The following is a 144,179-nucleotide window of genomic DNA, read 5'->3' as shown; positions in this document are numbered from 1 at the left end:
CAGTCCACTCGAGCGAAGGAAGTCACGCTCGAGCGGAGATCCTTTGTCTGCATGTCCGCTCGAGCGTAGAAAGCCACGCTCGAGCGAGACCCCTGTTTTCTGAAAATTTTGAAAAGTGTTTTAAAGTGCATCTTTGCATCCTTTTTCCATCCTAGGCATTCCTAGGCCATGTTTAAGGCATCTTAATGAGGATATTGATGTAGAACCACACCGAGTCAAGATAGGGACTAAGTTATTGATTCCCAAGTGTGTAACTTACTGTGTGTTCGTTTTGTAACTGTGTAGGGTTGGCATCCGAGGACGCTCATTAGCTGCTTATACCCCAGTGCTCTGTGAGTAACAATGTTGTAAAGATATGTTCAATTATGAATATTTTCTGAATGATCAACTGTTCTGTTTACTGAAACATTATTGTTTAATGAATGAATGTTTGTCCTATTTGTAAACTGTATTTGTGGCATCCTTAGCAACTTACTGTTACTGTACTATTACTGCTACTGTCACAGAGATCTCTTTCGGTTCCCAAGTTTGGAACCACTACTATCACTGTTATGATGGCCATCAACTGACTGTTCGGTCTGTTAAGACCTGCTGTACTGTTTTGCTATAGGATGTACCACATATGACTGCTATGGTTTCTAAACGACTGATATGACTGGTTAATTACTGGAAGGACATTCATTCTTAACCTCTTTACATAACTGTTATTCACTGGGCTTCAGCTCACTGTTTATATATATATGTAGGTGTCCAGGCACCGGACCGATGCTAGGAGTGTCAGGCTAAGCTCCCGTTTTGTCAAAGCCAACCATTGTGCCTCACTTCGAGGTTCCGAGTACGTCAAAGCCAAGGCTAGTTTGGGGTGTTTTAGATTTCCTCTTTTGCTCCTGTTCTGTAATAAATGTTGGGACTTGCACTGTACTGTTATGTTAGGGATTTGGTCCCTAATCTGAATGCCTATATATGATGTATGTATATACTATTTTGGTTTTGAATGTGAATATGTTCAGGAAAGTCGTTTTGCATTCAGAATGTCACAGCTTATTGGACACCTTTTATTTACTGTTTTGGCTTCCGCCGGCCCCTTACTCTGTGTTACTGTCTTTACTATTAAGCAGGCCTTTGGTAATCACAGATTACTGGCTGGTTACGGTGCTAAACCCATAGGGGCGAGTTTGGGTCGTGACATTTTCGGTCATACTTGATTGTACACCGGATATAAGCCATCAAGAACAAATGTCTCTTGTCATACGATGCGTGGATGTTTCAACAAGTCCAATTAAAGTGAAAGAGTTTTTCTTGGAATTCTTGAATGTGGATGATACATTGGGGATGAGACTTTTTGATAAACTTCAAGAAGCATTAGTTAACCTTCAACTTGGTATTGGTGACTTAAGAGGGCAAGGATATAACAATGGCTCTAACATGAAAGGCAAAAACAAAGGTGTTCAAACAAGAGTACTTCAAGTAAATCCTATAGCATTCTATACGCTGTGTGGTTGTCATAGTCTTAACCTTGTGCTTTGTGATATGGCCAACTCTTGCTCCAGAGCAAAAACTTTTTTTGGTGTGGTACAACGCATATATGTATTGTTTTCATCTTCCTTTCAACGTTGGGAAATTTTAAAAGATAATCTAAAGGAAGGCCTCACGGTTAAGTCGTTGTCGCAAACGCGTTGGGAAAGTCGCATTGAAAGTGTTAAACCACTAAGATACCATGCTTCAAAAATAAGAGATGCTTTAGTTGACTTGTACAACAATCCTACCACAGATTCAATTGCAAAAAGTGAAGCTAAATCCCTGGTAACTCATGAACTTGAGACTTTTGAGTTCTTGTTTAGTATTGTAATTTGGTACAATTTGTTGTTTCATGTGAACTCTGTTAGCAAGCTTCTTCAAAGTGAAGATATGGATATAGCAGTTACTGTAAAGCAGCTAGATGGGCTTGTTAAGTATGTTTCAATGTATAGAGAAGTTGGTTTCACGGAGGCTATGGTTGAAGCTAAAGAAATGGCAAGTGAATTAGGAATTGAACCTACATTTGTTGAAAAGCGCATCATTTCTAGAAAGAAACAATTTGATGAGAATGTTAGTGGAGAGGTGACCCAGTCAGCTGAAGAATCATTTAGAGTTGGTTACTTCCTTTATTTTGTTGATCAAGCCCTTTGTTCACTCAAAAATAGGTTCGAACAATTCAAAGTATATGAGGCAAACTTTGGCTTTTTGTTTGACTTGAAAAAGTACAGCGATGAATCGTTGAAGGCGGGGTGTGTGAACCTTGAAGAATTTTTAAAACACGGTGAGATTTTCGATATTGATGGAAGAGATTTATTGATGGAGCTAAAGTCTTGAAAGAGAGATTGCCAAAAGAAGTCAGTAAGCCAATTGAAGTGCTCAATCATCTGTAGTTGATGGCAAATTGTTTCCCAAATTCATGGGTTGCTTACAGGATACTTTTGACTATTCCGGTTACAGTTGCATCGGGGGAAAGAAGCTTTTCAAAGTTAAAAATCATCAAAAATTACCTTCGATCAACCATGTCACAAGAAAGATTGAATGGATTAGCATTGTTATCCATTGAAAATGATTTTGCAAAAAAACTAGATTATGCAAGTATGATTGATTTATTTGCTTCTAAAAATGCAAGAAGAGCGAGGATCAAGTGATACATATTAGTTGTTATACTGTAATGCTAAGTATTTTTTGTGATTTTAATATAAATCTTTTGTCCTTTACCTTAATTTTTTTTTCATTCAATAAAAAAAAAAATGTGAAGGGCCCTAGAAATTTAATAGTTGATTATTGGCTTTGGGCCCCGAAAATCTCAGGACCAGGCCTGGCAAAAACGTTTAATCTCATACTCTGTTTATTTTTTTATCAGTTAGTAAAATAATTATTTGGAACATTACTATGAAAAATTAATAATATTCTTAGTTTTAAAAATTGAAAAAAAAAACTGATAATATTTTCAGTTTTACTAAATAGGACATATTGGTTCAAAAAATTTTAGATATGACATAAGCTATCATAACATTTGTTGATAGGACTTTTAGGTAATTAACTCTAAAAATAATAGGAATTGTGATGCAGAGTATTTGGTCATAGAGTTTTTGAAAATTATGGACGAGTAAGGCAAATGCAAAATGGTACTAGTAGATGCAAGACTACACATGTTTAGATTGACGTAAAATTTGATCGGGACATGAAAAATGACATGACAGTTAATACCCATCGTGTTGCCATGACTTACAATAGATTTTAGTCAAATTCCAATGTTTATGTTTTCAATTTCTCGATTTTGTCATTTTTTGAAACAATTGATTCGTCTATAACTTGGATTAGATGAATCCAACTGGGGCTAAGTTTTTTTTTTTTCTTCAGAATATGTATTTTTTATTATAGTTTCCAGATTTAACCTTAACTCAATTTTTATTTTTTTATTTTTGGTAATTTTCATAATTTCTTTGATTTAGGCTTGATTAACAGGTGTAACTTTTTCCATTTATTTCTTAATTTAATTAGTATTTCATTCTATTATAAATAAAAGTTATAAGTTTTAGGGAAAAACACTTCTTGATATATTATATATACTTTGTTGAGAGAATATATATATATATATTTTTTATATATATTCATGATAATTTCAAATTCAATAGATTGTAGAAGAGTTGCAGCTTTCTTTACTGTGCCATTTTGCTTTCGTTCACATTTTACGATGCGTCGTATCGGATTCTCTCCAGTTCTCTTCTTGACTAGCGAGGCATTTTCACGCTAGTGGAGTCCATCATGGGCCCTAATTCAATGATTTCTGCTAGTGGAATCTACCATAGGCCCTAATTCGATGATTTTTTGTCTGTTCATATTTTAGGATTTCATGTATATCATTAATTAAAAAATTGGGTCGATCCGATAATTATAATGTTTGCATTTTATTGTATTTGTTTCTAAAAAAAGTGAACTATTTGTTTTTAAAAAAATGAACGGCAAAGTTGTTTTTGAAAATAAAACATTCTTTTTTTTAAGACAAATGTTATGAAATGAAGATACTAAAATTATTTAATCGACCTGATCTTTTTTCCGAGTGATACCAAAAAAAAAAAAAATCGTTAAAAAAATGAACAACTCAAATTATCAAAAATACGGCCCATGATAGGCTCTATGAGTCCAAATATCACCTATCCAGTTTAAATGATGACAAAAAGGTCATCCCATAATAATAATATTAAGATGATCATATTTCTCAATTATAATTTGTTTTTATCTTATGGGTTTATACCGTATAGTTTAATAAATCTCACATTTCGTGTTTATCACCCATGTAGTGTAAACACAATTACATTTTGTAAGCGTTCCAAAATTAATAGTAATAATAATATTACTTAGAAAGGCAAAACTATATTAATGGGTCAATAATCTGGGAAGGTTGGAGAATGAGTGGTGAGGGTAGATCAAACGGTTCAAGAGAAGAATGTGGTAGTGGAGAAATGGGCAACACCTCCCCAAATCCTTCAAAGTTCTCCTCAAGAATTCTCCTAAGAGTGCTCTCTTCTTGGTTCTCTTCTTGAGTTTTTTAAATCTTGGGAAAGTGGTCTCTATTTATAAGCTTTTCCTTATTACTAAGAGTTCAAGTGGCCAAATAGGGTGATGATATGTGTCCAAGAGGACATATGAAATATTCTATTTCCTGAACCACAAGCCTTTGGTAGACACGTGTCCCTTTGTATGTACCTTTTTGGTACGAACCTCAGTAACTACCACTTTACTATTTGTTTGGCACAAAACCTCAGCAAGTACTTTTTTGGTGCAAACCTCAGCGAGTGTCGTTTTGGTATAGACTATAGGAGGTGCACCTACTTCAGTGGTGCTCTATGCTATGGTACTTGCTACGACACCCACCTTCTTAGTTCGATTTTCCAAAGCATACATTCTTAGGACTCATGACCTGCTGTCAGCCATGGTTGTGTTTACCCTAGTGACTCATCTACTATTAGCAAGCTAACCACAAACTCCCCAACTTCCCAGAGTGAAGGGCACAACTAACCCTGTTATCAGGCATGTTGTGCTTTAGTACCAAGCCTAAGGAGACTTCATTGGTCCTGCTAATGCAACCAAGGCAAGTCCATGACCTAGGTAGTGGAAATGGAGTCTCTTGCTTTCAAACTGCCCTACTTCTATCTTTGCGGGGTCGTTACGGTATATTAGTATCTCAAGAGCCTGTTATTAGCTCCAACCAGTAAGCTTTAGGGCCTACTATCAGCGACAAACTAGTGAGCTTTGGAGCTTGCTATCAGCATCAAGTTAGTAATGCATTGGGGTCTGCTATCAACACCAAGCATTAGTCTCTGTTTGTAGAGGGGAGGCCTCTATCAAAGGCTACTATCACCTTATAGAGTCTTGCTTCAGAACGTGGTTGCGAAGGTTATAGTCACCACATTTACTTTTCCCTCGACAAGTGTACTTCAAGTACTATCTCAAAGGCAGCGCCGCAATGACCTTCCAGTGGAATGGCAATGCTAAGGTGGCTTACCTTAGCTACTAGACTATAGCAAGTATCACCTCTGTAGTTCCCTTAGGTACTTTGTCGCAGAAGGTCTATTTGGATCTAGTGGGTCAGACCTGGTTTGGCCTTCTGGTTGGCCTATTTTCCTTAGGGTTTTACTCCAATTCCTTTAATCATAATTACTCTTTTGATTAAGGTGATCTCAGAAGTTAGATCATTACTTAGGGTTTCTATCCTTTTACATTTGCCCCTAGCACGCATGGAAAACATGTGTTTTCTACGCATGCGTAATGTTAGGCTTCAAGTGAACCTCACCAGTGAAAAGCCTTGGCAGTTTAATCATTTCAAGTTCAATTTTCCTGTATAACTAGTTCTTGTATAAGAGCGGTTCAAGTAGCGGTGGCTAATGCACCTTCTGAGGCTCACGCCTTGTTATCTAGGAAAGGCCTGTTCATCTCAGAGAGGGACAATGTGTCTTTTATTCCTCCCTCAGGTTCAGGTGGCCCATCTAATATTCTGGGGCTTTTTTCAGACTTCAATGATGTACCCACTGGATCGCTGTTTCATCGACTCAAAACTCAAAGAATAGTGACTTCTAGCATCGAAGGCGGTGAAAGTTGTGGTCATTAGGAGCTCCCTAATGAAGATGTTGGTGTAGTAGAAGGTGGTGGTGAAAACTCCATCCTTGAGACCCCTAGAGCTGATCATTAGGTGAACGTATCTCTTGGAACTGGAACCGCTCAATGTGGAGGTTGCTTCTAGAGGTTCTTCTCCTGCCTAATCTCTACTGGTTCCCCATGCTAAGGTTGTTGGAACCCAAGTTGTTGCGGAAGTTGAAAACATCATGGTTGACCTCAATATTTCCCCTCTAGGCTTGGCTCGCCTGGCGGAGTTAGTTATGAATTTAGAGGCTGTCACTGCTGTCGCTAAAACTTTTGACCTCGTTGGCTCTGCAACTTTTGAACAACTTGTTGACTTGTACCCTACTTACTTTCTGAAGGTACCCTCTAAACTTGTGTATCAAGACCTTTTTGTTGGTCTAAATGTGGATGATCTTGCTGATGACCTTGTCTTGCACTAGGAGGAGCCCAGTGATAGGTTTCTTTGTTTTAGAGGGAGCAATGTCTCTGCAATTCCTTCTTCAAGCCTAGGTGGCCCATCGACAATTGTTGGGCTTTCTTCAGATTCTAAGGATGATAAGGACCCTATTGCCTTACTGATCCCTCAGCCGATGACTCACAGGCTAGTGTTTTCAGACATTACGAATGAACTTGTTGGCGAGGGCCAAGTTATCAAGGTAGACCATGGCAACTTCTTTGTTGAGGGTGATAGGTGTTAAGTTATAATTGACACCTAAGTTGTGGGTGATGAGATAGCTATTGAAGGTGTTCTAAACATAGAGGTTCCAGACACTATTAGCCTTGTCCTTGTGCCACATTCATCTGTACACTCTAATTGTTCCTCTATTGATAGTGATGACTTCGTTTCTGAGACTCCTAGAGATGACCATGGCGTAAATGCAACACTTGGTCTTGAGCCCCTTCCCAAATGGAGTGTTGTCTTTGGGGCTTTATCGCATTCTGTTGAATCTCAATGCCTTCAATGTCCCAGATACTATGGTGCAAACAGTGTTGTTGGAGTCTCTTGCTGACTTCATTCATGACCTCGCTGCTAAGAGAGTATTGACAACTTTAGGGAAGTTTGTGAAGACTTCTGAGCTAAACCTTAGCAGGTTCAAGGTGGATGGCTTGAACTTAGCATGGATAAAGACTAGGCTTGAGGAGGTCGATGGGTTGCTTGATCAAGCTGGCAACATTGTTGTCATTGCCTCTTTGGAAAAGTCCATTAAGGGCTACAAGTGCACAATGGAGCAGCACAGCATGAACCTAGCTCGGTTCAAGGAGAAAGACACCGTCCTTGTCGCTCAACTGCCTCAGAATGTTGGTTTGATAGACTCATTTGTTGAAGGGTTTGATGTGATGTAGTTTCTTCTTTTCTTTTCTTCGTTGTAACTTCTTTTCAAACACAGCAATCATGTTCTAGAAGTTTGACTTATATGAAAAGTATGAATGTTTTGGTTGTATTTTTGAGTTTCATTCCACTATGTTTTTTACAATGCTTTACATAATTTAAGAAAAGATATATATATATATATATATATATATATATAATTTTAAAAAAAACATTAGCATTTATAGCCAGTTCTGAACTCATCCACAACCCTCGCTAACTTGTAATACCTGCTGCTACTTGCCTCAACAACTTCATAAGGGTCTTCCCACTTTGGTAAAAACTTGGGAGTTGATTGCCTCTCCATCATTGCATTCATTCATTGGTTATAGTCGCCGGTGTTGTTCTTTTCTCGATGGCAATGGCTATACTATTTTCAAAGATCCACCTTTGTCCCCAGTGTAACCAACGCATCAAGAAGGAAAAAATTTCGCAAACAACTTGATTCTTGATAGTTTTCAGGGTCAACAAGTACTATGCTGTAGATCACTCATGGTCACAACTTGGATCGGATGTACTAAAATAATACCACAACTTCTAGGTAGTGCTTCTCAATCTTAAACAACTAAGGTTCCAATAGACTGAGATATAGAAGTAAAGTACTGTCGCAGAGGTTTCCTAGGTTGCAAGGTAATCATGGTAAGTGCTCTCTTTACTATATCAAAGGTCTGCTGGTGGTCTTGTAACCATTCAAACTCGTGATTCACTTTCAGCAGTGTACCAAGGGAGAATGCTATTTCCATAATGGCTGGAATGAACTTTCGGAAGCAAGACAGTTTGCCTAGGAATTTTCTTAGAGCTTCTTGAACTAATGATTCCCTTTTGGCAGTGTAAAAAAATATAAGGCTATTTTAGCAAGCACTAGAATGAACTTCCTGAGGTAAGACACTTTACCTAGGAATGTCTTCAGAGCCTTCTCAACTTGTGATTCTCTTTTGGCTATGTACCAAAGAAGAAAGTTATTGCAACAAGGGCTGGAATGAACTTACCAAGATAAGGCACTTTGTCTAAGAATTTCTTCAGTGCCTCTAGGTTAGGATGATACGTCCTATCATACTACTTTACTAGCATGGTGTTAGGGAAGATGTTGAGGTGATAGGTGACAAAGAATGGGTTAGGGCCAAGCATCTCATCATATGTCCAAGAAAAGACATCAATATATTGTTTCAAGAGTGCTATCAAGTTTGCCTTCGCAGCTAGCTCCATTGTACTATTGATGAACACAGGCCTGTTCTGCCATGATGTCACGACCCAAACCCGCCCCCATAGGTTTAGCGTCGTAACCGGCCAGTAATCCTTGGATTACCAAAGGCCTCATGACATAATAGCGTATAACTAGGGGCTGCGGAAGCAAACATACAGAATATATACAGTCCATTGAGCTGTGAAGACGTCCATGGAACTGAAAATCTTAAAACTTTATATACACATAAGTGACGTCATAGGTACAATGTTTACACGTCACTATCAAGTACATACAGAAAGGCGAACTTGTTCATAAAGCAAAAGAAACAGTCTTATACATTCATATGGACACAACCACAATGCATGACTTGATCTGGAACCTTCTCTTGAGGCACAAAGGTTAGCTGACAAAACTGAAGTATAGGCCATCAACTCTGGGCCTGGTCACGTGCCTACTCACCTATATACATAATATAAATAATGAGCTAAAGCCCAGTGAATAATAACAGAGTAAAGAGTTTACAAAATGATGTCCATATAGAAACAAAGCCTTGTACATAATCAATTGTCATAACAGAGCAGATTCATAGATATAGTTACATTCGTATTCAAAACTTGCACATGTATCATGTCATAGCACGTGACATATCCATTAGCATTAACAAATCCGATGACCCACGAGAGACTGCCATGAAGGCTTTCTGATGACTCATGTGCACAAAGACGTTTCCAATGATCCATAAAGGGACCTGATGACCCACAAAGGAACCTAATGACCCATACAGGGACCTGATGACCCATAAACGGATGCATATCATATGGTGCTAAAGATGCCACAAATAACTTTCAGAATCTTGGACAATCATTCATTCATTTCAAACACAGCGTAGTATATCAGAAACTAATCATTTCATATCATAATGTTCAGAAAATACTTAACATTGAACATAACTTTACAGAGTTATTACTCACAAATAATTGGTAGCTCCAATTAGATGGCAAAATGGCACTTCACTTATCCTAAGGCGCGTAACCTATATAACAAGGTAGATTTATACATTGGAAACACACGCTCGATTGTACAAAACTTATTTTGTTTGTTCTTAGTGTGTTTCTAGTGTTTAACCTCATAATGGAGTCTTAATCATGGCCTAGGAATGCTTATAATGAAATGAGGATGCAAAAATGTACTCGAAACACTTAGCCAAAATTTTGCTGAAACAGGGGTCTCGCTCAAGCGTGGCTTTCTTCACTCGAGCAGACATGCCAAATGTGAGTGGTTGCTCGAGCGTAGACTCTTTTGCTGCGTGACTTTCTTCACTCGAGCGGACATGCCAAATGTGAGTGGTTGCTCGAGCGTAGAATTTTTCGCTTGAGCGGTCTGTAAAATGTAAAAAAGTTCTGGTTGTATGAAATCCCCACTCGACGCTCGCTCGATGCCCGCTTGAGCATGAGACACAGGTCCTCGCTCGAGCGCAAGTTCTGTCGCTCGAGCGTGCTTCTACACACGCAAATTTCTAAGAGCTTGCAATTTACGCTCGAGCCAGCCTTTTGTCGCTCGAGCAGAAACATGAAAATAAGGACAGTCGCTCGAGCGTAGGATCCTTCGCTCGAGCGTGGAAGCAAAATTCTGGGTTTCCCAGATTTGCTTCCAAGCTTCAAAACATGAATTCAACACACCAAAACTCATCCTCTTGAGCCAAAATTTTGGAAAACATTTAGAAACTTATAAAACATCACAGTTTAAAGATCATTTCATGAAATCAAGACCCAAAAGTATGCCAATTGTACAAAATTCCAACATAGACCTTATGAATGCCTCAAGAACACAACATGCATGAATTTTTCATGAATCCAACCTCTTCAAAACAAGATCAAACTTGATAACTCGGTAGAAAACATGATGAATTCTCAAAACATAGATGAGATAAACACATGCATGAGAGAATTCTTTGAAATCATGCTCAATTTGTGAGGAAATACACATGTATGCATGGTATGGCCCAATTCTTCTCAATTCTAATGCAATTCCCTCATGTATTCACTTAACTCACTAGTGATCTTGTAGAATCTAATTCAATTACTCAATTAAGAGTTTAGCCCCTTACCTAGAGGCTTGAATCTACAATGGTTGAGGTTGAGATCTTCAAATCTTCTTCAAATGCCAACAATTCCTCTTAATTGAGCTCAAGTCTCACCAAATTCTCAAATCTAGAACTCTCTCTCTCCTTCTCATGTTTTTAGGTCATAGGGAGCTCAAAGATGTATGTATGATGAAGAAAAGGGTGAGTGGAGAATGTATATGTGTTCAATGAAGCCACTAATGCCTTAATTAGGCTTGAGAAAGAAAATTAATTAAAATATATTTAATTAAGGTTACTTAGTGGACATTAATTTAATCTAATTTAATCGTTCTGAATTGAATTTTAATTAAGCTTACCATAAAATTCTAAAAATCCTAATTAACACGTAAATTAAGCCAATTTCTAATTTGGATGCCGGCAAGGTCTTCAATTCGCAAACCGAAAGAAATACATGAATAAATTTCCTACGTTAAACAGATATAGACATAATTTATGCAACACATACATGCAATTTAATTCAGAATTTCACCTTAATTACCAATTAAGCATAATTAACCATAGATTAACGTTAATTAGGGATCGGGGTTGTTACACATGACAAGTTGATGAGGTTGACCTCGCTTAGTACCTCTTGTTGAGGTTTTGGTCTGCTCTGTATGTATTCTGTAGTTACTTTGCGTGCCTTAACTAGCTCTTTTTCAAATGCATCTTCCTTGCACTTACTTGCCTCGGGGCCATCCTCCCAAGATATGAAATATGGCCCCCAAGACTATCAAAGGTAATAGAATGTCTTGCCTTCCTCGCCAACTTTGATAATCTTTGGTGAAGGGCCTGATGAATTTTTCTCTTGTGCCTACTGCTTATTGGCACTTTATCTTGAATGTCGTCCCACAGTAGCAACTTTACCTCGACAACTTTATCAGCCTTCAAGGTTTCTTTAGTTTCGTGAGGCATGGGCAGTGGACCAATCATACTAAGGTTGCGAATTGCCTCAATCAGAGCTAAAAAGGTAAGCGAACCATGATTTACTAGAAAGAGTTTGTAATCTCACGAGCCGCTCTGCGCACATATGCTAACTAGGTGAGGCTCATCCATTGGCTTGTGACAATCAATAGCTTTGTCCTCATGTTTTTACCTTTCCTCTGAGTATCTCAACCAAGCGTGAGAGTAATGACTTTCTCTGGGACTTAGAAAAACTTAGTGTCGAACTTATTCACCATCTTTTCCCAACTCTTGATCTAGTTAGGTGCCAAGTTCACGTACCCACTATAGGCTCTTTCTGCAAGTGATTTGGAAAATTCTCGAAGGCATAGAGGGTGGTTGGTACCATGAATACCGAGGGGTTCAATGAACCGCACAACATGCTCTCGTGTGTTGCCTTGCTTCCGGTCAAACTTCATAAATTTAGGCAATGTGTACCTAACTAGATAAGGCATAGCTAGTATCTCATGAGGGTACGAGGGTTTAATATCTAAATCTGAAAGTAATGGTAGTTGCTTCTTGCTACGCTCTTGCACGAGCATAGCCTGGACATCGACTATGGTGACAAAGTGGTTCAATTGGAAGGGACCAGTCTATCCTTGATTAACGAAACCTACAACCATACCGTTCACCTGAGGAATCACCGAAACGTTAGGCATCAGGATCAGAGCCTAGTTTCTAGGGAACTAGTTGACCTCAACATTTGGAACTACTAAAGGTAAAGGAACTTGCATAAGAACTAGTCTGGGTGCCAAGATCAGAATAGTTTAGGTAAGAGTCTACAAGGCAGAAGATCTCCCTTTGAGTATCCTGAAGAGATTGTAACGCCTCGACTACAACACTGCTCTTATGGCCCTCAATATGTGCAGCTCTACTAATTCCTTGCTGCTAAGGCTACTGGTGAACCTCATTTTCTGCCATTCTTTTAGGTATAGTGTGTAAACCACTATGAGTAGCTGCCTCTGCAGTGAAGTCACCAGAATATAGGGGGTCCAAAATGAATAGCAATAATAATATTACTTAGAGAGGCAAAATCGTGTTAATAGGTCAATAATCTAGGAAGGTTGGAGAATGAGTAGCCGAGTGAAGGTAGAGCAAGTGGTTCAAGAGAAGAATATGGCAATAAAGAAATGGGCAGTACCTCCTTAAATCCCTCAAAGTTCTCTTCAAGAATTCTCCTAAGAGTGCTCTCTTCTTGGTTCTCTTTTTAAGTTTTTAAATCTTGGGAAAGTGGGTCTATTTAGAGGCTTTTCCTTAGTACTAAGAGTTCCAAGTGGCCAAATATGGTGATGACATATATCCTAGAGGACAAATGGAATATTCTATTTCCTGAACCACCAGGCTTTGGTAGACACGTGTCCTTTTGCATGTGTTGTTTTGGTATGAACCTCAGTAACTACCACTGTATTATCTATCTGGCACAAAACCTCAACAAGTACGCTTTTGGTGCGAACCGTAGCGAGTGTCATTTTGGTACGGACTGCAAGAGGTGCACTGGCTTCAGTGGCACTCTATGAGATGGTACTTGTTGTAGCACCCGCCTTCTCAATTCAATTTCCCAAAGCATGCATTCTCAGGACTCATGACCTGTTATTAGCCATACTTGTGTTTATCTTAGCAACTCCTCTACTCTTAACCGCCAAACCACAAACTCCATAGCTTTCCAGGGTGAAGGCCACAACTAAGCTTGTTTTCAGCCATGTTATGCCTTAGTACCAAGCCTAGGGGGCTTCGTTGGTCCTACAAGTACAACCAAGGTAGGTCCATGACCTAGGTAATAGAAAGGGAGTCCCTTGCTTTCAAGTTGCCTTACTTCCATCTTCGCGGGGTTATTGTGATATACTGGTATCTCGACGGCCTGCTATCAGCTCCAACCAGTAAGCTTTGGAGTCTGCTTTAGTCTCTGTTTGCAGAGGGGAGGCCTCCTTCGAAGGTTGCTATCACCTTAAGGAGCCTTACTTCAGAACGTGGTTGCAAAGGTTGCAGTCACCTCGGCTACTCTTCCTTTGACAAGTGTGCTTCAAGTACTATCTCAAAGGTAGCACTGCAATGACCTTCTAGTGGAATGGCGAAGCTGAGGTGGGTTACCTCAGCTAGACCGCAGCAGGTAGTACCTCTGCAGGTTCCCTTAGGTACTTTGTCACAAAAGGTCTTTTTGAATCTAGTAGGTTAGACCTGGTTCGGCTTTCTAGTTGACCCATTTTCCTTAGGGTGTTGCTCTAATTCCTTTAATCATATTTACTCCTCTAATTAAGGAGACCTCAGAGGTTAGATCAATACTTAGGATTTTTGCCACTCTATACACTTAAAATTGTAAAAATAAAAAAATAAAAAAAATAAGAAAAAGAAGAAGAAAATGTGACTAAACCGTATAAGGGTTTTAGGAATCATAATTTCTTGTCCCAAATACTAATATAATAATTTATTATTAAATGACCAATTCTATCACTAAAAATATAAAAATGACACTATTAAAAAAATATTCCATTCTTAAAAATAATTTTATACCAAATTTTTTGCATCTTAAATCTTAATTTGTTATGGTGGTTGGTTTTGGTCGTAACATGCATTATTGCATATTGAAAGACCCAAGACTTTGATTCCCTTGATCTCCATGTGTATTTTTTCTGCTCCAAATATTAGAAAAATTATTGTCCTATTCCATTGTTTAAAATCTCTGAAGAACAGTGGCATGACAAACTACACTTGATCAATGGTCAAACTTGTCGGCCTAGTCTCTTGAAAAACTATGGGAGGCTTTAAATATACTTCTGGACTTTTCTATGGGGTATATGTACACATTAATTTCTGAAATACAAGTTTACAAGGTATATAATGAAAGGGGTATTAAAAAAATTGATTGATCAGTAAATCAATTTAATTTGGTCTAAATTATCAGTTTGATACGTTATTTAATTTTGGTTTTGGTTCCAATTTAAAAAATAGTTGAACGATTTAAATCGGTCTGATTTTAAATTTTAATATTTTAATTATAATTATGAACTGGACCGTGATATAATTGTTTATTACTTCTAATATTTTTATATATAAAAGTAAGAATATAGAAATTATTTGTAAAATTTGTAGAGTAGTCTCGATTATGAAAATTGACAAATTCTAAACCAACTAGTCTAACAACAATAAGAATATAATCGCTTATTATTTTCACTATCATATTTTTTGTATTATAAAATTTTTAGAACCGTACACTTGAATGGAGTCAAACCAAATCTTTTTCTATGATTTTGGTCTAGTTATATAAAGTTAACGGTTAGGTGTGATTTTAATTTTTCTAGAACTCTAAAGATTGATTTGGTCTAATTGTATAGATCATTTTAATAGTCAATTTTTTAATTTTATTTTTATTTTTGTTGGAAAAAACATACCCAAAAAAAATTAAAAAAATCAAAAAACTGACTTTAAGCAACTTGTCAAAATAGACAATGAACATAAAGGTAAAAATAAGGGTTGGTTTGGAATGTCCTAAAAAAGTGCACTTTTTGACTTATTGGTGGGTTTGGATTGGGTTTGATGTGATGTGTTAGAGAGGTGATGTGATTTAAATAAGATGATGTGACTTAAATAAGATAGTGACTTTTTGACTTATTTAGTACATGCCAAACAAGGCCTAAGTTAATTTAGGCCCTGTTTTGGATGACTTTTTTTTAGTTAAAATAGTCAATAAAGATAAAATATGTTAAAATAGTCAATAAGATAAAATGTCACATCTAAACCATAATAGTGGTGCTACATGCACCAATTAGTGTACTAACTAGTGTACCAACACTATTGACCCCACTCATTATACAAATTACAAATACCAAAAAGCATCTTAAATTATGTCACATCATCAATTGGTATATTAGTTAGTGCATTAATTGGTACATATAACATTAGTCAAACGATAATCATTTTATTTTTTCTCTCACAACTATCAAATCAACATTAAAAAAAAGTTAACTATTATCTCAAATACAACTATTTTAGCTAGACTAAATCGTTTGGGAACAGACTATTTTAGTAACTTTTTGACTTTTTACGGAAAGATGTGCAAAAAAGTAGAGAGGTGATGTGACTAGTTTTAGTTGGCTTTTTGATTTTTTGACTAAAATAGTCACTCCCCAAACGAGGCCTAAATAACCAAAAAATAAATTAAAATAGTCAAGTTTTCAAACTCGCCTTAACAAATTTAAATCCTTCAAAAATATTTCGTAGGCCGTAAAGAATGCATACCTTTGTTTTGTTTTGTTTTGTTTTGTTTGTGTCTCTATATTTCGTAGGCCGTAAAGAATGCATACCTTTGTTTTGTTTTGTTTTGTTTTGTTTTGTTTGTGTCTCTATCTCATCTCCGTTGAAAAAACACAACAAACCTATAACTTGTATACATATGGAGAGAGAATTTCCCTATATATACATGTGTCTCCTTCAGTACGTTCTATCTTCTCTTACAAAATATACATCTCTCCAGTCCAGAGTTTATTTTGGCCTTAACCACTCATTCATAATTATAATATACACAATTTTTGTCTCCCCAGGTATGTTTTCGTTCAATTTTTATTTTATTTTATTATTACTATTAACCACAATTGAGAATATAACATAAAAATGACTTTAAATTGGTTGACACATATGTAATAGTTAACAAACATCTCCACTATCGTGTCAAAACCACTGATCAAAATCTAAATTGGGTAACACATGTAAAAAAGTCATTTTCAATAGTCCTATTCTTCTTTGTCAAATTATCAAATTATTGTATTAATGCAATCAGGGAACAATTATCAACTATTTTTAAAGTTTGCCAATTTTTTTTTTCTTTCTATCTCTCTTATAATGGGACTCTTAAATAGCATAATAAGAGAAGCGCGATTTTACAAGAAAATTGTCAAGTTATAACAATTTGGCATTATTTAACTTTGATATGTCATGAATTTTTTTTTTTGTATGAATCACAGCCATTCAATACAAAACAAATAAAATTTTCATTAAACAAAACAAATACAATACAAAATAATGAAAATTTATAAAAAAGACTCGTTAAAATCAGGAGTGTTGAGTGTATCATTTGGGTAAACTATCAATAGGTCCTAATAGTATGACTTAATTATAATCAAATCCTATTGAAAATTAGTCCTAATAAAATTTTCTCAAAAAATAATTTTTTTGTGATGATTTTTTACATATGTCGCTGAAAATTAATAATTGATATTTTTCTTTTGTTACGGTTTATAAATTGTCGCTAAAATTTACAATTAGTGACGTTTTTGTGATGAATTTTTTAAACTGTTGCTGAAAGTTAAAAATTAGTGATTTTTTTATGACATTTTTTTAAACTGTCATTAAAATTTTTAATTAGTGACAATTTTTAAATTGTTATTGAAAATTAACAATTAGTGACATTGTTTAATAATATTTGATAGAAAACGTCATTAATTCTCATAGGATCTATTGGACAATAAATCTACCTATTAAAACTTATACGTGGGTCTCCTTTATTATTTTAGTATAAATCTCATTTTTATAACGTTGATGATACACTTTTGCTTGAGATTTTATGCTGGAGATATCCATAGCCATAATCATATTATCACATTTTTATTTCTTCTAATCTATTATATATTTGCTTGTTAAAATTCTTCATCAAATCTCAAATCATCTGATTATCCTTTGACCTTTCTTCCATTAGATCTTTTAGTCCTTGGAGAACAAGCACTCACTATAGCATTTTCTTAGTTTAGTGACATTTGAAAGTGTCACAAAATTATTCTTCTAATGACATTTTTTGATCTTGTGGCATTTTGAACAAGTGCCACTTCTATAGGTGCCACGGTAGATGCAAGTGCCACGGTAGATACTTGCAAGTGTCACTGCACCATCATGGCTGAAAACTTTCAATGACATTTTAATGTCATGGTAGATATTATTTGTGGCACTATCAAGTGCCATTAAAAAAAGAGTTAGTGACACTTGTAAGTGTCATTACACCATCAAGACTAATACCTTTCAGTGACACTTTAATGTCATGGTAGGCACTATTCGTGACGCTATCAAGTGCCATTCATGACAATAATTCGTTGTAGAACAATTTGATCCGCTCTTGCGGAGACTCGAACCGCCAACCTTCCGCACTATAAACCTTATACACCACACTCTTCCCACTACACCTCTATAGCACCACATGATTATATATGCAACATATATTATTTAGATAGTACATACATCCATATTAATATAAAAGTATATGTATAAACATAATTATTTTATTGAACATAATTTATGTAAAATAAACTATTTACTACCAAAATAAAAAAAAGACCACTTTTGACGACTAAAAATATTTTTGAGTTGCCAATTCTATACTTTTGGCTACTATTTGTTTTTTAGTTGCTAAAAAACTTAACTTTTGTCGACCAAAATCAGATTTGGTCGCCGAAGATGCACTTTCAGCTACCAAAATTTTGGTCACCAAAAAATTTTATTCCCGCCTTAGGATTTTAGTTCTCTCGCGTTAAAAATGACCACTTTTGGCTACTAAACTTATTTTTTAGTCGCCAATTGTAGACTTTTGGCTACTAAAATTTTTTTTGGCACTAAAAAGTTTTACTTTTGGCTACTAAAATTTTTTTAGTCAGTAAAACCCATATAATCAGCGAGTAAACTTATTTTCAGTCGCCAATTGTAGACTTTTGGCTACTAAATTTTTTTAGTTGCCAAAAAGTTTTACTTTGGGCTACTAAAAATTTTTTAGTCACTAAAACCAATATAATCAGCGACCAAACTTAGTTTTAGTCGCCAATTGTAGACTTTTGGCTACTAAAATTGTTTAGTCGCCAAAAAGCTTTACTTTTGGCAACTAATGCCGTTTTGGTCACTGAAAGCTATACTTTCAGGGACCAAATTTTTTTGATCAGGAAATTTAGTCGCCAAATATGCTTTTTCCTGAAGTGTATATTGAGTTTAATTCATTTATTTTTAATCATTTACTGCATTTTAAAAATTTAGAAAATATATTGGCATTTTTTATTTTTTCAAAAATGTCATTATAAGCTTGGAAAGTTTTTGGCTTAGTGGCATTTCTCAAAATGCTATAAAATATTTGTTTATGACACTTTTCACCTAAGTGCCATAAAAAGTAATTTGTACCTACCTAGTGTCCTGACATTTTTTAAAAAATGCCATTGCAAATATTCATAAAAAGTTTTTGTAGTGACATTTTTGTTGTAGTGAAGTGACACTTTTTTTAATTGAAATGCCACTAGAGCCTTGTATGTTTGTGGCTCTATGACATTTTTCTAAAAAAGGCCACCAAATATTCTTTTTGTGACAGTTTTTAAGAACATGCCACTAGTATGGTGTCACTAAAATATGTTTTTGTTGTAGTGTTGTGACACTTGTTCATTGAAATGTCACTAGAGCCTTTTATGTTTGTCGTTTTGTGACATTTTTAAAAAACGTGCCACTAAATATCATTTTTGTGGCATTTTCTAAAAATATGCCACTAGTGTAGTGCCACTAAAGTATGTTTTTGTTGTAGTTTTGTGACACTTGTTCATTGAAATGTCATTAGAGCCTTTTATGTTTGTCGTTTTGTGGCATTTTTTAAAAATGTGCTACTAAATATCATTTTTTTTGGCATTTTCTAAAAATATGCCACTAGTGTAGTGCCACTAAAATATGTTTTTGTTGTAGCGACTAACTTTAAATAAATCTTAATTGAAGTTTAGAGAAATAAAAATATCAAAATAAAAGAGAGAGGATTGGGGTAGATGTAGGGGTGGGATGATTTATTGACTTTTTAAAATCTTCCCAAATGAAATTATTATTAATGTAAAAAATACTTTTAGCAAAGATCTCAATTGTTATTAATGCAAAGAAGCAAAGATTTAAATTCCATTGTTGTTGAATTCATAATGGCTAATGGCAAGTTAAATTTTAATTACAATGGCATAGATGTAATTTTTATTTAAAAATTTAACTGGTTAGACGTGCAATATGAAATAACATATCCAGTTTCAAATTTGGTTCATAAAATAACATTGTACTATCTTAACACATGATATATTACACTGCTAGAATGAATATTTCATGTTATGTTGTGCTATATTTAGTACTAATATATTTAAAAGGAAATTGGTGAAAAGTCTAATTTAAAGAGTGTATAAGGTATTAGACCCAAGATAAAATCTTATTGGGTGATAATGACATCATAAAAGTCAACGGTGCGAGAAATTTCGTCGGTGACTTTACCGTCGCAGTCGGTAATGATCGACGGTCGGTGGCAACAGGTGATGATGGTGAGGTAGAGAAATATATGATATTCAACAGATGAAGTGTTGGATGAATGACATTTGTCACATTTCAATAGATATGTAATTTGGTAGATTTCAGTAGATTGGAAAATTAGCTTAGTGAATTTCAACAGATAGACAAATTGAGTGATTATTGGGTACTCCCGAAGTACAGTCACGTGGTGTTCTATAGTATTATAATTGGTAGAAAAGGTAGGGTATTATTATAATTTTGTGTTGGATAATTGAAAAATATGAGAGGACATAATAAATGATGATTGGCAAAGGAGCATAAACACGTAATACTCTTGGAGTACTTAATAATTTTTCATGATTTCAAGATATAGGCAAATAGGTTAATTTCAACATATAGTTGTCCTTTTAGACAAATTGTCTCCTTTTGACCTAAAGATGTCAAAGGTTGGGCCTAATGGTCCAAAAGATTAAAAAAATAGACTTATGGCATGAGTGCCCTATATTAAATTACAATAATGTTACCAAAACACTCAAAACCCACACTACTATCTAAACCCATGATCAGTGGTAGTTGAGTTTTTTCCTTTACCCACGACATTTCTATTTATTCATCCTCTTAAACTATCCAAAATCTATAGTCCCCATAACTATTTATAATATTCTACTCACAAGAAACATAATTCCATACAATTAGTTAACCAAATTCTGTAAGTACTTAATTTTTCAATAGATTCCAAACTCTACTATTCTCATTCAAATACATGAATAAACCAACCCAAATTATATGGGATCCACATCTACCACATAAGTGAACTAATTCTAGCAAGGGTGAATTGGCCAAATCGGTTGGGATCTTAGGGTGATGAATGGGCCACTGGAGGGAGTGGATATTGAGAGAGAGAGAGAGAGAGAGAGAGAGAGAGAGAGAGAGAGAGAGGAATATATTTGGCTATGGGGATTCATAGAAGAACGGATAGAGGTGTTTGGTTTTGAAAAAGGTGTTTGGCTACAAGATTCTTGGCATTTAAATGTTGAAACTGATGACATCATAAATTTTTGTTAATAATCTAATGGCAAGTTAATGAAGGGGAGGTATGAGGATACTATCAACAAAAATGAGGGAGATTAGTGTAATTTTATAAATTAAATTGGAAGTTTATAGGTTGCGTTTGGTAGAGTTTTGTAAATATGATTTGAAAATATGAGTTGTATTTTGAGTTTGTGAGTTTTGGAATTATGATTTGAGTGTAGAAAATTTGTTTGGTTATGAGTTTTGAAAAGAATTTTGAAAAGAATTTTAAATTGAGTGGGGAATTTTTGATGTGACATGTGATATTTGATACAAAAACTAACAATTCATAACCAAACACACAACTTAAAATTCTATACAAAACTCATAATTTTTTTTTTTAAAAATTCAGAAAATATTTTTTATTTAATATATAAAACATAACATGTGTCAATTCAAAAAAAAAAAAAAAATTCACTCCTGTGGGACATCCGAGGGGTCGACAACAGGGGGACATCCGGGTGACAGAGTTTTCAAAGCAAAACGTGTAATTGATTTTTAAAAACCGTAAACAAACACGCAACTCAAAAACACACATGGAATCACATTTCTAGAACACAACCAAATAGAGCATATATTTGTAAGAAACCTGAGGGGAAGTCTATGTAATTAACCTTAAAATGTTGTCCCAAAATGATATCAAATTATTTATAATCAATATATTCAAATTCAAATGTATTATATACGTTTTTTTTTGTCGGTACATGCACGTGAGTTCGGTAGAATATTAATATTATTACAAATGTAAATTTTGGTATAATTCTTTTTAATATGGAATGGTACGTAATTTTAAAATTTATTTATTGTAAATTAAAATATGTAATATTGTGAGTCATGATTTATAAAAAAAATATGAGGACTATCATTCTCGACGAGTTTTTCCTTTCATAAAACTTCTATTTGTGGAAGGTTTCACGGGAGACGAGCCAAAAAATCATTCATCATGTTTGACTAATATTTTTTTTTTACGACAAATGAACTACTAGGAAACTAAAAATAAAAAATAAAAAATAAAAAAAACTTTAAAAAGTCTAGATAGTCACCTTAGAATGTTTGACTGATTTTTTTACAACAATTGAACCCAGAAGGTGGTACTAATAAATTTTACAGAAGTCAACATTCGATTTACACACGTTTCTGTTTAGCACCAAATAAAACTGGTCTCTTTCTGTTCATAATCAGTTGTTTAAGATTTGATTCTAAGGTTTCATTTGGCAAGAAGAGTTTGGGACTTTTTTGGCTATTTTAGCCACAAAAGACAAAATAGGCTATTTTAGTCATAAAAAACAAAACATCACATCCAACCCATAATCATTACACTCTTCTCTCACAAAAAAAGTCAAAAAAGTCAAAAAGCCAAAAAATCCTTTCCAAACTAAGCTTTTTAGCCCAGGCTAAAATAACCAAAAAAGCCAAAAAACTAAAAAGCCAACTCACTTCCCAAACGGAAGCTAAATCAATTGAGTCAAGCCGAGCTGGCAATGTTTGAGCTTAATTCATTTATTTATCGAGTACAATTATTTAGTTCGAGTTTAGTTTAACTTGTTAATATTAATCAAGTTTAAATTAAGTTTAAAATTCAGGTCAAAAAGTTAAAAAATCATTATAAATTATCACATCACTTTTTTTATTTTCCTATATATTTTTTCATAAAAAGTAAAAAATTATTAAAATAATATTTCCAAACAAAACCTTTATAATAAATTTTCTTTTGATATTATTTATATTATTTAAATAAAAATATTATTTAATATATTAATAATATATCAATTTTGAATAAAAATAAACTAGACGAATTTATTCAAATTTGATTTCAGCTCATTTAACATTTATTAAATGAGACTAAAAATTTGTTCAAATTCATTTATTTATTTATCGAATTTAGCTAAAGTAGCTCCAAAGGAATCCAATTGAACTCTTGAACAAGTTGAATAGTATGCAACTCTATTTGAGACCGTGACAATCCATAGTTTATTATTAGGGTAAATTACAAATGCACCTTTGGAGATTTTTTTAAAATATAAATTGTCTCTTGTGATTTGAAAAATTACGAATATCTTCTAGTCATAATTTTTTATTTAACAGAATTAATGAAAAAATAAAATTCATAATTACTTTCTTATATAATAGTAAATTTACCTAAATTATTAATTGAAATATATTTTTAACATTATTAAAAACTGTTAAATGACTTGATAATTTATTAATAAAAGAGACGATTTGTTATGAAATTAAAAATTTCATGATATAAAATATAATTTTTAAAACTATAAAAGACGATTAATATTTTAATTAAATTTTAGGATAGTATTTGCAATTTACCCTTATTATTTAGATCCGCAGCTGGTGCGCCCCCGCTAATGATGGCGACTTTGTGAGTTATATATGAAATCATAACGGTCGCTTCGGTGGTGTTTTATAAAATTAATAACTAAAAAATTTTAAATTCAAAATAAATGTTAAATTTTTGAGAAAAGTATCAATAAATCTTATTTTCATATCTGGTAATCAATAAGTCTTTTAAATAATTTAATGAATCTAATAGTCTTATTTGTCTGAAAATGACAGTATAACTCTATAGTTTATATGCGTGAATGCTAGTTAATACTCATAAATAACTGAAATTCTCACTGTCAAAAATTACACATTTATCCAAAACTTATTAAGGTGTTTTTATACTTTTTTTTTAAATGTTTCAAGAATTTTACATTTCAAACTTGAATTTTACATTTCAAGCTTACACTTTGTTTGGTGTAAGTTTTGTTGTTTGATGGCCCTTGTAAATGTCGTTTTTGACTTCCATTAATGGATTTCTACCGATCAAAACCTAAATAAATAAATAAATAAGATTTACTTATCAAAATCCACCCCAAATTTGAATACCCACTCCACACCCTCCAAAATGATTTCCATATCATAAGATTTTATGCTCAATGGAAATCTGGGGACATGCACAATGTTACATTTTTTTTAGCATATTTAATGTGAAACAATGTGGACTTGTATAGTGTGATTTTTTTTTTTGTGTGCACGTGTCTGCTCCCGCGCAAGGCATTTGTACCACTAGATTCACTTAATTGAATTTCACAAAATAAATTACTTAAATTCTCACAGTTTGAAATTATACATTTACCTAAAGCATAGTAAGGGATTTATATACTCTTTTTAAAATACTTGAGAAATCCCATATTTCAAGCCATTCAAAATAAAAAAGATTTTCATATCAAAATCCTCCCCAAATTCGAATACACACATCCCACCCCAAAAAGATTTTCATATCAAAAATTTTATATTTAATGGAAGTCAATGTGGACGTACAATGTTATATATATATATATATATATATTTAATTTACAACATTTTTAATGTGAAACAATGTGAACTTGTATAGTGTTTTTTTTTTTTTTTTTTTGGGTGTGCAAGACATTTGTGCCATTTGATTCACTCAATTGAATTCAACAAAATAATAGGTCGTATATTTTACCTTTCTAGCATGAAAGAAAAAAATAAGGAAACGTAATGGAAATAATGGCTTGACCGCTAACTCAATTTTTAAAGAATATATTAAATTCACCTTTCCAAAATCAATACACTAATTGGTCTATAAGAAAACTTTAAAATTAAACGGATCACTATATCTGAAGATGGGATTTATTGGTAAAAAAATTTAAGTTATTTAAATATTAAATTAAAATAAATTATTTGATATGCACAAAAATTAAATTTAAAAATTATTGTTTTAAAATTTTTATGTTGTGATGGTAAGGTGGTGGTGACAGCGGCAGAGTCAGTAGCAGTGATAGAGGCGGAGAGTTGTGATAATGGTGGTGGAAAGATAGCAGTGGGGAGGAGGTGGTAATGCCAGAGACTGTAATAGTGATGTGGCAGTGGTAGTGAAATGATAGTGGTACCTATAGCAATTATGCTAATGGTGGTGGAGTTGGTGATAGTAATAGTGACGATGGCAATAACTATGGTGATGATCACAGAAGTAAAGTCATAATTATAATTTTTTTGAGTTAAAACTTCAATGAATTTATTTTTTGAGTCAACTCTAAATTTGTAGTTTTAAAAATTAATTATTCAAAACTTTTAACCTATTAGGGGGTCAACCATTGCGAAATGTAAATATTAATTTTCTTCTATTATAGGGGTTTGTTTTTGTTGAGTTGTGTTGTGAAGTTGGTTGTTAAGTATTTATAGTTGTTTGACTATGATTGTTTATATGTAATTCTCTTAATATTTGTAATTATTCGTATATCTATTTATTAAAAAAAAAAACAAACAAACAAAAAGAAATATACTCATTACTATATTGAAAAATATGGAAACCAATTATTATATGACATATATCGTTTTACATTTTGTAAGTTTTAAAATTCTAAAAAATTCTTCATCTAAAAAAATATCGAATTCAGACTTTGGAGTCTAAAAAAAAAATGTTTTGCTATATATAATAGTGTAGATTGGTAAGTAAACTATTAGTCGACCTCTAAAGTTCTTCTTTGAAGTCGAAAAGAAGAAATAATAGTTCTCATTTCCAAAAAAATTCTCTTAAATGACACTCTGAATAGTCACAAGAATGCTTTTATTAATATATATGTTTGGTTGTTTTTCGTTCTTAATTTCTTATTTTTATTGTTCCCCAATAGATGGTAAAGTCATGATACATATTTTTATTTTTTGTCCAATATGTGTAATTCCATTTATGTTGTTTTGTACATTACAATTTAATTGGTTAATATCCCTTGTTTTATGATGTATTTTTATTCATAATTTGATAATGTTAATATTGTATTGACATGACATTTTTTAAGATGAATTCATCAAATTTGATGCAATTTATTAAAATAAATTATAAATCCGACCCTCCGTCACCCTTTCCGAGAGGGCGTTCCTGTCGCCCTCGTTTTGGAGGGTTTTTTTTTTTTTTTTTTTCTTTTTTCTGCTTCTTCTTTCTCTCTCACTGATAACTCTCTCTCTCTCTCACTGCGGCGCATCCCTCTTTGCGTCTGTACCTTAGCTCTCATGGTGGTATAGTGAACAATTGGTGGACATAGCAAGAAAGCCATAGAATTCACAACCCCCCCTCTCTCTCTCTCTCTCTCTCTCTCTCTCTCTGAGGAGGAAATGCAGAGAAGTGGAGGTTTTTAAGAACAAAAAGGCATCAAGTCAAGAAGCATTTGAAGGGAATATGACAACTTTTTTGTGACATGAGCATGAGATGAGGAATCTAGAAGAGGCCCACCTTTCCAATGCCTAAGGAAAAAAATTCAAGAAACAAAAGAAAAGGCTCCTTCGGTGATGGTGAATAACCATGATCCGCCATTAGAGCTTGCTTACTTGTTGCTCTTGATCTCTTCCTCAACATCAGTCTTCTCTGTTCATACCCAAAAGAAATCATCAAAACCAAAACCCATCAAATATTCATACACACATAGATAGATAGATATATAGATATAGATATATATATATATAGAGAGAGAGAGAGAGAGAGAGAGAGAGAAAGAGAGACTACGGACCAGAAAAGAAATGGGACTTTAGCTAGATACCGCCATGAATTTGCAAGACCCACCTTGGAGTTCTATCAAAGAATAAAACCCAGAAATCAAAAAAATCAGAATAGGCAACCATGAATTCGATCTCTATCTTCTTCTATAATCTAAAAAACTGTGACCTCCATGGCTAAAATCCGAGAAAATAACAAGAAACAAAGAGTCGACTTTTTCCCCGGTTTTCTCGCACTTTCTTTCTCTAGTTTATCAGCAAGAAACCCATTCTCATTCCCAATCTCTCACAACCGACATGGGAGCAAAGCTATCACCTGGTCATGATCAGTACTAGACACACACACACACACACAAATAAACACAAACAAACAAACAAAAATCGAAAAAAGGGGTTGTATTTTAATCTGCTTTTTCGATTTGCTTTATACGGTTTTGTTTGTATCCTTCACTGCTAGTAATAATAATAATATTTCAGCAAAATTGGTTTTTTTCTCTTCTTTTCTGTTCTTTTATCACCGTAGTTAAAGATTTCAAGAGCTTTCGATGCAGACAAGACCCATAAATTCAAAGGAACCTGAAAAACAAAACAAAACAAAAAGATGGGTTCACTGTATCACACACTCTCTTTCTCTCTCCTCCCACTTTTATCTCTTTGTGAGAAGTAGTGGTTATTCTTTTCTTCACTCCACTAGTCCTAAAAAATAGCAATGGAGTTGCAGAGGAAAACATAGATGGAATCAGTGGAGAGAGAAAGTTGAAGAGAGAGAGAGAGGGATTGTTGGTTGTTCGGGGCTGATTTTAAAGATGTGTGAGAGAGAGAGAGAAAAAGAAGGAGACGAAAGAAAAAAAAAAAAAACACCCTCCAAAAAAACAACATGGTTTTGGAGGGCGACAGGGACGCGCGATAAATTGATTCGTTGTGCAGTAATTTTAGGCCAGGGCTTCTGTCCAGTCCGGATCGGACCGGACTGGACCGTATTGTTGAGTCTGTGGGGCCTATCATGAGTCTCGTTTTGATAATTTGAATCGTTTAATGTGTAAAATTCGTCGAGTAATATATGTTTGTAAAAAATTACATTGATCGGATATCGATAGCTATGTGGACAAAACAGTTTTTTATCAACCGTCAATTTTTTTACCGTCCATTTTTTTTTTATACAAAACTGATTTGATCACATAGCTATCGATATCTACTCAACGTGATTTTTTATAGAGATGTAGTACTCGACGAGTTATACACATTGAACGGTTCAGATTTTCAAAACGGGACCCGTAGTGGACCCTACAGGCCCAACAGCACGGTCCAGTCCGATCCCGGACTGGACAGAAGCCGAACCCTTAATTTTATTTGTTTTAACAAAGCATTGTAATGTGTATTTTCCAAGTTTAAAATATTATATATTTTAATTTGTCACTATCCGAGAATTAGATTGTAGAGTGAAGATTAGATTTGTATAGTGTGGGCTTACATATAAAATGAATTAGAACCATAAATTGATTTTTTTAATTAAATTTTGATTAAAAAATCTGAATTTATAGTCGTGCTGTAAATTTTTATTGGCTAAAACAATCTAACGCTTTTATGTCTTTTTTTTTTTATTTTTGTGTTTTAAAAAAGACAACAATTACAACCAAACAAGAGGAGATGCATTTGTTTGTCAAGTCAAGCAAGAAAATAAAAAGCAATGTTGGCATAACATTAATTAAATGGATGATTATTTCATAAATTATGCGGCTATTCAGCTAGGGAAAAGCATGAAAGGAGGTACCAATGGCATGGGTTTTCTTGGTGTAAGATGGTGAGGTAAGACTATCAATAATTGAAGATGGTTGTTCAGTTGAAAAGTGTGAAAAATTATCAGTGAGAGCAACAGAGGGGAGAGAAAAATTATCAGTGAGAAAGAGAATTGTGTACAACATCAGGACTTGAGTTTTGGGTATTTTTGTATTTCATATTTGTTATCTCCACTAGTTTATAATCGTGTCGAACTACGTATATCTCTGTATATTGTTTCTTTTGTGTGTGTCATTTGTATGATTCTGTGTACACGGTAACATTGGTCATATTCCAATAGAAATATGATTTTTCTAACTAGTTATTTGATTACAAATAAAAGAAAAACATTATTTAAAGTTCTAAGATTGAACCGTTAATAAATGCTTTTTCTATGATGAAGAAAAGAAAAGCCTTCATATGACTAATTTTAATAGATAGGAACATTTAACAATAGTTCCTATTTTTTATCAGTTAATGCGGACAAGAGAATATATTCAATTGTATGATATATTTTTGTATTCAACTACGTTCACAAAAGAATGCCTAGCTGATGATAAATATTATTAACTTTCTTGTGTTGGTATAAACTGCTGTTAGATTTTACACATTTTTATAAAAAAAAAATTCTCAATTAAGAGTTGCAGGTGCTTTTTTCCACAAGTAAGAATGGTGAATCTGTTGCTGGTTGCACTTCCATAATTGTTTTCCTTCACTTGCATTTTTTTTTTTTTTTTTTTTCGTGTTATACTCTTCACTTGCATCTTTGTTTGCACTAACTCAGATTCAAAAGTCTATACTTATATTGGCTTGGTACAAAAATATGATATTAGTTTTGCATCTTTTGTTCTTCATAGGATCATCGAACCATCTATTCAAGAGGTTATTGCTGCTAAAAGGCCTGAGATTTGAATAATGGACCCTGAAAAACCAATAGAAGATCAATTTTCAAAGCTTCATCCTTGTTTTCCAGTAAACACGAGGATCGGTATAGTAGGAGGTGGACCAAGTGGCTTATCAGCTGCCTATGCTCTATGCAAGCTCGGTTACTCCAATGTGACCATTGTAGAAAAAAATCAATCTGTTGGAGGCATGTGTGAATCAGTTGAAATTGAAGGTATTTTCCGTATCTAATAATAAGATTTGTATGCTGCTCCTTTGGAATATATTTTTGTTATGAGGTATAATCAATCTCTTTATGGAAAATGAGGAATCTGAGAATGTTTATGAATTCATTCTATAAATGCCATGAAGCTAGTGATCACAACTTCCTAGAGAAGTTCACTAACATAATTTCAAGTGTAGATAAGTAATTTATGAGGACATCACACATATTTTCAAGTTGTAGAAGTCATCACAAAGTTTGTCATATTGATCGAAAAATTTATGAATAGTCAAATTTAATTGATATGAAAGTGTTTTATAACCAGGCTTGATGAAATATATATATTGAACTCTTTTTAGTATGCAGTTTCAGACCAATGCCACTGTCATAGAGAACAATCAACCTGTTGGAGGCATGTCTAAATTAATCAGTTAAAATTGAAGTCATTGTTTAAACTTGTACTCTTTCCTACTGAAAATATTGTTATAGTAAGGTCTAATATTGATATACACAAACCATGAGAATTGAGATTATTCAGAGAAAGATATTGCAAAAGCCATGAAGCTATAATGATCACAACTTTGCCACAAAAGTTGAGGAACATATTATACAACGTTGTTGTCGGATACATATTGTAAATCCTAAGATGAAGAATATTAATAACTGAAATGGAAATTTTGAACAAATTTTGTATTAATTCATGATGTGTGATTATGGCAGGTAGAATATATGACCTGGGAGGTCAAGTTCTTGCAGCAAACAGTGCTCCTTTCATCTTTCACTTGGCAAAAGAAATCGGAGCTGAAACAGAGGACATGGACTTCCATAAATTTGCTATCATTGATAGCTCCACTGGAAAGTATGAGGACATGAAAGTGGTAGATGATTATGTATCCATTATCTCATTAACCTTGAAACTCCAGGTTAATTTAATTTCTTATAACTGCTCCCAAAAAAAAAGAAAAAAAAAATTTTAATTTGATTTTTTTCATTTTAAATCCCAGTATTATATTTTAACCTCAAATGTCATCTGCCAACAGGACGAAGCTAAGTCTTCAGGCCGTATGGGAGTCCATTCTGTGAGCAACATTGCTTCGGATCTAAGTCCTGAATTTCTCAAGGGTCATGGTTTAAGATCAGTTCCTAAATCTGTGGTTTATGGATTCACTGCTTCTGGGTATGGATTTGTTCAAGACATGCCTTATGCTTACGTTCACGAATTCACTAGGACTTCCATGGCTGGAAAGATTCGACGTTTTAAAGGAGGTTACGCGAGTGTTTGGCAGAAGATCAGTGAAGGCTTACCCATACAAGTCCACTGCAAAGCTGAAGTATTGGCAGTCAGACGAAAACCTGCTGGGATCATCAGTATTGATGTCAGAGATGAAAATGGAGAAAAACAAGGCATGGAGTTTGACAAAATCATTATCTCTGGTGCTTTTCCTTTTGGCAGTGGAAAGACATACAGATCACCATCCCCAAACATTGCAGGTTTGTTGAAAAACTTTATCAAACAATAAAAAATAAAAAAAATTTCCTCCCTCTAAAATGACTCAGTTTTTGTTTTTGGTTTTTTGTAGAATTTTCACCTGAGCATATCGATACGAGTGAACTAGAAAGAGAGATGTTCAGTAAAGTACAAACTATTGATTACTATACAACTGTGTTGAAGATAACCGGACTAGAACATATTCCAATGGGTTTTTATTACTTTGGAGAGTTCATGGATGATCCTGCATCTATTGGGCACCCTGTTGCAATGCAGAGATTCCATGCAGACACCAATGTTTTCCTGTTTTGGTCTTATGGTAACTCTGTAGACATTAAGGGACCAAAAGTCACTGAGCTTGCTGTGAATACAGTTACTAGTATGGGAGGCGAAGTTGAGAAAGTCGTTTTGCAGCGACGTTTCAAGTACTTTCCTCATGTCAACAGTCAAGGTATGCTCAATAAACTACTTCTAGTCATGCTTTGGGATTATGAACTATGAAAATAGTTTTTAATTATTTATGTATCATAAATTAATATGTAACTATAATGCAGACATGAAGAATGGATTTTATGATAAGCTGGAGTTTCAACTGCAAGGTCAGCAAAACACTTACTTCGTAGGCGGGCTCATGGCGTTTGAGTTGACAGAGAGGAATTCATCCTATGCATTGGCCTTAGTGTGCAAGCACTTCTCAAATGACAGTCCTGTGCCGGAGTTTCCTTATGTTAAGGTATGAAATGCCATAATGTTAAGTCCGAGAAAAGAGTGTTAACGTTTGAAATTTTGAACAACTTTATTAAGCAGTTTGTTAATCAGAAGGATGTGATTGTGCAGAGGTTGTTTCCATTGAAATCAAATTCCCAAGCCTGGATATCGAAGCAATTAGATGAATCACCCAGAGTGGAGTTTCCTGATCTTTCTTCCCTCAATGGTTATTTGAGACACTGGGGAACTAATAGTGTCACACGAAAGAAGACCCTTTATACTTGGATTAATGACAGAGGAGAAGCGGTAGGTGGGAGGACATACGGGGAGCTTCATGCAAATGCATCTCATATTGCTCATAAGCTCTTGACAAGCCAAAAACCAATTATCAAGAATGGTGACAGAGTTCTCTTGGTCTACACCCCCGGTCTTGACTTCATTGAAGCCTTTTTTGGGTGTCTGAGAGCACAAGTCATACCAGTACCAGTTATTCCTCATGATCCAATGCAAAGAGGTGGGCAAGCTCTTCTCCAAATTCAGAACATTGCCAAAACATGCGATGCAGTAGGAATTCTATCGACTTTTGGCTACCACACCTCTGTTCGTGCAGCTTCTGTAAAGAACATGATATTGATGGCCAGGAAAGGAAAATGTTCCCCTCAATGGCCTGACTTGCCTTGGTTATACACCGACTCTTGGATCAGGAACTCCGAAAATATCTTGCATCAAGAAGACATAGCCGAAAGATCTGAACCTCATCCAGATGACTTATGCTTTCTCCAATTCACCTCAGGTTCAACCAGTGATGCTAAAGGAGTCATGATCAGTCATGGTGGTCTTATTCATAATGTGAAGTTAATGAGAAAGAGATACAAGAGCACATCAAGGACAGTGTCCATTAGCTGGCTGCCTCACTACCATGACATGGGTTTAATTGGGGGACTTTTTACAACACTGGTGAGTGGTGGATCTGCAATTTTATTTTCTCCTGTAACATTTATCAAGAAACCCTTGCTATGGCTTCAGACCATGAGCACATACCGGGCTACTCATAGTGCTGGGCCCAACTTTTCTTTTGAACTCATTGTGAGAAGACTCGAGTCAACAAAGGACAAAGCACACAATTTTAATCTGTCCTCAATAGTTTTCCTTATGGTTGCTGCCGAGCCAGTGAGGCCTAAAACTCTAAAAAGATTTATTGAATTGACACAACCCTATGGCCTTTCTCAAGAGGTGATTGCTCCTGGTTATGGCTTGGCAGAAAATTGTGTGTATGTAAGTAGTGCTTTTGGAGGGGGCAAACCCATCTTTGTAGATTGGCAAGGAAGGGTTTGTTGTGGGTATGTGGATCCAAATGATCTAGATGTTGATATTAGAGTAGTGGATCCAGAGATTGGTAAAGAGCATCAAGAATCTGGAAAAGAAGGAGAAATTTGGATTAGTAGTCTGAGCGCGGGAATTGGGTATTGGGGCAGGGAAGAGCTAAGCCAGAAAACTTTCAGGAATGAGCTTCAAAACCACCACGGGAAAAAGTATACTAGAACTGGAGACTTAGGACGCATTATCAACAACAAACTGTTTGTCACTGGAAGAATAAAAGACCTTATCATTGTTGGTGGACGAAATATATACCCATCGGATATAGAAAAGACTGTCGAGAGTTCATCTGAACTTCTGCGTCCGGGCTGCTGTTCTGTTATTGGAGTTCTAGAAGATATTCTGTTGGCAAAAGGGTTATCTGTTCCTGAAAGCACTGACCATGTTGGCTTGGTTGTGATTGCAGAAGTTCGAGAAATCAAAACTTTTTTGAAGGAAGTTATTGAACAGATTCAAACCCGAGTTGTAGAAGAACACGGCATCATAGTTTCTTCTATTGTGCTGATCAAACCAAGAACTATCAGCAAAACAAGTTCAGGGAAAATCAAGAGATTTGAATGTCTCAAACAGTTTACTGATGGGACATTGAATGTGATAGAGGAGCTAGTTCACCAAGAAAGGTCGTCAATTCAGAGCATGAGAAAAGCATCCCAAAATCATGTCTCAAGAACTCCTCTTTCCACTAATCCTGATACATGTAAGAGAGAAATAATATATTTCTAGAAGGGGCTTCTTTCGGAACAAACTGGTATTCCAATTGCAAAAATCTCAATCACTGAAAGCCTAATGTCGTACGGGGTTGATTCCATTGGCGTGGTTAGAGCAGCTCAAAAACTTTCTTCTTTTCTTGGAGTTCCAGTAGGAGCAATTGATATTTTCACAGCAACCTGCATTGAAGACTTGGCAAATTTTGCAGAGGATCTTGTACAGAAATCTCAACTTGAATTCATCACCCGTTTGTCCCATCATCCTGAAATTGAGACAAACCCTTCCGAATTAGTAGTTGAAGTTTCATTACCTCAGAAGTTAAAAATTTGGTTTCTTCAATTGCTAGCTCTAACTTATATTTCCATCATACTGATATTTCCTGCATATCTATCAGTCTGTACTTTCACAAATTTGATCTCTGCCAGCGATATCCTGATAGACAGAATTCCCTTGTTTGGTTACTTGATTTCATTAGCTTGTGCTCCTGTTGCTTGGATCTTTTGCATATTCTCTACATGCATTTGTATTGTTTTTTTTGGGAACTCATTCCTGCAACCAAATTATGCCTTGAACCCTCGAATTTCCATTTGGTCGATAGCATTCGTTAAATGGTGGGCACTCTACAAGGTTCAAGAAGTTTCCTCAAAAGTTTTAGCAGTGCATTTGAGAGGAACAGTGTTTCTGAAATACTGGTTTGAGATGCTTGGAGCTAAAATTGGATCGTTTGTTTTGCTCGACACTGTTGACATTACAGATCCATATATGGTTTCAATTGGGGATGGAGCTGTAATTGCAGAAGGAGCATTAATTCAAAGCCACGAGCTGAAGAATGGAATCTTGAATTTCTACCCCACTAGAATCGGCCAAAATTCTTCAGTTGGCCCTTATGCTATGATTCAGAAAGCAAGCATTGTGGGAGATGGAGCTGAGGTATTGGCCCTGCAGATGAGTGCAGGAAAGACTATGTCTAAAACTGTTAAGGCCGATAGTGTTCAAAAGGTAATCGATTTTAATACTTCTCAATTCACCATTATTATTGCTTACTTTAGAATGTTAAGTAAAACATGCTAGAGTTGGTTTAACTAAAAACATATTTTTAACCATTTTTTTTGGTAAGTGCTTTAGATTTTTCCACCTCTATAGAATTGTTTACACAATCCTTGCTTTTTGTATTTGATGAATATTTATGCTTTGACGAGAAAGCTCTTACAAATAGATATAAAATGCACCGTATTTCTGCTTCTCCACTCCATTTTTACATGAGCACTCTTTTCTCAGAACGAGGTACCAAAACATGTACTTGGTCATCGAACTCAATTTTTTGCTCGTCAAACTCCTCGTCGGATGTGGAATTTTTCTTTGGTCTTCCAGGACCCACAAATGATGTTCCACCTCTCATATTCTCAATGGAAACATAATCAAATTGATCTTGTATCCAATTAAGTACTCTACATTTTCGCTGAATTTTCTGTTCCTAGTTTTCGTTGGCTGAAATAGGGAAAAGATAGGAAACAAAGCCTCATCAAACAAACTACTCAAGGTGTATTATTTTATGAATTCTTCATAACCATATGGTTTAACATAAACCAAGTTTAACATTATTAATCTTAATTGGGACCTGTTTGTCCTTTGATTGCCCCTCGTATTTAAGATTTACTCTTCACAAAAGTTTTCATTGAAGTTTATGATGTTTCTTTGGTTCACCTTGGTGTTAGTACTTGTTAACATACTCAGACCTTTTAAATAACATAAGATGATACTGAGGTTTTTAAACACATTTGAATATTATTATTTAAGGTTTAATTGACAAGCAGATGACAACCTTCTGTCTTTTGATGGTTGCAGGTTGAAATGCTACAAAAGAAAACAAACAGAACTCATGAAAATAATGAAGCTGTTTACCATTTTTTTGGGATCTACATGGTTGCTTTCCTCAGCACTCTATCTGCAGCAATAATTTACTTCTTCTATGTTTGGCTATTACAGAAGCCTTGTTCTGTTCAAACTTCAGCTTTTTCTGCATATCTGGAGCATCTCACTGGTTTCCATTTGCCATTGTTGCATATGGAACTATGTTTAATACCGCCCCTTCAAGTGCAATTAACTTTGCCCTCTCTGTAGCCATTGTTTACCTAGCTCACGGTCTCATCCTCAGCTTCCTCACTTGCACCTTGAACTCTGTTCTTGCCAAACCACAAATAACAAGGAAAATAGACGTTAGGACTTGGCTTCGACATCGAATTATTATTTCCTGCCACCTGAGATTTGGGAAGTTCCTTTCCGGAACAGAGGCTTTCTGCATTTATCTCCGCCTTTTGGGTGCAAAAATTGGCCAACACTGTTCTATCAGAGCTATCAATCCAATCTCAAACCCGGCATTGATTTCAATTGGCAACGGTGTTCATCTAGGTGACTTCAGCCGAATCATTACCGGATTTTATTCCTCCGATGGGTTGTTTATATCTGGCAAGATTGAGGTGGATGATAACTCGGTAGTTGGGAGTCAAGGAGCAATTCTCCCAGGTTCTGTCATTCAGAAGGATGTCATACTTGGCGCACTTTCAGTTGCTCCAATAAATTCATTTCTTCAAAGAGGTGGTGTCTTTGTTGGTTCTCAAACTCCGGTAATGGTTAAGAACAACATGCATTCTTTGGATGATCGAATAGAGAAAATGGACATGAAATACAAGAAGGTACTTGGCAACCTTGCTGCAAATTTAGCTGCAACAACCCTCAAAGTCAAATCAAGATACTTCCATCGAATTGGCGCTGCTGGAAAAGGATTCTTAAGGATCTATGAGGATATAGAAGGCTTACCAGAGCACAAAATCTTTAGTCGCGGGAAAAATTACTCTGTCATTATAAGGCACAGTAATTGCTTAAGTTCAGATGATGATGCAAGAAAGGATCCACGTGGAGCAGCGTTAAGGATATTTTCAGACGAAAATGGTGATGATACTCCACTTCTAGATCTCACACTGAAGACAGGTAGGGCATTCCATGCTCGCACGATTGGTGACTTTGCAACATGGCTAGTATGTGGGGTTGCAGCACGAGAAGAGCATGTAAAGCATGTGCCACATGTGAGAGAAGCAATGTGGGACTCCCTTCGACAATCTGACTCATATGCAGAGTTGCATTACTACTCAAATATTTGCAGGTTATTTCGGTTCAAAGATGGACAAGAAATGTATGTTAAGTTCAAGTTAAGGCCTTTTGATGAAAACATTGGTGAGGATTCGGGTAAAGTGGAGCCGACAGGTATACTTCCACCAGAAACAGGTGCAATCCCGCGAGATGAGAATGATACCCGCCCACTGCTTTTCCTTGCTGATGATTTCCAAAGTCGCGTGAATTCACCTGACAAGGTGCGTTATGTCCTTCAACTGCAAATCCGATCAGTGCCATCAGACGAAGGCACTCGTGAAACTGCACTTGATTGCACCAAGTCATGGGATGAAACTCAATTTCCATACATAGAGATTGGAGAGATAACCATTGATCAAGTGCTCAATGAAGAAGAATCAGAAAAGCTGGAATTCAACCCATTTTTCCGATGCCACGAATTAGATGTCATCTGGGCTACATCATGCTCTCAGAGTGCATCGATGGATCATGGCCGCTCACTTGTCTACGCAATATGCCAGCATTTGCGAAACAAGAGACCACTTCCAGAGGCGTGGAGGATTTTCTTGGATCAATCTGATGTGAAAATTGACCTCTCAGGCTGTCCAATGGCATCAACAGTGTCATTGGAGAACAAAGATGCCAGAAAAGTAACACTGGCAAGAACATGGTATCAGTCCTTGTGGACCGTTTCAGCTCAGCCATTACTACAAACACTTGTGCCTTACTTTCTCATGGGCTTAGTACTCTCTGCTCCTCTAAACTGGCTTTTTAACTTGAAGGAGGTGAAGAGTCTGCCTTTGCATTGGTTGTTGCCTGTGTTTTGGGTTCACTCAGGAATATTAGCAGGACTAGCTTGTTCTTGGGCCAAATGGGTACTAGTGGGGAAGAAGAAAGAAGGTGAGAGTGAGTTGATTTGGAGTAGAAGGATCTTTATGGACACCATATGGCAGGCAATTAGGACAGTGGTTGGGGAATACTTCATGGAAATGACAAGTGGGTCTGTTTTGTTTGGGGTTTGGATGAAACTCATGGGTTCAGAGATTGGGTGGGACCAAGAAGGGGTGTATGTTGACAGCATGGGGGCAGTGTTGAATCCAGAATTGGTGAGGATTGAGAAAGGAGGGTGTGTGGGAAGAGAAGCATTGCTGTTTGGACACATATGAAGGTGAAGGAGGGAAAGTGAAGTATGGGAGTATTAGGATTGGGAAAGGTGGGTTTGTTGGGAGTAGAGCTGTAGCCATGCCTGGTGTCACAGTGGAGTGTGGAGCTAGTCTTGGTGCTCTCTCACTGGCCATGAAGGAAGAGACTGTCAATTAAATGCTTCGGGTTCATTTTTTCATTTTGTATTTGTAATATGCCTAATCTAAATGGCCTTTTGGGATCATAATGCTATAATGTTGACAATGTAACAGCATTTTTTTTTTTTATATTCAAAAAATGGATATGCAGATAGGCTACTCTAACATATTGGTTCTTCACCAATCCCTCTTTCAGCCACTCGTCACTGGAACTTGAAATCCTAATTAGTCATAGAATGGAGCTCTCTTATTTTATAGGTTATTATTATTATTACAATTGGAGAATAGGGAAAAATAAGTTGAATTCGCAGCAGTAACACTTGAACCAAACATTACAAAGTTATCTTGATATATTGGATTTTTATTTTCAATTGAGTTCGGAGAAACAAAGACAACAAAATCTTGGCATAATATTGGTATGATTAGGGACATTTGTAGGTTATATAAATTTGAGGTTTGGTAGAAAAATTTACAAAAGAAAAAAGAATAAGAGAGACAATAAACTGAGAGAACAGTTTGAGAGTCCGGGCTGAGTGAGTCTAGTTGAGCTGTCAGTAAGTTGGTTGGTAAAGTAGTCAAATTATTTAGTCTATTATGAGAAATAGAGTTTGTTAACCAATTTTCTCTATTGTAATGAAGTAGTTTTTTTTTTCCCAATTTTCTCTGTTCTTTTATATTTTTCTCTTTTGTTATTTAGAGTTGTTGCTCTTTTATGTCCTGTGTTGTGCTCCTTTGTACAGTTGTTTCTCATTTTATAGATTCATTTAGGTTTGACTTTTCCAGTTCTTTTGACCTTTAATCTGTGAACCGAACCATACGCAGTGGTTCTTAATTTTTTTGGAACCAGAACTAAATGGTACCCTCAAAAAACCAGACCAGACCATATGATTTGGAATAGTTCGGATCAATTTACGGTTTGACCAATTTTTTTTGAACACCCTTAGTGAACATGGGGTTTTTGTTAAGTGGAGCTGACTCTTGTAATTTGATTGGTAAGGGATAAACGAGTCGAGTCAAATCAAGTATGAAACATAAAATTGACAAAACTAAAATTTAGAGGATCAAAGTAACTGGAAATATATTTTAAGGACCATAAGTATATTTTATTCAGGACATTTGAAGTTAGTATGGATGGTGCGAATAACTGTCAATTTTCTGCTCAATTTTATTGGTCTGAAAGGAACATTTGGGTATCAGCTACAGAATGCGGATAAGTAATGGTACTGCCCAAGATTCATACACAGAAAAATATTCAGAAAATTTAATGTGTTGTTTAAATTCATTCCAGATGTGGATTTTACTATACAAAAGTTAAATATGAACTGAACATTATTTTTTTTCTGGATATACTTTTCTACATATATTTTGTGCACGTATCTTTACTGATTTTTTTATGCTTTAATTCTGTGTGATTAGAATAGCTGCTAGGTGAAACAACATGACCAATTTAATGGCTAAGAACATAGCAACATAAACATTATTCAAGAAAGTAGAGAATACAGCAAATGGAAAGGGAAAAAGAAAAAGAGGGAGACATAAGAAGGCCAAGAAGAATTCTCTTCCGCTTAATGATCAGAAATTGTTGGCTGAGAGTTTTGATTATGTTTTCGTAGAAAATCGGTGAACCATACAGCTGAATGTTTTGGGTATCTCTTCAACCCATTCTTGTAGTCTACGTAGTTTATTCCAAACCGAACGCTGTAACCATCAGACCATTCGAAATTGTCCAGCAATGACCATATGAAGTAGCCACCTACCTTCACTCCACCTCTACACAAACAATCAAATCCTAATAATACAAAAACTTCAATTAATAAAATTGAAGTAACCCCTGCACAATCAAGGTCAATATTTTATCTAGAAACTGTTGTTTAATAAAATTGTTATGCCTCTTCAATTAATTGTCCTTGCTCAATGCTAATAATACAAAAAAATATATTTTTATTACATACCATTTTCTGTAATATAAATAATTGGATCATTGTCCTTTTCCTTAATGTAGAGCAGAAGGTCGCGAATGCCACTTGGATAAACATGGAGCCATGGTGAACTAGTCTGCAAAATTAAGGTTCAAAAATTCAACATACAAAGAGCGCTGTTAAATATTGTTGTAGTTTTCTTTCCTTTTTTTTTATTTTTTATTCTGATACGTAAAAAAAATGGATAGCAATGTAGAGCCACCTGGATTGCAATGTAGGTTTCATACTTCCTTTTCATCAAAATGGATAGCAATATTAAGCTACACTTGGTCAAAATACATATTTTGTATCTTACCAGTTCTATGGAAACAAAAGGAAGAGGGCGAATACAAACTTCTGAATAGTCCGTGTATCTTTTATGTTCCATTTTTTGTTCCTAAACAGTTCACTTATTTTACTATACACTTAAAACAAACCCTAAAGAAGAGGGCGAATAGAACTTAATGTTCTTGCCTGGGGGCCAATTGGGACACCATCGCGTTCACCTACAAAAACATAATATAATGGTCAATTTGTATTTGTGTCAACTTAATTAAAACTTCGTAACTTATTAGGATCAAAGTTCAATTTGAACGAACTTAATTGATTGACCCGAGAGTCAGTTATGTAACTTGGAATCAAGGTAAATGAATTAGGTGCATTGGCTGCATATACAGCAGAATAATAGTTCAATCCTAGAAAATCAAACGACTCAATTAGCAAATTGGATTGTTCTTTTGAGAATGTAGGAAGGCGGCTTCCTACAAGAGATCGCATGATTTGTGGATAATCCCCGGTTGTCAATGGGTCCATAAACCTAAAATACATGTATAAACAAAATTAGGACTTAAAAGTGAAAAGGCATTTTAAGTCTAATGTTAGGCCTATGACAAAAAGAAGAAAAAATTCGACAAAGAACAATCCTTTCAATAAGCATCAAGAAACACCGATTGGAATATGAGATATGCATAGTGAAGAAAAAGAGAAAGCATCGAGTAGTACTCACCAACCAAACATGAAATCAAGGCCTCGTAATGCAGCTTCATAGTCTTCTCTTGTACTGGAGTACGGCTCAAACCATTCTGATATAAGTGCAATTCCAATCTTCCCCATTTGTCTTCTCTACACTTCCAAAATCAAATTAATTACAAGCATGCAAACAAATTTTTAATGAAATTATTTTGTATTTGCATCCTATACAAACAAATAGTTCTTCCCATTTGGTTTAATATGGTTCACAAGAATAATCATTAAATCATACATGGTAATAATTTGTCCCATCATGGAAATTTGTATTGTTGATGTATTGTGTTTGTCTTTAACAACCTACTTAACTTATGTAATTTAACTAAAGTTGGGTTTATGTTGTGTATTGCGCTAATTACGGTTGGTTCATTTGGAAAACAATTAGACCTAGTGTTATGTGGTGGTAAGTGGTAAGATCATGTATTTATACATGCAAGAGCAGTTGAAAGGGTCAATGGAAAAATTTGGGAAGAAGAATTTTATTAAGCTTGAAACAAATAGTACATTCAGGCCATGTTTGTTTGGGTGGACATGAGTTTGGGATTGGACTAATAGTCCAATAAAATTATTAATCCGATATTTGATTAAACAATTAAAGTAGGGACTAATTATTTTAAACTTGACTTTTAGTTAAGATAGGATATATAATCCAACGGATTTGTAGTCCTAGGACTATTAGTCATGGGAATGCTAATCCAGTCCGCCCAAACAAACATGGCCTCAGGTTATAAGCACTATGGAAGAAACTTCATCATTACTCTTGAAGCCTTTAAAGCTTGTGCTTTAGGCCTCATTTTGCAAAAGGCCCCATTTTAGAGAAAATTCCAAACTCTCATCTTGCAAAAGGCCCCACTTTAAAGTAGATTTTAAACTCTCCAAACAAAGTCGTAATACAAATTTTTGTTTTTTTAGAAAGCCCTCTTTGAAAAAAGCCTCCACACAACCAATAAGGAAATAAAAAAGGAATAATGATTGAAACCCCATCCCTACAAGACCCCAACAAGATCCTCACAAATCTGGATCACTCATAATGTGGACCTCACATATATATGAGTGGGCCTCACACATACATAGAGAGTTAGGATCACTTTAGTGTACGGGTTATCCCCAAAGGTGATCCCAAACATTTTTCATAAAAAAGTACCTACCTACAAGTATAAGAATAATGCTAAGAATACTTACAATCTTACTAACAATCTTACCAACACACTCACAAGTTGATGTAGGTCCCATACCAAGTGATGGTTGATTTTATAAAAACTTGTGAGTCTTTGTGAATGTGTTAGTAAGATTGTTAGTAAGATTACAAGTATCCCTCGCATTACTTCCATTTGTGTAGTTTACATTTGTTGAAGGCACTTAATCTATTTTAGAAAGTCCACCAATAGAAAACAGTTCAACGTATTTTAAAAAGATATCCCACGTGACAAGATGCCAACAAAAACAAAGAAAAGAAATATAGATACCCCAAAACAAGCAAGGACCAGAAAAAATTCCCCTGTTTTCTTGCAGAAAACTTAATTTTAAGTATGGTTTTGTGTGTTTTAGCCTTTTTTTTTTTTTTTTGTTTGGTTGACAACATATAATCTCTAAGCAGAATCTAAAAATACTCTTCTCCTACCTTTAGATGATAAGCATTTTCAGCAAATTAAAATTATTTTTAACTAGTAAGTTGTAACCAGAGCTATAAGAAAATAAAAAATGGTGTGGGACATAATTCCAAAAAAAAAGAAGAAAAGAAGTCATAATAGCCCACTTAATCTACACAAAAATCACCAATAATGCATTTACTGCAAAGTATCAAACACACATTGTAGCAATATAGCATATATATGTATACTGAATTTTACCTCATATTTGCTTCTATACAATTTTACAGCAGCTGCATGGGCAAGAAGTTGGTAATGTGCCACCAAATAAGGTTCAGTGGCAGAGTCACCACCAGTGCAACTTAGTTGTTGCCAAGAAGAGCATCGACCTGGTGCAAGGAAACCCATTGCATATCCACCATAGCTAAAGCTCCACGGCTCATTCAGAGTGACCCAATGCTTCACCTTATCCCCGAATTTCCCAAAGCATAGATCCACATAGTTGTAAAAATCGTTCCTGTTAACACAGGTTGACATGGCTTCATTTAAGCCTAGCCCTAGGAGCTTAAAGGCTCAACAACACTTTGATTTGGATGATATGGTAGAAATGTAGTACCAATGTCTAGATTATACAAGTACTCTTAGTAGTGTAAACACATCTTCGATAATTGTCTGTTTGATAGTGTTTTCATAATTGTATTTTCAAAAATAAAAAAAATGAAAACTTTGAAAACACACATGTAGTTTTCATTTCTGTAAAAATAGTTCTTTAAAAATTCAAAAACAACTTTTAAATGTCTTTTATAGGCAGTTATACAGACGGATCATATGATGAAAGTAACATGATTGACTTACACAATTCAAGAACTTAAGAAGCCTCCATACTCATCTTCCAAAGCTTGGGGAACATCAAAATGAAGGAGAGTCACAAAGGGCTTTATACCTGCATATATAATTTAGCATAAACATATGTCTTCACATAAGAATATCTATATATATATATATATGCATTTTGACTTGTTAAATAGATTATGAAAGAGTTGAGGTTGAATCAACAACCATTGGCAAGAAGCTCATCTATGAGGTTGTTGTAGTATTTGATTCCTTCTTCATTCACACCTCCACTAAACTTTCCATCTAATAATTCCAAATTTGAAAAGAAAAAAAAAAAAAATAGAAGCCAAATAAATAAAATGGGATCGATTGATTGAAAGGATTATAACATTCCATTGAGATATCACATATTTTAAGATATTTTGATTAAACGATGGAAACACATGACATTTGGGATTCCAAAAACCAGTTTTTTTTTTTTTTTTTTTTCATTTGCACATCTTTTCTTCTCTTTTCTTTTTTCTTAATTTCTTTCATTATGTTTATGTTTCGTCTTTGTGGCCCGATATTTTTCTATCATATTTTTAAGAGCAAAAGATGAACATACAAAAAAACAAAAAAAAAGAAGTAAAAAAAATAATAATAAATCCTGTGATTTGAAAAGGAGCCTTGTGAATAACTGTCCATTGGGAATTCATTACAAACCAAATAATGTCAAAAAGTTTAAAATTTCAATACATATTTGAAATAATTTCACACATTTTTTTACTATATATTTTTGAATATTTTCACATATTTCAATATACGAACATTACAACGTGGTTAGCATTTCCCTTTCAAAAAATTAAAAAGGAAAAAAATCATGAGTTTGAAGTTTACAAACCAAACCAAACTAAGCCTTAAGTCCCATCAAATGGGATCGACTACATGAATCCTTCTTCTCTACGCGGCTCTATCAAAGGTTATTTCGTTAGTCAGATTAAGTATATCCATATCTCTATTTACAATGTTAGCCAATGTGAATCTAGGCCTAGTTGGTCTCTTAACACTTCCATCTACCGTCACTGCATCGCATCTCTTCACTATTGCCTCTGTTAGTCTCCATTGAATATGACCAAACCATCTCAATTGATTCTCTCTCAATTTTTCTTCTATCGGTGCTACTCCTACCCATTCTGCAATACACTTAGTCCTAATTTTGTCTTGTCTAGTCTTGACACACATCCACGGTAGCATCCTCATCTCAACCACACTCATCTTATTTACATGTTGTTTCTTGGTTGCCCAACACTTCGTCCCATACAACATTGCTGATCTAGTAGCCGTTCTATAGAACTTACCTTTTAGTTTAGTGAGTATTCGTTTATTGCACAGTGCTACAGACGCACTTCTCCATTTATACCATTCCGCCTTAATCCTATGGGCCACATCCGCATCAATTTCTCCCGCTGTTGTGATAATCGACCCTAAATAACAAAAATGTTCACTCTTAGGCAGTTCTTGGTTCTCAATCTTCACTTCTCCCCTGCTTTCATTGTTACTGTTACTAAATTTACACTCCATGTACTTTGTCTTGGTTCTGTTTATCCGGAATCCTTTAAATTCAATTGCTTTTCTCCAAATCTCTAACTTTGTGTTAACTCCTTCTCTAGTCTCATCCACTAGCACGATATCGTCTGCAAAAAGCATATACCATGGCACGTCATCCTGAATATTTCTCGTCAGCTCATTCATAACTAATGCAAAAAGATAAGGGCTGAAGGTAGATCCTTGGTGTAATCCTACAGTGATAGGAAATTTATTTGTCTCTTCAACAGACGATCTAATAGTGGTCACCACCCCTTCATACATGTCCCTAATTACATCAATGTAACCATTTGTCACTCCTTCTTCTCTAACACCCACTATATTATATCCCGAGGCACTCTATTATATGCTTTCTCAAGGTTGATAAACACCATATGAATGTCTCTTTTCTTTTCTCTATACTTTTCTATTACTCTCCTTAAAAGATAGATCGCTTCTATTGTTGACTTGCCAGGCATAAACTCAAATTGATTTTCCGACACCTCTGTTATATCTCGCAATCGGTATTCCATCACCCTCTCCCACACTTTCATTATAGGACACATTAGCTTGATTCCTCTATAGTTGTTGCAATTTTGGACATCTCCTTTATTCTAGATTGGCACTAAAATACTCTTCCTCCACGCATCTGGCATGTTCCTAGTCAACAAAATTTTGCTAAACAACCTAGTTAACTAAGCAACCCCTTTTTTACCCAAACACTTCCATGCTTCAATAGGGATATCATCGGATCCTAAAGTCTTATTTGATTTTATCTTCTTAAGTGCAATCTCTACTTCAAAGTTCCTAATCTTGTGATAGAAGCTATAATATTGGTTTATCGTATTACTGGCTATTTCTTCCCTTATTCCATGCTCCTCATTTAATAGGGATATCATCGGATCCTAAAGTCTTATTTGATTTTATCTTCTTAAGTGCAATCTCTACTTCAAAGTTCCTAATCTTGTGATAGAAGCTATAATCTTGGTTTATCGTATTACTGGCTATTTCTTCCCTTATTCCATGCTCCTCATTTAATAGTTTCTCAAAATAGTTCTTCTAATCTATCCTTAATCTCTTCATCTTTCACCAATATCTTAAAATCTCACTCTTGATGCACTTAAGGAAAATTTGGGAAAAAAAAAATTATTTGATGTTAACATTTTTTAGTGCCATGTTCCAAAAGGGGGTCTATGTTTACACCACAAATTCTTCTTCTTACACCCACCTTTTCATACTCATTTAAAATTTGGATTTTTGTTTTCCCCTTTTTTCACCCCATATTTCCAAAATACTCTCATATCAAACCTTGCATGTTATCTTGACATCTCTAACCCTACAAACCCTAACCCATAACCAGCACCACTTCCAACCACCACCCTAGTCCCTCTCTTATATGCTACCCACTTCTCTACCACCATGATATCTACTAGCTTTCTTGCTAGCCTTAATCCATTCCTCTCATAATCTCAAAACCCCAATTGACTGACCTTTGTAAATCATGTATGAGAGAGACACAGAGAGATTTTTAAGGAGGAGGCCTAGGGTATTCAAATCTAAATGTTTGTGGGTGGAGGGTGGTAGTGTTTGGTGGTTGTAGGGTTTCATAGAAGAGGGGGTGTTGGCAAAGGAAAAGAGGGATTAGAAGTTGTGGGAACGGGTTAGGGTGTCAAGATGGCGGGACAAGAGTTAACTAGGGAGGAGGTGGCGGAGGCCGGGTTTGAGGGAGTCAATGAGCTAATAGTGGGTGTGATGGAAGAGGAATGGTATCGTTACAAATGGCAGCAATAGGTGGGGGAGAGGATGGTGTCAATGGTTGATGGGTTGGGAGGATTGGTGGCAGTGGGCACTAACAAGTGACCTGGTAGCAAGTAGTATGAGTGGGTAGATACGTTTTCTTGTTTTAGATTTAGAGTTTTGTTTTTAAAGGTAGTTTTATTAACGTTAATTTACCTGGAAATCCCATCCCAGAAAAGTATGTTTTGAAAAGTCCTATGAATTTTTTTTGTGGACAATCACAATCCCATTGAATTTGGAAATGTACACCGTGAGATCATTTCACTATATTTCTTAGAGATTCTTGGGTGATGCTACGTTTGGTTTCCCAATGTGGGTATGAACTTTTGCCAAATGTGTCATTCTTAAAATTAATGTGACAATGGGACATCATTCTTAAAATGCCAATTGTGTCATTCTTAAAATGTGATAATGGGACAATCACTCTAATGAGTGCATTATTGTCTTATTAAACTTTTGTCAAATGTGTCATTATTAAAATATGACAATGGGACCTAATATGACAACTACGATTTTGCAATTTGAAATATCATATTCGCATACACATTTTACGTTTCCAAATGTGGGTACATTTCATTTGGAAAATTTTGATGTTTGATAGGACTTTCTAAATTATAAAAATATCTATGGGATTAAGCGAGTCATAAGTTACAGATATAAAATTTAATAGTTGTAATAAAAAGAATTGAATGGGGGAAGGGGGTATTGAGCTTGAGAGATTTATTTATAAATCTCATTTAGAGGACTTATAACCCAATAAGTCCACAAAGTATTTTTGTGTTCCATCTAGTCCCACACATTTGAATTTATATTCCAATAGGTCTTTTTTCTCATATTAGAAGTACTATGTGGATTATTTTACCCTTATAAGCTTTTATTGTAATATATATATGTATATATATATATATATATATATTATACCTTATATCTAGAGAGAGAAAATTATTATTAGATATACTTCATTTATGATACATACAAAATACTGTATATAAACATAGAAGATTATTATTCTTAATATTTTCTTTGCCCCAATGTGGGGAATTCACTTGATCAAAGATCTTCACCATTATTTTACAATAAGGTCCTATCATGGAAGAATATTTAGAAGAGAATGTTAGTTATACATGTAGACCAATGATAGAGATAATGGACTCGCAACAGAGATGATAGTAAACTGGCGATGAACAATCGTTTTTTTGACATTGTTATAAATAAACCGTAATCTCTTCGTTGGTTTGTGTAGTCACTGATATTGTGTAGGTTATTCGCTGGTATTATGCCGGAGTTGATTATATACATATTGTTTCTAAAAAGGTGCTTCCATAATGAACTATTTGATGATTTTTTTTTATATTGTTTGATGGTTTTTAATATATTGATTGTTACAATGATTTTTGGTTGAGCAATCATTTCTATTGCTGTTGAACAATCGAAATAGTCGATTTTCACTTTTTAAAATTTTGTTTCGTGTTTTCACGTTGCAGTGTAATGTTCACATTGGTATGAGTTTAGTGTTTTTTAAGGCTAATTGTATGCTAATTGTAAACTGTGAATATTCATATTGTATTTTGGTATGAATTTTATTTTTTCGAAAATTAGTTGTATGTTTGTTGTTTTTGTTACTATACTTGTTGGTTGAACAATTATTTTTGTTATCATTAAACAATCAAAGTAGTCGATTTTTACTTCTTTTTTTTTTTTTTAAATTTTGTTTTATGTTTTCATGTTGTAGTGTGAATATTCACATTAGTATGAATGTAATTTTTTAAGGGTAATTGTATGTTAATTGTAAATTGTGAATATTCACATTGTATTTTGATATGAGTTTATTTTTTTGAAGGTTAATTGTATGTTTGTTGTTTATTGTGAATATTCATATTGTACTTTGGTATATGTTTTATTTTTTCCAAGATTAGTTGTATATACTAGCATGAACATAGTATGTATATAGATATGTGAATGTTCATATTAATTCTATAATACAAATAGGTAGTCGTACCCAATGTTAATGATCACACACTCATGAAATATTGAGTGTGTGTATGGTTCCATGCAGTGGCGAAACCAGAAAATTAAATTAGAAAGGACACTTATTAATTACAATATTAAAAAATTTTACAAAAATATTTCACGCAAGTTTTTATGATTGATTTTGAGAAACATAAAAAAAAATAATGTTATTTATAATTAGTGTATCATAGACAATATAAAAGAAAAATATGAATATAAGACTTAAAATAAATTATATAATGATAAAATGATAAATTATTTTTTTATGCAAAATTTGATTAAAAATTCAATATAATGGTAATCCCATGTCATCATTAGTATGTGATATCTTCAACTAATAGTAAATAAATACATAAAAAGTGAACCTCACATGTCAAATGTAACTAACAATCTAATAAATTTCATATCAATAACAACGACATCACCGTTACATTCAAAATTTTTCATAGATAATATGATTTATAGTAGTCTCTTCATTTTCAATCAAAACAACTATTATTGTTTTCATAATTTTTAAAATGTCATTGACATTTTACTCTAATAATATTTTTATAATTTTTTTATTTAAAATATTTTCTGTAAAAAAAAAAACCCAAAATCCAGGGAGGAAGGGAGGGGGGGGGCACGTAACCCCCTTGGTCCTCACTTACCTCCACCACTGGTTCCATGAGAATGTGTTATTTATCAAGGTGCATTTGTAATGTGAAAGTTCACATCAATATTTAGTGAGACGATTTAGGATTTTGAGAATGTAAGAGATTTTTTCAATAAGGGAGAAATTTTTTTCCCCTAGAATAGTTTTTCTCCATGGAATAACGGAGAGATTACACCCTTGGAATTATGAGATTTTTTTCTAGAATGATGAGAGATTTTCTTCATGGAATAAGGAAGAGTTTTTCTCAATGGAATAAGGAATTATTGTTATTTTTTATTGTGTATTAATTTTAAAATAGAAACAAGCACATAAAGTTATAATGATAATTTGGTCATATTAAACCAAATAGGACTTAATAGAATACTTGGATCTATTGCCAAATAGGACTTAATAGAAAACTTGGTCATATTAAACCAAATAGGACTTAAAAATAGGACTATGTGGTGAAACATATGTTTTATCTCAGACATGCCTTATGATTGGTTCTACTTTGCAATACGAGCAATAGCACGAAATGTGCGTCTGAATATATTCATATTTTTTTTCTCCTATATGCTTATTATAATATCTCTGTTTTGTTTGGTGTAAGTTCTATTTTTAGATGGTCTCTGTAAGTGTCGATTTGGCTTCCTTCAATGGATTTTCTTATGATCAAAAAAAAAAAGAAAAAGAAAAAAAGAAGACTTAATAGAATACTAAAAAAGAATATGGATTAGATAAAACATAGGTCTTAAGAATAGGATTTACTAAAAAACACTCCCATTTCAATGTGACTAAACACTAAAATTGCCTTCATAACCAAGATTAAAAAGTCTAAAAGTTAAATATGTATTGAATTCATGGAAAACTACATTATCTACAGATGAAGATAATTTTAAAATTTGACATGCATAAAAGTTGAAACCTATTTGTCTTTAATCCTAGTGACTAATATATGGTCGATTGTGATTTGATCCCAAATTTCAGGAGGATTTGTTATTTTTTAAATCACAAATATTTTTTGCTTTTTATCAACCGTCAAGGGTTGTTTTTATATTGTTCTTTATCTTCTATTTAAAATAAAAAGGTTTCATATTTCTAATCACTTAGATATACACATGAACTAAGAAGAAGAAATGTAATACTTGGCAATATTCTTGACCACGAGATTGAGAATCTGTAAGCATCTAGACCCATTTCCTTCAAAATCCTTATGTCTTCCTGTGGCATGCTTAAATAAAGTTAGCACTATAACTATTATTTTTGAACTGGCAAAAAAGAAATATATTAATGTAAAATAAAGAGCACTACACTGGAACAGGGCAATACATACATGAATAATAATAAATAATAAAAACAAAGAGAGCTGCAAAACAAAGCTGAAAAATCAATATGACTAAACAAAAACTGCACCTAGGCCTTAGATCAAAAATAATAAATAAATAGATAAATAATTGCGCAAGAAATTAAACCCATTGAAGTGCCATAAAAGGAGCAAAATAATCTCAATAACCACTAGCCACCCTCCTAGAAACATGGCCAAACACAGACCTGGTAGAGTCCTGAAGAGTACAACATGCCATGTACCTTGTATTTATGGTAAGAATCATCAGCCGCATCTCCATTACTTCCATCTTTTATCTTACCTGTCATTTCAAAATAAATTTTTTTTTAATTAAATAGAAGACTAATAAGGTGTGATACCCTTGGTTGTAGGTAAAAAAACTACAGTAAATGAATTATTTTTATTTTTAATTTTTTTTTGAACTATAAATGATCGAAAATTGCCTTTCACAGGTAAAATTGGCATTTTAATAATATAGAATGCTGATATAAATATTTTTCGTGAAGTCATTAATAAGCCATTAACGGAGAAGAGGTGTGTGCATATTGTTAGGTAAAATAAGGGAGGGCAGTGTAAATTTAGTAATAATTAAGACTGCAAATGAGTCGAACCGAACTTTAGTATGTTTCGATTTATTTATTAAAATTTTAACAAGTATGCGTTAGAGCTCAATAAAAATTAGGGGTATTTACCAATCAATCATAGTAATTAGACTTATTTACTTACATGTTTTATTAATAAATTTATCATTATAAATTTATTCATAAAAATAAGAGATTGATAAATTTATTAAAAATTTATCGATAAATCCCGTATGGGGAAATGTTGATTCGTTTAGTTCTAAGAGTTTTCTTATGAATCAATTAGTCCTTTTATTTTGGAAAGTTATATTTATTTGATTTAGTGCCATTTGAGTTTAAGTGAATGCCCTTTTGTCATTCATTTTTTCAATTTTTTTATTTATTTTTGGGATAGGAATGAAAATATGAGGTGTGGAAGATTCTTTTTTTTTTTTGGCAGGGGGGAGGGGGGGGGGGGGGATGGGATTGGTAGCTAAAGTGTTGGTTGTCAAATGTGAAAATTTGTATTTCTGTTACTGTGATTTTCTGGTGTTGCATTGGAGTGTTACATTAGAGTACTATGTTTGGAAAAAAGTACACTAATGTTGTGTTTAATTGGGAGATCTGAGAAGAAATTTGGAAAAAGAAATGGAAAAGTTAGGTAAAATATGAATAAAATATACCTACATTTCACCTAATTTCACACACTTTTTCTCTTTCCTTTTCCAAATCTCTCACCAAATCCCCCAACCAAACACAATGTAAGAAGTTTTTGTGTGTTATATTGATTGGAGTATTATGTTTGAGAAATATACACTAAGGAGTTCTTTTAAAATGTTACGTTGCTACGTTTGAGAAAAGTACACGAAAGAGTTTTTAGTGTGTTACATTAGATTGTTACATTTTGAAAAAGTATACTAAAGAGATTTTTTGGAATGTTACGTTGTTACGTTTGAGAAAAATACACCAATGGGTTTTTTAGTGTGTTATATTGGAATGTTACGTTTGAAAAAAGTATACTAAGAAATTTTTTAGTGTTACATTGATTAGAGTGTTACTTTTAGAAAAAGTACACTAAGAAGTTTTTATAAAATGTTATATTGTTACATTTGATAAAGGTACACTAAAGAGTTTTTTAATATATTACATTGGAGTGTTACGCTTTCAGAGTGTTACATTGGAGTAACACATTTGAAAAAAATACACTAAGGAATTTTTTTAAAGTGTTACATTTAGTAATTTCAACATTATGAGAAAACTCACATTTGTCCTTCAACACACAACACCAACATGTTTATGCTTGACCCTTTATGTAATTCATACTAGAATTGGACCTTTGGGTCCTTAAAAAAAAGAAGGATCAAACAGTTCATAAGATCACTATTTGAGATTTATTAGTGCTTCACCCTAAATTTATCAACAGGACTTAATGGGTAATAAGTCCCCAAAGAAGGACCTATTGGTAATTTACCCTAAAATCAGGGATGCAACTCGGGTATGTTCGGTCGAGTTGGAAGGTTATCCAAGACTAACTCAAGGTTCGTTGAGACCTGCCCAAGCCTGCGCTAGGCTTGAATTATATCTTGAGATTGTCTATCCAAATTCGACCCAAGTTAAACCCAAATTGACCAAAGTTGCCCGAATTGTACATGAATTTCATTTTTTTTTCTAGCTAAATTATTAATTTATAAAAATTAGACTCTATTTACATTTCTTTTTAGAAAATCATTAATAATATCAAAACAAATAATTTATATAATGTAATAGAGATGTCACTATGGTAATCTTTACAATTTATGAGTGATAATAAAAAAGGTAAGATTTTGTGTTAGTTGTGTATATAATATATATTTAATTATCTAAAAGTCCTAATTACAAATGTTATGGTAGCTCAAGTCCTATTTAAGATTTTTTGAACTAATAAGTCCTATTTAGTAAAACTGAGAATATTATTAGTTTTTCCTAATTTTTAAAACTAAGAATATTATCAATTTTGCATAGTAATATTCTAGATAATTATTTCACTAACTGATGAAAAAAACAGAGTATGAGATTAAATATTTTTAGCGTTTTACTTATTGGTTTGATTTAATTATCCAACAAAACCAAGAACAATATCCCCCTTTTTTTTTTCATATCAATATTCCATCATCATGTTCCTTTATAGGCACAAAATTTTTAATTTTGCACAAAAAAATAATTTAGCTTTTTCAATTTTTTTAATTAATTTTTTTTTCACATAATTTCTTTTCTTTTTTCAATTTCAAAGTTGATGTTTTAAAGTTTTGAAAATTAAAATAAATGTTCATTTATAGATAATCATAAATGATGAACAATTGTTTGAAAGACAATTTCAACTATTAAAAATTTAATGGGTTTTGAAAGTTCAAAAAATCTTAGATAAGTTCATAAATTAAGATTTGCGTGTAAATGCCCCTATAATATATATTCAATATGATTTAATAATTTAAATTACTTTAATATTATGTAATGATTAATAATTTATATGTATATTTAATATATATATATATATAATTTGGATTTCAGGTGATTTGATAAAGAAGGTTAATATATTCCCTCATATGACTCTTGCTCCTAGTGTTTTTGATCTTATACATTCTAATATATGGGGTCCTTTCCCTGTCACTACTTTTTTTAGTCATAGATATTATGTGACTTTTATTGATGATCACACTAGGTTAGGTGCACTTGGGTTTATCTAATTCGTCGTAAGTCTAACGTTTTTCCTATTTTTGTCCAATTTTTACAGATGGTTAAAACTCAATTTTATGCAGTTGTTAGGACTATCCATTCTGATAATGGTGGGAAATATATTTCTAATACATTTCGTTTCCATCTTAATCAAATCGATATTCTTCAATAACTTACTTGTCATCGAACCCTTGAACAAAATAGTGTTGCTGAACATAAAAACTGTATGATGACCCCATTCTGTGTTATAATGCTAATCTTAATTATACTTGTGATTATGTGCTTAATATGATTTTGGAATATTTTAGGTGCTAGTTGTGTAATTAATTATGTTTTTGAATTTATATCTGTTCACCGTAGAGAAATTTGTTCTTCTATCGGGTATAATTTGAAATTGAGGGCCGTAGAGTCGACAGAAACCAAAATTGGTTATACCATTGTGATTAACATAATTTTTAGAGCCTATAGTGAAATTTAATTAAAAATTGATTCGGATCAAATTAATTAGTTGAATTGAATTAAATTAAGTAAGGTTGATTAGTCTTAATCATGCTTAATTAGCTTATGCTAATCATCCACTATATATATGTTGAGTTAGTGCTTAGGCTCATAACTTTGAGCTCATCTTCAACATTTTGCTGAGACTAAGCTATATAAGGAGAGAAATCTTCATCTTCGAGAGATAGGAGCTCAATCTTGAGGAATTGGCTTGGATGATTGAAGAATTTGGAAGCTAGGCTCAAGAAATTTCTAAACCTAGCCTCATTGAAGATAGTAGGTAAGAGTTTGAACCACAATTTGTGAGTTAAAGAAGATAATGAGAGTAAAGGAGTGAATTGACCAAAGATTGTGTTGAATTTGAGATCAACTTGGGCATGTATGCATGGATTTGTCAAGACTTCTCATATTTGAGTATAAACCATAATGATCATGTTGAATTAAGAGTTGTTTGACACATGCATGCATGAATTGTTATGTTTTGAAGCCCAATTCCAAGTCTTGAAGCTTGTAAATGCAAGATATAAAACATGGATTTTACATACATGAAGTTTGTCGTTTGAATTTTGATGAATTCATGGAATTTTGAAAAAAAGGGTTGAAACTATCTTCAAATATATGTAGTTAGGAGTGTTTTGCATGTTTAGGTGACTCACACATGAATTTGGAGCTTTGGAGTTGTGTTTGAAGCTCAAATAGAATTCTGGAAATTCAGAATTCATGTAGTTCGCTTGAGTGAAGAAAGTGTTGCTCAGGCGTAAAATGAAAGCTCCCAGTATTTTTGAAGATATTGGAGGTTGGCTCAAGTGACAAAAGTACCGCTCGAGCGACCACTCACATTTTTGAGCATTGGCTTGGGCAACCAAAATTGAGCTCGAGCGTAAAAATGAGGCATCCAGTACTTTTGCAGACCAAGGGGTTCGCTTGAGCGACCAATGTTGCGCTCGAGCGAAAGGCCTTGTTTTAGGAACTTTTGAAAAGTTGTTTTATGCTTCAATTTCCGTTCTCTTTCATTTATGAGCATTCTTAGGCACACATTGAGCATCCTAAATGAATTAAAGAGCACAAAAGAAGCCTAAGAAAATTTAGCGAACTAAAGAACAGATTGAATTGTATTATATCCAATGTGTTGTGAATTATGCAGGGTCAATTGTAAGGACGAATCAAGCATCTTAACACTGTGAGTAATATTTTAGTAAAGATATTTTTGTGTATGTATTATTATTGAAATGGTAAGTTTCTGAAGTTATGAATTTGTACTATGAATCTGTAAGGTGATTGATATATGAATACAAAATGAGCCCAAGGTCGTTTGGTTGATAAGGATACGGATTGGGCCTAAGGTTGTTCGGAATGTTTAATAAGATAGACTAAAGGTCATCTTATATATGAATTGGACTGAAGGTCGTTTTGTATGATTGTTAAATAGACCAAAGGTCGTTTTGAATATGAATATGGATGTGATCATGATCATGGATATGAATATGTGCATAAATGCGAATATAAGAATGTTGGACCCAAGGTCATTTTGCATGACTGTTAAATAGACCTAAGGTCGTTTTGAATAAGGAATTAATTGGACCCAAGGTTGTTTTGCCCTTTTGATATGCTTTGAGCATAATGGAATGGACCTGAGGTCGTTTTGCTTTGATAATGATTTATATGTATCATACATGAGTTTGGACAACTTATTTGAGAATCTCATTCATACAGCCTCTTTATTCTGGCATTATTCACTAAGTTTTAGCTCACTCTGTATCTATATATATGTAGGTGAGCAGCGGGATGTCCAGTCCCAACCTTAGTGGAAATGTGAAAAGAGTACCGAGTTTTTGAAGTTAACCAAGGTCGCCTCATGGATGAGGCTTTGTTTTTTATTTTCTGTTTGTTTCTCTTTTGTGGTCTTATGCAACCAAATCTATATATATAACCTTGGTTTTTGATAAGACTGTTTGAATGATCCTGGATATATGTACATCTATATTAACTGTATGGTGTGAGTTATTATACAAATGAGAAAAGTTTTTATTATGCCATGTATGCACAGTTTATTGGACAATGTTTGCAAGTTTTGTTTCTGCATTTTGGCCCCTTATTATTAAATATGATTTGATTTCTGACACAGGCCGTAGGTAATCTCATGATTACTGGCCAATTATGATCCTAATCTATAGGAGCGGGTTCGGGTCATGACATTATGTTTATTGTCCCGTGAATCCCCAAAGTAGTATAGCCCATCAGAAATTTTACCCTTAAAAGCACTACAAGAAATAAGGGTTTTTGCGACGTTTTTTTAACGGCGTTTTCTTAAACGTCATCTTTATTAATGTTTAACGACGTTTTAAAAACGTTGCATATTTATGATCAACGGCATTTAAAAGCGTCTCAAAATGCTGTACATCACACGCGCCTATTTTGAATCTGAGAATAAAGCTTTGTAAACCCTCAGGTCTTCAGACATAAACATTGAATCCTCTAAACCCTTATCCTCACGTCGCTCCTTTCTCTCAATCCTCTCTAAACCCTTATCCTCACATCGCCTCTCTCTCAATCCTCTCTAAACCCTTATTTTGAATCTCACATTCAAATCTCACAGATTCGCCGATTTCGAAGCTCCACTTCCACCACCATCTGCACCGGCGAGGTAGCGAGAGGCACCGATTCACCTATTTCACAGATTCACTGATTCAAATCTCACAGATTCACCGATTTCAGATCGATCTGCACCGCCACCGCGATTTCGATTCAGATCGGTCTGCACTGCCACTCCGATTTCGATTCTCTCTCAGAGATTCATCTTTGATTTCATTTCAGAGCGATTTCAATTTCTCTCTCTCTTGATTTCAAAGCTCCACCACCAGCACCATCTATGCAAGCTTCCATGGCTTAGCACCTCATCTCCTTATCTCTTCCACTTTGTATATTCATAGACATATATGTATATTTATCGATTCTCTCATGTACATACACGTATCTGTATAGACACCGATCAATAATGGAGTAGAGTTTCTTCGATTTGATCTATTTTCTACACTGCCCAGGCCTCGCTGGGACATTCCTCGACGTTTTGCTCTCCTCAGTCCTGATTTGGCTCGCTATCATGATCGGCCTTGTTATTGGCTAATCCTGGCGCCCTAGGTGGACCGGTCTGCTCTATCTCGGTCACCGCTCCAAGCTCTGGTTCGCCTGGACCGCGCCACCAGGGTTCGGGGCTTGGAGGTTCTGGCTCGCCTTCACGGCATTTTCGGTTGGTTGGAGACTTTGGTCCAGGTTCATTTGGAAGGGAAAGGACAGTTCTCTGGCGGCAGCGGCGGCACAGCTGGTCAAAAGTGGCGGTGACGTTAGGTGAGAACGGTTTTGAAATTTGGTTTTTCATTTATCGAATTGTTTATTAATGACTTCATTTATATATGCATATGTGTTTGTGTATCTGTTATGAGAATTAAATTAGGGTTTTTGATTGAAGGCTTCTTGGTGATTGTATGCAATTTGATGTCTTGAATTGATTAGGGACTGTGCTCTGAAACCTTATTTGTTAATAATGCAACTAAATCTATGATAATTATGTGATCAGGGCTTTTATGTTTCTAAACTTGGCATGAATTTATTTGTAAAGTATGTAGGGAACAGTGTGGTCTATGGTGTGTGGCTGTTATATGCGGTTATGTCATTGAAATAGTTGGAATTTTTGGATAATGTGTGTCGGTTTGTGGCATTCGTAGTTAAGGTAACGATTTTGTCATGGCGTTACTAGCTTCGTAGTATGCCCTTGGATTTTCTGTTTTATGTATGGAACAACGTAGTTGACGTATTGATTTGTGATTGTGTTGCCAACATTCGTCATTGGTTACGTTGGTAGCTAATATAGTGGTCCACTTAACGTGTTGCAATGCCAACGCTAGATGAGTCATAGAGTTTGCTAATTTTACTTTCTATTGGTTAATATATTTTGGGAAAATTTTGTTTTTTGCAGTCAGGGTTTTGTGTGTCTTTTTGAGTTCTTGGCAGCCTTTCATGTGTTAGGTTTATGTGTACGGTTATTTTAGTAATCCAGTTGCGGTATGCCACTGACAATGAGTTACTCCATTTATCACATCTTGGTTGTGTTTGAAAATTTAAACTATATTGAACCACAAAGTGGAGGGTCACTTCGTTATGTTGTGGTTGCAAAGTTTCGAAAGTGTCTCCAAGTCATGTTTTCTCACTAATTAGTATTGACAGAAACAAATGGTTGGGGCACCTAACTTAATCTTTACAAAGTCTAGTTAGGGATATGTAAAACATTGACTTTGTGGTTTAGGAAGATGGAGGTTGTCTATATTTGTAAGAAGCTACTGCATGCACGGTAGAAGACATTTACCTAAGCCTATCATTTTGGGACCTTTCTTAACTTAGATTAGGAAACAGGGGATTGCTGTGTTCTAAGCAAATTATATATATATATATATATATTATTTTTTGGATTACCACCAGTTATGTTTTTTGAAATTGTCAATTATCAAGCTTGGCGCCATGATCTTGAGGTACAATTTGACCTTGACTTTGTAAGATGCGTATTTTCTGTGTGCTGGAGAAATCTGTGGGAATTACTTACATTGATTTTGACCTTTGTGTGATGCATGTATTGTCTTTCAAGTGCTGGAAAAGTGGGCCCAAGGCTTGGCATTTGCATTGTAGTTTAATTAGAGTTTCTCATTAGTAATAGGAGACATAAATTCTAAAGAAGCAAAATTCTCATATTAAATATGAATTGACTTGGATATGGATATGGGATAATAATCACAGTTCACACATGCATCCATTTTGCTTTTCTATGGAAAACTGGATGGATTACACAGCTTGACTAATTAAACAATAATAGATTCTTTAAAAGCTTTCCGTTGGTTATAGGAATATACTAAGATGAGGGAAAATCCTTAGCTGAGCAGGAAATGTTTATGCTTCTTTCTTTCTCACTGTAACAACTTGATTCCAAAGTTTTACCGTTTTTAGCTTAGATGGATTGTGGGATACATACCCATGTAGCTTTGCTCCTTATATTGGTGTGTGGCTCCTTGTTATTAGATATTCAGACCTTCACTTTTTGTCAATTTGAAATTGTAGAATATAACAGAAGCTTGCATAGGGGCATCTGGTTAAATGATACCTGAAAGTCTTAATTTTTATATAATTGTCTTATGTATATGCTTACTTTTATATTCATTTTCAAATTATTTTAATACTCAATCACCTGCCATTAGTTGTGTTATTGTCAAACAATAGCTTCCTTCATTTGTATTTCACTGAAAGTAGAGTTTCACTGCTAAAATCATTTAGAAGCTGTGGTGTTATTGCTTTTAGGATGAATCTGTACTAATATGGTTCTCGGGGAAAGAGGAGAAACACCTCAAACTAAGTCACATGTCTAAAATCATTTCAGGGCAGCACACTGTAAGTTTCTTGCTGTGATGGCAATATCATTGTTTGGTGTTGCGGACACTTCATCTAGTAATCAAAGTTTAAGTGCCTACAAACTCTTTAATGGTGTGTATGTCTGATTTTTTTGAAGAAAGTGATATGTGGTTAGGACTAAAAAACACTTTTAAGTGAATGGAAATGAAAATACATATTAATTCTTGGGTTTTTACATAGACTAGGATTATTTCAGACTTTTGTTAAATATAGTAAACAACAAATTGTCTTTTATTGTTCACCTAATGACTTGTGAGTTTTTTTTTTTATTTCAATCAAAGGAATTTAATCCAATATTTGTTTAAGGAAGCGGTTGGGCTGAACCTACTTACTTTTCCTTAGGGAAGATGGGGGCATGATGTGTTGGTTTTAGTCAAAACTTGTATTCTTTCCTGGGATCCTTCACTTGGAATGTGGCTCTTCATAATGTTCTGATTGTTGCCCATCACCTGAAAAGATATCATTGTAATTAGCACATATTGTTTGATGAAACTTGTATCCTTCCTGAGATCCTTCATGTACCATAGGCTTGTGTGTTCATTTATCTGTCTTGGGGCTGCTATCCATTTGGTTTTGAAGGCATGCCTAGAAGAGCTTTAGATGCATAGATTATTGTTATTATTTTTCTATCTAGCTTTATTTGACTACAACTTTTTGAAAATTTTAAAATTTAATTTATTTGAGATTTCTAGACAAAATGATGGACAAGAAAATAGAGAGAAAAAAATAACTATTGCCAAAAATTAGTTTTAATGTTAAGTTAATAAAATTGATTTAACTCATTTTATTCAAACTATGAGGTAACTATCGTCTATCCTTTATCACACAAGTTGAAACAAATAGATGGAGAAAGAGTATTTCCTAGACTTAAACAAATTTATATCGACTTTAGACTCATGTATATATCAACCTTCACAGGGAAATCTGATGATTGGATAACAAGTTTATTATGCTTTTTGCTTTTTGGGATTTAAAAATTTCCCCGAACACGCAGGTTGAGGAACGTACTATTCCAGTAGAGGAATTGCTTGATGGTTATGAAGTTTTCTGCACAGGAACTGCTGTTGGTATTGTTCCCGTTTTTATCATTCTGACAAATTCAATTACAAAAGAAATAGCTTAATCTTATAACTAAAGATGGTGTGGTTCCTGCTTACTGTTATTTTATGCGAGATGCAGGGCATGAAGATGCTGATGCTTTGATGAAAGCAAATTCAAGTACAAAAGAAATAGCATAATGTTTGTATTACTTCTATAATATGTATATCTTCTTAGTCATCAGATGCTGGCTAACGACATTGATGATTTCTCTATACTGGTTGAAGTTTGAGTATAGTGTTCTTTATGATTCTTGATCTTCTCATTAATTTTTTTTTACAGGTTCTCAAGTTTATATTTCTTATTCCGATCACTAGGCAACAAAACTGATCCTCTAATTTGCTGATTTTGCACTTTATTAGGGTGCTGATCTTATGGTGTGGGTTGCAAAAAGGTCGATGGTTGATGAGCTGGAAGCAATGCTCGATGTGGTAGACCTTCAGCCTCCTGGCAGATCTTTTTTCATACGAAGGAGGACATTTGATATGCCCGATGATCTCATCCAGAAGGAACTTGCAGCCGTTGTCTCTGAGGTCGTTCAAATGCTTGATCAAGAAAATGGTACCTTTGACCCATCCTTTTTAAGTCCATAGAAATATGGCAAAATCACCTCATTTTGAGGTCACAATGTTCTCTCAACTAGGTGTAGGAAGGTGCACTTCTACTTATCTTTACCCTCTCATTCAGCCCTAATTGAGAAATTTCTAAGACTCGTTATCTAGTTGGTCGCGAAGAGTTTTATTGTATTGCTTTTACAGTTGAACTTACTGACCCACCGAGGGTTGTTTGTGGTGCTTAATTTTGTGTGTGAGGTTTAATTTTGTGGTGTAGCATTCTGTTTTTAGCATTCTGACAAATTCAACTACAAAAGAAATAACTTAATGTTTATGAAGTTTTAATTTGTCAAAATGCTATTGGTTATGAAGTTTTTAGCATTCTAACAAATTTACTTTAGAAGAGACCAAAGGCAACATGGCCAGTGACTATTTATTTTGCTTCAGTCTTTTGACTGAGAGAAAACAAGAGAACAATTTCAAAAAAAAAGAAGAAGCTATAACAGCGTTTTCACAAACGCCACTACAGTGCCAAGGGTCATATTTTTAAAATAGGAAAAAATCTATCACGGCGTTTTTAAAACGTCGCTAAATAGTGGATGACGTCATTTTACCTTTATTTATCACATTTAGTGGCATTTTTAGAAACGCTGTCTATGATAATTTAACGACGTTTTTAAAGCGCCATAACATTATAGCGACGGCCGCATCTTCGACGTTTGGTACTAAACGTCGCAAAAAGAATTAGCGGCGTTTTTTACACCTATAGCGGCGTTTTTTAAACGCCACTAAATGTGAAATTTTCAGTAGTGAAGTGATTATCAAAGCATAATTAAAAGTCAATATAGAAATTTAAAGGACCTGAGTTCGAATGAGAAAAATCTACTATATATAGAGATTTTACCCTTAAAAGTCAATATAAAATTGTAAAATTCATTGAGATGAAAAATCGAATGTAACGCACTTGCACGACAACTAGTATATAAAAATTAAAAAAAAAAATATGTCACTGTTCGGTTCAGTTCGGAACCGTAACCAAAGCTTTAGAACCGAGAATTAGACCAATTTGAACAGTTCCACTATTTTTAGAATCGGAATTGAAATTTAAAAAACCAAACCAAACCGGCAATTTGGATTGGATTGGAATGGTTTACCAGTTCCATCGGTTTTTTTGAACACCTTTATATATCGATAACTATATGTTTGAATAAATTTGTATTATAAAAAACGAATAGCTATTCGTAAAATTATATTTGCCATCTTTTTTTATTTTTTTATTTTTAAAACAAATATAATTCAAACATATGGCTATTGATGTCCAATCATTTTAATTTTTTACATGAATATTTTAGTCAACGAGTCCTAAAAAATAAATAGTTCAAATTACTAAAATTAGTCCCAGAATTAGTCTACCAAATCAAAATACTCTTTGAAATTGAGATGAGAAAATAAGAGAAGCCAAACCCATATAACAATATTTATAAGAAAAATGACTCCATATGGCATCCTTTGGCATGTTTTTAATTTTTTATTTTGACTGAATTTCACTACTGTTATTGGGTGAAGAAAACACGGTATAGAGAGAGAGAGAGAGAGAGAGAGAGAGAGAGAGAGGGATACCAGGGATCCGTGTGAATTGACACCATATACTTGGGCCTCCTTCACTTTCTGCACCTTCAACCTAGAATAAAGCATGGGAAGAAATTAAATTGTTTTGAAAATAGTAATTCACAAATTTCTAAGAGATGAATCATGGGTGATATATATATATATATAATTTAATTAAATTATTTAATAGATTTGCATGGAAATATGTAAGTAATATGAGGTGTGACATACATTTATATGCACGTAATAACAAATCCACATGATGCCTCATTCTGTTATTTATTGGTTAAAATTGTGGAACTCAATATGTTTTGTTAGGATTTTGAGAGACAAGAAGTGCCAAGTGATATGAAACAATACTCAAAGATCACCAAATAATCACTATGCCCAAAGGGCATGGTCAAATGGTGTATCATAATTTTTGTGATTGATAGAGATGATAGGCTATAGCGACTACAGAAAATTTTATAGACGGGGTCATCCAAAAAATTTATGCTCTATAAAATTTATTAAAGACATATTTATTCATAAATCTCATTTAGAGGAATTATAGCTCAATAAGTCCATAAAGTTTTCTTGTGTTTCACTTAGTCTCATTGTCATGACCCAAACCTACCCCTGTGGGTTAAGGCCATAACCGACCAGTAATCACGAGATTACCTACGGCCTCAAACCAAATAAGACAAAACTCATCAGAGTAAAGGGGCTAAATCGGAAGCAAATTTAAAACTTTGTCCATAGAGCCGTGCTTACATGCACATCATAACATTCCATACATACATATGTTAATAACTCACAACAGAAAGTATAGTAACATAAAATTCTATACAGATAGGATCATTCAAATCTAAGTCAGCCAAAACAAAGCTATATACGGACGTACACCAAAGTCCTCGCCAACATGACAAAATAACATAGAATGGCAGAAGGGCGAAGACGTGTCTTATTCGTGAGACGCAAGGGCTGACTCTTCAAAACTTTAGTTGTTCCATACAGACTTCATTGGGGCTGGGTTTGGACTTCTCTTGGCTCACCTACAAACACATGAATGAGAGTGAGCGAAAGTCCAGTGAATAATATCAAATAAAGAATACACATTGGAACAATATACACTAAACGGCCTTGGGCCCAATTTATATTTCTGCTAATACATACATACATAGACATATGTAAGTTAAGTAATTGCGGTTCCAAACACATCATACGGCCTTGGGCCCAATTCATTAGTGTCAAACTGTTATTCGTGTCAAACTGTTATTCGTGCCAAACTGTTATCCGTGTCAAACTGGCCTTTAGGCCTTTCAAACTTTCATTCATGTCAATCTGGCCTCTGGCTCATTCATGCATGCCAAACTGGCCTCTGGTCCATTCATGCATGTCAAACTGGCCTTTGCCCCATTCATGCATGTCAAATTGGCCTCTGGCTCATTCATGCATATCAAACTTTCATTTGTGTCAGAACGGCCTTTGGCCCAATCATTTATGTCAATCGGCCTTCGGCCCAATCATTTATTCTTGTCAAAACGGCCTTCGGCCTATTCATTCATGTCAAAACGGCCTTCGGCCCATTCATTAATATCAAAACAGCCTTCGGCCAATTCATTCATTCTTATCAAAACGGCCTCTGGCCCATTCATTTATGTTAATCGGCCTTCGGCCCGATCATTTATGTCAATCGGCCTTCGGCCCAATCATTCATTCTTATCAAAACGGCCTTCGGCCTATTCATTCATTCTTATCAAAACGGCCTTTGGCCCATTCATTTATGTCAATTGGTTGTCCATAATTGAAACTAGCAAACTTGTAAAGAAATAAGCAATTGGACAATTGACAAACTTCAAAATATCGATATTACTCACAGTGATCGGCTTGTGGATTTGTCCTGGAGTTTGACCCTACACATCATATAACACATATGGGTCACAAACGATTCAATCCGTTCTTTAATTCACATATTCCTCTTTAGGCTTCATTCTTATCTCTTTAACTCAATTACAACGCTTAATGCATGCCTAAGAGTGCTTGCAAGTGAAAGAGAACGGAAAACGAAACACAGAACGATCACACAAAATTTTCAAAAACAGGGTCCCCGCTCGAGCGTGAACTTACCCGCTCGAGCGGACCCATGAGGTCTGCAAAAGTACTGGTTATGTCATTTTTACGCTCGAGCGTGGAACTTGGATGCTTGAGCGTGGAACTTGGATGCTCGAGCGGAAGTTCATCTTACATAGCTCCCCGCTCGAGCGTGGACTTTCCCGTTTGAGCGGACATCAAGGTCTGCAGAAAATACTGGGAGCACGAAATTCACGCTCAAGCAGTGGTTTCCCCGCTCGAGCGGACATCAAATTTCTGGGTTTTCCAGAATGTGTTCTTGAGCTCAAATCTGACCTCTAAAGGTTCCAAACTCATAATCTCGGCTCAAACTTCACATATTTGTGTACTAACATGGTACAAACACTAAATTATAACATAATGGAGCTCAATTTCACAAAATAATCACATGCATGGCTCAAATTACACCAAACTCATTGTCATCATAACACATTCATGTATTCAAAGCTCCTATCCTCATAAATTGTACATGCATGTGATGTATTACTCTCATCTTCAACTTAGATGATACAAATGGTGATCATAACACGAGTTTTAACCAAAACTCTACATGAATCATGTATTTCAAGCTTAAACATGCAAATTCAAAACAATTTCGTACATGCATGCACATATTGGCTCTCAATTCATCAAAACCAATTTAATTACACTTCAATCCTTACTCTTGATCATTAATCAACTTTGAACACACAAAATTACACATTAAACTCATGGATTTACTCACCTAGGAGCTTCAAACACCCAAGTTCTAGCCAATTCTTGAGTTCAATCTTCAAATTCCCAATTCTTGAGTTCTAGGCCGAGATGTTACCTTTGCACCTGAGTGATCTTGTCCTGGAATGGTATGACCTAGACCGAGGTGTGGCACATCTAGGCCAAGGTGTGGCACAGCTTAGTCAAGTGTCATCCTACCTAGCCGAGGTCATTGTCACCTTAGTTGCCGAAGCCTTGTCCTTAGCCGATGTCACCACTTGCCGGAGTGCCATTCCGAGTAGTTTGTTAGATATGCTTTGTCATAGTCTTGTCTTGTCAATCTATCACCTTTTTGAGGAGAACCAACCAGCCGTTGCCACGTGTCCGAGCTGAGAGTTAAGTCAGCCGATAGAGAGAGAGAACCCATCATTTTGTTGTATACTTGTTTCGAAGAGGAGAGAGAAGCTCTAGAAAAGGGGGAGGAGTTCTTGAGAGGAGGTAGACTTCCAAGCTTGATCCCTAGAGATCGAACCGTTAGATCCGTGTTCTAAGGTTAGATTCTTGATCTGCTCATGTTGTTCTTTATGTTCAAGTTATCGCATTGCATAATTGAATATGATTTGTAAGCCATGCATTGCTTTGAAGTTCGGTTTTAGAAAGAGAAAATAGCATTTATGCGTTCTTCAAGAAAAGTCATGTTTTGATCCGAAGGCTCATGCCTAGACCCATGTTTTTGTGTTTGTTTTCGCATGATTTTCAAGTATGGGTACCCAGGTCCATGTTTTCGAACTCATAGCATGAAAACCCAGATTTTGTAATAAAGAAGTTATGATTTTAGCATTCATGTTCTTCATGATCTTCATGTTCATGTTCTTCATGTTCTTCACGGGTGGAAACCCAGATCTCCAGACCTCACCTCCTGAGGTGTAGTCGCCGAGATCACTCTTACCTAGACCTCACACTTAGGCCAAGCATCGTATCTCACCTTGGCCTACCTTGCATGATCACTTACACCTTTAGTCTGTCTTGTGCGCACCTCGGCATGCAGCCGCATGCCGAAGCCTAGGTAGCCACACCTCGGCCAGGAGGTGTGGGACCTCGGCAAAGACCTGGTTGGTACCCAGCATGTCTTCTTGACATGTAAAACAGTGTTTTGACTTCCAGCATGTTTTCCCGAGATCATTTGCATGCATGTAAGACTTGTTTTGAGAAGTACGTTCAGTATGCTTTGCCATGTGTTGTAGGACTTGGACCTTTGCCTTGATCCTGACGTCCCAAGAACTAAAGTGAGTGGTATTTTTAATAAAGTTATGTTCTTAAGGTTTTGATAAAGCTTTGTCTTGTTTTGATAAAAGTATTTGTTAAGCATGAATGATATCCCTATTTTATGTATCAAGTATAAGCTTTGTTTTGGATGACATTCTTGGAACCGTCCTTTCATGTTAGGGGACGTTAAGCCTAAGTAACACCGTCCTTTCGTGTTAGGGGACGTTAAGCCTAAGTAACGCCGTCCTTCCGTGTTAGGGGGCGTTAAGCCTATGTAACATAGTCCTTCTGTGCTAGGGGACTTTAAGCCTAGGTAGCACCGTCCTTTCGTGCTAGGGGACGTTAAGCCTAAGTAGCACCCTTGTTTAGATATCGGCCGCCGACGGACTATGAACGGGTGTGCTCGATGCCGAGGTCATGCTTTTGTTTTGCCGAGATGTCATCACCCCATGTTTTAGGATTGACGTGTGTTAAGTGAGCAAGTAAGTTTTGAAAGGCCAAGTTGAATGATGTTTTGTTTTAAGCCAAGCTAAGCTATGTTATGTATGGTTTTGACAAGATATACTATGTATTGTTTTGAAAGGATCTTGGGTATCATTCATTCAACCCCTTTATTACTTATACCATTCACTGAGTATCCAAACTCACCCTCCCTATGTATATATGTAGGTAACAAGCAAGAAGTCGGCTACGCCGAGATGTGTGTGTTTTGTATGCATGTTATGTCGGCTGTAAGGATGTCGGCGATCCTGAAGATTATGTTTCATGATTTGTGGCTCAAGTGTTTTTGTTTATGTCGGCAATTTTTTAAGCTTATGTATTTTGAACATGTCGACTCGAGAAGCCTTTTTCCAAGATGTAATATGTATTTTTGTACTTCATTTCTATTTGTATTCAAGTTGTAAAGCTATGTAAAGATGTATGCCATTTCATTTGACTTATGCACTGCTCTTATGGACCACTTGTATTTTGGATTATTGCTTCCGCACTTGCGAGCCCCCTATATCTATACTCTGATTGTGTGTGAATTTTGGAAGTTGGCCTTCGGTAATCACGGATTACTGGCCATCACGGCACCAAACTACTAGGGGCGGTTTGGGGTCGTGACACTAGTGGAATCGCATGTTGGTTTTTACATTCAAGTTCGAAAGGATTTTCCACTATAAAGCCTTTGTCTCCTTTGTATGTGTGAATGCTTGGATATCATGATCACTGAATTTGTGGAACAAATCTTTTATAGAATACATCTTCAATCATAAAGTCGTGAAATTAACATTAATTGAAAAGCTCAGTTCACACTTCTCTTTAAGGTTTTAAGGAGAAGGAAATTGGAGCCTTATAACCAGCACAGATGGAGCAATTCCAAGCAATACGGGACACATTTTAACACACCCTCCTGAATCACAACATACAGTAGCCGTACAAATAGCACACCAGCCACAAGCCCAACCAAGCTCTGATACCAAGTTGAATTTTGTAATAAGGCAACAAGTTTGAATATGGAGAGATAATAGAGACCAAAAAAAAAAAAAAAGAGTACAAAGGTTTAACGTGGTTCAGCCAATATTAGCCTACATCCACACACACAAAGCGCTATAGGCTACATCTTTCATTCACTCAACTTAATACTCTTGTTTACATGAGAAACCATATATATAGAATGGGAGATACAATCAAATCCCTTCAGTTAAGGAATTGAAATAAATCAAAGATACAAAAAAATCATAATAAGAACAAATTATGGGATCTCCATATATTCTGATATCTTCCATATTTTTTAATATGTTTGACAATATAATATTATCTCTAACACTCTCCCTTAAGTTGGAACATGGAATGGTTAAAGTGAAGTGTCCAACTTGAACCTGAAAATATGATGATCATTGCAAACAACTACAATGAAGTTCCCAAGAGACAATAACAATTGTAATCACTCCTTTCAATGACAACTTCAAAGAACATAGACAAGGAATCAACATCTTGCAACAAAGAAGAAACGTGCATGGAATCAGTCCCGATGGCACCAAGAGAAACCAACCGAGAGAGAGAAAGCAACAAGGCCGAAGCAACGACAAATCACAACAAACAGAAAAGCTGAAAAAATAGCGTCCCACAAAGAATGCTACTGAACACAATGGTGGCCTAAAAACAAAAAAGAACCAAATATGTACTTACCACATCAACACGAGGATCCTAAAAGGGTAGAGAAGTAGTCGGAAAACTCAGCGTATCACAAAACAATGCTACCGAACACACCGGTAGCCCCGAAACAAGTAAAAATCACAAAATTTTCTAATCACATCAGCAAACTATTGGTCAACTTACGAAAGAGAGAAAAACATCTTGATAACAAAAAAAATGTGGAGTAAGAAAGCACTCTAGAGAGAAACAAGCCTAGGGTTTGGTAGGCTCTGATATCAAATTGAAGAGCCTAGCCCACACTTCACCTTAAAACCTAGGTTAAGGAGAGGGAAATTAGAGCCTTATAACCACCACAGATAGGGCAACTCCAGGCAATGTGAGACACATTCCAACAACGTTCCTTGAAATAATTTGTTTTATTTTTAAAATGGAAAATGCTATCCATACATAAAATTCATACAAAAGAAATCACAAGAATGATGTGGCAATGCAATTTCAGTTAAAAGGAATAGCTTACCATCCTCAAACCAGCAATGAAATGTACCCCCATATCTAGAATGAAACCCCCCTGCCAAAATATAGGGAGAAAATATCAGCTTAAGATTATCTGAATAGGCTCTTTGAGTTGGACAACATAGTAGAAGAATTGGTTATGTAATTAGGTTAATAATCCAAACAAACAAGATTCTTTAATATTCGGACTTAAAAGAAAAATTTCACAGGAAAAAGTACACTATATTACTTATACTGACCACAATTAAATGATATAAAACCTAACTGTTTTGCCTCAATAAACATGAACATCATGATTACAGGTGGATGCATTCTCTCAGGGATGGGTTCTGCTGCTACCTTAATATTGTAACATTTTAGTTCAGCACCTGGGAGTATCTCAACATAAAATATATAATCACTGTAACATCAAGAAGTAGCTTTGTATAATATTGATCCATCCAGGCATATGACAAATCTCCTTTTGCCGCTTAAAGAACAAACAAATGTGATGAGTTTTACAATGAAAGACATACAGAAAAATTGCGCCTCCAAGAGCTTGAGAAGTAAGGATTTGAGCTATTCATTGATCCTTCCACAATAAGTTGGACACTCATCATTTCCCCAATCTCAGCCACTAATTTTTTGCACTGTACAAGCAAGAATCAGTTTTATAGCAAGCCCTGATAACAGAAACCATTTTAAATGTAACATTAACAAGTACCTCCACTAAAGCAGGCTCAAACCGATAATTTTCTGCAACAGCCCAGATTGGTTGCGCAGGAAGATTGCCCAAAGTAGAATTATAGCTTGACAATGCAGTTTCTGCTCCACTAATGGCTGCATAATTAAATTGATAAAATGATTTTCTTAAAAACAACATCTGATGAGGATGCTGTAATTATTGGATATAGTCAAGGATCAAATTTCATTTCAGTCTGTTGTTTTGGTTAGCTTGGAAACAGAAACATTTAAGAAACATGAGGAAAGTGACCAAATAATTTCAAAACATACAGAAATGTTTGGAAACAAATTAAAAGCTATATAAATGCTAATACATTCTCAATATCTAAATAATTGATGATGTTGAGGTCTACGAATATTATAATCTCAAAAACAAAATGTTTAAAGGCTTACTTGAGGAAGGGGGTTTTCCGTTGTGTAAGGAAAGAGAGAGAGAGAGAGAGAGAGAGAGAGAGAGAGAGAGAGAGAAGGAAAGAAAAAAAAATACTAGTGACAAAATCTTTATAAAAAAAAGTGCTTTACGATAACAAAAATAGAGAATAAGTGACTTTCTCATCCTTGTTCTATATTCTCTTTATTTCTCCTCTTTGCCTTTCTAGTTTCTTAGATTCTCTAATAAATTTAAGAATTTTTTTTTTTTTTTCATGAATCTTTTCTTTTGACAAAAAAGAGGCAAATAGAAATGACTATTGTTGGATATAATTTTTTTTCTTTTTTTTTTTTTTTTGGTTCCTCTCTAACAACTTAAGTTTTTTATGAAATGATGCGGAACGTGCATGCACCCGTTTTGGCATTACAATTTTATAATTGTAATTTTATGTTTTTAATAGTTATATTTATTTATTTTAATAATTATAAATTAGTTAAAAGTTTTATTGATATTTTGTTTCTTATTTTAGGTCTTCGCTGATTTGACTTTGGTTACCATTGATATAGAAATCATGTCTAACACAATAGATAGACACTATCTGGATACAAAAAAGAATTGTAATTTGTAATTTTAAAAAATAAATAAATAAAATAAAAATAAAAATAAAAATAAAAATAAATTTTTTAATATCAAATGAAATAACATTAAAAAATTTGATGGGACTGAAAAACAAGAATAATGCAAATAAAGGATTTAATCAAAGTGGTGGAGAAGAGAGGAGATGCAAGTCATTGCAATTATTTCCTTTGATAGGAAAGGAGTCGTAGTGATAATGCATATGACAAATTTGCATATGCATATATATAAACTATGTGGGTGAGAGTAGTGGTTAGAGGTAGTCCGGGAAGATGGCGGGCACTTCAATGGCCTGAGATCAGCGAAGGTGGAGAGGAGGAGATCAAGGCAAGCTTGGAGAGAAAGAGGTTGGCAGTGATAGACCTTGAACACAAATGTAAAGTGAGAGGGTGTTTAAGCATGAGACTTGGTTGTATTGTTGTTTTTGTGTCTCACTGCATATACGATACGTTATATAGGCCACAGGAGTATTGGAGCCTAAGCAAACTGTTGGGCACGTGGCTCGTTCTCCTCAACTCTGCCAGAAGTGATACAAGCCCTTCTGCTGTCTGTGGCTTGACGGCAGGCGGAGAGCAACGTTTCATGGCAGGTGGAAAGTAACGTTTCGTATATGCATCGGATGACATGAACGTAAGGTCATTGTTGCCTCTTCTCCAAGCCTGGTCGAGATGGAGTTGTTTTAGCAAGAAGACAACCATCTCGACGATCCCATGACCTCAGCCGCCAATCCAGTATCCTCTGATGATCCCGAGCAATAGTGTCTGGGTCCTGCTCCCAACCCAGGCATCCAAGTAGGTGAATGGGCTAGGGCCCACCTTAGTGTTTAGGAGAGCCAAGGGCTCGCTTCCAAGCGACCAAGTAGGAGAATAGGCCGCGGGCTTGTCTCAATATTTAGGAGAGGGGCTCGCTTCTAAGCGACCAAGTAGGAGAATGGGCCGCGGGCTTATTTCAATGTCTAGGAGAGCCAGTGTTTATCAATCCAAGTCCAAGTGAACCGGGGGCCGATTGTATTGTTGTTTGATCTTGAAGCGAGGTATGCAGGACCATGGGCCCTGCGGGGCCATGGTGCTGCCTGTTGCAGGGCTCTTCATATCTAGATATATTTGGGCTTATATGTATGCTCCCGCTTAGGCTAAGCATATAGTCTTGGTTGCCTTGGCACATGGCACCCGTAGGGCTTGCCATGTATTGAACATACAACATGCCCGATGTGGTGCCTTATTGGTCTGCCACGTGGGTGGGGTTTTGGTGATGTGGCACCTGTAGGGCTTACCACGTATTGAGCTTGATACAAGTACCCACAAACTATTATACCAACATACATATGTTTATGCGTAATTTCAATGTCCTTGATATGCCTATCCCCTATAAGCTTAATATTTTGTGTATGAGGTCTCCAAATCATGTCATTAATGTTTTCTATTTGACGTGTCCATATCATGTCATTTCAATGACTAAATGTCCTGTGTTTGTGGTCATGTCCATGAAACACTTGGTCAGTTAAGAAACAGATGTTCACAAAAGAAGTTTAATTGTGATGAGGATATTAAGGTGGATGTGTGGTAAAATTATGAAAGATGGGATTGTTGGAATATAGAATAGATTATATTTAGGAGATCCCGTGATTTGTATAAATTATAGTTGTCTAGGAATTTGATTATGTAATTATTTATTTACTTTTTTGTCTATATTTTGTGTATCATATATTCATTATATATAGACAGTCTCACTCACATTAGGATAAGCCAATTTTGTACAAGTTTCTTCTTGATATCAGAGCCAAAGAAACCCTAGCCTCCTCCCTCACTATCCATCACCACTGCTAGCCTCTCCTTCCTTCCCTAGCAGCCGACTCACCTACCCAGCTCCCTCCCACCACCCTACACAACCTGAAACTCATTCTCTCTCCCTCGGCAGCACTTTCCAGTCACTGCCAAGGCTTCTGCAGCAGCCGACTAGGACTTTCCTGGTCCTGTGTCTTTTAGCACCATCCTAGGGTGGTCCAGGCTGGTTTCTACTCCTTTTGGGTTGTGTGTTGCTGATGTGATAAGCAACCTTTGTGTGTTCTTGTTGATTTGGGCTACCAATTTGTTCGGTAGCATCTCTTGTGCTTGACGCTGCTCTTCTGGCCTCGTGGTGTTTATTGGTCACCTATTCTTTGTCTCAGTGTTTTAAAAGGCTCCAAGCGCACCAAGGCAATAAGGTCTCCTACATCCGAAGTGCAAATAGAGAGAAACAGAGATGAAGAACAAAGGAGAAAGAAAACAGAGAGCAAGAGAAGAAGACCAGAGAATAAGAGGAGAAGAGAGATACAGAGAAGAAGAAGACTAGAGAAGAAGAAAAGAACAAAGGAGAAAAAAAATAGAGGTAGAAAAAATGAAGAAAAAAACAAAGCGAAAAAGGCCAGAAAAGAGAGAAGAAAAGAAGAGGAAAAGAGAGAGAAGAGAAGAAGACCAAAAAAATAAAGTAAAAAAAAACAAAAAAACAAAAAAAAAAAAGGCAAAGAAGAACCAGAGAAGAGAGAGAAAAGAAGAGAAGAGAAGAACTTGACGTGTTGTGTGTCGAAAGCCAAAGAACTATATCGTCTTCTTCTTCTCCACCAACTAGGATTTTTTTTAATCCTTTTTGCTCTTCTGGACCATGTTTTGGTCATTTTATAATGTACGAGATTTTATTCATTGTGGGTATCCACACAGAAAACCATATGAGCTGTTGGAGTGGAAGACAAGTGAAGCGCAGAAGGCACTCACCTCGCGCCTCAGTGCCTCAATTGCACGCCTTACCCACGTCGCCTCACCTTCTATGCATGAAGCACAGCCCTGTGCCTCGCCTCACCTCGCCTTGCCTTGCGCTTAGGCACGCTTTTCAAAACATTTCTATTAATTGGTATTGGGTGTGTGTTCCTTTCCTTATTTTCCAGAATGACTAAATCTATTGAACAAACCTAGTTTCCTACACAAAGTATGGATGACTCCTAGAAACTGAGACGCAACCTCTAAATGGTGACCCTAAATGGTGGAACGCATTTTTACCAAGTTGAATGGGATATTGATAATTGCACCTTACTTTGTTGGATGTTCAACTCAATGGTGGAATGCATTTATAACATGTTTATGCACTATTATATCATTCCTTGGTTGTGGAGGGCTCTTACATAGATGTATGCACATGCCCACAATGATGCTTGTATTTTCGAGCTCTATCAAGATAGATATTTCTCATGCTTCTCAGGAAGCTTTGGGTTTTACCATTGCTGAATTTTTTGGGTATCTTCAGTCACGTTGGGAGGAGTTAGCATAGTATGAGCCGTTGAGTGATTTTTCAACTACTGTTGCCTCTATTGTGTCTACTCACCTTGTTGGCACCTACCAGGCTCTGATGGGTTTAAAACCTAAATTTGAATCTCTTCGTATTCAAATTTTGAACACATCACATATGCCAACTCTGTATGAGGCTTTTGTTACTATTGATAGCGATGACCACCACCATATCATTGGTTGGTTCAACCTATTGCTATGATTCCTTCCTCTATCCCTGCCTCTTTAGTTTCAGATCAAATGGCCCTTGCTGCGAATTCTAGTTCTCGGGCTTCTCGTGGTAAGGCTATTTGCCACTATTGTGGTGCAACCGGGTCATGTCCAACCTCAGTGCTTCAAGCTCCATCCTGAGTTGAAGCAACATTTTGCTAAGGCACGCTCTTAAGGCTCTTCCCATACTGCTGATATCGCCAATACATCTAGTGATGTTCAGCCCTCCAGCTTTGTTGACTTACATCAGCTTCCATCTCAAATTGGTCGTCTTCAGGAGCAGCTTGGATTATTCACTCCCCAGTCTCTGAGTGTCCCTGTGTCTTCTACTGCCACCGTTGCTACAGGTACTCCAACAACCTTTTATGTCGCATTAAACCAACTTCGGTACTGGATTCTGGTGCCAATGATCTATAACTGGTGAATTCTCTTTTTCATCCTCTCCTGTCTCTCCTACCGCTCAGACTGTTTATCTTGCTAATGGGTCTATCTCACATGTCCGACATAAGGGTGATGTGTCATTGTCGTCTGATAGTACACTTACTTATGTATTACATATGCCCTGTTTTGCATATAATCTCCCATATGTTAGTCGCCTTGCTAAAAATCTTCATTGTGCCGTCATTTTCTTACCCGCTCATTGCTTGTTACAGGTCCAGACTTCGAAGAAGATTTTTTGCCGAGGGTTTGAGCGCGATGGGCCATACTACTTCAGGGTTCCACCGCATTCTCGTCCTATCACTTCTAGCCTACAAGCACCTGTGTTACCTAAGTCGTCTTCATATGTGTTTTCTTTTCAGATGTTAACTTTGTGGCATGCCCATTTAGTGTGACGACCCCCAACGTGCATATGATTTTTATATATTATTTCATTGAGCATAATTGCATAAATATGCGTTTAACTTGTTCTTATCTGTTTGTTCATGGAAAATATGCCTAAGTACTTACTTTGAATTGGAAATTGGCAGCCGAAACAGATTCAGAAACCGAAATTGATTAGTTCAATAGGCTAATAAGAATATTTAAGATCATATGGCAAGTTTGATAAAAATTTGATTCAGATCAAAATAATTAGAATAAATTAATTAGAATTGATTAGAATTAAGCCTAATCCCACTTAATTAGTCTAACCTAATCCAACTATATATATGTTATATGAACTTGATTAGCTCATTTTTGACATCAACTTGGCTGAAATGTAGAGAGAGAACGAGAGAGACTTCAATTTTGAGAGAGAGATTTCAATTTTGAGAGAGAGAACTTGGAGAATTGTAAAGATTAGAAGGAGACTTGAAGAAATTAAGCTCCTAACCCTTGAATTCAAGCTATAGGTATGGAATTCACCCATAACGCTTGCAAATTATCCATGAAGAAGTTGAATTCACTTAGTTTATAAGAACATTTGCATGAATTTGCAAGGAAAGAGTTAGAATCCCCATGAATTTAATGAGTTTGAGCTAATTGAGTACATGCATGCATAATTCAACATTTTCAAGCTTAATTCTTAACAAAATCCTTCCATGCATGATGTTTTACTAGCTATCCTTGAAGGTTCTTCATGATTTCACACTAAACATCTCATATGAACATGATTTGAAAAGAAAAGAGTTGAATTTAAACCATGCATGGCAAGAACTTTGAATTTGGAGCCTTGTTTTGAAGAATTGAAAGAGAATTTGAGATAATGGTTGCTTAATTTTCATGAATTCATGTTTTATAAAGAGTTTCTTCATATTCCCTTGAGTCATGCAAACTTGGTAGTTGAAACTCATGTTTTTGAACTTCAAATTCAATTCTGGAGAACCCAGAATTTGTGCACTTCGCTTGAGCGATGAAGTTGTCGCTCAAGCGCACTTTGCATGCATCTAGTATTTTTGAAGACACGTTGCACATGACTTGAGTGACCTAATTATTGTTCGAGCGAACCCATCCTTTTATACCATATAGCTCAAGCGACCATCGAGCGCACATATCAATCATCCAGTACTTTTGCAGACAAATCACACCATTCGAGCAACCAAAGATGCGCTTGAGCAAACTACCCTATTCTCAGCATTTTTGAAACACACCCCCATGTGCATGCTTTCATCCTTGGGCATTGTTTAGGCATCCTTAATAGGGAAATGAATTAGAAAAACATTAAAAGGGAATCGAATTATAGAACATCTGATTGAGATTTGTGTTTCAATATGTGTATTGTGTAGGTGGACGCTAGAGGCCTAATATCAATTTAACCCACTGTGATTAATGTCTTTATAAAGCTATCTTCGAAATGTATTTTGAAATTCAAGATTGGTATTTTGAATTCTATTTTGTTATCTATGAATGAATGTCCCTTTTAAATTGTAATCGTGGCATCCATTAGTGAAGCCCTCATCAGGGGGAAACAATACTGTGGCCCATTGATTAATAGGCCCTTGCCTGAGGGAAACAATACCATGTCCCATTAGATTAATTGAAACACAAAGATCTCTGATGTTAGAACTTGATGGTTCACATTGAATTCTAAATTATTGAATGACCTATCATGGTCCCATTGGATTGACCCTTGTGGTGCTATTGGCTTCGGCACATTGTCTCTTTGATACTTTATTGCATGTACCATGTAAATTGAATGATTGATTATTGTTATCATAAAGAAAAGACTGATATGATTGTGTACTCTAATGGTTTGGTTATTGACATGAATTGTTTCGGAAACGAAAGACATATTTTGTAACATGTTGGACTTCATACATATAAAACCTTTATATTGATATTACTCACTCGGCGTCAGCTCACCCCTCTCCCTTATATATATGTAGGTGAGGAAGCAGGACGTCAAGTTTAAGGCTGCCTTGGTGTCTATCCCTGTGAAGCCGTTTTGAAGTGCCTCCATGAAGGGTTATGCTTGGACTCGAGAGGAGTTAAACTTTATCAACCCATCCTTCGTCTTTTTTTTTTTTTTTTTTGATGTTTTGGAAATTGTTATGAATGATGATGTATGAGAAGTCCAACTTTGATGCATTATATGTAAGTTTGAATGAAGTTTAAAGTTTTTAACATTTATGATTTTGGCATGTATGCACTACTCAATGGACTCAATTATATTTCTTTATTGCTTCCGCTTTGCCCTGTTATTATATTATGGTTGTTTTGTCATTGAGGCCGAAGGTAATCTGGGATTATTGGCTGGTCATGACCTAAGCTTATAGGGGCAGATTTGGGTCGTGACAGAGTGGTATTAGAGCACAAGTTATATCTCACTCACTTGTCTATTGAGCAATATGGTGTTTGGAAAAGACTTAAGGATTGCATTCATATGCAGTTAAATATCATAATGACATGACTTTTGTACATATATATGCGTGCATTCATGTATCATAATACAAGTTTTATATAGATAATGGTAAAAACAAGAGGGGATGAACTGGAGGAGTCAACCTCCTCAAGACTTGATAGAATGGAGAGAATGATACATGACATGACTGAAAGCTTAAGGCAACAACAACAATCGCCACCCCCACCTCCAATGCCCGTGCCACCACCAGTACAAGACCAACAATCAGATGACAAAACTATTGCCCTCACCAACAAATTCAAAATGATGAAGTCACCCTTGTTTCATGGGAGAGTTGATCCACTAAAGGCTATGGCCTGGGTATTGGGAATTGAAAAGCTATTTAAGGTGTTACCATGTACAGAGGCACAAAAGGCTCTATTAGCTGCATTCACTTTAGAAGATGAAGCGAGGAGGTGGTGGATGTTAGTTCGCGATGATAATAAGGGAATTGATTAGGCTCGATTTCTAGAGATTTTCTATGAGAAGTACTTCCCGCAATGCGTCCGAGATAGAAAAGTATCTGAGTTTGAGCAACTGAAGTAGGGGAACGAGACAATGGTCGAATATGAAGCCTAATTTACAGAATTAGCACGCTTTGCACCGCACATGGTTGATACAGATTACAAGAAGGCTAAGAAGTTTGAGGGAGGTCTTCGTGCTTCAATCTTGGAAAGAATTAACGTATAAATTGCCAAAGTATGTTGATGTACTGGACAGAGCGTTGATGTCAGAAGCAAACATGGTCGCTCACAACAAGAATTTTGAATGGAGAGATAAGAGACAAAATTTCAATAAGGAAGTAATGTCTTTAATGAGCAAGAAATCAAAATCCTATAACTCAGGTTCAAATCATAGTGGCAATTTGGTACCCACTTGCAATATATGTAGAAAGAAGCATCGAGGTGTTTGTTACCGTACTATGGGAGCTTGCTATCAGTGTGGTAATGTTGGTCACATGGCAAGAGATTGTACACAACCTCGAAGAGATGGTAACCGAAGCGCTACAAGTTCGACAGGGTCAATCCCAACAGTGAGACCAAATGCAACACCGGCTACAACAAGAAATGATGTCAGGCAAGGAAGAGTCTTCGCACTTATTCCAGGGGATACTTAGAACACTAAGGCTATGGTTTCAGGTACACTTCTGTTTGTGGCCAATTTGCATATGTATTGATTGATTCGGATTCCACAAGCGCTACAAGTTCGACCGGGTCAATCCCAACAGCGAGACCAAATGCAACACCAACTACAATAAGAAATGATGTCAAACAAGGAAGAGTCTTCGCACTTATTCCAGGGGATATTCAGAACACTAAGGGCGTGTTTGATTGGGGGGATTGGAGGGGGGGACTATCCACTATTTGGATTACAATCCAAATAGTGTTCCTTATCCGCCGTTTGATTTTTTTTTAGTCCGCCGGACATGGAATCCGGCCGGACTCCATATCCCCCATATGGGGGACTACTGTGTCCTAGGAGGGGGGGGGTGGGATAGAATGTGGGGGACTATTCACTGTTGGGATTAGATGCAGAAATGACCATTTTGACCCTCTACTATTTAATTATGTATTATATTTAATAAAATTCAATAAAATTTAAATGTCTCAATTTAAAAATAAAATAATTTTATTTAACTTTTTATTGATGTTTTATTTATTTAAATTTTTAAAATAATTTTTTATAGATATTTTATTGATGTTTTATTTTAAAATTTTGTTTATAATTTATTTAATTTCATTATATAAATTTTAATATGTGTTTTATTTAAAATTTTAATTAAAAAAATAATATAAATTTTTTATACAGGTTATACAGTATTTTATTAAATCAAATTTAGTGGTTATTTATTTATTTAATTGTGTAAAAAAATAAATTTATTTAATTGTGTAAATAAACAAACACAGTAAAGTTTTGCATGTAAAAAAAATAATGATTTGTTATACAATAATGATTTAAAACAAATTTTATTGATATTTTATTTATTTATTTATTTAATTTAAAAAAAACGAATTTATTTAATTAAAAATAATTAAAATATTAAAGATATGTTTAATATTGCTATTACTTAGTAAACAATTGAAAAAGGGTAAAATAGTCTTTTGTTCATTTATCCTATCCAGTCCGTCCAACCAAACGTTGGATTCACTGAAAATAGTCCTATCCAGACATCTAATCCCATGAAAAAACAAACACAGGATACATATCCAATCCGACCAAATAGTCCGGGGGATTCACAGTCCCAGGACTCAAGTCCGATGGATTCTAATCCCCCATTTTCCAGTCCGTCCAATCAAACACACCCTAAGGCTATGGTTTCAGGTACACTTTCTGTTTGTGGCCAATCTGCATATGTATTGATTGATTTGGATTCCACACATTCTTTTGTTTCCATGATATTTGCTGGTAAATTGAATAGACCTATGGAATCCTTAAGGTACATATTATGTGTTGCATCACCAACGGGAGGATCTATTTTATGTTCATCTGTTTACTCTGCATGGAAACTAATACTTGGAAATGCCACCTTATATGCTGATTTGTTACCCCTTGATATGAGACACTTTCATGTTATTTTGGATATGGACTGGCTATCTAAGTATCATGCAACTATTGATTGTGCATCTAAACGAGTGATATTTTAACCTCCGGGTCAGGATGAATTTTATTTTGAGAGTAAGGGTGCAATTTCTCCACCTAATCTAATATCTGCAATGAAAACCCGTAAACTAATTAGTAAGGGATGTCAAGGGTACTTGGGTAGTGTGATAAATGATCAAACCATGGACATCACCTTGGATAACATTCCTATAGTAAGAGATTTTCGTGATGTTTTTCCAGATGAGCTACCAGGACAACTAATTGATAGGGAAATTGAATTTGTAATTGATGTGATGCTTGGTACTCAACCTATATCTAAAACTACATATCGTATGTCTACTACTGAAATGAAAGAATTGAAAGTTCAGTTATAGGAATTACTCGATAAGGGGTTTATTCGGCCGAGTACATCGCCATGGGGTGCACCGGTCCTCTTCGTAAAGAAGAAAGATGGCACACTCCGATTGTGTATTGATTACCGGGAACTCAACAAAGTAACCGTTAAAAATAAATATCCTTTGTCTCAGATTGACGATTTGTTTGATCAGTTACAGGGGACTCAAGTATTTTCAAAGATTGATTTGAGATCAAGATATCATCAGTTGAAGGTTAAAGCCGAAGATATTGAGAAAAGTGTTTTCCAAACCGGTATGGACATTATGAATTCTTAGTCATGCCTTTCGGAGTCACTAATGCACCTACAGCATTCATGGATTTAATGAATAGTCCTTAAACCTTTCTTGGATGACTTCATTGTTGCATTTATTGATGACATTCTGATCTATTCAAGAAGTAAAGATGACCATGAACAACCCTTGAGAATAATCCTTCAAACACTTAGAGAGAAACATATGTATGGGAAATTTAAAAAGTGTGAATTCTGGTTAGATAAAATCATATTTTTGGGGCATGTTATTAACAACGATAGCATTTCAGTTGACCCGCAAAAGATTGAAGCAATTATAGATTGGCCTATTCCGACTAATGTAAAGGAGGTTCGAAGTTTTATGGGATTGGCAGGTTACTATCAGAGATTTGTCAAAGATTTTTCAAAGATTGTTGTGCCGTTTACACAATTAACCCGAAAGGAGAACCATTTGTATGGACAAACCAAAGGGAATCTGCATTCCAAGAGTTGAAAACAAGACTGACCACAACTCCAATCCTTACTCTACCGTCAGATACCAAGAGATTTGTAATTTTTAGTGATGCTTCTTACAGCGGGTTGGATTGTGTGTTAATGCAGAATGGCAAGGTGATTGCTTATGCATCCCGACAGTTGAAATCACATGAAAAGAACTATCCGACACATGATCTAGAACTCGCCGTTGTTGTCTTTGCATTGAAAATCTGGTGCCATTAGTTATGCGGGGCAAAATGTGAGGTATATATAGATCATAAGAGTTTGAAATATTTTTTTACACAGAAAGAGTTGAATATGCGACAGAGGAGATGGCTTGAATTAATCAAAGACTATGACCTGCAAATTCATTATCATCCAGGCAAGGCTAACACTGTAGCTGATGCACTCAGTAGAAAAAATGTGGGAAATTTGGCTTGTTTGCTTACTGATCAAGAAGAGCTTCTGCAAGAATTTGAAAAGCTTGAATTAGAAGTGGTACCTTATGAGCAAGATCATTTATTAGCTGCAATTTTAGCACAGCCAGCAATCATAGAAGAGATCAAACAGAAGCAAGTGAATGATGACTCTTTTAAGAAGATTTGTGATGAGTTTGAAACCAAGCCCAGACCAGGGTTCACAATTGAAGATCAAGTATTGAAGTTTCAAGGATGGCTTTGTGTTCCTAATGATGCGAAATTGAAGAGAAGGATTTTCAAAGAGGCCCATAAGTCAACGTTTGCTATGCATCCGGGGAATACTAAGATGTACCAAGACTTGAAACAAGTATACTGGTGGCCAAACATGAAGAGAGAAATTGCCAACTACAACTCCAAATGTCTCTAATGCCAACAAGTAAAAGCTGAGTATCAAAAACCGGTAAGCTTACTTCAATCCCTCTCTATTCTAGAATGGAAATGAGAACATATAACCATAGACTTCATCGTCGGTCTACCTCGAACGTCTAGAGGTATGAATGCTATTTGGGTTATAGCAGATAGATTGACAAAGTTTGCTCATTTCCTTGCTGTGAAAACTTCCTTCAATGCTTATAGATTTGCTACAATCTATATTGATGAAATTATTCAATTGCATAGAGTTCCGGTATCTATAGTTTCAGATAGAGATCCTAAATTCGTTTCTAGATTTTGGAACAGTTTGCAATAGGCTATGGGCACAGAGTTCAGATTTAGCACTGCCTTTAACCCACAAACTGATGGGTAGACCGAGAGGACTATCCAAACATTGGAAGATATGCTTCGTATGTGTGTCTTGGAATTTCAAGGTAGTTACCGTTGGCAGAGTTTGCATATAACAACAATTTCCATACTACTATCGGTATGGCACCATATGAAGCGTTGTATGAAAGAAAATGCAGGTCTCCAATTTGTTGGATTGAGGTTGGTGATAGAGCATTATATGAGTCTGAACTTGTGCAAGAAACAACCGAGAAGATCAAAATCATCCAACAGAGGCTCAAGGCTGCTCAGAGCCGAAAGAAAAGCTATGCTAATCAGATAAGGAGGGATTTGGAATACGAAGTGGGAGATCACGTGTTCATCAAAGTAACACCAATGAAAAGGCAAACAAGGTTTGGCAAAAAAGAGAAATTGACACCACATTACATCGGGCCGTTCCAGATTATAGAAAGACTTGGCCATGTTGCTTATCGTATTGCTTTACCACCAGGAATAGGAACAAATGCATAATGTGTTTCACGTGTCAATGCTCCGTGGGTATCTCAGGGACCCATTCCATGTCATTGACTACCACCAAATAGCCTTAGACGAAGATATGAAGTACGAGGAATGGCCAATATAGATGGGTCTATCTTAGATGTCCGACATAAGGGTGATGTGTCATTGTCGTCTGATATTACACTTACTTCTGTATTACATGTGCCATGTTTTGCTTATAATCTCCTATATGTTAGTCGTGTTACTAAAAATCTTCATTGTGTTGTCATTTTCTTACCCACTCATTGCTTATTATAGGACTTGACTTCGAAGAAGATTTTTTGCAAGGGGTTAGGGGTTTGAGCGCGATGGGCCATACTACTTCGAGGATCCACCGCATTCTCGTCCTATCACTTCTAGCCTACAAGCACCTGTGTTACCTAAGTCGTCTTCATATGTGTTTTCTTTTCAGATTTTTAACTTTGTGGCATGCCCATTTAGTGTGACGACCCCCAACGTGCATATTATTCTTATATATTATTTCATTGAGCATAATTGCATAATTATGCGTTTAACCTGTTCTTATATGTCTGTTTATGGAAAATCTATCTAAGTGCTTACTTTGAATTGGAAATTGGCAGCCGAAACAGATTCAAAAACCGAAATTGATTAGTTCAATAGGCTAATTAGAATATTTAGGATCATATGGCAAGTTTGATAAAAATTTGATTCGAATCAATATAATTAGAATAAATTAATTAGAATTGATTAGAATTAAGCCTAATCCCACTTAATTAGTCTAACCTAATCCAACTATATATATGTTATATGAACTTGATTAGCTAATTTTGACATCAACTTGGCTGAGATTTAGAGAGAGAACGAGAGAGAGACTTCAACTTTGAGAGAGAGAACTCAGAGAATTGTAAAGATTTGAAGAAGACTTGAAAAAATTAAGGTCCTAACCCTTGAATTCAAGCTATAGGTATGGAATTCACCCATAATTCTTGTAAATTATCCATGAAGAAGTTGAATTCACTTAGTTTATAAGAACATTTGCATGAATTTGAAAGGAAAGAGTTAGAATCACCATGAATTTAACGAGTTTGAGCTAATTGAGTACATGCATGCATAATTCAATATTTTCAAGCTTAATTCTCAACAAAATCCTTACATGCATGATGTTTTACTAGCTATCTTTGAAGGTTCTTCATGATTTCACACTAAACATCTCATATGAACATGATTTGAAAAGAAAAGAGTTGAATTTAACCCATGCATGGAAAGAACTTTGAATTTGGAGCCTTGTTTTGAAGAATTGAAAGAGAATTTGAGATCATGGTTGCTTAATTTTCATGAATTCACGTTTTAAAAACTGTTTCTTCATATTCTCTTGAGCCATGCAAACTTGGGAGTTGAAACTCATGTTTTTAAACTTCAAATTCAATTATGGAAAACCCAGAATTTGTGCACTTCGCTCGAGCGATGAAGTTGTCGCTCGAGCGCACTTTGCGTGTATCCATTATTTTTGCAGACACGTTGCACATGGCTCGATAATTACTGCTCAAGCGAACCCACCCTTTTATACCATATGGCTCGAGCGCACAGTTCGATCATCCAGTACTTTTGTAGACAAGCCACACCGTTTAAGCGACCAAAGGTGTGCTCAAGTGAACTGCCCTGTTCTCAGCATTTTTGAAACACACCCCCATGTGCATGCTTTCATCCTTGGGCATTGTTTAGGCATCTTTGGGCATTGTTTAGGCATCCTTAATAGGGAAATGAATTAGAAACACATTAAAAGGGAATCAAATTATAGAACATTTGATTGAGATTTGTGTTTCAATATGTGTATTGTGTAGTTGGACGCCCGAGGCCTAATATTGATTTAACCCATTGTGAGTAATATCTTTATAAAGCTATCTTCAAAATGTATTTTGAAATTGTTCAAGATTGGTATTTTGAATTCTATTTTGTTATCTATGAATGAGTGTCCCTTTTGAATTGTAATCGTGGTATCCATTAGTGAAGCCCTTGCCCGGGAAAAACAATACCGTGGCCCTTGCCTGGAAAAAACAATACCATGGCCCATTGGATTAATTGAATTACAGATATCTCTGATGTTAGACCTTGATGGTTCAAATTGAATTATGAATTATTGAATGACCTATCATGGCCACACTGGATTGACCCTTGTGGTCCTTTTGGCTTCGACACATTGTCTCTTATCACTCTATTGGATGTACTACGTAAATTGAATGGTTGATTATTGTTATCATAAAGAAGAGACTGATATGATTGTGTATTCTAATGGTTTGCTTATTGACATGAATTGTTCCGAAAACGAAAGATATGTTTTGTAACATGCTGGACTTCATTCATATAAAACCTTTATACTGATATTACTCACTGGACTTCAGCTCACCCATCTCCCTTATATATATATATATAGGTGAGCAAACGGGACATCAAGTTTAAGGCCGCCTCGGTGTCTACCCCTGTGAAACCATTTTGAAGTGCCTCTGTGAAGGGGCATGCTTGGAGTCAAGCTTTGTCAACCCATCCTTCGTTTTGTTTTGTTTCTTTTTGATGTTTTGGAAATTTTTATGAATAGTGATGTATGAGAAGTCCAACTTTGATATATTATATGCAAGTTTGAATGAACTTCAAAGTTTTTAACATTTATGATTTTGGCATGTATGCACCGCTCAATGGACTCAGTTATATTTCTTTATTACTTCCGCTAAGCCCCATTATTATATTATGGTTGTTTTTTCATTGAGGCCGAAGGTAATCTGGGATTACTGGCCAGTCATGACCTAAGCCTATAGGGGCAGGTTTGGGTCGTGACATTTAGGACATGCAAACTATAACTATTTATGTGTAATAACCCGACCCTCCTATATGCTTTCTGGTATACTTTCTATCTCTTACTATGTGCACTTATCTGGTTAATGTGAAATTTCATGGGAAATTAAGTTTAATTATGTGAATTACGCCAAAGGTAATCTGGAATTACTGGCCAGTCATGACCTAAGCCTATAGGGGCAGGTTTGGGTCGTGACATTTAGGACATGCAAACTATAACTATTTATGTGCAATAACCCGACCCTCCTATATGCTTCCTGGTATACTTTCTATCTCTTACTATGTGCACTTATCTGGTTAATGTGAAATTTCATGGGAAATTAAGTTTAATTATGTGAATTACATGGTTATGGTTTTATATCTGTCAACTATGAAAAATATCTATTACAATTGTGACGTTTGGATCAGTGATTGAGAGCCTTCGAGGCTTAATAATCTAAAATTGACTTTATAATTGTGATCAACATGAATTTTAGATCATAATACAAATTTTTGTAAAAATTTGATTCGGAACGATTAAATTGATTAATTTTGGTCAAGTCCTATAAAACCCTCTTAAGCTCCTCACTGAGCCACTTGGTCTATCATAAGAAAAATATCTCTTGAGAGAAGGAGAGAGTGTAGAGAAGAAGAGCTAAGGGAGAAGAAGTTCAACAAGGAAGAAGCTTGAGAAATTGAGAGGAAGTATAGAAATTTAAGCTCAAGTTAGGTTCAATCCACCTAGAACAACTCCCCACTCGAACTTGAATAAGAATTTCTTTTGTGTTCTTGTAAATTAGGGTTGTGAAATAGATCAAGTGTGTATGAATCAATTAGTTGAAGAATACCTCTTGTATTTAGTTGATTTGGAATTATTTGAGCTTTTTGGAGGGGGGATTACACTTTATTTATAGTCTTGCATGTTGAAATTCATCCATGTGTTTAGATGGTGATATATATATATATATATATATATGTGGAAGACCAAATATAGCTACAAATTTAAAGGAATTGAATTGTGTTTATGAGTTTGAAGGAATTAAAGACTTAATTAAGCTTATGATTCATGTTAGTGTAGCATTATATCATTATATTGTGCTAAATTCCTCTATTTTGTGCCTTGAAATGTTGTAACCTAGTTGGGTGTGTGCCTTGAATCGGATTGCACAAAACAGGGGTTCCGACCGCACGTGCAGGGCTCACAGCCGCACGTGTGGAAAACAGGGCAAACCAAAGTTGAGGTACTGAAATAAAAGCATGTGCGGGGGAGGATTGCCGCACGTGCAGCCCACCTTTCCGCACGTGCGGTGGACTACCGCACGTGCAGCCCATGTGGAAGAATTCTATCTACTCCGTTTCCTTTGTTTGACCCCTCTGAGATTGCTAAAATGTGTGTTTGAAGCTTTTAAATGCTTATAATTAATTGAATGTCGAACGAATCGAATATTGATTAAAAAGGAAAATAGACTAATTTCTGAACTGCATGTGTGTGTAGGTCACATACAAGACCGTCACAGCACTGTGAGTAATAGTAGTGTAGTGCTATGATTCGTTTACTGCTACTAGTTATCATTGGCGTTCTGTTATGCATAAGTAAACTATGTTTCCTAATGGCGAACAATTGGAAAACTTATATACGTTATTGAGCGATGATATCATATCGTTAAGGACCAGAGGTCGTTCTGTTTTGTTATTGCTAGGCCCGAGGCCGTTCAAATATGATTTACAACTCAATGGTAGCCCTAAGGCTAAGGGAGGTGGTGACATGCCGATGTCTCACCGACCTTAATATGATTCGAATTGATTCTGATTCATGGCCTAAGGCCAAGGGAAGTAGTGTACATGTCGATGTTCTACCTACCCTCCAGTGCTCTAGACAGCTGTTGATATGTGGGCTCGAGGCTGTTCTGTATAATAGTGGGCCTGAGGCCGTTCTGCATTAACATTGGGCCCAAGGCCATTTTGGAAATGACCACAGAACAGGATCTGATATGTGAACCATGTACTCATATACGGTGTAATTTATGTTTATTCACTTGAATTACCTACATACTATTATTCACTGAGCTTTGCACACTCCGTGTTATGTCTATCTCTGTAGGTAACTAGCTCGGAGGTCAATCCTAGTCCAGCCTTAGCAACTTTCTTTTGTCAACCCCCGCTGTGTCCAAGCAGTTAAAGCTCATTCTTTTTGTGGAGTTCCTTTCATAGCTTTTGACTTTGGCCACTAGCCTTTTGTCAAATGTAGTTAATCATATACATCCTTCACTCCCGATGCTTAAGTTATGCCCCCAGTTGCGGGGTTGAGACTATGTATATGTCTGTATATAGTTGTCACTTTTGTATATGTCTGTATATAGTTGTCGCTTTTGTATATGTCTCTTTATGCGTTAAGTTATATGTTGAAATGTTTGTGATCCTGGCATGTAACATTAGCTCAATGGATGTCATCTTAAGTTAGCAATTGCTTTCGTTCAGGCCCCATATTGTATATTTATGGAATTCTGAATCCGTTATCAGGTTGGTCATACCCAAACTTTTAGGGGCGAGTTTAGGGTGTGACATTATGTTTACTTTTTTCATTACTTAATAAAGCTTGCAAGGACGATCAATTTCATTGTGTTGTTTGTGAATTGTCTAAACATACTCGTACTACTTATATTTCTCACATATATCATGCCTCTTATATGTTTGACCTTATCCACTCTAATATTTGGGGTTACCCTGTTTTGGCTTTTTGTGGGAATAGGTATTATTATGTGGTATATGATGACCTATACACTAGGCTAGATAGTAAGGAGGGAGAGAAGAGGGTATACAAATTTGCTAAGATACGGGAGAGGAAAACAAGAGATTTTAATCACGTAAAGTGCATCAAGAGTAAGGATTCTAAGGTATTGGTGAAGGGTGATGAGATTAAGGAAAGATGGAAGAATTATTTTGAGAAACTATTAAATGAGGAACATGGAGGTATGACAATAAGGAAAGAAATAGCCAGTAATACGATAAACCAAGACTATAGGTTCTATCGCAGGATTAGGAACTTTGAAGTAGAAATTGCACTTAAGAAGATGAAATCAAATAAGGCTTTAGGACCCGATGATATCCCTATTGAAGCTTGGAAGTGTTTGGGTAAAAAGGGAGTTGGTTGGTTGACTAGGTTGTTTAGCAAAATTTTGTTGACTAGGAACATGCCAGATGAATGGAGGAAGAGTATTTTAGTGCCAATCTATAAGAATAAAGGTGATGTCCAGAATTGTAACAACTATAGAGGAATCAAGCTAATGTGTCATATAATGAAAGTGTGGGAGAGGGTGATGGAACGCTGATTGCGAGATATAACAGAGGTGTCAGAGAATCAATTTGGGCTTATGCCTGGTAGGTTAACAATGGAAGCGATCTATCTTTTGAGGAGAGTAATAGAAAAGTATAAAGAAAAGCAAAGACGCATTCATATGGTGTTTATCGGACCTTGAGAAATCATATGACAGAGTGTCCCGGGATATAATATTATGGGTGTTAGAGAAGAAAGGGGTGACAAAAGGATACATTGACGTGATTAAGGACATGTATGAAGCGGTGATGACCACTATTAGATCGCCAGCTGGAGAGACAAATGAATTTCCTATCACTGTAGGGTTGCACCAAGGATCTACCTTAAGTCCTTATCTTTTTGCTTTAGTTATGGACGATTTGACGATAAATATTCAGGATGACGTGCCATGGTGCATGCTTTTTGCAGACAATATTGTGGATGAGACTAGAGAAGGAGTTAACACAAAGTTAGAGATTTGGAGAAAAGCTCTTGAATCTAAAGGACTCCGGATAAGCAGAACTAAGACAGAATACATGGAGTGTAAATTTAGTAACAGTAACAATGAAAGCAGAGGATAAGTGAAGATTGAGAACCAAGAATTGCTTAAGAGTTAACATTTTCGTTATTTAGGGTCGATTATCACAACAACGGGAGAAATTGATGCAGATGTGGCCCATAGGATTAAGGTGGGATGGTGTAAGTAGAGAAATGCGTCTGGGGTATTGTGCAATAAACGAATACCCACTAGACTAAAAGGTAAGTTTTACAGAACGGCTATTAGACCAGCTATGTTGTATGGGACGGAGTGTTGGGCAACCAAGAAACAACATGTAGATAAGATGAGTGTGGCTGAGATGAGGATGCTAAGGTGGATGTGTGGTAAGACTAGACAAGACAGGATTAGGAATGAGTGTATTCGGGAATGGGTAAGAGTAGCACCGATAGAAGATAAGTTGAGAGAGAATCGTTTGAGATGGTTTGATCATATTCAACGGAGACCAATAGAGGCAGTAGTGAAGAGATGCGATGCTGTAACGGTAGATGGAAGTGTTAGGGGACGGGGTAGGCCTAGATTAACGTTGACTAGCGTTTTAAATAGAGATATAAATCTACTTAATTTGACTAATGAAATGGCCTTTGATAGGGTCGCGTGGAGAAGAAGGATTCATGTAGCCGACCCCATTTGATAGGACTTAAGGCTTGGTTTGGTTTGGATAGGTATTATTATGTGACTTTCATAGATGATCACTCTCGGTGTACGTGGGTTTATTTCCTTAAAAAGAAATCTGATGTGCTTTGACTTTTTATTCAATTTCTTGAAATGGTCAAAACCCAATTTCACACTGTTGTGCACAACATTCGTTCTGATAACGTGGGGGGGGGGGGGGGGGAGGAGTACATCTTTGATGCATTCCGCTCCTAACTTAATCAGCAAAGAACTTTGCAACAACTTATTTATACCTATACTCCTAAACAAAATGGGATCATTGAACATAAAAATCGTCATATTTTGTCTATAGTCCAGTGTCTTCTTTGTGGGATCAATGTTCCCAAATCTTACTGGCATATGGTTGTACTTACTGCTGTTCTGTTTACCCAATTAATCGGACACCTAGTTGGGTTCTACACGGGTTGGCTCCTTTTCAATTACTTCAAACAACCACCTTGTTATTTCACTTAGTCCCCCGTGTGTTTGGTTGTACTTGTTTTATTCAAGATCGTAGTCCTACTCGAACCAAGTTAGCTAACTAGTCTCTTAAGTGTATCTTCTTGGGCTATTTAGCCCTCTCTAAAGGCTGTAGGCATTATGATCCCTTGTCTCGTTGCTTTTACATGCCGTTTTAAAGGCTATAGGTGCTATGATCCCTTGTCTCGTCGCTTTTATCATTCTATGGATGTCACATTTTGTGAAGATATGCTGTTTTTTGGTTCTAGCCCCTTTATTGCAGGATTCTGCCTCATGCACACCGCCTCCTACTACGTCACCGAGTGCTCATCCTATTCCTATCTTTGATTCGGCTACGAACCTCACCTCAGCTTGCATTTGCACCTTCAAGTCCTACACGATTATAGACACTCTCTCGTCGCCCTCGTGCTCCCCCCCTCCCCCTCCCCCTCCCCCTCCCCCTCCAGTATATTCTTCGCGCTCAGGCCCAGGTACTTCCTCTCCTCTTCGCTCAAGTACTTCCTCTCCTTTTCGCTCCCCAACCCCTTCCCGTTATTCAACCCATGAACGTCATCCCCCAGATCATTTTGATTGGCTTAATAGCACTAATTACCCAATTTCCCAATTTTATGTTATTATGGACTTTCAGCTTGGCATAGGTCTTTTCTTGGAAAACTTGAGTCAGTTTCCATCCCTCGGTCTGTGTCTAAGGCTCTCCAGAATCTCCAATGGGTTGCGGCTATGCAAACTAAAATGGCTACTTTGGAGCATAATCACACCTTGGCCCTTGTCTCTTTACAGTGAGAAAACTGTTGGGTGCAAGTGGATTTTCAATGTGAAGTACTAGGCTGATGGTACAGTGGAATGCTACAAGGCTCATCTTGTTGCTAAGGGATTTACACAAGTTCCTAGCAAGGATTTTGGGGCTACTTTTGCACCTGTTGCTAAATTGACCACTGTTCATTTGTTTATTTCCTTGGATGCCTCTTATTCTTGGCCCCTTTATCAACTTGATGTCAAGAATAATTTTCTGCATGGAGACTTACTTGAGGCGATCTACATGGATCCTCCTCCCAAGTTTCAGGCTGAGAGGGAGTATGCTGGGAAGGTATGTCGTCTGCGTAAGTCTCTCTATGGCTTGAAGCAATCTCATGGTTCCATCGTTTCAACTCTATTATCTTACCCATGGATTTTGTTCAATGTGCTTCATTCGCCATCTGCCTAATGGTCGATGTATTATCTTGTTGGTTTATGTGAATGATATAATTCTTACAGAAGATGGCACCTTCAGTATTGCTCTGGTAAAACAGGAGCTTAGTCAAGCCTTTGACATCAAGGACTTGGGTCCTCTCAAGTATTTCTTAGGGATTGAAGTAGCTCGTTCTCAAAATGGAATATCATTGTCTCAACACAAGTACCTTCTAGATACTAGTATGATGGGATGCAAGCCTGCTTCTACTCCTATGGATCCAAATTTGAAACTTTCGACTGAGTATGGTAAGTTGCTTTCTGACACATTTCGATACCATAGATTGGTAGGATGTTTAATCTATTTGACTAATACCCAACCAGATTTGACATTTGCTGCAAGTGTGGTTAATCAGTTCATGCATGCACCTCGTACTGCTCACCTCGATGTTGTTCACCGCATCTTGAGATATCTCAAGTCTTGTCCTGGTTTGGGTTTATTTTTCACTACTAGGATTTAGACAGGGTTGTCCTACTTTACTGATGCAAACTACGCAGGGTCATTGACTGACAAACGTTGGACCTCTAGGGTCATTGATTACTTTCTATGGTACTCATCTTTTGTCATGGAAAACAAAAGGCGAGCTATCATTTCTCGGTCTTCTGCTAAAGCTGAGTACCGAGCCATGGCTCATGGGACATGTGAGTTACTATGGCTTCAATCCTTTCTTACTGAGTTAGGCTTTGAAGAAAATATTCCCTCCAAGTTGTTTTGTGACAACAAGTCTGCCACATTACTTGCTTCTGACTCTGTGCTTCATCGGCATACTAAGCATATTGAAGTTGACATTCATTTCATTCGGGAAATAGTTAAAGCAAGTATTGTTTGTCCCTCTTTCCTTCCATCTTCTGATCATACTGCGGACATCTTCACCAAATCTATAGGACCATCTCTACTTGAGTCTTCCATTGGCAAGCTGGGTTTGGTCGATATTTTTGACCCAGCTTGAGGGGGAGTGTTGAAATATAGAATAGATTATATTTAGGAGATCCTGTGATTTGTATAAATTACGGTTATTTAGGAATTTATTATGTAATTAATTATTTCCTTTTCTGTCTATATTTTGTGTATCATATATTCATTATATATAGACATGGCCTCACCCACATTAGGGTACGCCAATTTTGTACAAGTTTGAAGTTTCTTCTGGGATTAGGAATGAACAAATTCTTAAGATGGTAGGGTTAGCATGTATTGAGGAGAAAATGAGGAAAATTTGATTAAGATGCTTAGGGAATGCACAACAAAGACGGACAATTACATCCGTTAAAAAAAGTGGTTACCTATATTGAGTAATGTTAGGAGACAAGGGAAGCTAAAAACACAAGGGTTAAGATGATAAAGAGAGATTTGTTACCTTGATCGAGCAAAATGGTGAATAAGATTCATGTAGCATGTATTGAGGATAAAATGAGGAAAAATTGATTAAGATGCTTTGATCAAAATGTGTCAATTCAGTTCGTGGAACTGTTGGGAACTAAAAGTTAGCTGAACTTTAATAGGGCTTTTGACCACTTCATATTTTCAGAATTGTGAATATACTCTGCTCACTAAATAATTGGGCTTCTGCTTTATTTTCTATCCTGTTATATTTAAAGTTTGAACAGACAGTTCAGGTACCTGCTCCACTATATCTGATTTCCCCTATTTATCTATCATTCCCTCATTTCCTGCATGGTCAATTGAATTTGGCTTATGTAGATCATCACTACTGGTGTTCTATTGTGGAGCTATTGAGTTGTCTCATGCCTCTAAATACCTTTGGGATTTTTTTCTTTTCACATTTAAACTTTCCATTCTTGATTGATGCATATGTATGGGTTTTTGCCCCCCTTGGATGTCCATTTCTGGTTTAGATGGTTTCCTTCTATTTATTTGGAGGTTTTTCCCATAGATAGGTTCTATACTTGAATACCTGATTTTACTTCTTTAATATACATAAGGAGGGGCTGATACAAGACAAGAGTGTACGAAGTTTATCATCATAATACCGTGCTCAACCTGAAGTCCTTGGCAGCATGCTTAAAACCAATTACGTACTTTAAAAAGATGGGAATTGAAAGAAAATAATAGAATGAGAAGTCTTTAAAGAAGTAACAGAAAGAATGTACTAAATGGAGGCAAAATAGATACCATACTAAAGAAGTAACTGAAATGTTTCAATACTTTCTATTATAATATTTTCCAATGGAAACAGTGAGGAAAAAAGATTGGGAACGATGTGGCAAATATGAAATAACCCTTTGACAAGACTTCCAAAATTGTTTTCCCTCAGCTGTTAATAAAGATGCCACCATTGAGGATGGGATGCTGACTCTGTGGGGCTCACATCCAGTGGTGTCTATTGTACTTCATCATTGAGATCAGAAAAAGACAACACGAAGTATTTATCAAAAACAAAAAAAAAAATAAATAAAATAAAATAAAAACACGGAGCAATCTTTCGAACAGCTTGTTGCATTGTGTAATATAGATAGGATTGAGATGCAAGACAAAACATGCTTAACACATTCCTCAAACTCAATAATGTCTCGTGAGGCTGATTTAGAAATCATGATCACTTTTTACCATGTTTAATTGCTTCCCTAGAAATGGAAGTATACTTCTTCAAATATTCAACAACGTGAACAGAATATTTGGAACAATTTCCAGTTCTGGACATCATAGGTTGGCAGTGAAGAAATTATACCCAAAAAAAATACAATTAAATTGAAGGTGTCCAACTTACAAGCTGCAGCTGGTTTCTCTTCAGATCCACAATGTTGGCCGAGCAATATTGAAGGCATGCCCCCAACATGAAGAAAAAAAAGTGTTAGTTTACTGCACAAGAAATACTGTCTAAATAGCAAAAACTGTATCTTATATATATACACAGACACACTAAAACATGCATGTGCACACACATAACACCATAAAATTCAAAATCCAACCATCATTACAATCTCAGGTGTAACTGCTACAGGGAATATTATCTTTCTTTAAAGAAAATTCAACATTGATCTAACTCATAGAAGAATATTTGAGTCCAAATGAAAAAATAAGACCTTTGGTTTATTGTTAGCTAAAAATCAAATCACCTTGAAGGACATGCTTCCCTGCCTTTAGCATCCTCAATGACATATCCACCTGCATGAATTGGTTCGCATGCAATAGACAGTGTTAATAATTAAACTCATGATTTTATGACTGTTCAAAGCATCTTAAAACTCATGGACCAGCATAAAGTATAGAGGCTGGAAATGGAAGGCAGAGTGCTGGAACTAAAGCATGCTCTCTCTCTCACACTCACACACACACACATTTATTTATTTATTTATTTATGTAATTTCTGTTGGTTTCAATTCATAGTTAGAACTTACGCACTTCAGACAGAATGATCAAGGAGTACTTCACCTTCAAAATGACAGGACCAGTTTGAGAACTGCCTCCACTGATCATGTAGCCAGCTTCATTTGCGTGGTACACAAGGTTTAGATTGGTTTGATTTATCATTGCAAAGAAAAATTCTTACAAAAATTTTCATTGGACAAATAAAATACAAAAAGGAGAAAGAAGCAAAAAAGTTATCACTCTATGTCCACTGGAATATCTAAAGTAGTAGGTTTGGCCAGCAGTTTTCCAGTTTTGCATCATACATACTATAAGAAACAGAACCAGCAAGGAAAAGATATCATAGGAATCTTGTTCATCGAACTCTGTGAATTTGGTGGATTGGCAAGGTTTACTGAAACACTAATTTTATTTTATTTTATTTATTTTTAAACAGCTGAAGCACTAGTTTTATTACAAAGCCAAAATTCTTAAGAGAACTTGTCGTGGGTATTAAGATGAGCACTATTATGGGATATTTTAGTGCTTACAACACACACATCTTTGCTCAACTTCAGCAACTTAAGCCTAATAAGCACAGACACTGCTGAGGAGGAGCCATGTCTGTCGCTGTGTCAAAGTCTCATGTGCCCAACACCAACACTTCTAGGAAACTTCTAGAAACATGTTCGACTCTTGGTGAACTTGTTTATAATCCAAAAATAAAATTTACAATATTAGAAATCCCTAGCAAACATGTGACAATGAACAGGCAATATGGTGTGGAAAAACCTATAATTGAAGACTATGCTACAGGGACTCGCATACAATTGTCTGGTGAGAGCGTGAGTCAGGGTATTTGAATTCAAAAATGTTTAAGACCCCTTTTCTCCCTACCCCCTTTGACCCCCTTTCTTTTTTGATTGGTCACTTTTTCTTTTTTTTTTCTTCTCCTCCAATCACCACCCGCCACGTGTGTGTGGGGATAGTGGGGGTAGAAGTTTGAGGGGGTCTAAATCACTGCTGATTTGAATTATGTGATCTTCAAATCCAGGGACAAAACCAACTGTTCATATTTTCAATATGCTTCATTCATGAAATAGTATTAATGTGGCTACTTCACTCATCAAAGAACAACTGCATCATGAAATGAACATCATGAGGTAGTCTTACAAACAATTACACAGTAAATTTGGAACTAGATATTCTTGTTGTTTCAAGCAAGACGTGTAGAACCAGAGCCAAAGACACAAAAACTAGCGCTCTGAAGAATTATCAATCAATATTCATTTTTCATACACAATCCTTACATACACGTAAGTATGTATTCCATAACCAATAAGGAAATTAACAAATAAATAAAGATACAAGCAAAATCCTAATAAAACTAAATCTCATAAAAATTCTAATCTTTTGGTTGACGCCTCTTGCACCTAACCATATGTCTTTATTCTTCTCCTTCATTGATCCCCATCAACATGCCGAACAACATATTAATACATAAATACTCCATGCATTTACAAGTGTCCATGTCAAACAGATTGAAATTGAAAACAACATTGAGGATTCATAACTTCATATTAAAATAAGCATAAAACTTGACCACAGGTAACATCAAAGCAAGATGCATAAAGGATTTATCAAAGGACTGGAGATGAGAGGACAGAAGGGAATTGTCAATGGATGTGTGCACACATTTCATGTCGTCGTAGTGTATTTCTCTACACACAATAGGTGCTTAGCAATTATTATGGATCATAAATTAAAAGTTTTATTCTGCAAGTTACATTCATAGAATATTAGTTTTTTCAATCATAAGGTTTTCCATGGCCTTGTTTTACTTTTTTAAGACTCATCAAATTGGCTTATTAGTATTATGTCATTGCTTGGGTTTGTGTTCCATGTATGTCTTCGTGTTTCAACAGCTGAGCTATATAAGTTCTGGATATATGAGAGAGAGAGAGAGAGAGAGAGAGAGATTAATCTTGTGGAGCTCAATATAAAGATGCAACATTATACAAACAGAGCAGGAGATGAGCAAGATTGTTTTTCCTATTATAACATCAAGCCTATCCCAATAACCCGGACAAACTGCACAAGCTGCCAATGGTTTTAAAGTACCAACAAAAACTCATGTCCATCATTTATTCACACAAATTAATTTCCTCAATTATATATCGATAACTAAACTAACCTTAAAAGCATTCCATTATTTTGTCACTTCTGGTATGCACTTTCTAAGAACAATACAAATAACAAGCTTAAATTGACATCACAATTTGAACTCAGTATGCAAACTTATGCCATTCAATGGCAAAAGTCTTTCAAGTGCTTTGATATTGTCCGTACCAAAAATGACACACCAATGTGGAAGTTGAATGGTCACAAAAGAGATGCCACACGCGACTAGAATAGAGAGTTTTTTAATATTTTTTATTGGCACCGGGTGTTCGGGTCAAAGCCCAAGTAATACCCAGGGGTGCACAGGCTCTTGGCAAAGAGTTTCCCGCAAGTGTACCACGGTTAATTCAATGGCTTTCCTTCAGTCTGAGGGCCCCAAGGAATTGTTGGCACCTAAGAAGTTTCGATCCCTGAACCTTAAATATGAATTAGACAAGAGAGATTTTGCCACACTAAAGTCTTCATACACAAGAATTAATGCATTGCAGAAAATTGAATAGACCTTGCAACAGTTTGATAGACCTAATAGTTAATTTGGGAGGCCTTTTAGTGAGTACAATAGGCCTTCAGAGTCCAAGGGGAAGTCCTTCGTGCTAGGCCTCATAACAGCTTGGAGTGGGTCTTAGGTAGTGTCATGGGGTGATACAGAGGTGCAACAGTAACACATGTCATTACGATGTCGGTCATGATCAGTGGATAATTACAATATGGGTCAAGTAGCTGGCATGTAAAAAAAATAAGATGGAAACCCCACTAACTAACCACTTCAACAGGAAATGGGAGCACAAAATATGAAAGTTAGGTTATGGTTAGATATCAACAATGAAGCACGGGTACGGGTATGAGTACTGATACTGGTACGATACGGGTATGTCGATATGGTAAAATTTTAAAAAAATAAGGTATGGGTACGGCTTAGTACACTTGTAAAAAAAAAATTTATTTTTAATTTAGATAATGCAAAAATTAATTAAATGGTTTAATTTGTTAAGGTCCAACTTATAATTAACATTTAATGCCAAAAGTAAAGGTATAATCAAAATTAAATGTCAATATATTAAATAACTTACAAACCATAGTTTAATTTTAAAATCATACTAAGCATAAAACAAAAAATAAAAAAGAAAGTCTAGTGAAAGGAGTTTTATCTTTGTGGTAGAAGAAAATATTGTTTCAATTGAGGTATGGTATGGCTTGGGTGTATACTAGGTACGCCTGGGTACGTCAAAAATTAAGAGAAAAAACTTGTGGGTACGTGTTTCGTGTACCCAGTATGTATGAAGAAGTACCATACAAGGTACCATATGCCGGTAAATACCCGGCACGGGTACGGCATATTTTTCGAAGTACCCATGCTTCATAGGATAGCAACCACCATCTCCTAGCAACTATATTTACAGGATATATATCCATGCTCCCCAGTCAACAACATTTAGGAAAATTTATCATTATTTTAAGGGTAAATTGCAAATACTTCCCCTAAGATTTACGAAAATTATAGACTTTCCCCTTTAGTTTGAAAAATTACCGCTACGAGAGTTTGTCTTTTAACTGAGTTTAACAAAAAAAGAAACTTTACCTAATTACCCTCTAATAACAAAACAAAATTACCTAACTACCCTCATCTCCTTCCTCTCACCCAAACCCACTCTCTCCATCACCACCATTGTGATAGCCAGCATGCATAACACATTCATGCATTCATTTATGCTAGGAAATTCTTTTATTTCATGGACATAATGCATATGATATGTTTGCTATCTTAGGACTTGGGCTTTGTTGAGTTTGAGTAGGAAACCTTAGTAAATTTGAAGAACTTGAATAAGAAACCTAAGGATGGAAAATTAAGCAACCATGAAAAGTTAGGGAAGTTGTTTGAATTGAAATATTGAATGCCTAGGTAACTTAGAAGACCTTAAGCAAGGAGCTTAATGAACTTAGTCTAATGAGTAGAGCCTAATGAGTACTTCATCAAAACTTCAGTAGTATTAGCAAAAGTAAAACAAGATTACCTTAAGCCTAAGTAGGGTTAATTAGGCTAACCAAGATTAGGACTTAAACGAGGTTAATTAGAACTAAGCCTAGTTAACTAACCTAATGAGATAATTAGTAGATTAACCTAATCTACCCTACAAATTAGGAAGTTGGAGAAGGTTGGAGAAGGTTGGAGAGAATTTGAGAGAGTTAGAGTTCATGAGGGATTGCAAGAAGAACAAGGGAGAAAAGAAGGGAAAATCAAAGAAAAATTCAAGGGAGATAAGATTTGATCCTAGAAAACCAAAGAAAATCACTACAAGGTAAGAAACTCAATCCTCTTCCCTAGTTTGATATCAAAACCTAGCTAGAAATTCATTAGCAACAAGTTTTGGAAAGATTAAAATGAAAAGAAATGGGAAAGTTTGAAAACAAGAAAAAGGTTTGAAGATTTGATTGAAAAATTGTGTTTTGAGTTGTTTTTGTCATAGGTTTGAGTTATACAAGTACTATACCATAAACCTACACCATTTTCTTATACTTAGGAGCCTTCAAATATTGTCCTAAGATGTTGAAAAAAAGGAATAAAGAGAAGTATTGAAAAGATAAGAAATAGGAATTGAATCCTATCTTTTGTTTGTTGTAATCCTAGAATTACGTATACAAATGAGTTTTTATTGATTCTACATCATATATATGCATGTTCAGATGTTAAGAACCATGTTTTGGACCTTAGAAGTGTGAAAAATGAATTGAGAACCTCAAGAACCGCAAAGAACAAGCAGCAGCACCTTACCCAGACTTTCCCGCAGGTGCGGCACCCCAAACCCAGAACCAAAGTTGCAGACTGCATTAATTGCACATGCAGCCAGGGTTCCGCACATGCGGCCCTATGCCCCGCACGTCCGGATTTCAGGGCTTTTGCCCGTTTCGTTTTCTTTTCGATTTCTTCGACCCTCAGACACCCTTTTCTGAACCTAATTAGAAGTTGAATACAACTAGAAACCAATCAAAATTAAGATTAAATATAAATGGAAAACCCAATTAAAGTAATTTGGTTGTTATAGCTTTATTTCATCAGTATTTGTATTCTATTGTGTAGGTCAAGACCATTAAAGAGTTTTGTCAAGCACGAGTCATCTGTGGGTAATACTTCAATAAAGTTATGTTTGAAAAAGTGTTTTATAAAAGTGAAAAGTGCTTTGTTTATGAAATGTTTATTTTATTCAGAATGAATGAATGTTCCATATTTCTATGAATCTAGTAGTGGCATCCTTTAGTGAGGCCCCGCAATTGGGGGATATAATACCATGGCCCTTTGATTATATAATTTGCAGAGATCTCCCTTTGACAACCATGTATGGTTGGATAGTTACTCTATTAGATGTACCATGTTATCTTGTTTTTTATTATAAGCTATTCGCATGAATTATTCGAATGCTTTGAAGTTATGAACTGGAATAGATCTTTTACAAATGTCTGGAACTCATTCATCCACCACTACCACTTTACTTTGGTATTATTCACTGAGCTTGGCTCATTCTATTATATATATATATATATATGTAGGTGATTAGGAGGAGGAACATTAATAGAGGTCTTGGACCCGTTTCGAGTCTCTTTTATTTTCTTCTTTTGTTCTTTTGTCTTTTCTTTTTGGAGATCGAGTTTGGAAGGACGAATTTTGTATGTAACGAGGTTTGTACTTTGGAATATGAATGTTGTACTTATATTTTTGTCTATGTACATTGGTGTAAATTATTAAAAAGATAAGCAATAAAGGTTGTTTGTTTCATTTCATATTACTTATGCACTGCTCTATGGACTTAATAATAAATGTTCCGTTGTTTAGCCCTATATATATGTTAGTCCATTTGAGATTTGTTAAGCAGATTTGTTAAACCAGGCCTTTGGTAATCATAAATTACTGGCCGGTCAGCACCCTAACCTCTAGGGGCAGGTTGGGGTCATGACAACCATACTCCCCACCATCAGCCGCCACACGATCACTATCGCCTACCTTCCACAACCACTCCCTCACCCACTTCCCCACCTTTCCCATCACACCCCCCTGCCCACCCATATACTCCTTAGCCATTCCCCACCCTCTAAATTTATATATATGTACAATGAAAATAGGCAAACCCCATCCTAATCTCCCTATTTCTTTGATCTCGGCCACAATCACCATCTGCAGTCAATGCTTTTGTTACAAAAACCACAGCCAACTATTCTATAGACCCAATGATGTAGTGATTGTGGGTTGGCAACAATTTCTTCAATCTTTTCTCATTCTCTTCCTTTACAAGTTGTGGTAGTGGCGTTTGGTGGTGGTTATGAAATTACTTGGTTGATCATGGATGGCATAGTGGTGTTGAAGAGAGGCCAGGAACAAATTTGAATTTGGATCTTGACATGTCGGTGGTTTTTAACCATAGGCATCTTCCCAGGAAGTTGGTGGGATCATTGTGAATTAGGTTGGGGTGGCTGGTGGTTTTACGATCCCATAGAAAATGCTTCTTTTATACCTTGAGTATTAGCCACATCTCGTATTCAATCAGTAATTATACCCCTTCTTCATTCTTGGACCTCTCTTTTTAATAATGTGACTCTTCCATGTTGCATCTCAGGAACCTCTTCAATACAGTCCTAATTACCAACTCCCGTTCATAGTTTTGGTAGAAATGATACAAGAGGAATCATTCTATAGCAATTCGTCATTCTAATGACTAACATATCTATGATTCCTTTCTCCTAAATGAAGCAATAGGCATTGGTCCATAGAACCTATAAAAAAGAGATGGTTGTGGATGAGTGAAAAGGTACCATGACATGGAGTGGGGAATATCTCGAATCTCATGTAAGAAAATTAAATGGACCTCAAGGTTTTGCCAACGAACTGAAGGACCTCCTCGAGCACAGGATAGGTAATTGAGTAATAGAGCTAGCTTGACCTCCTCGAGCACAGGATAGGTAATTGAGAAATTAATGCTCCGGGCCAAATAGAGCTTACTTACGACCATCTGCCTTCTGTAGTGCATATTAGCTTGGCTACACTTAATAGGCCGGTTTGGCTTCCTTTGATGGTCACTTTCCTTACCTTACCCCCACTACATTCCCACTCCAAGCTATGCTTGCTACGCAAGAGGCATTCGCAATTTCCTTCTACATGGACGCTCTAGAGTATGACCCGAGATGGGAAAAGAAAGACTCTTTTCTCTAGCGGGCTTTCTCGTAAAGCCAAAGACGCCACAAGCCAATTTACAACTGTTGGGAAGGAGACATGATCAACAGAACCTAGTTGGATCCAGACTCGGATAGTGGCGCCTGCCGCCCATTCCTAACCAGTTTCGGAAAGGTTCGCTCATGGACATCTATCTTTAGTGGTTCATAGGTGCCGTATTGGATCAAGTAAGGGGAGCTAGAGCTAGAGCTAGAGCTAGAGTAGCCCCAAGCCCATATAAAGTAGTCAATCTACTAATAACAAAGGTTGCAAATACATGTCCACCTGTTTATCTATTACCATAAGGGGGAGCAATTGCAAGTATCAAGTGTTGTGAGAGCTTTCATTTAATTTTTTATTTCTCCATATATAAATTCTGACCATCTACCCATGTCACCACCAATTCTCTACTTTTATCTTCCTTACTGAGTAATTGGATCAAAAAATACCAAAGAAGCATAAGATTCCTGCATGGACCTACCAATGCCATGGCAGCCTTCTCTATATCCATAATTTGAACACCTTTGATTTTGGGTTTTATCAACACGAGAATGTGTGGTTTTGGGGGGTAGAAGTGATGGAAGTGGGTAGGGTGTTGCTTGGTGGTAGTGGCGGAGGCGAGAGCATCGAAAAGGTAGGGAGAGCGGAGGGGGGAGAGAAAGGGGTGGTAGTGGTTGTAACGAGGCAATTAGGTGGATGTGGAACGGTTTGAATGATTGCCTGAATGTAACAAAAGACAAAAAGAAAAAGGTCAAAATCTACTTTACCCCACTAGCATTTTACCCTTTATAAAGGCCACGTGCCTACCATGTGATTTTGAACTAAAGTGCTACCATTACAATTTCCTTCTAAATAGACGAAGATTGTGCTACACACGCTTGTTTAGAGAGTAGGGAAGATTATTTCTTTAGTTAAAGTCAAATATCAATGTGTAAAGACGTGTACCATTTTTTTCATCTTTTACCTTCAAACTTCAACCCAAATCCTAAACCTAACTCCCCTACCAATCCCACCACCCCCTCCAGCCACCTCTCCCACCACTTCCCCACCATTGCCTCCTTCCCCCCTTGCCACCCTTGGCCCCCACCCCCTATAGTATGGAAATGATCAAATAAAAGTTGGTTCTATGCCAAGCCGCACAAAATCACCTTCTACAAACACCAACAATATCATTGGTTCTTCAAAACTATTGTCCCGCTAATCCCAATGTAATAGGATCTTGCGTTGATAATTCTATTTCATTGATTAGTATGATGAATACTTGATATCTAGTAGGAAAACGGTGGCCAAACTTCATTGCCATTGATTTTTACCAAATGAGTGACGATAGGGAGACCCGGAAGATGTGGATGAAGCAAATGGACATCTAACTTGTAGATGTCATAATATTGCTTATTAGGTAAATACGACATTTTACACATGTGATGCACCTATTCTCACCTCCACCACCAATCGAAATATCAACCACAAGCGGATGAATATTTGAAGGAGAACCAACCAATGATTCTGTGATAACAAGCCAATTCATCAGTGTTGGTTGAACTATTTTGAGCACAATTCTCTTACTATGTAATTTTTCCAAAAAAAAGTGTGATCAATTGGAATGTAAGCCATCTGTACACTCAAGCTTGATTGTTAATGGAATGCCTATTGTTTGGAATTACAATATATTCACACAAATTATTTTTATAGATATTAAATCCTTAGATGCATGCATAGGTACATATGTACTTTCCAATTCCATTCCTTAGACTAAGATATAATAGTCTTCATTGAAATTCGCTCATTCTTGAAACCACTAAACTATTTCTTGTTTCCAACCTATGTATATATTGTGTGTATGTATATATTATGCGTATAATTAAATAAAGTACATAAATTAGAAATTATGTTAAAAAGTTAAAAATTAGATTATAAAATTAAGGGTATTTGGGTTAACATGCAATTTAATTAGTAAATATGGGATTAAGTTAGAAAATAATGTGCAAACAGAAGAGAGAGAAGAGAAAATAGCTTAGGAGTATTAAGGTCATTTTCCAACTATCATTACCAAAGTTAGCATTGCATTTTAGACCAAAACCACATGGGGGATGTGTGGCTTTTTTTAAAATACAGGCATACCACAGAGGGATACATGGATATTAATTGTAATATTAATTGTACTGATAAGGAGAAAAAGAAAAAAAAAATGAAGAAAAAGAAAAAAAAAAGTATTGATGCTAATTAAATCATTAATTGACACTAATTAATTTATAATGAAAAAATGACATAATTTTATACTAATTGATACTATTAATGAAAATAATAATTTTTGTAATACTAATTATATTAACTTTTATTAATGAAATAACTTTTTTAAAATTAAACTTGAAAAAAATGACAAATAATCATTTTTATTTCATATAAGGGCAAAAAGAACGATTACACAGCAAAAAGTTATTTTACAGCTTATTAACCAAACACTACTCTACTGCTTAAATCCATAATCTCACAGCTGCACCAAACAGGTTAACAGCTTATGTTTACAGCTATAAGTTATAATCTGTTAAGCTATAATCTATAATCACTTTTTCACAACTCTACCAAACAGGGCCAAAGTAGATTTTGCCACAAAAAAATTTATAAGATACATTAGGAAATCCCATTGAAAAGCTTGCTGATGCAGAAAGCTTAAAATATTTCACAATGAATTAAATCTAGCATATCATAAATTGGAAAGTGTTAGAATGTAGAAATATTTCATATTTCATCCTTTTGTATATTTAGTATCTTTATTTATGCCTTGGAGTGCTCCTGTAATTATGCGAATGAGTTAATATAAAAGAAGATGAGATATCACTCATACCTCTAACTTTTCTCTTCTCAAAAATTACATGGTATCAGAGCCACTATGAAACCCTAGAGACCACAGGATCATCACACCAGCTGCCGCCACCAGTCGCACCACTACAGCCTCTGTCTCTCCACCATAGCACCAGTAGCAACCTCCTAGGGTTCTGACTCTTCCCATCGTAGTCAGCTTGTCTGTCGGGGGGCCTAGCCGCAGCATCCTAGGGCTTCGACAGCACCCTAGGGCTCATCGGGGCCTCCTTATTCTCAGCCATGGTTTGTCGGCAAGTTGGAGGACCAGTCGTGGGTGTCTTTCCTCTCTTCTCCGACTGTCGATAAACGCCAAGGAGTTGTCGGTGGCTGGTCTTTCACTCTCGTCAGTCTGGGTTGCTGTAAAGACTTTAATCTCTCTCTCTCTCTCTCTCTCTGTGTTTCTCAGTTTCGCATCATATAAATTATTTTTCCTCTGTATCTCTTTTCTTTCTTCTTAAAAAAACAAAAAAAAAAGCAAAACAAAACAAAAACAAAAACAAAACAAAAAATGTCCTCTTAAATTCTTTTTACTTTTTGGTTCTAGTTGTTTTGTTCTCGCCTCTTCCAAGTTAGTGATTAGACCAGTGTTTGTTTGTGAGGGTTCCTTAGTAGAGTATTCATGGCAGAATTGACTAGTGAGTCTACTACTTCGCCGTCTGCTCCTCATGGAGCGAGTCCTGTTTTGCCTCCTACTATGAGTGATTCTCTCCACTCTGGCCAGAAAATCACCACCTCTCTCTTTAATGGTTAGAATTATCTAGTATGGTCGCAGAGTTTGACTATTTTTCTGAAGAACAAAGGGAAGATGGGACATATTGATGGGCGTGTTCAGCCCCCCAGTATCACAGATCCGGGTTATGATTAGTGGGAGATTACCAATTCTCTTATCATAGGTTGGCTCATACATTCCATGGTTTCGGAGATTGGTGAGGGATACTTGTCTATGGACACAACACAGGATATTTAGGAGGCTGTGGCCACTACGTATTCTAGCAAAGGCAATTTTTCCCACACTTTTGAGTTGCGTCGCTCCATTGACCGGTCTGTCTAGGGTGAGAGGCCTATCCTTCAATATTTTACTTTTCTTAGCAATGGGTGGAAGAGACTTGATCATCTTTAGGACTACAAGCCTGTTTGTCCCGCTAATTCTGCTAGTTACCGGAAACTTGTTGAACAAGTGCGGGTCTTCAAGTTTTTGGAAGGTCTGAATGTGGAGTTTGATCCTGTTCAGAATCGTGCGCTTGGTATGGATGTGCTTCCTTCTCTACAAGAGGCGCTTGCTTATGTGCAGAATAAGGAGAGTCGTCGTTCTGCTATGCTTCCGGCTACCTCTTCTGACTGATCTGCCCTGGTTTTTGCACCCTCTAGAGATGAGGATCGTGGTTCCTATCCTCCTTTTGATAAGGATACACTCTTTTGTGACTATTGTCATCGATCTCACCATACCCGTGCGACTTGTTGGAAGTTGCATAGGCCGCCATCTGGGGGTCGTGGAGATTGTTCTAGTTCTCATGGGGGTCGCTCCGGTCAGTCTAGAGGCCAAGGGCCCAATGCTTGAGCTCATCATTCTGATACAGTTGAGCCACAGTCCCCAACTCCAGATGTTTCTTCTGCTAATATCTCTGATTTTTCTACTTCTGAGTTAGAGGTTGCTCTTCGCCACTTGCTAGACCGTCAGGCATTTAGTTCTTCTTCAGGTAACTTTGCCCATTCAAGTAATTTAGCATCTTCTCCAAGTGCTTTCCTATCTCATCAAATATTGCCTTGTATTATCGATTCTGGTACTTCAGACCATATGTCTAGGTCTTCTGATTTGTTCTCAGCATATACCCCTTCTTCAAGCCAGGATAAAGTTCGCATTGCTGATGGTACCATTTCTTCGGTGTTTGGGAAAGGTTTAATTCATGCCACTGCTTCCCTTCCTTTGTCTTCTATACTACATGTTCCCAATTTTATTGTTAATCTTTTATCTTTAAGTCGTATTACTCGGGACTTAAATTGTAGTGTGACCTTTTTTCCTGATCATTGTCTGTTTCAGGACCTTATCACGAGGAAGATGATTGGCAGTGGTAGAAATGAGAATGGTCTCTATACCCTAGATCAAGCAGACAAGCCTGCTCATTCATCCATTCAGTTACCATCTACCAAGGAAGACTTATGGCTATGGCACTATCGTCTTGGACATTCATCTTTTTTGTTTCTTAAGCATCTTTTTCCTTTAATTTTTTTGAAAAATAATTTTTTTGAGTTTCATTGTGAGTCGTGTCAACTTGACAAACAACACAGAGCTTCTTTTGCTCCTTCTATTAATAAAAGTTTAGTTTCTTTTTCATTGATTCATTCTGATGTATGGGGTTCCTCCCGTTTTGTATCTTTAACCTGGATATATCTTATGAAGGATAAATGTGAGGTTTTTTTTGTGTTTCAAAATTTTCATAAAATGATTTGCACTCAATTTGGGGTAGTTGTCAAAATTCTGCGTTCTGATAATGGGGGGAATACATTGACTCTAGCCTTGCCAGCTATTTTGCCACTCATGGTATTATTCACCAAACTTCTTGTACCAATACCCCTCAACAGAATGGTATTGCAGAGCGTAAAAACTGCCATCTTCTTGATATTACGCGTTGTCTGACCTTTGAAATGCATGTTCCTCGCTCATATTGGGGGGGAAGCTGTTCTCACGGCAGCCTTCCTCATCAATCGTCTGCCTACCCAAGTTCTTCACAAACACACTCCTCTTCAGGTTTTGTTCGCGTCCCACTCTTCTAGTTTCTCTATTCCTCCCAAAACCTTTGGGTGTGTGTGCTTTGTTCATAACCATTCTCCTACCCATGGTAAGTTGGATCCTAGGTCTCTTCGCTGTGTCTTCCTGGGTTACTCTGCCACACAAAAGGGCTACAAGCGTTATCATCCACCCTCTCATAAGTGGTCTATCTCTATGGATGTGTCTTTCTTTGAGTCTCAGTCCTATTTCATGTCCTCACTGGTGCCCCAGTCATCCCTTCAAGGGGAGCCTTGGTGTGAAGCGATTCCTTCGATTCATGTATCCCTACTTGTATCACTCCCATCATTAATTGAGCAAGATGTTAAGGGTGACTCAGCTATTGAGACTGTTGGGTCTGCATCTGAAACAACAGTGAAGGATGGCAAAGTTTATGTCAGCAACAAGGATAGAAAACAAGTTACTTGGGTACAAGAGACCAATTCGGATTCTCCATTGCTGTCTTCTCCTTCTGATGAGTGTCCAGAATCCTCTTCCGCTTATGAAACTCCTAGTAACTCTATTCTTTCTGATCTAGATGTTCCCATTGCTAATAAGAAAAGGGTTAGGCCGTGTACTCAGAATCCTATTTCTCATTTTGTCTCATGTACTAATTTATCTTCTTCCTATAAGGCTTTCGTGTCTAAAGTTTCTACTGTGAGTCTTCCTTCTAATTTTCAAGATGCTCTTTCTACTCCTGAGTGGATGCATGCCATGATGGAGGAGATGAGAGCTCTTACTAAAAATGGCACTTGGGAATTGGCTGAGTTACCTAAGGGCAAACGACCTGTTGGATGTAAATGGGTGTACACTGTGAAGCACAAAGCCGATGGTTCAATTGAACGTTACAAGGCAATATTGGTGGCCAAGAGCTTTCCGTAAACTTATGGAGTAGACTACCAGGAGACATTTGCACCTGTTGTTAAGATGAACTCTGTCAAAGTCCTTCTCTCCCTTGCCTCCAATCTCGACTGGCCTCTCCATCAATTTGATGTGAAGAATGCTTTCCTCCATGGTGATTTGGAAGAAGAAGTGTACATGGACATTCCTCCACACTTTGAGGATGTTAAAACCAAAGGAAAAGTGTGCCGACTATGCAAGTCACTTTATGGACTTAAAACAGTCTCATAGGGCTTGGTTTGAGAGATTTACTTAGGCCATGCTGCGATATGGTTTCAAACAGAGTCAAGTTGACCATACTTTGTTTGTGAAACACTCCTCCCATTGTAAGACGACAACTCTTATTGTCTATATCGATGATATTGTACTCACAAGAGATGATGTTGAGGAGGTTCCTCGGTTAAAGGAATATTTGGCCAATAAGTTTGAAATTAAAGACTTAGGCAGCTTGAAGTACTTTCTAGGTATTAAGGTTGCTCGGTCTAAAGATGGCATTTTCATATGTCAAAGAAAGTATGTGCTTGATTTGCTAAGAGAAACTGGAATGCTTGGCAGTAAAACGTGTGATACACCACTAAAGCTTGGGCTGAAGCTTAGTGAGGATCAAGGAGGCGAGCTTGTAGACAGGGGTAGGTACCAGAGGCTAGTGAGGAAGCTTATTTACTTATCTCATTTGTGTCCTGACATTGCTATCGCCGTGAGTATGGTTAGTCAGTTTATGCATGCTCCACGTGCAAGTCACTTAGAGGCAGTTATGCGGATTCTGCGGTACTTGAAGTCTTCTCCGGGAAAGGGTCACTATATCTCCAAACATGGTCATCTGAGTGTGGAGGCATATACAAATGCTAATTGAGTTGGCTCAGTCACTGATAGATGGTCAACCTCTTGCTATTGTACCTTTGTTGGAGGAAATGCAGTAACTTGGAGAAGCAAGAAACAAAATGTAGTTGCGCGGTCCAGTGCAGAGGCTGAATTCAGAGCTATGGCTCAGGGTGTGTGTGAGCTCTTCTGGATTCGTTTATTTTTTAGAGATTTGGGGATTCATAAGATAGATTCAATGAAGCTATATTGTGACAACAAGGCAACCATCAATATAGCTCACAATCCGGTCCGACATGACAGGACCAAGCATGTAGAGGTTGATAGGCATTTTATCAAGGAAAAGCTCACTAGTGGCACTATCTGTACTCTATTTGTGAGGTCTAAGGACCAACTGGCTGATGTTCTCACCAAAGGATTAGGGAATAAATCATTTTGTGACATTCTCAACAAGCTGGGCATGAGAGATATCTTCACACCAGCTTGAGGGAGAGTTTTAGAATGTTGAAATATTTCCTATTTCATCCTTTTGTATATTTAGTATCTTTATTTATGCCTTAGAGTGCTCATGTAATTATGCGAATGAGTTAATATAAAAGAGGGTGAGATATCACTCATTTTCTCTTCTCAAAAATTACAGAAAGCACTAAAAATGATCATAAAGTTGTTGGGATGAAAGAATCTTTACCTAGTGATACTGGCTGAAACTCCAATAAGCAATTACAAATCTCTATCAGTATGTCTTTGCTTCTTTACTTACTATAAATACATATATATGTTTATATATGTGTATAATTATAGCTAACCTTTATTATTTATATATGAATGTGTTTTTCCCACTTTTTTTTTGGGTGGTTATGTTTTTCCCACTCTCTCACTATGTTCTTTGATTTTCTTTTTATCATTTTCATTGGCAAAATTATTGTGGTGGGTCAATAGTAGTGAGGGTGCCATTGGTCTTGGTTTGGTAGAGAGAAAAAGAGAGAGTGTATATTGAGGGTAAATTGAGTATTTCAGAAGAAAAAATTGCTTACATCAACCAAATCAATTAGTTGACCTAAGAGAGTCAAGTGTATTTTTAATAAATCTCAAGGGATATTTTTGTAATTTACTCTTATCTTCTTCGTTGTCATTGTAGTATTGTTAGATTATTTACAATATCTTTATCTTTCATTTCTTATCCTTTAATATAATTCCCTTTCTAAACCCCAGGATCTTGGATCTTGTTATCTATTGTTCTCTTTATTAATCTCATTTTTGTCTTAACTGCAAGTTAATTCCAACACTTTTCATTACGTGCTCTAGAACTTTCCTATCATAAATGTCAAATTTTCTCTTCATCAAATGGGAACATTGTGAAATTCCACACACAGTCTGCCTAATCAGAATCCGATTCTTAAGTTCCACCCTTTGACTAAGTTTGATCTCGGCATGTCGACAAATTACATAATGACGTATTTGGAATATGAATTTATGGAATTAGGGCCATGGCCTAGTGGTTGTGTAGAGGTTGCGGGTTCAAACTCTTATGGATACAAGAGTCTGATGTTTATTTGTCCCTCATTAATGGGATCGGAAGTCATTGTGTTGTGGTGATTGTTGGACTTAATTGACAGGGCCCTAGACCCGAATTTGATCCTTTTACAATAAGCTTCTTTATATAAGAAAAATAACATAAACTTCCTAACATAATTAGACTTTCTAAATAGTAATTGAAAAGAACTTCCTAATATAATTGGTTTCCTAACATTAATTGTCCAGTTTGTTTGATATAATGTTTCTCATTTTGTAATTACTCTTCTACTTATTATTGAAAAAAAATAAAAAAAACATTATGAATTTATGAATGGAAAGAAAAAGACAAGTTATAATTCGTTAACTTTTTCCCTTCCCTTTTCCTTTTCGCATACAAAACAAACATATACAAACATTTATCCATGTGCACATTAATATCTAAATGTGGACATGTTTATATATATATATATATATTACAAAATAGAACACATAGAATGGTATATGAGAAGTATATATGTGTGTGACAACATTCCTATAAAGAATAACAACTATTTAAAAAAATCAACTGAGAGAGAGAAATATATAGATGCCTGAGTTTGTCCAGCAAGAACCACTGCAACAGCAACGATGGAAGTATTCTGAATAATCTCATCAAGACCCGTGTCACCCCACTTACATTCCACTTCTGGGAAAAACTTGCGGGCAATTTCAACAGCACCTCTAGCCGATTCCTGAATACAAAGCACACATTCATAATCCATAACACCGTTCTATTTGCCTGTTTGGTTACCAAGAAAATTGCGAAAAGAAAAAAGAAAGAAAGAAACATGGGTACCTCAGTACGGCTCCAAATTGCTTTGAGAACAACAAGGTCAGAGATCTCAGTTAATCTTGGGATGTATTGAGTTCTGACGAAAATGCCAGCGCCAAGAATGGCGATCTGAGGTGGCTTCGTCATCTTCCCCAGATCACTGAGTAAATCGATATGATCGAATCAACAATGAGATAGATATGTACATATGTATATGGGTAGGCAATCAGAATCACTGTTTGGAATTAAATCTATGTAAAACGAAAGGAATTTATGGTTTGATGTGGGGTGATTTGGAGAAATAGCGACTCATACCAGTGACGCAGTGAGGCAAAGGGGCAAGGGAAGAGGCAAAGGGGGCAAGGGAAGGGAAGGGATAATTTTGTTTGATTAACGGTAAATCCTATTTTCACATACTTTAACGACTCAGTCTACATTTTTCTTAGTATACATTTTATTATTATAAACAATTCACACATTAAAAATTATAATTATACTCTTACTCATAATTATTATATAAATGGCATTCAATTTTCTTTTTTATCCACTTGTTGAGTGATTTTACTTTTAAATTTATAGATTTACGTGAAGATCATGTAAGTCCATAGTGTGAAATGAAATGAAGTGAAACAAAATACTCTATTGAAGACTTTTATTGATTTATGTGAAGATCATGTAAGACCAACAGTGTGAGATGAAATGAAGTGAAAACAAAGTACTCTATTGAAAACCTTTATTAAAAACCCTATTGAACCTCTATTAAAAATACCATTAAAAACTCTTCAAAATATTGTTGAAGATATGACATCTTTTCATTTGTTATTGCATTTACCGTTCCCAGATTTCTGTGCACTTCATCGTCATAAAACTCTCTTCTTCATTTTTTATGTTTTTCAGTTTAGGGATTTCAGCATTGGTTTTTTGAAATTATACATTTAATTCGAAACTTAACTTCCGAATAAAAGTAATTAGTTCAACAAATTTGTTCCGAAAAAAATAAAAATAAAATTTTTTGGCAGCTAATGTCCAAATATAATGAAAGAGATGTCTAAATATAATGAAATAATTCGGCACTGGTTGTTCGACTGAAATCCGGAAAAAAAAAAAAAAAAAAAAAAAGAAGCTCTGCAAGAAAAAACTAACATTTCAACACTAATAGAGTATAAAATCTAGAGATTAAAGCAATATCAGAGTTGTTATGAGAGTATTACTTTGCAAGGAATAGAGGAGCATAAAATGTGTAGTAAGCAAAATGACAACAATGGAAAAACTAGGGTTCAGTTTTTTTTTAACTCAAAATGTGTACAATGCGATTTTTTTGTTTTTAAAAGATGTGTACAAAGAATATTTTCATATAATATTATGCGTGTTAGTAGATGTCCATTATAATCATTTTAGTTTAGGATATAATTGTCATTAAAATAATATTTTATTAAGTTTGTGTATTGAGATAATTAGGTGTATAGAAATAGAATTTCCCTTGATTAACCCATGGTTAAATGATGAAAATGAACCCATTTGACCTTTTAATTGTGATATATTTAATTTTAAATTTTGAATTTTATTTTAAATAAAAATAATTGAAGATATTATTGCTTCATTTCAAGAGCAAAGCCATCAATTTCATAAAATATAAAACTAGTTTGATAAAAATAAATGTCCAAAAATTATTTTTGAATTTTTAAAAATTATTTCTACTCACAAAAAGATAAAATTATATAAAAATAATTAATCTTTTACATTTTTATTTTCTTACCAAATTAATTTTTAGTATGTGTTTGGATGATAATCCTGTAATTGGTGGTTTTTTTGTTAATATTTTTAGATAGTTATTATGTAATAGATGAATATATTTGTTGTTAACAGGTTTTTTGGATGGTTATTATGTAATGAATGGTTTATTATGTTTTTAGTTTGTAATCTATATGTTTAATATACGAAATTTTTTAGTTTTGAATTTTTTTAATTTAATGGATTGGTTTAATATTTATATCAAGGTTGTTGCCATGCTTGAGTTTTGAAAAAATAAAAACTAATTTAACAAAAATAAATATCCAAAAAAATTATTTTAAAATATTTTTCTACCCTCCCAAAAGATAAAATTATATAAAAATGATATTTTTTTAAAAAAAATTTCACAAATTTAATTTTAAGTTTCTTAGAAAAGATTTATGAAAATGGTTCTTAAAAACCAAACCAAATAAAATTTTATAACCAAGAAAGTTCCGGCATTATTTATTAAAAAAAAATTACATTTCAAATAATATAAAGTTAAGCATCATAAAATAAGTTGTATGACGATTTTACCCTTCAAATGAACCGTTTGCAAATGAAACATCTTTGATTGTTTTTATTTGGAACAAGATTCAAAATTCAAGATCAAATATATCATAATTGAAAAGTTAAGGATTAAAGTGACACAAGCCCCAAATTACAAGGACTGTTAGTGTAATTTATCCCAAAAACAAGGGTTGAACATCTAAATATTTTGCATATCTTATATTAAAATTTAAATTATTTTAAATAGTTATATTTGGAAAGTTGGTTATGCTAAATTAGCTCATTAAAAGATAAAATATGCTAATTCAATCAACAAGATAAAATGTCACATTCAAATTATAATTATTTCATTTTTTTCTCTCACAATCATCACATTCAAATTAAGAAAAGTCAAAAATTTATCCTAAACAAAACTTTTTTAGTCAAGCTAAATTAATTCTTCTCAAACAACGGCTCAAAATCTTAGAGAGATACATAGCACACCTCGCAAATCGATTCAGTCTCAATTCTCTCCACTCAACTTCTCACATAGAGCAGCACAACAAATTTAACCTCTCTCATCGGAGGCCACTGTGAAATCCTGTATTTTTAAGGTATTAAATATTTTAATAAAAGATAAGTTTGGTTTTGAATTTTTAAAAATAATTTTCTTCGTGTTCAATTCATATTTTTTTTAAATTATTTTATAAAATATTTTAATCAATTTTTTTTTATTTTTAAATCCACGTAAAAAATAAAAAATTTCTCCAAAAACTTTTTAAAATTCATTGAATATAACAAAATATGAAAATATATTGAATTCTCAATTTTTTTATATTTTTTGTATTTAGTGAATTTTTTTAATTTTTTTTACAAATATTATACTTTTTAAACGTATTTAGATTAAGTGTACTTAAAAAATAAAAAATTTGCCCTAAAAACAATATATATATATATATATATATATGAAAAATAAAAAACTCAATCTTTTGAAAAGTTGACTTAATTTTCTAGAACCAAACATGATAATCTGCGTTTTATTTCATATAGTAGTTTGGTGGTGAAATTTTTAAATGAGAATTTAACTTATTTTGTCTCTTTTTGTCTTTACTTCGTTGTTATTTTATTCATCTCTTTTGTTTTCTTTTCTTTTTTTTTTTTTTATTTTTTATTTCCATCATCCATTCATCAATTTTTTCATCAAGGTCATGCCTTGCCATACCATCACATCTTTCATTTTCTGTCTTTTGCTTTTTATTTATTTAATTTTTGTTCCCCTCCAAGTTTTCTTGGGGCCACTAATCTTTTCCATTATTCAAGCTTGGAATTGGAAACAACTAATTTAACTTTTTCTTTTTTTTTCACTAATTTAACCTAATTAAATTAGTTTCATTTAGGATATGATAGTTGTGAGATAAAAAGTAAAATAATTATGATTTAGATGTGACATTTTGTCTTATTAACTAAATTAGCATATTTTATTTTTTTTATGCTTATTTAGTCACTTTAGCTCTTGTCAAATGAGGCCTAAGTCACAAATTGAAAAAACAATCACGTACACTTTTCTCTCTCTCTCTCTCCCTCTCTCTGTTTGTAATACTAATTTTAAAATTAGATTGGGAGTGTTTAGAGTGAGATTTAGTGATCTTAAAATGAGAGTTGTTGATCTTGCCAAACCTTACATACCTTATACCTTAAAATTTTTAATTTATCAAATTTTGAGATATATGGAGAAATCTCAAATGATTAAAGTATTGGTGATGAAGGAATTTAGCATCAAGTGACCATGGAATTGTTTTGATGTAACTGGGTGGTATACAATATGGTTTCTTTAAATATCTTTGCAAAAAGTTTTTATTTTAATTACCTTTAATTTGTATTGCTCTGAATTATTCTGATCATTTGATAAATTCTGTGAAATTATTCTATGTTCATACTGTAGACATCTTATTTTGACTGGCCCTAAAACTTGAGCGCTTCACTCTAGGCACTCGATGATGAAAACCAAAACGCGCAATCATTCGATTTCTGCAGTAGAAAAGTTATATCTAAGAGTAGATTCCAACCTTACTTTCATTTTGGCCAACTATTTTTAGATCGTTAAAACCATTTTCTAAATGTTTTTAGCCATGTATAATCCAATCATTTCTATAATGTTCAAGCTCACTTTTCAAATCAAAACATTGCACTTTTCGATAACTGGTTAAAGACAGAGTGGAAATGAATGGAAATGAGGAGAATCCTCTAGAAAAACCCAATTTTCCCTTCATTTTTGCCCTAGTCGTACAGAACTTGCGAAGTCGTACAAAATTTTTGTTTGGCCATACAATTTTGTACAGGCCAAACAAGAATTAATGGCCGAATAAGGTTTGTCTGGCTAGGCAATTTTGTTGAGAAATAGAGCAATTTCTAGAAAATGGTCCCCCCATACAAGTGGAGGTGTCACCTCCGCAATTCTCAGGGGAATTGCAGAGCAAGCAACCTCTTGGCTTATAAAAGCACCCTTGTTTCAAGAAGACAAAAGGTTGGAAGGTTTTGTAAGGTTTACAAGAGTATAGAGACGCCCATTTTGATTTCAAAGCTTTTGGAACTTCAATTTCTCTCTTTATACATACACCTATAGATACACCTCCATTAGAGCTTAGATTGAAGCTTTTCTTGGTAGAGATTCAAAGAAGATTTCAGAAGTTTGAGGGTGTCTAGAGTGGAGCCTGCTAATCAATGAGATCTTCCCCTTTGCTTGAGGTAAGGTAAACTCTTGAACTTTCTCTCCTATTTTCTTTCTTTCTTTTTTTTTCCTCTCTTGCCAAACACTCTAAATTTATGAATTATTTTGTTCAAGATGTGATTGGGCCTTGTGGATAGTTGAGGGATTAGCCACCCCTACCTAGGATTGTTGGAGTTGATTTAATTATAGTTTTCTTGCACTTTCTCTCTCATTTTCTCACCTCCCAAATGTAGACACTCCATTTGACTGACTCTAAGACTTCAGGAGCTTGCAAGTCTCCTGATGATGAAATGGTAAAATACTTCAATTTTAGAATGTTCGAGGATGTTTGGAGTTGTAATATGAACCTTTTTTTAGCCAAAAATCAACTTTTTACAAAAATGACCATTACCACTGGACCCATTTTTAGCTGAAAACCAACCTTTTAACCCTGAGAATGAGGAGAAAGCCCGGTTGTCCTTTGATCAAAAGTATTTTTCAAAATTAGTGGCCTATTTTATCAAAAACATTTATCAAAATACAATTCGGCCTTACTTGTACCACAAGCAAGCGAAGGGTATGAGACCCCGCACTTGTGTATGCATGCATGTGCACGTTAGATGAGAGTGCTCATTTGTTCATAATCATTGCACGTGCGCACGAAGTTGGTGTGTGTGCACATTGTAGTATTGCAGACCTAGGTATGAAAACTTAATCTGGGTGTATTTTTTGTGGGTATGGCAGAAGGGAAAGCGATGAAACCCTAGAAGGGTTCCAGAGCCTCCCCCCTAGCTATATAAATAGAGCCTCTCCCTCTCTCTTTGAAGGAGGTTAAGAAATTGGGCCACTTTTTGAGATTTCAAGAGAGAAACACCACCCGACTCCCTCGTTTTGCCTTAGCTTCGAATTCCCACACCTCAAAGTAACTCTAAACCTCTGAAAAATATCTAAGGACTGAAGAACTTAACCCTAACTCCGAAACCAAGCTTGAAAGAGGCTTGCATGCAAGGAACTCGATTTTTCTCGCTTTCTTTCGTGTTTTCTCTTCGGTTTACATAGACGAGCAGGTAAATCCTCATGTTCTTTTAATTTCAGTACCTCTCTTAGCCTATTTTTAGTGATTAATCTTAGCTAGGGTGTTCATTCATCATTACATCATGTAGTTTGTTAGTTTTTCTACCATTTTTTGGTTATTTTCATGTCTTTTCTCTCTACCTTGTTAGGACAACATGTTTAAGATCATTTAATCATGTAAAAATCATGTGGTAGGCCCGGTTTGAATCATCATGTAAACAACTTATATTATTGTTTTTCTTTCCATTATGTGCTATTTGCTTTTCTTGCATAATCATTATGTTAATAGCCTCAAACCGAGCCTAGGTTCATATTTTGTATGTATTAGTTGCTTTTGGGTCATGTTTATTTCGTGCATGCATATAAGATACTGAAAGTAGGCGATTGGTTAAGTCCTTTTTTCCTTCTTAGAATGTGCCTGATATTTGCATTGTTTTTCAATTATGCAAGTTTATATGCTCTTTATATGTAAAATTGGTTGTTTTGGATGTTTTACAAGTGTTATTCATCTTAGTTCAAGTTGATAGCCACGTTTTATTTAAAACCCATTTTTTTGTGGAAAATCTTTATTTTACTAAAAAATATGGCTTTATTCTTGTAACTAAATGAATGATACTTAGGCACTATCTGGCATAAACTAAGTGCACTTATTTGGCTCACATCACCTCGCCATTTTTCTACACATCTTTTTGTAAAAAATCAAAAAGTATACTTATTTAGATCATTCCAAACAATCCCTTATTTTTTCTTAAATCACGTAGTTATAGGTTAGTTAAGGGTTTTATGGTTTAAATTGAATTTGTATGAATAATTAACCACTAAAATCATAAAATAGAAAATGAGTAGAGGCCAATCTTCGGATTGGGAAAAAAGGGAGTGCTTCCATGAAAATGGCCTTCTCCTTTTGTATTGAAGCTCTCGAACCTAGAATTTTCTTGGTGGTGACAGATTGGGCCTTAACTTAGTTTTCATTGTTAAATGTTTCTTAAGTCTTCTTTAAAAATTACGTGGCGACTCTTTGTTGGTCAAAACAAGTCGATGTGGAATGCATGCCTTGGACTAGAAAAAGGCACGACACCCATGGTTGGTGACTCTATTGGAGAATTAAGTTAGCTTGACTTAAAAAAATTTATTTTATGAAATTAGTGGTTAATTGTTAATTGCATTGCATCATTTTAGAACTAAGGAAACTTACTTTGTTGCATAATATCCCAAACACTATTCGCGGGCTATGCTATGTCAATAAAGCAAGCGTTAGATTATGCTATTAGTACTGTTTGATCATGCCCTTGTGGTATGAGAGGTATATTGATAGTAATAACTAATGTACTTTTTTGTGACCGAACCTACTTTTTGCATATAGAAAGCATTAGCGCTTTCCAAACGAGGACAGGATACCTTCTTTTCTAGGATTGTGTTGTTGCCTTTTTGTATGATTTAGTGAATCCTATATCTCATTTCCAAATTAGGATAGAGCAAACTTATCCCCAAATAAGCATGAATGCAAATTATATGCTTATGTGGTATCTTGTCTTGAATGGAAATGGTTTGATTTGATTTCAAATATCAACGGTCAAAAAAGGTAGTGATTTCACTACAAGAAAAAGAAAATTTGGGAAATATGATATGGCAATGATTTGATTCTGGGCAATTTGAGTTATTCTAAGCAGTAATTCAATTCCAAATTTTTGAGAGGTCATATTTGGCAGTGATTTGATTTGATTTTGATTTTGTCAATCAATGGTAAATTAGGGGGTAGTTTCCCAATTTAAAGGATTTGAGTCTGAATTTGAAATCTTACCCTAGTGATCAACTGAAAATGATTGCCTCTTCAAAATTTAAAACCCCAAGCAAATATGTGATCAAAAGACAACTTCTAAAAAGAAAAAAAAAAAAAAAAAAAAAACTTTCCAAATTAAGTAGATCCTTGGAGATTATGAAGGGTGTTTGAGATACATTCCATCACTCGGAGTACGAAATGCACCTCGTTTCCCGTGCCCGGGCTAACTCCTATTCCGAACACGATGCAATATGCATGACATGCATGAAATGCAACTAAGATACAATCCTAACATACACAATGCTATGGAATGACATGCCTTGAAATACGTGCACACGGGCACGCAAACCGAGAAAATGACAGAATGCGATCTAAGATACAACCTAGTATACACTATGCTGTAAAAATGAGATGCCTCGAAATGCGTGCACACGGGCACGCAAACCGAGAAAATGACAGAATGCGATCTAAGATACAACCTAGTATGCACTATGCTGTAAAAATGAGATGCCTCAAAATGCATGCACACAGGCACGCAAACTGAGAAAATGACAGAATGCGATCTAAGATACAACCTAGTATGCACTATGCTGTAAAAATGAGATGCCTCGAAATGCGTGCACACAGGCACGCAAACTGAGAAAATGACAGACGCAATGTAAATGACATGGAAATATGATATGGGCTTACACTAACATGAGAGCGCCTCAGCCACACTCACATGAGAGGCCGATGGATGAAAATGAAGTGCCTCGAAATGCGTGCACACGGGCACGCAAACCGAGGCGATGACATACGCAATGCAATATGGCTAAAATGGCATGGAAAATGCAACATGGACTTATACTAACATGAGAGAGCCTCAGCCACACTCATATAAGAGGCCGGTGGATGAAAATGAAGTGCCTCGAAATGCGTGCACACGGGCACGCAAACCGAGGCAATGACATATGCAATGCAATGGCATGGAAATGATATGCAAACATGCTAATGGATTTTCAGCAATGAAATGTGGGGGAAAACAGTCCCGAAATGAGGCGAAAACACACCCGATGCATGAAATAGTCCCGAAATATGAATTTTGGCACCCGAAATGGCCTATAGCCATACCAAACATGCACAATATGGACATGCAATGAAAATACAGAAGCAAGGCAACCCCAAGATAAGCATTTTTCCAGTTCAAAACATGGCCAAATAACAAGCAAAAACAGTGCAAAACTAGCATGCAAGAAATGGCCCTAAACATGGGATGAAGAAGCAACTCACAGCTGCTGTCCTCAAACAGGTTAGGACCCTTCAACAAAGTTGAAGAGGGGCCCAAAATATGATGTTTTTCCAGAACTGTAAAAACCCCAAAAACAAACACAGGTATGGCTGCACTCCCATGCAAGAAAAAGGGTCAAAAAGTGGCCAAAGAGGCAAGTGGTATATGAAAAGCCCAAACTGAAAAATTCCCTTCTACAACATTGAAGAGGGACCAAAAATATGACTATTCACAGAACTGTAAAAACTCCAAAACAGTATACAAACATGCTAGAAATGCAATGCAAAATGAGGCTCAAAAGTGGCTATAACACAAAGTATGCAAAATACTCATCAAACAGCCAAATACCCTCGATTAAACATGAATAATGGGCCAAAATAAGACTATTTTTAGTACTGTAAAAAGGCCACAAACCGGAGCAAGATAGGCTAACAAATCATGCAAAAATGGGGATTAAAAGAGAGATATAACATGAAGTGCATAAAATATACCTCAAACCATGAAAGGCCCTTAATGAAACATGAAGAATGGGCCAAAATAAGAACTTTTCTAGCTCTGTAAAATGACCAAAAATGGAACCAAGATAGGCTGCCAAGTCATACAAGAATAGGGGACCAAAGATGGATATAAAGACAAGTGGTACATGGAGGTCCCAAACAAAGATGAGCCCTTCTTCAATGTTGAAGAGGGGCTCAAAATAAACCTACTTACAGTTCATGAGAAACTCCAAAATAGATCACACGTAGGTTAGAAAAAGCATGCAAAATATTGACATACAAAGAGGGTATTGAAGCAAGTGCAAGATGGAGGGCTCAAACAGGGTTGAGCCCTTAATGAGACATGATAATGAGCTCAAAAAAAATGACCTTTTCAGTTTTGGTCTGAGCTCAAAACAGTAAGCATAATGGCTAGAGGAATGGTGCAAAAATGAACTAGAAAAGAGGGAAAATGGACTCACCCTTGAAGATCAATACTTTTGTTGCTTCTTGGACCAAATTTGTTGCCTCTTAGCTCTTGGAATTCCTCCCCTTGCTGCTGGAATGGAGTGGTGGTGGTAGAGCTTGGTGGTGATGAAGAAAATGAGGTGAAACTTGGGTGTTTTTGAGAAAATGAGAGAGATAGAGGGATATTAGTGTATCAAGGCTTGAAGACAATTTTTCTAACCCTTGTATGCAATGTTGCCAGCTGATTATATGGACAAAAAAGGGGGAGTAAAGGAGGGGCAAAAGGTGGGGGAAAATAGGCAAGTTTTCCCCCCACAAAATATCCCCCGGATTGGGATATTTTCTGGGGGATAAAGCTATACAGCTGTAAAGTGAACAGTGTGAGGATCATGGCCGGCCAGGTATTTTTGTTTCAGGTGGCCGGCCGGCCACACCCCCTAGCCGGCCGGCTAGGGGTCAAAAGGGTCAAGTTGGTTTAGTGGCCGGCCACCACATAATGGTGTCCTCTCATGTGCCCTCAACACAACCCTGTGGTTAAAAGTCCAAGAAAGTGGCTCAAGGGTGTTCAACATTGGCCCGGAAGGAGGGGTTCAAAAGGGTCAAGCAATATTAGTGGCTGGCCACCAACTTTTAGGGTCCTCCCATGTGTGTACATCACAAATATGTGGTTCAAAGTTCAAGAAAGTGGGCCCAAGATGTTCAACATTAGCCCGGAAGGAGGGGTTCAAAAAGGTCAAGTGACATTAGTGGCCGGCCACCAACTTTTAGGGTCCTCCCATGTGTGTACATCACAAATATGTGGTTCAAAGTTCAAGAAAGTGGGCCCAAGGTGTTCAACATTAGCCCGGAAGTGTGGAAAACGGGCATCGGAGGGCGTCGAGGGATATATAACTGGTTGCTGCAACAATTACTGGCCTCCCACCCTTCTACAGCCTTCCCAGTGATAAAACAGAGGTACCTGCCAAAAATGAACGAAAACCGTTGCAAAACGAATGTTCGGGGGCCAAAACGCGCAGTTCGGGGTCCCGAAAATGGGCTGTTAAGCACCGAAAGTGGCATTCGGCCACGAAGTGGGTTTCTCAGACCCCAGTGTCCCTCAAAAGGGAGAAAATAAGATGTATGCCAAAATCAGAGCAAATGGAGATGGTTAAGCGGTCCCGAACCGAGGCACACGGCCAACGGTCCTGAAAAACCGGAAACCGGACTCCGAAATGGGCAAAATGGCCTGCGGCCACAAAATGTAGCCCACGGCCACTGAAAGATGGTCTACTGGACCTCTCCCTCCCCTCAGGAAAAGAAACAAAGAAAACCGAGCCTGGTTCACAAACCGAGGCAAAGCACAAAAGAGGGTTCGGAAGTCCGGAGGCAGGGCTCACGGCCGCAACTCTGAAACTTCTGAACGAGCACATCATGCAACATCACCAAGCGCTCAATCAGTGACGTCTGAGTCTTAAGGTCGGTCAAAAATGGGGTGTCTACAGTTGCCCCTCTTTGACAGAACTCGAAAGTCACAAGTGACGGGAGTGCATGTCAAAGCCCAGAGACGACCCATTTTTTGACAAGGCCGAAGACTTAGACAAACGTACAAAGTAAACAGAGATGTGCCCGCAGGTAGGGGGGGCAAAATGCAAAGCGATATGCAAGAAGCCGAACATAACTCAATGATCATGCAAATGCAGCAAGCTGTAATGAAGCAAGTATTCGCAAATAGATGCAACAGTTTTAAGCAAGAATGCAAAGCAACAACTACATTTCATGCAGTTAAGAATGCGAAGGATTGTTCAATCCTCGCCACGTCTCACACGGAGAAGATACGATACCTGCGCGATTCGTCTGGTCGCACCAGCCTCAAATGAACCGTACATACAATATCGTGCCTGCAAAAGAGAGAAATTGCAACAAGTACAATATGCTACCAACATATATTCAATGTGATTCTGGAAGTTTGACACACGCAGTGCCGGTGAGTGAATGCATCGCAATGCAAGAGTGGAACATGCGTGACAACGCATGCTCAAGCATAGAGGTATGCCAATATCAAGAAATGTGCATAAAAATGTAAGTATGCTCATGAGAATGCAAGTTATGTGCATGATAGTGCAAAACGAGCATAAATCAGGGTGCCCGTTTGTCATGAAATAACGAGCACGGAAATGCGTGTTTCGGCGAAGGCAACTCGATCACGGCCTCCGATCCGCTTCCTGGAAAGGCTACAACTCATTCAAAAAGGATACACTTTGATTTTGATGAATGATGATGAGACACATGTCAAATCCTGAAGCTGAAGTTCCGGAGGAGCAATTTCGCGACCGGAAGTGTACTTTTCTTGAACTTTTTCAGGTCCCGGGAACTCCAATCTTCCTCAAAATTTGCAGGGAGCTAGGTGAGCCTGTGAGGGACATGGCCGGCCAGTTTTATGAGGGATGGGAGGTGGCCGGCTGGTTTTACAAAAAGTGAATGGCTGGCCGGCCGGTTTTCCAAAAAGGAAATGGCCGGCCGGCTGGAAAAGGTGGCCGGCCGGCTATATGACCAAATCCGAGGGTATTTTGGTCCTTTCACCTCCTTTCTTCATGCTCCTTTATCCCAAGACTTGGAGCCTATAAATGCAGCCGAGATCTTCTCTTCCCTTGCCTTCTACACCACTTTCTTCTCCAGATCTGAGTTCCATACGCGTTTTCCAACGCCCCACGCAAGTTGTTTCCGCAAAAATATTCAGTTTCAAGCACTTTGAACTGATTAAATTTTGGTTTCGGAGCTTCTTTTCTCATTTCCGCCACTTGAGGTGAGTTTGTCTCAATATTTGGAAGATTTTCTTGGGAGTTGACTTTTGTTGACTTTTTCATTTCCCGAGAGTTGACTTTTGTTGACTTTTTCCAATTTTGGCTCATTTTCGCTCATTTTTGCTCCTTTTGCAGATTTTCTGAAAATGGCGGGTCATTCTCCTCATGGTGGAGGCTTTCCAGGTGCCAGAGACGATTTTGATCCTATGACTTTGCCCCCGAGGGTCCGACCTTTTATTCTCGGGAGGTACGCCCCGCCAGCACATGTCCTTCCTCGTACCGTTTTCCGTCATTTCACTGATTTTGATGAGCGAGCACCTAGGGATCTGCTTCTCCGAGAGCCAGAGCATCACCTCTCCCATGAGGCCCGAGAGGTATTTACTTCATTTTCTGCATTTTTCGTACATTTCGTACCTTGGCCATGCTTGAACACGCAGTTTAGCTTATGACATAGTACTTTGCTTGCATCCTGAACATGTAGTTTAAACACTAGAATTTCTGAACACTCGGCTCATTAATTAATTGCGAGCGCACAGTATACATTAGTTAAGAGGTGAACACGCGGCTCAAACACTGATTTGCCGAACACACAGCCCGAATTCGAAAGTGAACACACAGCCCACACTGACTTAGAGTAGAACGCACAGCCCAAACTCCGATTTTTCTGAACACGCAGCCCAGATTTGATAGTGAACACGCAGCCCACACTAATTGAGAGTTGAACACGCAGCCCAAACTTTAAATTTCCTGAACACACAGCCCAGATTAGAATAGTGAACACGCAGCCCACATTGATTAAAAGTTGAACACGCAGCCCAAACTTCAAATTTTCTGAACACGCAGCCCAGATTAGAATAGTGAACACGCAGCCCACACTGATTGAAAGTTGAACACGCAGCCCAAACTTAAATTTCCTGAACACGCAGCCCAGATTCATAGTGAACACGCAGCCCACACTGATTGAAAGTTGAACACGCAGCCCAAACTTAAATTTCCTGAACACGCAGCCCAGATTCATAGTGAACATGCAGCCCACACTGATTGAAAGTTGAACACGCAGCCCAAACTTTAAATTTTCTGAACACGCAGCCCAGATTCATAGTGAACACGCAGTTCATTCATTTTAAATTTTCTGAACACGCAGCCCAGATTGATTTGAAAGTTGAACACACAGCCCAAACTTCGATTTTCTGAACACGCAGCCCAGATTAGTAGTGAACACGCAGTTCATTCATTTTAAATTTTCTGAACACGCAGCCCAGATTGATTTGAAAGTTGAACACGCAGCCCAAACTTCGATTTTCTGAACGCGCAGCCCAGATTAGAATAGTGAACACGCAGCCCACACTTAAATTTCCTGAACACGCAGCCCAGATTCATAGTGAACACGCAGCCCACACTGATTGAAAGTTGAACACGCAGCCCAAACTTAAATTTCCTGAACACGTAGCCCAGATTCATAGTGAACACGCAGCCCACACTGATTGAAAGTAGCTTATACTGAACACACAGTTCGTACACTTCACTTCTGAACACACGGCTCATTCATTTTATTTGCATGCAGCTTATTTCACTTCAACGGCACACAGCCCATTTCATTTCATCGGCACACAGCCTATTTCATTTCATTAGCACGCAGCCCATTTCATTTCATTAGCACGCAGCCTAAACTTTCCATTATTGACACATGTATTCATTCTGAATGCAGGTTGGTTCTCGCAGTGTACGGGGGTATGGTTCGACCGCCGCGCGGGACTGGTACGCTGAGCTCCCGGAGGGTGTCCGAGATTTAGTAGACTTGGCAGGGTTCGGGGCCTTCTGCATTGGGTTGTCACGTTGTTCTGCCAGGAGGACACTGATGGCGGCATTGGTAGAGAGATGGTGGGACACCACCAACTCCTTTCATTTCTCTACCACCGGGGACATGACTATGACCCCTCTAGACTTCGCTGTGTTGACCGGCCTAGACATAGGAGGTTGGTCCATCCCCTATGACGAGGACATGGGCGAGTGGGAGGCCGCTTGGACATATCTGCTGGGGGCTCGCCCGCCTGTTGACAGGGTTTCTGGGAGAGTCCGATATACTTGGTTCTCTTCCCACTTCCGGCGGGCGGAGATGGTGCCCGAGACTCCTGAGGAGACGGAGCAGTATGCTCGTGGTTTCCTTATGTTCCTCTTCGGGACTACCCTGTTCGCCGATAGAGGAAACACAGTCGGGTTATACTTACTGAGCGCTCTGGTTGACCTATCAAAGGTCAGTCGATACGACTGGGGTGGTGCCGGCCTGGCTACCCTTTACTATTATATGAGCGCCACCTCCCGCGGGCGGGGAGACTTACTTGGCGGTTACTGGCGAGCCTGGGAGGTACTTTTCTGTCCCCTTGATTTACATTTATGCTCTTCATTACTTGTACATTGCACACACACAGCGCACTCTACAGTCTGTATTTTGTTCTCAGCACTTTGTACTTACATTCTGCACTGCTTTTCTCAGCTATGGGTCTATGTATACTTCCCAGCATTAGCCCCAGAGTTGGAGGTGGCAGGGCCTGCCATGACCCCATATTCATTGGTATTCGAGGGCCCGCACCGGCCGAGACCCCGAGAGACTCTTATTTATCTGCGATAGTATTTTGACACTGTGCGCCCATCGGAGGTACTTCAGAACTTTCAGTTCTTTTCATTTTCATCTTTGATTTGCTCTGTGTATTCCCGATTTCTGATTGGCTTATGTATTTGTTATCCGCAGATCACATGGCAGCCTTGGGCACCCTTGGGCGATGGTCTTCGATTTCAGTATCCCAGAGGATCGGGCACCTCCCAGTACAGGTTCCTGCTCGAAGGACCTGTTGGCAGGGCATGGTTTCTGGGGGAACGCTTTCTGCGTCAGGTATGGGGGTATCTTTCTCAGGATCCTCCCGCAGTACCCCCCAGTCAGTATGCGGACTGCTGACAGGCTCTCTTTCTCGGAGGTAGTCGGCGCCATGCTGGGTAGTGATGCTTTACTATATCTTGAGGAGGGGGACTACGCCACTTACCGTCACACATATTTGATGCCTCCATTGACGGGAGCTCGCACCCCGATGATGAGGTCTGCCGATATGTCATCCTCGGGCCAGGCCCGGGCTCGGGCTGCAGACGCCCCTTCTACTAGTAGGGCTGGTACATCGAGAGGTGGGGGTAGATCGGTTCCTCCGACTCCTTCGACTTATCCTCATCCTGGATGGCCGGACATGCCGTCCGAGTTGACGGGATGGCGTTTTGGGACTCCTTACCAGATTCCGCTAGAGCCTCCGCTTCCTGACCATAGATATGTCAGGGATCCTGATTCACCACCGGTATGATTTATAGCTTTGATTTATCAGTCGAGTACTTAGACATTCATTCCTTTACTGATAGTTTTGCCTTTGTATCTGCAGCCTCCGGCTGAGTATGTGGACGAGATTCTCGGGGTGATGGCCGCACTTGAGGGCATGGTCCTTCGGAGAGAGACACACCTATCTGTTATGGGTGTGCAGGTACCGTTCATTTTTCTTGTATTTATCACACTTCTGATGACACACTGGTTTTGAGCATTCTTCTGTATTGTAGAGCACATCTGACACACACCCCACTCACATACTGTACTCGTATCTGATTTTCATATTTGAACTGATGTATTGAACTTTTCATTTTTAGATGCCTCCTGTATATGCTCCGCCGCGGGCCAGGCCACCTGGGCCTCCTTGGGGAGCTGGGCCATCTGGGCCTTCTTACGGAGCTGGGCCATCTGGGCCTTCTCAGGGTGCTGGGCCATCTAGGCCTTTCCGAGGAGCTGGGCCATCCAGGCCTTTTCGAGGAGCTCGAGGAGGGTCCTCCCGCAGACGTAGGGCACGCGTTGTGGAGGCGGAGCCCGAGGAGGAGGAGGAGGAGGTTACCGACCGCCAGTCAGAGACATCTGCCGAGGAGGGGGGCTCCGGTCTTGGTTCAGGGAACAGAGGCGAGGCTGAGGGGGATTCTGAGGATGACGGCTCCGACCCGGATGATGATGATGGTGCAGAGGTTGTCCCGCAGAAGAGGTTGAGGAGTGCTTCTCATTCCCGCTCCCGAGGACATTGATGCTGCTATTTCCTGCTTTACTTTTCTTTTTGCTAGTAATTTGTAGCACTTTGCACATTGTTAGGCAGTTTTATTTTTTGTAAAACTTGTACCTTTATTCGTTGTAAAACATGATGAAATGAAACAGCTTTTGAAAAGGTGTTTTCATTTTAAACCTTTAGCATCGTATCGCATCATTTTATTTTGCACAAAAATGAAATTGAATGGGAATGTGCATTGTGTAATCACCAAGTCAGGTAGTGAACCGACGCAACAAACTAAGCAACTCAACTTACTAAGATATAACAGAACCTTAGGAAGTTTACAACTCGATAAGCAAAAACAACAGTGTTGACAACGTAAATAAACAAGACTTAAACAAAGATTGTTTAAACAGAGAGCAATGACTCGAAAACACGAAACACGTCCGCTCGACAAACAACTCGATAAGCAAAACAACAACTCGATAATCAAAACAACAACTCGATAATCAAAACAACAACAACAGAGTGTACTTCGGACGATCTGGGCACCGGAACGCATCCGAAACAGAGGGAAATGAAGGCCTTTGACTCTCCCGTTGCATGGAAATGCTGGAAACTTTCTCTCGAAGGGTAAAACAAGGCCAAGGAGGTACACTGGAGCATTGCCGGTTTGGGAGTCGGCCGGCCAATTTTATGGAGAGTGGGAGCCGGCCGGCCAGTTTTTGAAAAAGAGAATGGCCGACCAGCCAGAAATAGTGGCCGGCCAGCCACTTATTCCTGCAGCCACCTAGTTTTTGACACGTGTCCCCGTGAATAGTGTTTTTCCCTCTATAAAAGCCTCAACTTCGGGAACATTCATTTCATCTTAGTTTTACACAAAGATGGAGGCGTTTCTCACGGAAAATCTCACATCTTGGATCTCTTCTCTAGATGGCTCGGAAAAGCTGAACTTCCGGGGTTTCGGCTTGAATGCACTATTCACGCTGAGCCGTACTCCGCTACATCTCCCTTTTCTCCATGCCGCGGCAAGGTTCTGGAACCCAGTGACGCACGTTTTTAGCTTCGGCGGCCAAGAGATATGTCCCACTTTCGAAGATTTTCAGGTTTTGATGGAGTCTGAATGCTCTGAAGTGATCTTGCCCCAGCTCCGTTTTGGCCATGCCCAAGCTTTAGGGCGGATGTGTGGGCTCACGGCGCATGATGCTCGATCTTTGATCTGCAGTGGGGAACTGGACATCCTCGGCTTGATCCATCATTTTTCCGACGCCGGTGACCGCAGCAACCATTATTGGCAGGGTTTTCGGCAACACGCCCTCTGCTTGTGTTTGTTGTCTCACTTTCTGCTTTCCTCGGGCTTTGGCGGAGCTAGCATTCGCCTGATTGAAGTTGCCCAAGGCTTGAGAGAGGGAAAGAGCTGCGTCGCTATGACCTTAGCCGAGACGCTGATGGGTTTAGATTCTGTCTATCGCTGGGAGGCGAGTAGGTTTGCTGGGAGTCCACTGCTGCTGCAGGTAATGTTTCCCACCCAACCTTACATATATATTTGCTCACATCACTCGACCCTGAGGCTCGATTTTTTTTCTCATAAAACCCTTGTCTTACTTTTCTCTCATCGTACATCTCTCTGTTCTTTATTCTCTCATTTTCCATCCCTCCCCCAGGTATGGTTAATGGACAAGTTGCAGGTTGTGGACTCTTGCCTGGCCTATTCAGCTCGAGGCTACTTCTTTCGGCAGCGCCTAGTCAATGCTCTTGACGAAAGGTGGTGGTTCGATTGGATGTGCAATTTGTCCGCAGACGGCATTGCTTGGCGTTGTCCTTGGCTCAACCTCCTGGCAATGAGCTATAGTATGTCCCGGCTGATTGGGATCCAATTGATTGGTCTAACCCATTGCGTATTCTATTTTCCGTTCCGGTTCCTGCGTCAGTTTGGTCATGATCAGACCTGCCCACCGGAGGGGATTGAGTACCCAGCTGCTTTCCCGGTCCGGGGTGCACAGCTTGCCCGATATGCCACAGCATGGAGGACTAGAGAACTTCTGGCCCCTGCTTCTACTTTCAGTTGCACTTTGTCCGATGAGTGCTTGGATTGGCTCAACGAGGAGGCACAGGTTGGGCCTAGCTTGGCATCAGATGCTTCGTCCAGCTTTGGGAGGGGACGCAGAGATACTTGATTCAACTATGCCTCAAATTTATTGCTTACTTAGCATTTTCAAGTTTTCTTTATGAATGTACTAAAAAGCAACCTCGATTATATATAAGAGCAAGAGAACTCTGTTTTGAAATCAATGAAATTGAAGGTTGTGGTACTGAAAATTTTCCGCTTTGGTCCAAAAATGGTCTTAGTCGTAAAAAGATTAATTTGAACAAAGTCGACTTTTATTAAAACTTTTCAAAACTATTTTCGATGTGGATCAGAACTGGACACGCCGAAGATCTGTCACTGAGATGCACAACCCCAGATCCCTGTAGCTGGGAAGTTGCCCCTAGTCTGAAGAACAATGCGGCACTTCATGGCAACGGAAAGTTGCCCCTAGTCTGAGTAACTTTGCACCGTCGCGGCAACGGAAAGTTGCCCCTAGTCTGAACAGCACTGTACCGGAGATCGCGATAAATGCTGATGGATAAAGATGACTGAGATGATCAAAATGGACAAGGTTGATCGGGGAAAAGTTTATGGCTGAACTTCAAGGTGAAGTTGCCTACGTATCCCAAAGATGGGAATCAAGCCTTACGTAGTTCAGGCCGAGGTTCACTCGAGTATTTTCACTCTCCTTTTGCGCTCTAACTTTTGCCAAGGCCGCCCTTTGCGGGTTTTCAACCTTGCGAGCTCAGTTTTTATATTTTCTAATTTTTGTGCTCTGACTTTTGCCTAGGTCGCCCTTTCGGGTTTTCGGCCTAGCGAGCCTCTCAAGGATAATATTTCTTCAACTTGTCCATATTGATCGGTTGTAAGAACTCCAAGCCATCTAGATCCATCAGAACCACAGCTCCGCCTGACCAGATAGCTTTGATGATGTAAGGACCAGTCCAATTGGGTTTGAACTTGCCCCTTGGGTCGTGGATGGGAGCTCGGTTGTCTTTGAGCACCAAATCTCCTTCTTTCAGATTCCTGGACTTAACCTTCTTGTTGAAAGCCCGGGCAATTCTGCGTTGATAGCCTTGGATGTGGTACAGTGCTTTCAGTCTTCTTTCATCAAAGAGCATGAGTTCTTCGAATCTGCTTTGCTGCCAATCTGCTTCGGCTATTTGGCATTCAGCCAATACTCGTAATGACGGAACCTCAATCTCGATGGGTAGAACAGCCTCTATTCCATAGACCAATGAATATGGAGTTGCTCCAGTAGAAGTTCTGATTGAAGTCCTGTAGCCTCATAGAGCAAATGGCAGCTTGTCTGGCCAATCCCGGTAGGTTCCCACCATCTTCTGCAGTATATGCTTGATATTCTTGTTGGCGGCCTCAACCGCTCCGTTGGTCTGCGGCCGGTATGTAGATGACTTATGGAAAGCCACATTGTATTTTTCCAACAAGTCTATCACTTCTTTCTTGAAGTGGGAACCATTATCTGAAATTATCTCGTTTGGCACCCCGTAGCGACAGATGATGTTGTTTCTGATGAACTTTGCGACGTGCGACGCCTTCAACACCGCGTATGATTGGGCCTCGACCCACTTTGTGAAATAATCTATCGCTACTAGGATAAACTCATGCCCGTTTGACCCCTTCGGGGTAACAGCTCCGATCACATCAATTCCCCAAACTGAAAAAGGCCATGGTGAAGTCATGTTGTACAGCTTTGACGGCGGGATGTTCATGCGGTTTGCATGAATTTGACACTTGTGGCATCGCCGAACAAAACTAATACAATCCTCCTCCATGGTTGACCAGTAGTAGCCCTGTCTGAGGATCTTTCTGGCCAGCATTACTCCATTCATGTGTGCACCGCACTTCCCCCCATGGATGGCCTCCATCAGGCGCTTTGACTCTTCAGCTTCTACACAGAACTTATGCATTCCTAGATGACCCCTTTTGTACAGCTTTCCCCCGCAGATAATGAACTGAGCAGCCATTCTTCTGATGGCCCTCTTATCCTTGGCATTTGCCCCTAGTGGATACGTCTCCTTTTCCAAGAAGTTCCAGATGTCGTAATACCAAGGGTTGCCGTCTTGAGCCTCATCTATGGCGGAAATCGACTCGTATGCTGGCGCAAACCTTTGATCAATAATGACTGGACGCATCCGGACTCCGGACGGGATGTCTATCATAGAAGATAGAGTTGCTAGTGAATCTGCGAACCTGTTGTTCTCCCTTACGAGGTGGGTGAAATTTAGCTTCTTAAACCGAGGAATTAACAAATCCAAGGTTTGGTGGTAAATTATCATTCTTTCCTCCTTGACTTTCCAGTCTCCTTTTGCTTGAGACACAACAAGGTTCGAGTCCCCAATGACGTCCAACCGTCTTGCCCCTAGTTCTAGGGCTGCTTCCAGGCCAGCAATACATGCCTCATACTCTGCCTCATTGTTCGAGACTTTGAACTGGAGCTTGAATGCTAAAGGGATACGGGAATCGTCAGGCGCTATCAGCAACACCCCTATCCCATACCCATATTGGTTTGACGCTCCGTCAAAGTACATCGTCCAAGTTTCATCTTCGACGTGCAGAATGGCTTCATCTGGGAATAGGTACTCAACCACTTCATCCCCCTCAACCGGGTGGTCGGCAAGGAACTCTGCTACCGCTCTTCCTTTTACTGACTTGCGCGTTACATACTTCAAATCAAATTCGGAGAGCAACAGCAGCCAACGAGCTAGCCTACCCATAAGTGCTGGTTTCTCGAAAAGATATTTGATGGGATCCAAACGCGAAACCAACATTACAGAGTGAGCTAACAGGTAGTGCCGCAGCTTCCTGGTTGCCCATACCAAGGCCAAACAAGCCTTCTCCAGCGGTGTATAGCGGGTCTCGTAATCCAGCATCTTTTTGCTCAGATAGTAGATGGCCCTTTCCACTTTGTCTTCTGATTCCTGCGCGAGCATGCAGCCCATGGTAGTCTCAGTTACCGAAAGGTACAATATCAACGGTCTCCCCAGCTCTGGTGGTGACAACACGGGCGGGTTCTGTAGATATTCTTTGATCTGCTCAAAAGATGCTTGACATCGGCCGTCCCATTGGAATTTCTTTCCTTTCTTCAGGAGACCAAAAAGTGGTTCACAAGTCAAGGTTAATTTAGAAATAAACCGTCTTATGAATTGCACTTTACCCAGAAAGCCTCGCACCTCCTTTTCAGTCCTTGGTGGTGGCATTTCTAGGATAGCCTTGATTTTGGAAGGGTCGACCTCGATGCCCCTTTGTGTAATCAGAAACCCTAGCATCTTCTCTGCTGTAACACCAAACGTGCATTTCTGGGGATTCAATCGCAGCCGAAACTCTCTGATCCTTTGAAAGAATTTTTGTAAGGCGGTGTAGTGGCCCTCTCTTTCTTTGGATTTGACAATCATGTTGTCTACATACACCTCGACCTCTTTATGGATCATATCATGCAATATTGTAGTTCCTGCCCGTTGATAAGTAGCTCCAGCATTTTTCAACCCGAATGGCATCACTCTATAACAATATGTACCCCACGGGGTAGTGAACGCAGTCTTCTCCCGGTCTTCGGGTGCCATTACTATCTGATTATAGCCTGAGAAACCATCCATAAACGAAAGCAAGGCGTGTCCTGCCGTGAAATCCACCAATTCATCAATGTGTGGCAAGGGAAAGTCGTCCTTCGGACTGGCCCTGTTCAAATCTCTGAAGTCTACACAGACCCGAATTCTGCCATCCTTTTTTGGCACCGGAACAATGTTGGCCAACCAAGTTGGGTATTCAGATACCAGCAGGAACCCTGCGTCAATTTGCTTGGTGACTTCTTCCTTAATCTTGAGGGCCCAGTCCGGGCGGATCCTTCTGAGTTTCTGTTTGACAGGGCGGGCCTCGGGATCAAGAGGGATCCGGTGCTGTACAATCTCAGGATCGATTCCAGGCATGTCTTCGTAGGACCACGCGAAAACATCTTTGAAATCTTTTAATAAAGCGACTAAGCGCTCGCGCTCCTCCGAAGACAACGTGGACCCGATCTGGACCAGCCGCGGGTCCTTCTCAGTACCAACATTCACAGTAGTGATTTCATCCATTAAAGGTTTAACGGATCTTTCCTGCTTTTGATCAATTAACCGTTGCAAAACTGGAGGAATTTCTCCCTCGTTGTTTTCATCAAAATTTTGAAAATCCTGATTTAAGCAATAAATCAAAGGCACAGAGAAATACTCAGAAACCACATCCACATCATTCTCATTAAATATTTCCAAGCCGCCAGATTTCTCTGTTACAACAGACTCAAAAGAAAATGAAAATGACGACCTAGACAGGAATACCGGACTCAGACTCAGTCGAGCTGGAATCTGATTCCGACGCACAAGATTCGGTGGAATCAGATTCCGGCTCACTACCTGACCCGGAGCTGCTAGATAAAAAGCCTTCTTCATATTGCCAGATAAGAGAAGGTGCGATAGATGCATCCAAGATTGGCGCTGGAAAGCCCGCAGCTATTTCATCTCCAATCATAGAAACCGAAGAGTTATCCCCCAAGCACTCTTGGTCGATCGGAGGATCTGAAAGTAGACACGCCAGTGCTACCCCCATTTCAAGCTCTGTGCTCTCAGGATCCACTGCTCTACACTGCTCAACCTCAGTTGGTAGGTCTGTCTGCGCTTCGGCAACGTCATCCCCAGGCAATTGTAAATCGAAGAAGATTTCGAAACCAGGCACGCGCTTCTTCTCCGCGTTCAGCCATGGTTCTGGGAAGCCGCAGAATGGAAAGTCCTCCCCCTCCCGGACGAAGCGTCCGTTTAGGGTACCCCAGATGGGCCTATGCATTAACTCAAATGGCTTCCCAGCCTTCTTCGCTCTGGCCCTTCCGGCCATTTCTTTCCCTTTCCTCACCCAGTCCTCTTTGGTGGGCAGATAACCCAATCCAAAGGTGTGAGGGTTGTGTGGCACTTCGGCCGATACCGCGACGCCCTTCCGGCCGCTTCTTCCTAATCCCATTCCGGGGATATGTTGTAGCTTGTTCATGAGGTAGACAGATTGAGCACTGACGTACATACCCTCATTCACAGCCATGACATTCTGCACCACTCGAGCCTCGGCCAAAGTGAACCCCGATAAAAACACATCCTCCATCCCGTGCTCGATCTCCAAGACAGGTGTGGACACTTCCGGCGGCGGATGGATTGATGAATTCCCAAAAACGATCGCTACCCCTTTCCCGTGAGGGTACTTTAGCATCTGATGTAGAGTAGAAGAGACTGCTTTGACCTGGTGCAACCACGGTCGCCCCAAAAGTAGGTTAAAGGTTGCGGGAACGTCCAAGATATGAAATTCAATGCTGTGTTGTCCTGGACCAACCTTGGTTTGAATTTTAACAGTCCCCATCACTTCTCTGCTGGTATTGTCGTATGCTCTGATCACTTGGGTAGTTGGGACGAAGTCCGCGGGCTTTAACCCGATTGCATATGCCGTTCTGGTCGGGCAGACATTAATCGCAGACTCGGTATCAACAAGTACCACCGGTATCCATTTATCTCTACATTCCACAGAAATATAGAGAGGTTTGTTATGATTTGTGCCCTCAGGCGGTAGTTCCTTGTCCGAAAAGGTTAATGCCGGGGAACCTCCTCCCAGAAAAACCAGGCCAACCAGCTGTTCAGGCGTGGTGTCTATGGAGAGTTTGGACTTGTCCATAGCAGATAGGACAGCTTCCCTATGTACTCGTGATGCCATTAGCAGTCCCCAGATGGAGATGTCTGCTTGTATCTTTTTTAACTGTTTCAGCACAGCTTCCTCTTCAATCTGCTTCTCCTTCTGTTTCTCCGCTTCTCTATCCTTCCCGGATGCCTCGGGTTGGTCCAGGTGTGGGGGTTTGAAGTACCGCCCACTTCTCGTCATATGGTCAACCTCATCGAGGTACCAAGTGTCATCCGGTTGATTATTTCCCCAGTCTTCATCTGTGTGGGCAAGACATAAGTCATCATCTTCCCACCACATTCCGTCGGCAGCCAACAGACACCTGTCTGGCTCCGGTTTAGTTGCACTCGCAGTACTTCCTGTCCACATGCTCGCAGCATTCTCTATCTTCGTGCACACAGCACTTTCAGTCCCCTCAGGGCCCTTAGCTTTCCTAATTCTCTCGGCATCCTCAAACTTTTCTCGTTCCAGCTGCATCAGTACAGCTGTTTGTTCAACAATTCCCGTATCCATAATGCCCATGTCTCGAGCGGAATTCTTAGCACCGGCGCTCTCCGGCAATACAACTTGACTTCTGGCCATTCCGGCCACAACTGATACCTCTGCCCCTGCCGGGCTCTGTTCTGGTTGGGCTTCCCCCACTTCATCTGGTTGATCCTCGAGCCATCCAGTGGCCTCTGCCGATTCCTCATAGTCGAACCAGTTGATTGCCGAATCCCCCGGTTCCTGGTCATTGAAAATTTGCAGGTTGGCAAAGTCCTCCTCTACGGCTGTCAGATTATCTGCCCTTAGCCCAGATCCATCTCCCTGGATCATGCGCAGCTCTCCTGTCTCTGGCAATTCTACACCTAGCCCAATTCGGCTCGTTGATAGGATGTACTCGCTTGGATCATAGGCTCCCCCAGCAAAACTCTGTCCAGCCCCAGATTCAACAATCTCATTCTCTCCCGAAATTTGCCCTGCCCCATCTTCGACGGTTACCACCACCGGCTTTGGTTGGGCTTTGGAGATGTCCACCATGCACAAGAAGTCAGTGCAATCGGGGAGGAACACCTCCGGCTTGGGTAGGTGGATGGGAGTAATATAGATGCTAGGATCGTAAGACACGACCCCAGTCTGGATAAAATTGATTCTATTGGGAGGGGGAGCTTGGTTATGTGGTGGGAGAGGGTTGGTTGTGACATTGGGTTTATTAGGAGGTGCGATCACCTGTTTGTCAATAAGATCTTGGATCTCATGACGCAGTCTGAAACAACGGTCGGTGTCGTGACCGTGTTGTTGGTGATACGCGCAGTACTTTGCTGGGTCATGAGAGGGAGGGAGTGGATTCGGTAGTGGCTTCGGCTCCAGGGGTTTCAAATGCTTTTTCCTCATCAATACCCCTAGAGCTTTGGACAGGGGCATATATAGTGGGGTAAAGGTTCTTTGGCCTCGCGGTTGGAATCTGTTGGTTTGTGTGTTGCTTCCGGACGCGTCGGAGAAGGGTATGGCGGCCATGGGCCTTGGAGGGGGAGGGGGAGTGGTGGTGACCATACTGATTTCCGAGGCTCTTGTATTTGCAGCGCCACTCGGGCCCGCATTGTTGTTACGGTTGAAAGTCCTCCTCGGTTGTTCCCTGTCGTGGTCAAACAGACCTTGTTTCATTGCATCTTCGATTTGCACCCCCATCTCGTGTAAATCCGCGAAAGTAGGAAAGGGGACTACAATCATTCTCTGCATCAACTTTGGGTGGAGATTGCGCACAATCATCCGGATTTGATCTTTGTCGGTGGGCCTTAAAGTCATCATTGGCGCCTTTGCCCTCCATCGGATTACAAAGTCCGAGAAAGTTTCCTTGGGCTCTTGCCTTGTCGTTTCGAGATCACGAGTTGTGATCTCGATCTGAGTGTTGTACGAATATTGCGCGACAAAGGCCTCAGCCATTTCATCCCAATTCTTTTTCACTTCATCTTGTAACTTTGCGTACCAGTGGGCGGCCACACCCGACAAGGTTCAGCCGAATAGTGAAAGCTTCTGTGGTCGTGTTAGGCCCATTGGCCGCAAGATGTCTGCAAACAGTCGGAGATGGACCATGGGGTTGCCGGACCCGTCAAAGCGGTCGATTTGTGGCATTTTCAACCTATCGGGGAGTGTCACGGCCTCCTCGGTATATCCGTCTTCGATATCCGGCATAGCCTTGACCCCTTGGGATTTCTTGAAGAGCTTCTCAAGTTTGCTCAATTTCAGAGCTGTATGATCAACCTCGAACTCGAAGGGAGAGTCGGGGCAATTGGGTGCATGGACCTTGGACAGTTGTGGTGGAAGCGGGGGCGGAGCTGGCCCCGTTGGAAGATTCGTGTCCTCTTGTAAGTTTTGGATATTTGGCAGGGTATTCTGGGCATTTGGTGGGGTGTTCTGAACAGTAGGTGCCTGCTCAGGTAATGGAGCCCCTGCCGGAGGAGGGACTTGATGTGAAGCAGATGCAGCATTCTGCTGTTGCAGTCGGGTAATTAGCTCAGCCTGCTGGGTCATAATCTCGGCCTGTTGCTTGGCGAGTTCATCTCGGCGAACGGCATCCTACTGCATGGCCCGCATGGTTTCTTGCATTTGGCGCACCATCTCCTCAACTCCTGTTGGCGTTGCCATACTGTTTTGATCTATCTGAACTACTGGCAGGTCTGTCTCAATGGGGATCTCAATCCGACTGTCCACTGATGGGGGAAACCACTGTTTTGGTGATCTCTGTTCAGATACACTGCGCTTTTCCTGCTTTCTTCTGGTAACAGGGGGTAGAGAATGGAACACTGGCTGTCCGTCGATTAGATCCTCAGATCGATTGAGTCGACGACCTCGTGTCCAAAGTGCTTGGGGAATGCCTGCTGGGTTGGAAGCAATTGTGCTAGAACTGACCCTAGCAAAAGATAAATAAAGCGAAAAGGAAATAAATAAACAGATAAACGGACAGCATAACAGCTTAAAATAAAATGCATGACACACAGCCGGGCATAACAACACACAGTCAATAAGCTGAATACACACTGTCCTCAAACACTGATTATTATCCCTGTATTACTGTCCCCTAAAACAGAATCTGATACCCGCAGATAACTAATTCTCAAATACTGGCTAATGCCCGCAGGCCTGATACCCATAATACTGAACTGATGCCCGCAGGCCTGATGCCCAAACTCATATACTGAACTGATGCCCGCAGGCCTGATACTGACAATAATGAACTGATGCCCGCAGGCTTGATGCCTAAACTCATATACCGATATATGCATTCCTGTAGAGACGCACTCTAAAGCACATAACAGATAAGTGAGAGCCAAAACACCCCTATGTTGGGGTAGGGTTTCCCTGTCCTATTTTATCAGGAGCTAGGGTTTCACTACGCACGCAGCGGTTTCAAACAACCTAACGGGTAAGCAACCTGTCCTAGTTTGGAATGGTCACTATGGATCCGAATATGCACTAGGTCGAATGGTCAAAGAGGGTACCCCGGTAAAACCGGGGTTTGTGTTCCCATACTGGCAGAGCCCACAACCGGTCAGCCTTATGGTCATGCCTTGACAAGACAAGTCTCCGGCAAACCGTTCAGGAATAGCAGATGGCAAACACGGTGTCCTAGGCGCACCAATGCAAATGCAATGCAAAGAAAGACACAAGTGTAGTCAAAAACAGATATCATGAGTTCGAGTCAAGTTCTCTAAATCCCCAGCAGAGTCGCCAGAAACTGTAAAAAGCCCGCGGGGGACCTCGCTACAGCTCGGACTCGATTTGTAGTCACGGTTCTAAATCTGAACCAAAGAGTCCAAATCCGGCAAATCGTTTTGAGAAAACAGATTTTTGAAAGAAGTGTCAAACATGGACTGCTTTGCCAGATACAGAGTCGCCACCTAAATATTTTATTTTGGGAAATTTAGGAAACCCTGACTCAGTGCCAAAGGCCACATGTCCGTCATCACCAAAGTTGCCTCGGCTCGGGAACTTGGGTACGATTGGGGAAGGTCACTTCGTGAGCACCCCCGCTCGCCCGATCAAAGATCGGCCTCTACTAACCATGATATCTATTTTTGAAAACATTGTGTGTTCTTATTCCGGTTATTAGCCTAGGTTACTATGTGATGCGCACAGCATACAAGTATAGACTGAGTCGCCTGAATTGGAACAAAACATTTCATGTTCGCTTTTTTGAAAATGGTTTGCTACCCGCAGGTAGGCTTAAAATGCAGATTTTGCCACCCGCAGGTGGGCTTAGAAAAGATGGTTTTGCCACTATCTAGTGGGCTTAAAACTCACACTCAATGATTTATTCCAATCCAAGTAACCCAACCTTCACCCACAGGCATTCAGGCAGTTATATCATATAAGCACATAGCCTCATGGTAAGCATGCTATTCATGGCAGTCACTCACACGCATGTAAGGATGCTAAAGCATAAGGCTTACCGAGTACTCCAAGCCAAAAAAGAAGCTAATTAGAAATCTATGCATGAATCCTAAGTATACAGAAATGCCTAATGCAACACATGCAAAAATGCAACTATGGCAGGCTCGGCTATTCTAAACATGGCATATGAGATGCTACAACTATCATGTATTCAATTTAGATTTGAAAAATACAATGCAGTTAGTATGATGCGCCGAGCCCGGTGCATGCAATACAGATGAATGATGCAAACATGCTGTCATACTGTATGCTAATTAAAATATGCCCTAATCTAACCATCATAAGCAGATAAATAAAAGGGAAGAAAGACGTGGGGTTGGAAGACATACAACACACACACGCACACTTATTACAGTTGTGCCCTCGCGCAGAGGGTCTGAATAAATAATACAGTCCCGAATAAAAGAATATTACAGTCCAAATATTATACAAATTCCTAATTAATTAATGAATTAACTAAGAAAACTGTAAAACTGGCATGCAAGCCAGGGACTGCCTTGCTTCTGATGGATGATGCCTGTCCGGGTTGTCTTGCGCGGAAATCCACCGGGATGCCCCAATTAGCCTCTGTTTAGCAGTTATCCTTGGAAAACGCGCCAAATCCCGAAAAATTACTGATTTTTCATTTTGCTGCAACAGAGAGCAAGAAAGGGGCATAGCAATGTATTTTCACAGATATATGCATGTCTCGATCCTCGTGCCACCAATCACGCATACCGAGGCATGATGGCCGAGGAGTCGAAATGCACAATTCAATATAGGATGAATGCACATGAAAACACAGCTAAAACCTAACTCCATCATGGATAATCCGGAGTGTCGGTGACTGGGGAATTGAGATACATTCCGTCACTCGGAGTACGAAATGCACCTCGTTTCCCGTGCCCGGGCTAACTCCTATTCCGAACACGATGCAATATGCATGACATGCATGAAATGCAACTAAGATACAATCCTAACATACACAATGCTATGGAATGACATGCCTTGAAATACGTGCACACGGCCACGTAAACTGAGAAAATGACAGAATGCGATCTAAGATACAACCTAGTATACACTATGCTGTAAAAATGAGATGCCTCGAAATGCGTGCACACGGGTACGCAAACCGAGAAAATGACAGAATGCGATCTAAGATACAACCTAGTATGCACTATGCTGTAAAAATGAGATGCCTCAAAATGCATGCACACAGGCACGCAAACTGAGAAAATGACAGAATGCGATCTAAGATACAACCTAGTATGCACTATGCTGTAAAAATGAGATGCCTCGAAATGCGTGCACACAGGCACGCAAACTGAGAAAATGACAGACGCAATGTAAATGACATGGAAATATGATATGGGCTTACACTAACATGAGAGCGCCTCAGCCACACTCACATGAGAGGCCGATGGATGAAAATGAAGTGCCTCGAAATGCGTGCACACGGGCACGCAAACCGAGGCGATGACATACGCAATGCAATATGGCTAAAATGGCATGGAAAATGCAACATGGACTTATACTAACATGA

The 144,179-nt window shown here is 37.3% G+C and overlaps 2 protein-coding genes, 1 long non-coding RNA gene and 1 pseudogene across 4 annotated transcripts; 3 read left to right on the top strand and 1 right to left on the bottom strand.

The window, feature by feature from the left end:
• The first annotated feature begins 1,236 nt into the window (after positions 1-1,236).
• Positions 1,237-2,352, top strand: LOC145807210 (uncharacterized). The gene has a single exon (XM_082905154.1). The coding sequence runs from the start codon at positions 1,237-1,239 to the stop codon at positions 2,350-2,352; it is 1,116 nt and encodes a 371-aa protein (XP_082761280.1).
• A 33,726-nt stretch (positions 2,353-36,078) lies between these two features.
• LOC145807209 (uncharacterized) lies at positions 36,079-38,056 on the top strand. The gene has a single exon (XM_082905153.1). The coding sequence runs from the start codon at positions 36,392-36,394 to the stop codon at positions 38,054-38,056; it is 1,665 nt and encodes a 554-aa protein (XP_082761279.1). The 5' UTR covers positions 36,079-36,391.
• A 2,324-nt stretch (positions 38,057-40,380) lies between these two features.
• Positions 40,381-114,094, bottom strand: LOC145807812 (cyanogenic beta-glucosidase-like; annotated as a pseudogene). The gene is made up of 16 exons (XR_014351223.1): positions 113,590-114,094; positions 113,345-113,485; positions 96,285-96,333; positions 95,936-95,953; positions 70,861-70,976; positions 70,673-70,786; positions 70,162-70,212; positions 63,444-63,504; positions 51,193-51,251; positions 50,751-50,826; positions 43,824-43,901; positions 43,620-43,707; positions 43,026-43,281; positions 41,156-41,271; positions 40,749-40,966; positions 40,381-40,655 (listed from the first exon to the last, which is right to left on the bottom strand). The product of XR_014351223.1 is annotated as a cyanogenic beta-glucosidase-like (transcript).
• LOC145807813 (uncharacterized) lies at positions 57,126-62,153 on the top strand. The gene is made up of 3 exons (XR_014351224.1): positions 57,126-58,065; positions 60,140-60,243; positions 61,166-62,153. It is a non-coding gene; the product is annotated as an uncharacterized LOC145807813 (long non-coding RNA).
• Positions 114,095-144,179: the final 30,085 nt, after the last annotated feature.

This window comes from Camellia sinensis, chromosome 14 (genome assembly GCF_055761805.1).
Source record: "Camellia sinensis isolate YWXY chromosome 14, ASM5576180v1, whole genome shotgun sequence".
Taxonomy (NCBI): domain Eukaryota; kingdom Viridiplantae; phylum Streptophyta; class Magnoliopsida; order Ericales; family Theaceae; genus Camellia; species Camellia sinensis.
The sequence above is the reverse complement of the archived record's forward strand: the minus strand, read 5'-3'. Positions and strand labels throughout refer to the sequence as shown.

Excerpts from the sequence above, each read along its gene's own strand:
- LOC145807210 (XM_082905154.1), top strand. The coding sequence starts at position 1,237 with ATGTCTCTTGTCATACGATGCGTGGATGTTTCAACAAGTCCAATTAAA.
- LOC145807209 (XM_082905153.1), top strand. The coding sequence starts at position 36,392 with ATGGTTAAGAACAACATGCATTCTTTGGATGATCGAATAGAGAAAATG.